Raw genomic sequence first — 108928 nt, forward strand, 5'->3', positions numbered from 1 at the left:
ACTTGTGCTCTGTCTGGTCTTATCTCGCTCTTTAATTGGAGGCCATTTTAGAGAAAGCATGGTTTCTTCAGAGGAGGAAATTCTGGATGGTCGCTTACTCCTGAACACTGTGCAGCCTACTGCATGGGGCTTTCTCAGGTGAGGGCGGTCCCTGTGTGTTTGGGTAGGGCCACCATATAACGGGGGGGGGGGGGGCTCACATGCATTAACATACACCTGTAGGCAACATGTACTAACATGCACATGCTGGTCAGAGGACAAATACTTACTACATACTACATTTTAAATACATTTTTCTTTAGTTAAATAAGATTTCCATGAGTTTAATCGCAAACACTAGGTCAATACCTTAAATAACCAAAGCAATGACATACAAAAACAACTAATGTTAAGATAGTTTTAGCGAAAGAGTGGTTATGGTCTGACACAAATTACACCTTCAACGATCCCGCCATCCACTAATGTCAGTTGATAGTGGACAGCACCGATTGAAGTCACTGAGCATTCATAAAAAATTCTATGGAAAGCATCACCAGAGGAAAGGCAATCTTCTTGGCAAATTTATCAAGAGAGTAAAAAAATCCATGTGATGTGGGTTTAAAATAGCTTCTTGCACTCATGGAGAGTGTTACCCTAATGTCAGAAAACTTTGACTCGGATCAGAATATTGTGCCCAGTAGGCCACTGCTCCTGTTGGCTGGACATTAAATCGCGACAGTCAATGCTCTTAAGGAATAAACAAAGGATTTTCTTTCATAGCTATGTTCTATTTATATTTATATTATTAATAAATCATTAAATTATTCCCCACTTATCATTACAGTACACCAAAAGGCCTGGAAATATGTGCATTCTCTCTCTCAGTTTAGCAAACATAAAGCTCCAGCAAAATGGCTGACAACAGGTCACTGATAGTACACAACTACCAACCTAGCCTTCAACCATTACTCTGACTCCTGAGGCAAGGGACTACTCTTTTCTTGTTGTGACACAAAGCCTCTATAACGTCCCTGTGGTGTAAGTAGGTAATCACACCTACAACTATAATGCCAGTACCAGAAAAGACCACAGACGTAGAGCATCAGTCCAACAATTTCGTCAACTCTTTTGATATTGACATGCAGAAATGAAACGAGGTATTGAAGACACAGATTTACTATGCTCCTCTACTAAAATCTTTTATTAAATTTTAATCATGTTGGCTAATGTTTCTTTCATTTCTCCATCTGTCTCAAGGTTGCTCTGTCAGATCTCTGAGGAACATCAAATATAACAAGATCAAACAGATGAAATGAGGAAACCAGTCAGGAAGACAAAAAGACACGGATGTTTAATAGGTTTAGCTCACTTCATACTTCATTTTCTAGAATAAATACTCATTCATTTTTATAAACCAATAAACCACCTTAAACCCTTTTATTTAATATCACTAAGGTTTCTCAATTATCCAGCATGAGAATGTGGAAAGGTGTTCACTTCTGGTATACACAAAAATGGTTTCACTGTATTTAGTACAGTTCTTAAGACATTAAGTGCTCCTCTGAATAATGAGTAAAATGAATCTTGGGAAAACAAGCAACAACATAATTCTTGTTGAGTTTAAGACATACAGTATTTCCTTGTACCTACTTACACACCAACAGGCATGAGTATAAAAGAAAAATTTTTTTTAAGAGAGGGCGGGTTTGTTCAAAAGTCATTATGCAAAATGACTAATTTCATCCAGTACAACTGTAATAGCAATACTGTTTTACAGAAGGAAATAATGATTTAAAGGCATTTTCACTCATAGTTGTCTTTCTTATGCCACACTTGAGAGTTTTCCTATGACAGAATTGATTATAATAATCAGCAAAGAGCTCCATGTGATTTGCAATAATATAGAAAAATTAGGCAATGTATAGCATCTCACTTGCTTGTTTATGCAAACATATTGTAGCACCCCTGCTATAGACCTACATGCACTCATCGGCAGTCAGTTCCCAATTCCCATCCCCAAACCAGCAGCTCTGCATGAAGAGCTCATCATAACCTATTGAAGGCTTTTATGCCACAGTGAAAATGAGTCTTTGTTCCAAAAAAGATGAATTCCTTTCATTTGTGAAATGATCTAATGACGTTTGTTTTAGGAGTTTGAGTGGATAGTTCATAGTTCTCTGTTGTGCACTGTCCTGCTATTGGCCTTAATCTGTTTGATTTTTAAGATAAAAGAAATGAAATAGTTTTAAAAGTTGATTAAGATGTCAAGCAGAGTTATTCAAGAGCAATAAGCTTACCTTTAAAATATTAATTTAAGCGTTCAACCACCCTCCCTCTCTCTTTCCTGCTACTGGAATAGCTTTGAAAAGCTAGTCTCCTTTACTCCAGCAGCTTTAACCACTCAGTCTGTTGTTTAACATGAACTGTAAGCACAATTTTGTAAAAGAAATATATACTGCCCAGCACTTTACATCACTTCTGATTCCTGGGTCCGCATCCTTAATCATTTGCTTTTATTCATGTTTGAAGAAAGAAAGACAGACTGTCTTTCATTCTATCTAATTTAAGTTCTATTTATGTTGATATTTTTGATTTTTTTTCATAGGTTATTTCTTACCTGACTTGGTGTGTGGAAGCTATTTCTATTAAGCTCTGTTATGATATTCAATAATTGCCTGACAAATAACTTCATTCAGGGCAGTAAAATTTAAAATATAGAGGTGAGATTCTGGTATAATTAAAATCTATTAATAATGTTAAGAAGACTTTTTTAAGCCTATTTGTAATTATGAATTTTCTATTGTATCAATTAGTAAATGTCTAACTCAGCATATAGCACCTTAGAAAAGGACAAGTACTATACACTCAATCTGAAACAATGTTCAGGCAGGCATCCACAATTTTATACAGAGAGATCAGCACTTACAGCTCAGCAGTACTGATGCAGGACTTCTCATTAGCTCAAATACCCACATGGACTTGGGGTCTGATTTGTGAAGTGCACTCAATAAGAACATTAAGAGCCTTAAGGCGCAGTAAACAAACAATGGACCCACCGTTATAAGAAACTATGGCACTATTACCGGCAGCAAAGAGAATTATTTTGTGACTTAGATGTCGGGGTTGAATGTGTATTAAAATGTGTGCATCTTCAAACCACTGGGAACTGCCCTTTTGTGATGTCCATCCAGCTGCAAATATTGATTCACTTAAAAGCTTTTCCATTTGAGTTTTTGGAGGCCAAAGAGATTTTGTCATTTTAATCAAGAAAAGATAAAAACATATAGATATAGTTCATGTTTTTAAGTATTTAACAACATTAACGGTATGCTATAATAACCATCCATTACTTTCAAAAGAAAATCTCTATCAGTGTCAACCAAATCAATGTTCCTTGCGCACATCCAAACAAGGATTTGCAAGGATTAAAGCTTCCATCTATTTCAGATACATAAAGGCAAACATTTTCATCTATATGTCACTTCATCATCATAGATGCATCTTAAGATTTCATGATCAATTGGTTTAAACTAAAAAGGCGGATACATATATCCTGGACTGAGTCCATTTGTTGATTAAAGGGAATTAGTTTAAATCAATTTATTAAATTCAATTAAAACATTACTAGATGAGCAAAGACAGTCAGTGTTTGTTATTTTTATGGTGTTGACATGTGATATGAAAATAAAGAATTTTAAATAAGTGGTGTGGTAGTCTGATTTGGTTTGAACTGATATTCATGTACCCAGTCTTTTTGAAGTCAATGGTCTATAAAAGGAGAGAAGATACATGATGTCCTTATACTGTACATGCTCATATACACTGTGGTTTATACTTAACATCTGACAGGAAGTATTTGGTCCTCTCAGTACAGACAATAATGCTACTTTTTCTCTCTTCTCAACTGATGCTGATTCACAAAAAATGTCTAATGCTGGAAAAAATTACGTTTTCCATATTTAGCGTATCCTATTGACATATCTACAAAGAAGAGATGCATGTAGTTACTTGGGACATCATCAATAGAGGATGTTCGTTTTTTTCTAAAAAAAAAATAAAACAAATAAAAAAAAAAAAAAAGATAAAGCATTTTCCATTCCTTTAAGTCAGGAGCTGAAAAACAGCAACAGTACATGAAAAGAAATCAATCAGTGGGTAAGACGATCAGTTCATTTTACAATACAAACATCAAAAATCAGTCTGGAGTACCACCTTAGTGTGCCTCTGTTGGAGACCAATGCACAGTTAACCTTCTCCTGCACACAAGGGGACAGAATCAAAACTCAAACATGTCATTTTGTTTCTTCGCCAGCTTGGCCACCTCCTGCCGGATAGCCTGCACGAGTGCAGAGGTGGAGAGGCTGCTCAGGGGCATGCTGTCCATGTCCTTCACCACCTTGGGCAGGCTTTGCTGGGAGGCTGTGCTAGGGGCAACGGGAGGCTGCTCCAGTGCCTGGTTATACTCCAGGGACAGCCTGGTGGGGCTCCCCTGTGGGTAGCGAGGATGAGGAAAAGCCTCTACATACCCAGGCAGGGGCACCTGGAAAACAGGAAAGACATGAAATCAGTCATACAGCAACTCCATATGATCACTACCCACAAAAATAATGGCTGCCAATTAGATCTTTAGAAGGATACAGTATATGCGATAGTTTTGCTGAGTGAACATTTTCTCTCACCACTATTCTAGAAAGAATTAAATGGGTGAAAAGGGAAAATATACACAGTTGTATCTGAGGAAATAATCATTATAAATGAGCCAAAATAACAGGGAAAGTAATGAGTGTGGAGATCTACAAATATATGACACTAAAATGGATTTTGGTTCAAACTGTGTTTGAACTCCAAAAATTGACTACTTTTGAATGCCGATACAAAATTTTTATCAGTGTGATGGGAAAAAAGGAAAATAGGAGTTCATTTAGGAAATGTGCTCAACTACCCCGGTATTTTGTTGTGTCCACTCAACGGCAGCCATAAATTCAGTTCAGCAAATGGTTTCTAAATGACACTGGTTCTGCAAAAAGACACTGCGTGAAAGCATCTGGTTGAAACAGGCAAACAGACAGGGAAAAAAGAGAACAGTTCATACAAACAAGGAGAGTCCAGTGCAGGGGGAGGGGAGGGAGGGTCACATGGGTAATAACAGATCTGACAGGACGAATGGGACCTGTGTTAATTTCATGAAAAACAGAGGAGAAGGTAGAAGGATGCTTAAAGAGTATATTTCCCTAATGATGTTTCTACTTTGTGTTCAAGTGTTCATTCCTGCTACAGTGCTGTAGCTCACTTTCTGGCTCCGTGGGTTGACCACAATTTATGCGGAAAAACATCCTGACAACCAGCAGGTGAGAGTGGGGTTGAGGATTTTAATAACAGTCCACAAAAATTACAACAGTGTTTACAGTTTTACTAGACTGTATTCAGTTTTTTCAGCTTAAAAGTATAAAATGAAATTGTCCGGGTGGCAGCATCAAGAACCGTCTTTTCTGTTTAGAGCACTTTTATAACCTGTTCATGCTCTGGATATAGCTTTACTGTTGGATGGAATTTCACAATAGTCACTTAGAATAGTTTATTTTAAAGGTCTAATTGTTAGGACAAAGAGCGGTTGTGGGTATATATCACTGAGACAAATGCTTGAAAACTGTGATTGTCCCAGTTTCATCAAGACATCTGTTCACGCTACTCTACCGCTGTTTAGTCATTTAGGGCTAGGTGCTTGCTAAGCAAGAAATATGGGCTTCCTTACAGAGTCTGCCCACTGGGGCGGCACATCCTCAGGCTCAGGTGGATAGGACATCCAAGAGGGACTATGGTAGGAGGTGGGTGGTGTGGAGACAAAGTATTCTGAGTAGCCGGGCCTGGAGGCTGGGATGGCGTAGACAGCTGTTATTGGGTTTCCTGTAGGGAAGAGAAGAGAGAGTGATGGATATATTTTCAACAGTCACTGAAGAATGCATTTCAGGGGATGACTAAATTTAAGATTTTCCTTCCAGGAGTTTTATTTTATCAGAATATTACTATTCTTGAAAAATTAATGTTGGCACAGAAGTAAAGCACATTATGGGTTACTTTTAAAATACAAAGTCATCTTATCGTACGCTTACCTGAGTAGTTTGACACAGGCTGCTCTGCAGTGATAGATGGAAGTGCTGCTCTAGTGGTTAGCCCATATGGGTTGTTGTCATGTTGACTTTGCATTTCAGTGACAGATGTCTCTGAGCTCCTTCCCTTAGGCCCCAGGTCAGAAGTGGAACTAAGTTGGACAGAGATGGGAGAGGCATAAACATAGAGATGCTGCAATACTACACCAATGTCACTAGATGGCAGATGCAGTCCATGTGAAGAAGCGTGTACCTTATTAACATTCTTACCATCTCTCAATGCACTAGTTCAATATTCAAATTTATACAATACTGAATAACACTGAATAAATGTTGAATATCTGATGGGTTTTGGGATGCTACAGACATAGCGTATATGTTTCTGTCTGCATCTGCGTGTGTGTGTGTGTGTGTGTGTGTGTGTGTGTGTGTGTGTGTGTGTGTGTGTGTTGTTCAGCCTTACCGTCTTAAGGAGGTCCCAGGAGGAGGTCCAGTGCGAGGTGGTAAAGGGGGAGGAGAACCCATGGCCATCTCAGGGAGCTGGGTGAAGCGAAAGGCCTTAAACAGATAGTGAAAGGCATTTAAGGTTACAGAGACTCTATCACAGCTCTTCAGAGAGAGGAAATAATCTTAGCCCACTTACTGGTTTAGGCAGGCTGCACTGATACACGTCTGCACCATAAGATGGTACCCACTGCAGGCCCCCCCGTCCGCAGCTCATCGTGCCCGGAGCGCTGGTCACCACATCTGCATAAGGGAGGGGAGGCGGTGCAGGGTTGTAGTGGTCAGGAGGGGGTTGTTGTTGTTGTTGTTGTTGTTGCTGTTGGTGGTGGTGGTGGTGGTGGGACTGCCTTCCGGACGTGGACTGTCCCCCTGAAGCCAGGCTGAATGCTTCCTCCAGCAGCAGGTGCATCTGCTGTCGCACTTCATCAATGGACGGCTGTGAGCTCAGAGTGGATGTCTCTGAGTGGCCTTTCAAGCCCCGGCCATACATGTATCCCCGCGGCCCCATTAGACGGTCAACATTTGTCTCTTCTATCAACTCAGGCTCCGTCTAAAACATGCAAACCCATTCACAATTGAGACTCAACACACATCTTCCAACTTTGACTTGCAAGTACATATCAACAGTGTGAGCTATTTTATAACAGACTTTACAAGTGATCTGATTTATAAGGAAACAAAGCTACAAAGGACACTGAATCTGTTATACATATACGAATAAAAGGATATGAAACTCCAAAATTTCATGGTAGTTTTATGGTCGATGTCTTGTATGGGTGAATCTGTAGCAGTGGACACCTGGGAGGGCATATTCTGATTTACACCTGGATCAAATATCGGAAAATTCAACATCTCCTTATTGAATTAGCAGGTTATTAACAGGTACGCCCTGAGAAAGCTGGGAAACTGCAAATTCTATAACATCTTCTGTCATTCTCTCAGTGGGTTGTTGACAGAGCTGCAATAGTTTCTGAGAAAAACTCATGCAGGAAGAGTTTGTTCCAGCGGTGTTACTGCTTTGTCACAGTAGGTTCAGCATCAGAACCAGGCAGTTTGCTTCAGTGAGTGCAAACCTACACTGCTCTGCACTTATAAACAAGCCAACAACATTTAAAAAGTTACTGGAGGCCTAATTTATGTGTGCTCATACTATTTTGTATCTTCCTCCTCTGTTTCTCTTTTCTTATCTGCATTATATTCAATACAACCATTCTCAATTCAACTGCTACTTCATTCTATCTTTCCCATCCCTTACTCACATGTTCCGAGGTCTCAGCCTCTTTTTCATATCCTCTTGTTTTTCTCCCTCTCCCAACCTCTGTTTCCATTTATCCAGACCTTATATTCAGTGATAAATTAACAAGAGTTGAGGCTGCCCCACTTCCTGTAGGAATAGAGGGTAGCCACAGGAGACCTAGCGTAGTGCACCTCATAAATCAGCCCCCCCTGCAACATGAAACAGCAGAGACTTGCATCTGCAGAGATGGGGCCTGCAGCCACACTAGTCCCACTGTAATCAACATGACCACGAGTTCTCAGAGTGGACTGTGTAGCTTGTACTGGCTATTGTGCCATATTTCTAACAGAGCTGAACAGTTGGCTACACTGAGTTTAGCCACAGCAAGTACAAACTGACAAAGAGTCACGACAATGGGAGGTTGGAGTCAAGAAATTTCTCTGTCTGGAAAATTTAAATTTTTTAGAGCCTGTCAAGAGCTTTCTGTTATTTAATTTGTTATGTTTGTCACGTTAAGACCTGTGGCATTTCGTCCCAAGCAGCTGATTTTTCTCAATAAAATGCACAATATGTTATTTTCACAGCAGACATTTGACTTGCAATAGCAGACAAAGCACAGGATTATATAATTTCTTTCTTAGCTGTGTCCTTGTCAGCCAAGCCAGCAAGTACAATACCAGAGCCAGTTACACCTGTGTTTTTCTTGCTGTGATGGGTCAAAATGGATAGCAGGTAAACAACAGTTCAGTGGAATATTTCTATCACCGCTTAAAATTTTTACAAAAGGACAGCTCAGAATGAAAACCCTCTTTAGGAATGGTCTGCTCATGCTAGTATTGGGACTTCATGACAGAAACACAGAAACATAATGGAACAATGAAAGAGTGGAGACATAAACCAGGCATCCTGAGATGCATTATATATCAAAACGACAGGACCTCATAAAATTTTACTCTTAATTATGAATGAACCACTTCTCCTCCTTGCTGTGGCCCACTTGAAGCCACACCTGGGCGCACTATGTCTGATTTCTAGCTCTGTTGCTGCGCTGTGTCTTAAATAGGGTAATAAGGCACAGATTTAGCACTGACAAGCTCTGATTGATGATGATCTTTTCTATTTTTATATTCCATCTCACAAAAGTAAAAAAGTAGCATCAGGTTTTTTTTTTTTAAATTATCATCTCAATTTGGTAACAAGCATATAAATGAGCAAATGTTTGTATTTGAATAGTAAATCCCTAGTACATCATTAATATATATAATAACTTAAAAGTTTATATGTTCTTCACAAGTAAGAACTACTATTGCTAGTATATTACTTGTTCACCAGCCCTCTAAATGTATATTGCTAATAACCTAAAATTATATGCATCAAACTGTCAATCACTTTGTCAGAGTAGGTGCTACTTTTTCAAAATGTTAATGATCTGCATTTGGTTGGGACACAGTGTCTGTGGGTGATGACATGTGACTCACATCGTAGCCACTGTTGCGGATGCCTCTCCTGGGTCTCTCCCTCATAACAAGCAGGTCCATCTCTGTTCCTCCGGGACTTGGACTGCTCAGACTCTGTCTGCTGCGATATGCCGTCTGCCCTACCTGGGAGTGCCTGCCAATTAGAGTGAGGAGTGCATTCAGTACAAGTCAGACCTGGGGTAGTTAAGTTAAAACATTTCAATTACTTTCAGTTCAGTTTCAGTGTGCCTGCAGTGAAAGGGAGTGGGAGGTGGAGGGACGGTCTGGTACAATGAACCTTCTGAACTTCATTGTGCCAGACAGTATGAACGTGGTTGGGAGATGTATTTGATTTTCCTTTCAGAAAGTTATATAAATTGAGATACATACAATCTCATGAGGAGATTGAGTAAAAGAGCTTCGTAAATATTTCAAATAATCTTTCTAAATGTTACGTCAGATGCCAGATGTGAGAATAGCCTTGAGGTGTTTTCACAGTAAAATGCAACACTGATACAGCATCCAGTACAACATAACAACAATGTATAATCATTGACTGAGGACAATATGCATATCAGCAAACATGCTCTGACATGATCTCTCCATCTGGGGGAATGTACTGTATGTTGTTGGTGTAGCTAATCAGCCACACACTAATTTCGACAGCAAATAGCTGCTAAAATCCTTATCTTGCTCACCAGGGTGGGATATAAACATAGCCATCCAACCCCTCACTAACACACAAGCCGAAATTCAAAAGTTGCTTTCTGTTCCGAGTGCAGCTGGTATGGGGGCATGTTAATCTGGTGTGGAAAAGACTGTTTGCACACTTGACCTAAATCTGTAATATCCAAAGACAGTCCATCTTTATGTGTATCTGTAAAGAGGAAGCAGGACAGAACCAGCATAGTGGACCATCCAACACCCTGCCAATCCTCTTATCCCCATTATGGAAGCTCAGGACTTGCATCAAACTAATCAGACAGACCTGATGGGTCTCTCAATGCCTGCTAAGACAGGATAATGACAACATTAGAGGGGACAGTTTCACTTATCTATGAGCTAATTAGACAAGGCAGGGGTCAGCAGTTACGGATAACTGCCCATGGTGAGAAGCCCAATCAAACTGTGTCCATGTATGGGAGGTCTCCTCCCCACCCTAATGCGAGCAAGGATTTTCCTTTCTGTTTACACTCAGTCAAACCCAGGTTCCACTTGCTTTTCCATTCTCCCCTCACCTCCTGTGAGACTTGACATAAGTGGAACCTCGCTCATCATCAGGCTCCAGTGGTCTGCCATGCTCACCGGCTGCCCTCTCATGACTGTGCCGCTGTCTCTGCGCCAGGGCTCGACTGCTGCTGCTGCCGTCGGTGGAGGGGAAATCATAATAGCCCTTCCTCTTAGCCTTCAGCCTCAGCTTGTTCCTGTAGTGCTCAATGTCTGACTTCTGCTTCAGAGCCAAGTTCACCTGTAGAGAGGAAAGAGCGCAGGATGCAAAGGAACATGGGGAGATCAGAATGGAAACGGACGCAAGGTTCTTCTTGCGGTGCGTGGTATGGCTCTGCTTTGTCTTCGAGGGTTGAAAGATCAGATTGTTCGAGAGGGAGAAGCTCTAAAAATGAAACTGTTATGCAATAATCAGTCAGAAAGATTCAAAACTTATTATTTTTCATGTTTATTATACGGCATCAAAATTACAGATGGATTAAATGAATAATAAAAACAAAGTGTTCTGCATCATGTTACTGAACCAACTGTTTTCAGCTGTTCTTTGATCTGGTAATAACAGTCAGTTTTCACTGTAAAGGTTGTATTATACAATCTTCTGTGCGATAAGCTTACAATATATATAAAAAAATCATATTCTAAAATAGAGAAATGGCAGGAATATGTTGGTGATTAGTGTTGCAGTTTCATGCATAAAATTTGCCTAATCTTACCATACCGTATCTTACCCAATCATGTAACTGATTTAAAATAATGCTGTCATTTTTTCTATTTAATTTCACATTATTGATGCATGTTTTACAGCCCCTGAAATCTATTCTACATTCATTTAAATATTCAATAACGGAATAAGCAAAAAAACAAAATAAAAGTTTTGGGGGAAAAACATTAAGTATTTATTAAGAATTTAACACTCAAAAATGTGTTTCTTCAGGACTGTGACAGTGTCATCATCATGATTTGACTGACACAAGCAAATGACGCCACAACTGTATAACATTTTGATTCAAATCTTCCATCTCAACTTTTTTATAGTGTTTTTTTTTGTGTGTGTGTGTGTGTGTGTGGCAATCAAAAATCCCGCACGCTTTCTGACCTGCAACAAACTATTTAATGCAACGTTTCGGTCCTAGACCTTCATCAGTCAAAAGGACTGAAACGTTGCATTAAATTCTTTTGCTGCAAGTCAGACAGTGAGCGGGATTTTCTGATTGCCACTTTGGATCGACTCATCCTGTTCCTACGCACCTGCCTCACAAAATATATGTACAAAGTTTTCTCCTGCTTTAGTGGTTTTTTTTGTGTGTAAAATCGTGTTTTTCATAGAGAAAATAGATTTTCAGGGCTTTCAATAGATGAGTGCACAGATGTTCGATTGTTTGTGTCTCTATTTGCATCTATGTGCATGTCAGTCTGCATATCTCTACAATCAGATGCGTGCATGTGCATCACCTCTCCATTGACAATGGCTGAGTCCTGGCTGCGGTCAGACGATGCAGGGTGTGAGTAGTTAGGCTGAGCCACCATGGGCTTTATGGAGATGAGCTGCAGGGAGCCAGAGGAGGTGTCATATGGATCTGAAGAACAGAGAGGGAGTTCACTCACAAAGAGACTACAAATACCTCTAATCATTACATTGTCAATCAAAGAGGAACAAACTGTCACAATCCCTCTTTGTCTCTGTGTCTGCCTGTCCCCCATCACCACCACCACCACCACTCTCTTGCTCTCATCACCTTGTATCTCTGTGGCTGACACTGTGGGATTATGTCAAACATCAGTCGTCTGCATCAGCAAATGAAGTGGTGGACGGAGACAATAGATCACAAAGATAGTTTTGGCTTCCAAGGTTGCGGCAATGCATCTCTGTGATAGATGAAAGAAACTGACTTTGCACTTTTATTCCTTATCTGACATCAGACAAACTGGATTCAGTTCTAGTTTCACTTAACTCAGCTGATGAATTATTCAAATCCAGCCATTAAGAAAATCATAATCTCGAGAGCGCAATCCAATTTATAAGCAGAGTATTTTAAATTGATTAATTTAACTCACACCCACCACATGTGGAACAGCTAGCTTCAGTGGACAAGAATAGAACAGCGAATAACTCAATGTGTGAAAGGCTTTTACTTAAAAGAGCATGTGAGACTTCATATGCTCTTTCTGCATCTTTTATTTTTGTGTGTGTGTGTGTGTGTGTGTTTGTGCGCCTGTATGTGTTTCTGCCACTGTGTCACAGCATCCACTACTCTGACATACTGTATCATGTCAGCAGAGCGGCTGTCTCATGTATATTCATCAGGTCCATCTCTGCTTACTGCTGAGTGGCTACCTTTCTGGCTTAAAAAAAAAAAAAGAAAAAAAAACTGCAGTGCCTTTCTCTTAGGGAACCTGCGTGCATGAGAAACAGACACATTTGTAGAAGTTTGTCATGCAGGAGAGAACTGGAAAAGATTTTTGGCATTTGTGACACACCTGACCTTGCCTGCGAAGGAGCTGTAGAATAAATTATTTGTATTTGCATCACCGTGCGACTCTCACCATCCCTCTTGTGCGTCTCCTCCTTTGTCAGTTTCTGCTGTGCTGTGACTTTCGGCACTGTCAAGCCCCTGCTGGAATTCAGCTTCTCTGATTCGTTGCTGATGACGGAACCGTCCTCACTCGGCAACTTGCTGCAAGTAACCATAGCAACAGGAAAGGCGGTGAGCTCTCAGGAAGCTGGGCACGCAGCCAGGTTATGTCATCCTTTCCTTTAACAACCTCACCTTCCTCTCCCCCTCTCTTGAGCCTGAGTCCAGTAAACATGATAAATTATTATTGTATTTTTTTTTTGCATAATGAAAAACTAGGGGTTCATAGTGAAGCCACCACTGCACACTGCCTGTATATGAAGTACACCAGTCGAGTTGAGACTATTCAGTCCTTTGTGTTCAGGTTTTGTTAATTGATACCAACTAGTTTTACAGTGAAATGAAAAAATCAGCTGATTGTCCAAAAAACGGCAACAACAGCATAAAGACCAAAAGACATCAAACAGCCATCAGCTGGTCAAGTTTCAAATTTTATGATAATGAATTTTAAATCTAGTCTTTCCCTTTCTGAATGATGTGTGTTTGTATGTGTGTGTCTCTGTACATTTATCTGCATGTCTGCATTTGTGAACATTGTGCATTTTTATGTTCATGTGTCTTTCCCCATACATGCTTTGTGGATGTACTGTGTTTCAAAACCAGTGTGCGTTCATGTCCTGGGTGAAGCAAGACTGGTCCTTTAATTGGACAAACAATTGCTTTATCCAATTCTTGTTTCACTAGCTTCAAACGCTGTACTGTAGTTGGAATTAGAGCTGATCAAGCAGCGGCTCAGAGGACCACGAGGCTGACAGTGACATCAAAGCGCCATGGTCTATCCCCTAATTGTCTGGTAAAAATGATAACAGCAAAGGGAGACAGTGGAACAGCGGCTGCCCTCCCCTGCTCTCGTCGAGGCAGCGCTGCAGAGAGCTAGCTCCATGCAACAGTCACAGGCTCGACAAAGACGTGTAATGTGTAAAAATTAATTGAGGTGTACGGGAAACGTTTACATTGGCTGTTTGAGAGTATGTTTGATCCTGTCTTGGTGTTTGGAGGCGAACAGATGAGTGACTTAAGTACAAAAGAAGGGATGACAATGGGCATCTAGGGACAGATGTCATTTCAAACACGCAGTGCAACAGATGAATGACAGATTTCACCTTCAGTCAGATGTCAAAGAGAACTGTGAACCTAAACCTGATTGAATGAACACAGCATTCGCTTGTCCGTCACTGATCTTAGCATCAAGTAAAGAGCTAAAGTCAGGATGTCTGCTTTTCCTCTAGCTATGACATATGCTGCACAGTAGCAAATAAAGATAAAAGATAAATGTATAGATAAATCTACTAGTGGACTCCATTATTAAACTGGAAAATCACAGCAACTGTTCTAAAAGTGCTAAGTAAAACTGAGGCTAGAAACACTCGATGTACATACTTAGTTCATATAACCGTTGTACAACTGTTTTGAGGGGACATTAAACCCAAACACTAAACATTGTTCAATATTTGATTTGACATGCATCTGTTGGGCTTAAAGCATTATGATTTAGTGTTTTTTTGTTTTGTTTTTTTTCAAATTTTCATCTTATAATGAAAACTGAGCTTGTGAGATGTAATCTACCTTTGTGTGGCTACCAAGAGTCCACCAGACTTAAGCTTATTAAACGTGCCACATACTACAGCATATCTTATCTCTTGGTTTTCATGTATGATGCTACGTTACTATCACTTTATGTGATGAGTACTTTATGAAAAAGCAGGGAAGACGTATAGCTGGTTGAAAAACGGAGAAATTCTTATGAATGATTACATCTTCAGACATGATCTCATTAAAAGATAGGAACCTTTAAGACCAACATTTTGATAAACAACAAATTAAAAACTTTTGTGCCCCCCAAAGGCTCCAAAATCATCACTGGAGGTCCATAGATTCCCTATTCTGTCATATAAATTTTATTGGATCTCATTATCCTACATCGCTTTGAAAAATGATGCCCTTTTGCTTTAACTCGATTTAATAATTTAACATGATTTAACATAGCAATTAATTTCGGAAACACCGCCGCTGACTCTCAGATGGGGAAAATGGTTAATTTCACCTGCCCGAACAGCGAGCTCAGTTAATGGCTGCCTATCGTTCAGCATCAGGGTAGAACGAGGACAGACAATAGGGCTGGAGGGATCTTTGTGTTTTATTGTTTTGCCTCTCTGTATGTGACCCAGGAGCTTTCTGACAGAGCAGTGGTGCAATCCTTGACATAACACACACACACACACACACACACACACACACACACACACTGTAAACAAATATATTACACTTTGGATGCTTGCCATCAGTCTCTAGTGATGGAGAATTCTGTATAGACTATCATCTGGCTGTGGAAGCAACATCTTTCCTTCTAACCTGGCAAAATGTTAACGGAGACAAATACGCCTCAGTCTGGCCTTTCCTCTGCGCTCATCTTAAAGTCGACGTCTTTTGCCGAACCAGTGTTAAGGATCTAAGAATATATTATAAACAATAACTGCAGTGTTATTATAGTACATATGTAAAAGTGAGGAGAATTTAAATGTCAGTTCCACTCTAAAAACTGTAAATGCACTTCAGTGCGCTGACTTTGATCACCTTGCATTTATCCAAAATGAAGTACTTAAAAGATGAGTTCTAATAAACTTAAATTATGTTTCCCGTGAAGCTGCCTCAGATTATTCCATATCCATACACACAAAAATCTGTAGACAAACACATCTTTCTAAATCAACTGTCTCCTCATCTTTTAATGTTTTTTTGCATCCTTGATTGATTTGTAAATAGATTATAACTGTGATCATTAATAATCATGCAGTGTTTAATCTTACCTCCAAAACAAAATAGATCACATTCTTTGCTAGACCACATGTCAGTAAGGTATTTCTTCACCTACAGAAAATCCAAAATAAAACTTTATTCTAAGGCCGACATCATCTAGATAAATTCCCGATTTTATTTTAACACACTAACAGTGTTGTTCAGTCAGTTAAGTCCTTTGTCCTGTAAAACATGAAAATTGTCTAAAAGTAAAAGTTGTAGTTATTAAAGTTAGTTTTTTTTTGGTGATAAAGATTACAGCATAAGGAGGTGAATATGCATAGAGATAATGATACCTTTTGTGTCTGTCAGCAGTGAGGCTTTTCTTGTTGGCAGTTCCGTCTTGCTGCAGGGCCTTTTCAAGTGAAAGTGGTGTGTCCCGAATTTGTAGGGACATCACTAAGGTATCCTGACTGACAGGAAGAGTCTCTTCATCTCCTCCCTGTTGTCCCAGATGCTGTTTGGCATAGTCAAAACCCTGGACTGGCTGGTGGACAGGTTGAGTCAAAATGGAGAAAGACAAAAGAGGTTGCTTAAGACTGATATCCTTCTGCATACCTGTGGTCATAAAAAGTTATTATTAATGGCTGAAACAAAGAGATGTACACTAGCCAACCAGAAGTGTCACATAGACAGACATCTCAAGATAGCTCAAAAGTGTATCTTTTTAAAAGATGTCCAAAGGATTTAAGGAACTGAACTAGGATGACTGCGCTGCACTGCCTTGAAATAGATAAGCACAGATTTAACTGAGGCCCTTTTTCATCCTCTTCCAAATTCTTGTCAAATAAATGACTCGCAGTGGGCGGTGACAAGATGAGATTTGCTGACTTTCACAGAAATATAGTAATGAAGTTAAAATGTTAGAACGCATTAGAGGATAAGAGGGAGGAGGAAGAGGACTCATGGTGTTCCACCTTACATGTTCTTCCATAAATATGTCCACGTTTATAGGGAAAGGTTCATAAGGGGCCAAAGGAGTTCAAATCCTTCACACTAATACACACACACAAACACACACACACACACACACATACACACACACACACACACACACACACACACACACACACACACACACACACACACACACACACACACCCACACACACACACACACACACACACACACACACACAGTGAAATATTTAGGACCACTCTAATCGCAGTGTCATAAATTGTCAGACACAAGTCACAGCTTCAGTGCAGCCAAGCCATGGTGCAAGATCGTTTGGCTTACAGACAGTGAGAGTAACACAGAGGGGGTACTGCAAGACCCTCATTTAAATTTTAGGAGTCACTATCTTTGAGCACGATAAGAATTTTCCTAGATTTTTACATAACTTATTAGAAAGAACCGACAACATACAGTGCCTAAAATGTTGGTTTATCAGAAGACACTCAGGGGTTTGTTCATATCTGGAGCAATTAAGGTTTTTGCTGTTGCTTTTACATGATGAGACTTCGCAGGACCTAAGAGTTTCTGTAATATTAACTGCTGTGAAAGTAGTGCTGAAGTTGCTGTGTAATATAGAAGATTTTATTGCTTTCTGTCTAATGATATTTCATAAATAAAGCAGGGGGACATGCTGAGTGTTATACACTGCATTTTTATTATTCTACAATGATGTCTAACAGTGAACCACTGCACACAAAAAACAACAGACATGGAGGTGGAGACATAACTTTGATTAGGGCATTGTGACACCCTTGACGCAACAATAATTGAAACAGTGTTCAATCTTCTCAACTCAAAACAAACAAGTGTCAGCACACACACAGACACACACACTCATTATGCTTGAAAAACAGATCTCCATAATAACCATTCTCTGTAAAGCTTAGTATTTCAAATTTGCTATCTGGAGACTGATGTAAGAGGAATAGGTAATACCTGCCTTTCATCCGAGAAAATTCTCATTGTGAAAGGTTTGTTTCTCCAAAGTGCTGTTGTATCCTTACTTTTCATCAGCACAGCTGGATTTATTGAAATATATCAAAGGTGATGTTTGCACAGAATCCCATTCAAATCTTACTGTTGGCACAGCTGAGCCCTACAGATGAAAACAGAGATCGGTAATGAGAGGATACAGAGAAAGGCAGATACCTGGTGATAATAGCCAACGTCTCTCCGATACGCCATCTGAAAGTGAGAGAAAGAGAAAATGTTTTTAACCGTGTGTGTGTGTGTGTGTGTGTGTGTGTGTGTGTGTGTGTGTGTGTGTGTTGTTGTAAGCTTCACGATTGACCATGAACCTGGCCAATGGATTAACACAGGTCATAGAGATGCTATTACACAGACAATACAAAACATTATACAGAAATCAAAACAAACTATATAAAATTCAGTTATCTTGGGAACACTTCATTTCCATTATTTCCTAATATTTTCTTGAAAGTTTTCTGGAAAGAAGCATGGAGTTTACTAATTACACAGAACATAGAGAATAAAGTCTGGGACAGTTATTTTAGTTTAATTGGTTATGTTGATTTTTTTATTCATTTGCAGAGGGATTTCCATGAAAGATATTGCTCCATTTAAATCACAGTAAATATCTAGTCATCATTCATAATTTGAGAACTTGAAAACTATCATGTGTACCAACTGATCTTTACTCTCTATTCAACTATAATTAAAAAAAACAGATTACATGGTTCTATCTGGGAAACTTCCAGTAAATTATTTGGAATTTAATCAAAAACGTAAAGTGTTACCTTTATCTGTATAGGAAAAGTCACCCACACATTGATTATTGCAGACTTTCATCCCTCACTGACATACTGTGTACTGTACCACACACTCTGCCTTCTGTAGCTATAAAGTCACAAATGCCTAATCTCGGGCCACCAGTAATAATTATTTTCATTATCGATTAATCTGCTGATTATTTCCTCCCATTATTCAATTAATCAGTTTGTAATCAATTGTCTAAAACTACAGAAATGAGTCAATTTCCCAGAGCCCAAAAGCTTCCAATATCTTGTTTTGTCTGACCAACAGTCCAAAATCCAAAGAAGTTTCTAATGATTTAAACCCAATAGAGGAAGCAAATTATTACATTTGAGAAGCCTGAAAAACACAATGCCTGAACAATACATACAATACAACAAAACAATGAATCACTTATCAAAGTAAGCTGGTATGATCATCATTTTGACTCTAGTCTACTTCAAGAAAGACAGGTAGATACACAGAGAGGAAAGGGAGATACCTTAGCTCGAGGATTGAGGTTGCCAATGGCATCAGCTTTGAAGTCATTTTTATTCTTCCTGCACAGCACAGCTGTGATGATGATTATAATGAGTGTTACTACAGCGATGGGGGCCAAGACTGCAGCGATTATCCAAAGGTTATTAGGAGGGTTCTTGACCACGGCTGAAAAAAGAGAAACATATATCATTCAATAGACTAATCAATCTAATTCAATAGTAAGTCCATTGACCGGTTCATGGGAAATGTAATACGCAGCCTGCTTTTCCTGCTAAAACACACAGAAGCATCCATCACACCCACGTTAGGTGACACTGAATACAGTTCAACCTGATATGCAGAGAGCCTGATTCAGCTACTGTAGACTACAACCCAAGAGAGAATGCAGCATTTTCTCTCTCCTGCTCTCTCTTGACCAACTCTGTCTCACTCTCTCCCCCCTTCACATCGCAGTGAGCAGCACTGCAGCCAAAACAAACAATGTCCTGCCGGGAGCGTTTCAGGGAGATTAGAGAGCAAAGAGCTTTCTCAACCTTTTCTTCTTCTCCCTTCACCCCAGCACAAGCTCGTCCTTCGGAACTCAGCATGAGTCATGTGTTTTGCTTTGCATGTCTGTCTGTCAGTGTTTCTGTCTATTTGCTTACTTGTCAAATGCTAGAACTATGCCGTGCTTACGTTCTGCTTGCAGCTGGACAAAGTAGCCCAGGGTGAGCGCCATGGTCTGAGAGTCCACTGTGTTCAGGACTTTGGCAGCTGACGTGCCCGTTAGAGGAATGCCGTTGTGCTGGACGTAGTAGGTCATCTCTGCTGGATTCTTCAAACCTGACACCCTACGGATGCTCACCATCTGATTGGAAAAGAAAAGAAATGGCATACACTCAATAGATTCAACATCAGCTGCAATTGAATGCCCGGTTCGTTGTAATTAAGCAGCTTACATTTCAGAAAACACGAGTAAAACCATGTATCTAGGCAGAGAGGCTTGTGAGAGGAAGAAGCACATGGACAGCAGAGTGTACTTGTTTAGTAAATCATTCAACCTCTGACTTGTTTTGATGAGCAATTAGCAGATGATGAGCTGAGAAGCTCCCTAATTATGAGGGGCTGACCACAAGCAATCATACAAGCGTGTGCAGAAGTGCGTATCAAAGTGTACATCTCATGAAATATTCATAGTGTAAGAAATAAGCCAACAAAACTATTGGACTAATGCTTCAATTAGCCTTCAGACTGACATGCCAGGGCATTCAGGCAGAACATCAGAATAAGAATCTAAAAATGACTGATTGTTTTCACTCTCTAACGCTGTGCATCCTAGACTGTTTGTTCTTCCAAAGAAACTCAGACCTGGCATTCCCTGAGGGCCGCCGTGCCAGTTTCTTACCTGCACAGTGTAGCTGCCTACAGCAGTGGCTCGTCTAAAACGAGTGCCCTGCTGGCCTGCCAACACAAACAACTCTGCCAGCCGCTGCTCCATCAAACTGGCAAAGCTTTGGTACTGTCCCTCCAGGCTGGCGTTATCCACATCCTGGATCACTGCAAATGTAGACGAAAGGAAGAGGATGGCCAGATGGTTGTTAAAAGAGAAAATAAATTATTGGCTTTGAGAGCGAGCACAAACAAAGAAGGGATAGAGGCAGAATTAGAAATGTGTGTGTATGATTGACAAAGACAGACTTGAGCATTTTCAAATTTTTATGCAGCAATCTATGTACCCATTTGCTGTAAATACACAATGATTTTATAGGTATTTAACTGACAATCTTCAATTAAAAAAAAAAAAGAAAGCTTCGGCAAACCAACACATCATCACTCATCATGAAAGGCCAAACGATCACATCTGAAGGCAAGATCTTCCCAAAAACTCATATCACCCTCTTTTTAAACACACAATCACAATCCACAATCTGAACAGTGATCTTTCTTCCTTATTTTGAAATGTACTGTCGATAATAATTCAGATTAGAACCAGTCTATGGACTTGCGCTGCATTAAAGACACTGTTTTCAAAATGGTCATGTGTATCAGTGTCTTAAATCCCACGTTGTCCACAGCTTTGACTGTATTTTTTTCGAATGCTCCAAGGTGTAGGTCACTGATAACTGTTTATGTTTCTGGACCTTGTGAGATACAGATGAGTGCGGTTGCATGTTCCTTCAGATACTTCCTTTTAAGGCGGTTGAATAGATTTGGTCATTCTACCTCCCTGAGGTTCCGACTGTTGCACAACGTTTAATGATAACTTTGCTTTGAGAAACACTGACTATGCATAGCCGAACCACTGAGACACTGCTGACGCCGAGTCCTTTGTTGGCACCAGCTTGTCATCCGCCATGCTGCAAGCTCACGTTGAAATGTTTTTCAAATATGTCACGTGTGAAAGAGACCCTACGATAGAGACGTGATAAAATTTGGCCAATCAGCACAGCCATCTAGTAGGCAACCATTCCGTTGGGTTGTGATCGTAGCATTTGGGTAGATCAAGCGCAGTTGGTAAACTATCATGATCTCTACAATGCGCTTGAAAACGAAGCAGACGTCTTCAAAACTGACTGTGATGTAAAATCGTCAGATCAGCCACCCTTATCTGAAAGGTTTGGCGGGAGGGGATCCAGACGCTGTCTGACTATCTGACAGGCACTTCACTTAAAGCACACTGACTCCACACTGACAAACATTCTGTACTAATATATTATACACCTCTGTTAGTTTCACCAAGACCCTGACAGTAACTTTGCCATCCAAGCCAGTAGCCTGGATTTTCTGCCACCCCTATTTAAGTTAGATGTCAAACTTTCGCGACTTACTGAGCAGATTGTTGTGTTTTTCCGCTTTGTGATTCTGTTGAGACCTACAGAGGATTTCCAGCCTTTATGGTTTCATAGGAAGCTCATGTTGCTCTGTATGTCTAATCGAAATGTAAGAGAGAAATTTGCTATTGGCCATAACAACTTGATAAGCTAAAGATGAATAACGAGTTGGAAGATTGTTTTGGAGTCTCTCTGTCCGGCAGTGGTCAAACATCAGCCAATGCAGCTGTAATCTGTTCTGTTTTAACAACAGTTGAAAAGCAGTAATCCTGGTTGTACATCTTGTTCAGTGTGACTAAATCCCATTATCTAGGGGATGACCTTGAACTGACTCGGCCTTTCATCGCAGTAAGTGCAGGGTTAAGAGCTTCACAGGCTGATCTGAGAGGCCCATCCATTATACAGTAAAGCAGTGTGGGTGCCTTTGAACACTGAAGTGTATTCCTTGTTGCTCAGTCTATGTAGTCATCCATAAAGCTCACAGAGTAAATACTAAACAACAAACCACCCAGGAGTCCTATGCAGATAATCACTCCTGTGAAAAGAGGCAGTTTAGATTATAAACATAAGCAGATGCATTATGTCTTGAAGTTTCCATAAATAGCGCCCAGCATGAAATCCACAGCTGAATAGGTGCATGTCTGCCACACACATCCTGTGTTCAAGTGTTTTCTGTGCCATGAAGTAGTGCAGAAAGAATCGCTCGAATTTGACAACTTGTCAAATGTGTACCACTGGTGATTCATAAACAGATATCATGCTCACAGTAGCACAAGAGGACCAAAGAAGGATTTTCTTTGCAATACAATGGGTAGATTCCCCCAGAGGGTGTTATGGTTTTTCATATGCATCCCTACCTGTGATAACCCAAAAGTCTCTGGTTGCAATGGAGGTGTTCAGATTGTGATACTCCAGTGCTGCAAAGACGAAGACAAAAAACAAACATTATCATTAGCCCAAATAAACATTCAATCTTTGATTACTCTTCATAAACCTCTTTTATCTATTTTTTGTTGTTATGTAATCACTTTATTTTTGCTGTAGCAAAATACATAATCATATCAAAATACAGTTTAAAATAAAAAAGTAAAACTAAACATGAAAGTGAAAATAAATTAAAAAAATTAGAGAAAAGGTAAAAAACCTTTAAAAGAAAAAGAAAACCCTACAGATAGAATGTAAAGTAAAATACAAAATATTACCTGATCATCTTCTCACACTGCAGTGTATTTTACATTTGGCTTTACAAATTTGTTTTCATTTTACAGTTTCAAGCTGTTTCAGCCATTAGAATCAGTCTTTCATTTAATAAACTACAATCTAGAAAAAAAATACGAAATCATCAGGAACAATAACAAAATCATTTTCACTGCTGCAACTGTGTGATTATCATTCCAACAAGTGGTGCTCTCACTGGCCAGACATTTTGCTTTTGAGAAAACCAGTGCTTGTAAATCCAGGCCAAGTACACAAACACTTCTGAAACCTTTCATGAAGAAGAGGGACAGTTTACACTTTTGTGCGGTTGAGATCTCAGTTTAAAGCCTCGTTATCGCTGCATGTCAGACAAATACAGAAGCGAGGAGAGCTTTCAGCTGCCTGAGCTCTGGTTGTCTCTGTGTTCTCTTACATCTATTTCCTGCCTGATTACGCTCTTGTGCTGGAGGCTGGTGCAGTGTTTGGGGGAATGTTGTATCACTGGCCTGTGAAAGAAGACTCGCTACAGAAATGTACACTCAGGCATGACAGGACAGGAGGGGGGGGGGGGGGGGGGGAGTAACAGTAAGGTCATTTAATGGAAAGGCTGTCAGCAAAAACTGTTCGATGCTGTCTATAAGTTTGAATCACGAGCCTCTGCATGTTGTGTGATGAGAGTCTGGGGGACAAGAGAGAAGGAGATGAAAAAAGAAATGGGAAAAGAAACTTAATTCACAAACAGAAAACTATTATTAAAACAATATTTCATATTCTGCACCTGTAAAGCCGGTAGTTTTCAGTGATTGTTTAAGTCTAAAAAAGAGACATTTTGCCGACAGCCTTACTCATGTTCCACCTGAGAGACATCGTTGAAGAGCAGAGGGGGAGTGCACGGGCTGAACGCAGCAGTCCAGCCTACACAAGCATCACAGGAATGTTGGAGTACTCAGTGCTACAAACAGGAGTGGTGTGAGATCCCTGGTCTTTTCTGTCAGAGCAGAGCCCAAGGTGGAATGAGAATCCCCCACTGTTAATTATTTACTGCGATAATTGGCTTTGAAGTGCGGAGGCAGCCACTGCCAGCATATGCTCACACCTCCTGTGAACAGTGTAATATCACTGATGGTGAGGGTACAAAACAAACAGAGCAAAATCACTGACACACTCTCTGTGGTTCTTTTACTCCCCTTTCTTACTGGGTTTTCCTCCAGTTTCCTCTTCATTAGAGTCTCTTTGTATCTAGTTGCCTTCCTCTCTTCCCCTGATCCCCAACCGAATCGTCCCGCCCATGGGTAACTTCACTTTCTAATTTAATTCAATCACAACACAAAGTGAACTTCAATTTAATGCTCTCTAGCAGAGATTCTATTCATCTTGATTTAAACAGTGTGTGAACTAAAACTGCTGTCTTGCTTCAGTGATACTGATGCTGCATCGCAATTCAGGTGCTGCTTGCTTCGAAGGATTGAATTCAGCTGAGACATGCAACCTTCTATATCTGTGTCCTATGCTGCCCTCAGTATCCCATGATCCACTGCAGGCTGGACGACTGAGTAACGCAGCAATCAGGGAGTCCACATCTATCACATCCATAAAGGAGGATTATTCCATGGACGTATTTACCAGATTCTTGGTACATTCACCTGTACCAATTAAAAAGACACCGCAGGAGTCGAATGATCGAAGCCAACCATAAACACTACCTGTTAAATTGCTTGCCAGATGTTATTCGTGCGTATAAGATAAAACTAACACAGTAAACTATGAGTCACATTGAACTTGGCTGAGTTTACGAATGGTATTAACATAAGATTAACTTTATTAACCATATTTGGGGGAAATTTGAAATTTCACGCTTGCTTTTTGAAAGAACATTTGTGTTGAAGAGGGCAGCAATAACACACCATTCATTTTGGTCTGTGTGCTAAGCTAGATGTCTCACTGAGGAAGGAAGTTTGAGCCTTGCACATCAGCGCCTGGATAGACAGATACTTTCCAACCTACCCCTGCCTTCACAGCACTTGACTGAATGTGAACTTTTGGTTCTAAATTCTGCTAAATGTGGTCCAGCAATGTACACTCTGGGAGGTGAGAGAAGATCCATAGCCAATTTGCCCCATGGCACAGCAAGTGCTTCAAAAAAAAAAAAAAAAAAAAAAAAAGTGCTTTCAAGACTGCACTCAGCTAGATGGTAATACAGGGAAACCCCGGGCTTAGTTCTTAGCTCAAGCAGCAACTCTGCTGTGATCCTGAGCATGATCTTGCATAGCCGATGCCCTGTTTTGTCAAAGTCCAAGACCAAAAACCGAAGACCACAGACCAACGTCTGGAGGAGTATTCAAAGCACCGCAGCTGGTTAGAACCCATTGGAATTAAACTAGCAAGACTTATTTCTGCTTGAACAGAAACCTAACCAGAGGTGCAATTTCCAGGCGTGGGGCTGTTCAAATGCACAGCCAATCTAATGGCTGCCTGTCTCCTTGACCTAAAGTGTCTTTTTATAGATTTTCTCCACATTTCCTTGAGCTTGATTAGACAGAGATTTGGTTACACAGAACTACATTTTGTAAGACACTAAGACCACTTCTACACATATATAACCTTCAACACCATGTCCACACAGGAGGCCTAGCATGAGCAGCACATTAGCAGAGCAGCAGCAGCAGCAGCTTCACTCCTCTATAAATGTCTACACAGGATTTACAGAGCTGCAGGTCAGCTGCATTTTGGCAGCACTCAGACCCCATCACACGTGTAAAACACAAGAAAATAGACTTAAAGCATGAAAATACGCTTCAGGTCATGTATAACGCAAGTGGAACATGAGCTGTGACATGGCCTGTGTGGAAAGATGTATTGATTATGTAAGCGTATCTTTTCAATCAGATGTGCTTGAAATGAACAACTGAAAAATATCCCGTGGAGACACTCCAAAAGACTGTTGCATAGGAAAGATCATTCATCCTGCTCGTGCTATTGGCTACTATCCGTAGAGATTTCAAGTAAAATGCACCACACATGACATGTTGCATCTGTCTGGGTACATAATGGACTTGTTATACAATGGTAGATAAAAGGCTCCTGCATGCAATACACTACACTGTTAAACTCCCATGGCTGTTGTTCACACTAACAGCACAAGGGAAGCACATACCCAGAATGTGAAGTCTGGTTGCTGTTAGAGCTTGATCCTGACATAGAAAATTTCCAGACCATTTCTGGGTGAAACTGTGTCTAAAAGGAGCTTAAATCCGCTACAAGAGCCCGGTTCTGTTTTATGAACTTATATTCAGAATTTACTGTGAACAAAGTCGAGCAAAACTATGATTCTCCCCTTCAGGGAACAATAAGGTACCATAAAAATTATGTTTCATTATATGTCATATATGTCATATATATATATATATATATTTATATATATCATTCGCCATTTATACTGGTTGGGGATGAAACAGACTGCACACTGGGACTCAACTGGGATTGCTGTTTAGACTCCCGCTGATTCCCTGTCACTCTTCATTTGTTTTTCTCTGTGTATAACTCTAACACAGACGGAGCGCCAGACTGAGCATGCCCTCAAAGGAGGCTGAGATGAAAGGCATGGGCTTAGTTATGTCTTAGTTGCATCGACTATGTTTAAGTGACTCAATCATTAAAAACAACTGTGATCATAAAAGCAGCAGAACAGTCACAAACATCCAATTACTGAGAAACTGGACATCACTCAGGCTTAGCAATTGGATAACTGAGTGTAAACCTTCTGAGATAAAATTCAGAAAACAACCACTTTTTATGACATTGAATGAACTGCATTTTTTAAGGTTGGATCAGGTCTTGATTTCTACTAATAAAGTCAATCAATAAATCTGTTTCTTTGTCCAGAGATGTGGAATCAAAGATGAGAGACAAGGATGCTTTGTGAAAAGTTTATAGAGAACCTCTTGCAGGCATCAACACAAAAAAGTAAAAGCAAAACGCTTGTTTTTTGTTTAATTTAATTTGTATTTGGAGAACAAATCATTACCAAGAGAACACAAGAACTACGTCTTGTGTCTCTTCATGTAAGGCTGTTGAATAACCCCTGACTAACACATGTATTTCACAATGCAAATTCTAACTTACGCTCAGCAATGATAAGTGGTGGATAGAAGAGGAAGTAGCCCACCAGCTCAGCTGACAGCTGACCAAGGAGATTTGAGGCAGTGGTGCCGTTTAGGAAGACAGTGCCATTACTCACAGTGTAGACCAATGACACAGCAGGAGAGCCTGCTGCCTGGGTGACACTCAGCATCTGGGAAGAAAACAGGAAGAGTACAAGCTCAGAAAAAGAAGAGAGCACAGAAGAACATAGGTATAATCACAATACTTGGGATTGAATTAGTGTAATGTGCAAATCTGAAAGATTAGTACAAATCTTGTGGAACAAAGTGACATAGTAGAAATGACAAACATCAAAAAATCAATTACTGTCTTGCATCGACAAATATTATGAAAATCATCAAGAAGCGTTACGGCTGGGAAACTGGCAAGGCATGAAAGAGTGCAAAAATATTATAGCATCATTTTTTTCATCCATGCATCAAATCAGCTTTAATATAGGGTGCACTTTAATGTGGCAGTTAATTAAAATTAATACAAATGCCGCCCCCCTCCCTACACATCATTAATTTGCATCTGAGAAGCAGCTCTTGTTTGAAAGGCAAAGCCTGATGGGACAATTTTGCACAAATTGCACACAATTTGCATCAGTTTGTAGCTGCCCCGTCACCAGAACATGTTAATGCTGATGTGTAACATTTATTCGTGTATAGACCATCATTCTTAACCTCTATTTGGGTTGTTGGATGATTCTTTATACATTAAACTGTCCAAAAGGGTGGCATCAGATTTAAGTACAATGACACCAGTACATTACACTGTACAAGTTTCACCTGTGGTGTTATGTTAACAATCACAGCATTACCATTGTAACAGTAAGGGGAGCACCTACATTGTGTTATAAGGGCACACTTGTTCCACTACAGTACCTGAACAGAAAGCCTGTTGTTAGTGCTGAGCACTTTGGCCTGTGCTTCTGAAAACACCTTCTCGAGCCTCTGTTCCATCATTTGAGAGAAACGACAGGATCGAGGATTATCACCTGCTCCCACAAACTGCAGCACTGAAACATAAAAAAATGAGGCCATATAAAAATGACACTGACCAAACAGGTTTGTTTTTTTTTATTTCCCTAAGTCAGATTCTGACTAGCCATGCAATATTGTCATCATTGTCCTCTGATGTGGTATCACAACATGTTTTTTACTTTCTCTAGTTTCTAGTTTCCACTGAGATTCCTCCAATACACAATCGCAGCAGGAACAAATAACCGTAAGTCTCAAGCTGATCTCTGACTTATTTTTCTGCTTTCATCCAGACTGAACACTAGCTGACCTGTTTTCAGCTGGAAGCCAGTGGCTGGGCTGGTTCTCCATAACGTAGCTGGGAGGGGCAGGGCTGTTACCATAGGGAGGTACTGTCGCAGGTCTGCAATCAGCTTATCACGGCCATAGGAGTCCAAGCCTTGCAGCACTACAGAGGGGGGGTAAACCATGTCCCCTCCAGTCACGTGATAAGCCACTGTCATGTTGGGAGAGCCAAATACAGTCTCCACCTGAGAGAGTATACACGAGAGAATTAGATGTCTTTGCCATGTTAGTATTTTTTTTCTATGTTATCATGTTACCCACGTTCTTAGCCCCTTATGTCTGAATGGCGAGTAACTTAACACCAGGCTGAAACAGGAAAACTTCCAAGCCTGTTTTACCTCTGACCACATCCAACATCAAGTTTTAACCACATGAAGAGTTATATCAAAACTGAGTAAATATCTTTGTGTAGTTTCAGTGAAAACAGTTTTTGAAATTACATAACAGACCTAAAAACCAAAACATAGTATCAGCACTTTGGCTGTGTAGTTACTGCATTCTGGCTTTGACTGACTTTGTACTGCTGCCCAGGTTGCAGTTATTGCACTGACTTATCTGATTCATCAAAAGAAGGCTGTATCAGGTGAAACATAACTTGTTAGATAGGCCTGCACGGCTTGCCTTAGCTAACACTAAAGCTATGTTTAGTTATTCATTTTCCCCTAGTTGTTATCTGTAAATGAAAAATATTCATTTTGATTACCTGACATTTTGGTTTTTCAGTTTGTTATTCCACATCATTAAGTAAGGCAGCAGTTCAATCAATACCTGATTGAGAAAAAGCTAAACTCCTGCTAAAGGTAGCTAGCTTTGCAGATCATAGTAGCCGCCATAACTTTTTTTTTTTTGACTCTAGTGAATTTCATTTGATTTGGTCATTAAGCTAACTGTAAATCACATCTTTAAATGTATTACATTGTAAATGAATTTATTATATTGATTCCAATATAAATATTAATATTACTCAGATAGATAGAGATTATAGATAAGACTGAAACAAAGACAGGGAAACTTATAAGCTATGCACTGTAAATAATAATCAAACCAGAGTTAATTTTCTTTAACAAACAAGTTAAAATTGATAATAAACCCAAGAGAACACAGTTTGTTAGTATATACTGCAGCGTCTCTGAGAAGGATTATTGTATGATCATTTCATTTCTGGATATTTTGTCAGTTCTATGACAATGACTTTTTGGATATAAGGATATAATTATCAGCCTAAAGAGGCATTAATAAATACATTACAACCTTTCTATTTGTCTAACACTTTGCCATCCAGCCTAAAAACTTCAGTCTGCCATTGTAGATCAGTACAGTATACTTGAAACTCAAGGTGGGTTCAGTGGTTCAAATTTAGATTTTTTCATCCATAAAAGCATGTTAATCACAATGCTCCCATCCTTGTCAACCAATGCTGATTACCAAAACAAAGGTAATAAATACACACAAAATAACACCACAGACAAAAACAACACGAAACTACAACACAACTGTTGAAACATCCAAACTAGATTAGAATAGACAGAAATTAAAATAAGTAATTCCCAGTTTATTTCCTTACAAATTCTAGGCCTAATATTGTGTCCCTTGTGTTGGAGAAAAGAGGTACTTCATCACACTGATGGAAAAATCGTGTCAATCAAATGTTGTCATAAAAGTTTTATTTGCAGCATTGCAGATTTATTTGCACTGCTACCTACATTACAACCACAGGTATTAAAGTGACAGTTGCCTTTTTATAAATGGTATGATGAAGGCTGTGACAGTTGACAAATTTCATCCAGTGCTGCTGGTAACATGGTGTCAACCATTTTCCAAATACCCCCACAAGGTTTGACAGTGATTTTCTACCCCTCAGACAGCCACTGTTTGTTTTTTTAAATCCATTTTAGTCTAGCATGAAAATAATTTACATACTGTCATTTCATAGTAGGAAAAGCACAGGGGTAAATAATAAAAAGAATCATGGCTGAATTCCATTCAGCTGCTTGAGTTTCGAGTATGTGTTTGCTGATTAATTCTAGTGTTGTGCATGCACGCTGATTGTCACACTCTCTATCTTACATGGTACACTCGAGCAGAGCAGAGCCAACATTAATGTTATTAGTAACACTTGTGCTTTTCGTACTCTGACAAGTCAAAATGTTTGTCGTGAACAAGGCCTGAAGAAAGCTTAAAGTTTATTTTCACACCATACTGAAATGAAAAGAAACCATGCTGTAAAATATTTGTATTTAATCAACAAACGCATATGTGTGGTATAGTCCTTAAGACTGTTACTGTCAGTCAGTCATATTAGCAAACAAGATATTGATTGGTTGATTGGATTGATGGATGGATGGAGCACTTTACAGTGTATTCCAACTATTTGCTAATGAGAGCATAAGGAACAGGAGGGAGAGTGATCATTGAATACAGATAGGTGAACAGGAGGGACCGAGGAGCTGCTACGAAGAGAGCTAAGAGAGTAAGAGACGAGCGAGACATGGGAGAGACTGTTAAATAGGGAGTTAGGGACAAAGGGGCTTATGTGTCTTCACTTCTAACCCAAGAAGCCAGGTACGACTGCGGTCTCATTTTCACAGAAACGCAGGTGAAATCTGTCGTAACCGCGTGTCATGACAGAAAAAAATGTGTTTGTCGGTAAGAGTTTGACTTTTCATTGAACTGTGCTCAGATGGAAACCGGAAAGGGAATGATGACAGATATAATGAAACTAGGTGTGTGTGAGGGTGAGTGAGTGAGAGACAGAGAGAGAGAGAGAGAGGTGAAACCATTCAGGTCCGTTATCTAAACCCATCTGGAAGCCTGTGTTGACAGGGTAGATCCACTGGCCAACACACTGAGAGCCTACAGTCTCAGTGAGTAGCTGAGAGTCACCACTCTGCCTCCTCACAATTCAGCCTTCTCATGAGCTCTGTGAAAAGAGCCCTTTATTATCACTTCATCCTCTCAGGCTTTACCCATGTGAAGGTGTTATTAGGCGATTGCATTTCAAGCAAGCCAAAGATTGGTAACACACCTACTAACTCTATTTCAAAGAGTGTGAAAAACTGCCAAAAGATTAACCCAACATGATCTCACGTTTTGGCTTTCAAAAAGTTTAAAGTTACCGGATGGCCCTGACTAGAAGACACAAAAATAGTTCACTTTTATGTTTTTCTAAAGGTTCAAAATGGGTTTAGTCTTGTGGTCCAATTCATTTGGTCTATTTCTCATCATCTTTTTAGCATCAGCACGGCACATCGCTCTCCTCCCAACCATTTATAACCTATAATTAAACATAGAAGCGATTTCCCTTGCCAACAGCTTGCTTCCCATTGGATGAGAGAGCAGTGCTGCTAAAAGGAACCCATGCAATGTTGAAATGGGTGACAGGAGTGCACTGAAGCACGACACCTTCAGAGACTACAGACAGAGTGAGCATGTGAAAGCGCTGACCTTCATGCAGGCAGGACGAGTACATTGGGCTCACTCAATTATTTGATACTTCCACGTTGAGAAATATAACACTCTGGACATCTTACCGGATTGCAGATATACAAGTAAACACACACACACACACTCAGAAATGTGCACACACAGACTTAACACTTGCTCATAATTGCAACACTCTGAAGGCACTCCAACCCGCTGGAGACAAGAAGGAGAGATTTTCTTTATGTGGAAAAGGAATCCCATTGCTGTTTCATTTATTGCCAAACACATGCAGACTGATTTTCATTCAAATTCTATTTTTTTTTCACATGTTCAGTGTACAGTATGCACAGTACATAGACGACATCCTGGCACTACCAGCTAACATGTTTCCTTCAATAAATCCTTCTCTCTCTGTTTACCAGACGAAAACATACACATTTCTCCATCTCACTGTCTGCATTTTAACATCTTAGAGCCAAGAGGTGCTCCTGATACACACTGTGGAGGTGGTATTAGAGGCTTATTGGACAGAGAGAATGGATTTGGCACAGTGGGAACCATGATTGGTTCCACAAATGGCTAATCCACAGACACAAAGATCATTGTGTGCGCACAGGATCTGTTTGTGTGCAGGGGAAATGCTGAGATTGGTTTCCCAGTTGATTTTTTGTTAAACCAAATCTGCTGTGTCTACTCCTATGGTAAGATTGGCTTGAAGTGTGGAAAGACGAACTGGTTAGAAATGAAAGCCTGTCTCTTATATAATGGAATAGGAGCAACACTTCTCATCTACAGTACTGCTACAACCCTAATCTACATCTTGTTTTAGTGTTGGTACAGTTATTCAAATATGTGACATCACCCACTGCCTTCTGGGACACATTCAGTCAACCTAATTTCTATATTTGTCCTCATCTCTTTTCACGTAGCCTACATGAAGGTCCTTGGTTTAAGTGGCTAATTCACTCCACGCTAATAAACCACCACATTTCTGTTCAGGGCACAATTAGGAAACATTTACTGTTCATTAGCGTTAGTCGGTTTTTGATTATTTAGCTCGAGCCCAAGATGGAGCAACAGTTAAAGTGAAGCAGCTGTCAATCAACATGTCATATTCACAATCTATGATACATCTACAGCCTAATATGTGAGATACATGCTTCAAATAAATCTAGCAATACCTTTGAACAGCTCTTTTCTCAATGCAAAACTTTTCCTGCTGTATGATGAACCAAAGTGTCAGCATGAGCGCACCAAGTCTTTGTATCAGGCCAAACTTATAACACTTCCCAAAACACAGCTGACAAAAACTTTTTTCTTTCTTTCTGAATTCATTAAAAATGTATTTTTGCTTTCATTTGGATTCTACCTCTGCGCTAGAGGACAGAGATGGCTTTTAGATTGTAGGCAACTTGTCACAGCTGTTAAATCTGTGTCTGTGTATTGATGCTGGTTGATGCTGTAAAGATAAAAAAAAAAAAAACAGCAGTGTTGATTTCCGACAGTTTTCACTGCAAGAAAATGTAAGAAAAGATATTACTGTCTGTATGTAAGCCCAGTATGTCACTGTAAATGTGTCATCAGGTTAAGATAACGCCTTCAGTTTCAAAGTCCCTCAGTGTCAGAGAAATTGCGACCGTTTCTTTTCATGTACTGCAAACTTTGCTCATTATCTTTGAGTCTATAAATATGTATGAATGGATGTTCAATATATATCCAGTGGTTGAAACAGTTGTATTTTTCTTGAGTGATTAACAGTAATCAATAACAGTCTGACCTGTGCTTGAGCAGAAGAATCATTCAGAGCTTTTCGGAGGCCCTGGCTGAGTCCCCGCCGCAGGTTCTGCCTCTGGATGCTGTCCAGCCTGTTTCTTCTCACATAGATGGAAACAACTAGCAGAGATACAGATACAGAGTTAAAGATGAGGACAAACAAAGACAGACACCAGACAAAACATGTTAAGAGAAATTTGGAAAAATTTCAAAATTTTTCCAGGAGTGTGGCAAAAGTATTGTTTACCTGTTTTCACCCACATTCTCTCTGTGATGTTGCACTGCTGTGGCGGAGCCTCTGTGGTGGTGGTGAAAGGGGAGATGAAGATGGTGGTGGCACCCCTGGGAGGACTTGTTCTCAGGACATGTGGAGTAAAGGTTCTCCTGCTGGTTTGGGTCCTGATGGTTGTGGTGGTGGTCGTTCTCCTGGTAGCAGGTGTGGGCTGTTGTGTGGTAGTGGTGGTAGACTGCGCGGTTCCAGCGGTTGGAGGCATGGTAGTGGTGGTGGGATTTTTAGTTTTGGCGGCTGAAGCTGCAGTTGTGGTGGCGAGCTTCGCAGAGGCTGTTGTGGTGTCCTGTCGAGGGGTCAGAGGTGGTACCTGAGATGTCCTCTCAGTGGGCCCAGCAGAAAGCATAATTCTGACTGACTGAGAGGGGGCTAGACTGGCCTCTTTTTCTTTGGGGAAAGTGAGCGCAACTGCTCTGGATGTTCCAGCGTTTAACTCTTCCGCCCCCGCCTCTGTAAGGACAACAAACATGTCAGTACCATGCTGTGAGCCATCAGAATCTATTGATGAGATCAGTCCGGGTGACAGGGAGGAAAATGTGGGTGGCACAGTTTTTATGGACAGAGATGATGATGATGATGATGATGATGATGATGATGATGATGATGATGATGATGATGATGATGCAGTGCCTGGGAACATGGTTGGTTTGGTTGATATTATCTTATCAGCTGAATTTAATGTTGACACTGAGGTGGTAAGATTCATATGCAAGGAGGATGGTGATGATGACAGGGTTAATGGTGATGATGCGATCAGCTCTCTTGGTAAGGTTAACCCCTTCAGTTTTGACTCAGTTGTGTCAATGATATGGTCAGTGTCAGAGAAACTGTGTGCCTGGTTGTTTGGAAGTGTGACACTCGAATCATCTGCCAAAGGGGGATTTCTCTTATACACAGGTCCAAGCAGAGTAGTTTGTGAAGATGTTACTGAGTCAGTAGTCGTGTGAGAGAGGGGTAGAAAAGTATTTGAACCCCACACTGAAGGAGCAGCAGTGTTTATAGTGGCTCCCTGATGCACATTGACAGCCACATCAGATCCAGATCTGACATTAGCTGGAGACAAATTCATACTCTGTTCTTTGTAATCTGATGTTCCTTCAACATATGTAAAAGATGGATGTTCTCCAACAGTTGCATATATTGAAAATGGATCACTTGCAATAACCGTTGGATCAGTTGAATTCAATATATGCACATTACGCTCTTGTTCATCTTCCAGCTTCGGATGTTCATATGATGGGCCATCTGCTGGTAAATTTGATTTTGCCCCATCGAAGCCAGTAGATGTATTTTCTGAGTCAAAGGCACTGCTTTGAACAGGCAACGGCTTGGTGGCTTCCCACTTTGTATATGGTGCCATTAATTTTGTGCCAAAGCTGAAAATAGCGCTCGCTGTCTCAATTCTGTTTTGTCCATCACTGGAGGAAGTGGTAGCTGCTGCAGAGGAAGCAGTGGAAGGAATGGTTTTCAGTGTGCCTAAATAAAAGTTTGATTTATCACTGCTCACACTAGTGACTGGTCCCTGAGTGTGAGAAGCAGCGTTTGTCCTTGGTGTTGGGATGATTTCTGACCAGGAAGAAGGAGAAAACTGCTTGTAACGGCCCATGACTGTCACATCATCTTTACGAGAAACGCTTTTAAGATGTCCTAATGCAGCATCAAACGGTACTGGAGAAGAAGAGATTTCAGTGGGAGGTCCTTCACCAGAACCTTCAGAGCCTTTATTCAACATAAAAACATCTTTTGTAGTCATGAAAGATGGAAACTGTGTAGTGAACCGCCCTGGTGGAACACCCTTCTTGTAAAAGGCAGTGTCCCTGATCAGAGTAGACTCTTCATTTCCATTAAATAAAGGGGAGGCTGAACTCTTTTCAGTATTTCTGTAGAGGCTCTCAGCAGGTCTCTTTTCATATGATGTGTGCACACTGGAAGCTGGCGATGTTTTACTATTCCCTGCATTAGTTTCCAGTTCGAACGTCAAAGGTATACTGTGGCCAGCTCTCTCGGATTTTATAATATGAGCAGAGACTCCGGCTGAGGACAGCGTCTGTTGAGATTTACTGGGAGATGGCATTACACCAGACGTTGTGTCAAACTTGTGGGGAAATGTAAGTAAAGATCTTGTTTGAAAGGGTCTTTGTGACGGAGTTACTTTGGATGATATTGAGGCATTGGGTTGGTCTGCGAAATTACCCTCAGCGCTGGCAGACAGGAGATCATCGGTGTTATTGTGGTTTGAACTGTGGCCGAGGAACAAGGATAATAAGTATGTAGGCCGAGTGGGGTGTGAAAAACTTTCATATGTGGTATCTTTTGCTGACCTAACCGGCAACGCTGAACCAGAAAGAGACACTCTCCTGCTGTTGGAGATAAATATCATCTTTAGCGTCATCCATCGTCTATGTTCCTGAGTTATGCCGTTGGGAGACCTTGTTTGTGGCAAATTAAGTGAATCTGACTCTGCTGTGCTGGTGATCGAAGTGAAGATGGAACCACTGGTGGACTCCGGCCTCGGCTGTGTGAGTGAAAGCGAGATATTCTGGTGAGCTTGGGTGGAAATAGATTTGAGCTCTGCTCCTGCTATCTCTCCCTGGTTGTAATTTATATTGATGGCAGGAACTCCGGGACTGCTGTGACCCGCTGCCATCAGTAAATCACCACTATTAGACGCACGCTCCGAGGACACCATGCCGGAGTAGATAGGTGTTAGCTTAGTGAGTGCGGTTTCAGAGAGAGATATTTTACCTGTTGGACCTGTTGTTCCAGCTGGTCTGAACGTCATTGCTGGTGATACAGTTGGATTTACAACATGTGAACTGAGGGATGACATCATTGCATCTCCAACACTTTTGTGAACTAAAGTCTGAGTGTCTACTGCTGTTTTGTCTTTCTTTTCCCCATATGCTGTTCGATTTAACACCTGCTGTGTGACATGACTAGAAACTGAATATCCGTTAGGATGGGCAGACAGCGCTGCTGATGTGGGATTTTGTGAATCTCCCCGCAGCGTTTGAACAGCTTGACTCTCTTGATTGGAGGGAAATGAGGTGCTAATTTCAAGATTATTGGCTGAAACAGAGTTCATACCTTGGTTCTGTGCCTGAGTGGGTCCGTATAAAATCTTTAATAGATTCTGTCCACGGTTAGGAGAAGAATATGATGTATATGTGCTGTTTGCTGGTGTCTTGATTACTGTTGAGCTTGTACTCCTTATGTATGTTCCACTGGCCAAATGGATTTTATCTGCTGATGAGTAAAATGAGTGTTTTGTCACTTTATTGCTCTTGTCATTGCTGGTTTCATCTGGAAAATACGATGGTTTGCTTGTTGTGCTTTGCAGTCCCTGTGTAACAGCTGGTAGGACTACAGCTGAATGAGTGTTGGATTCTGCAATTCTTAGACTGTCTGTCCAGCCCAGAGACCCTGCTGGTGTTAATGCTACTGTTTCCCTCAGAGGGGCAGGGCTGGACACAATCCTTTGACCTTGAGAAGATGCAGCTCTGTCTATCCACTCAGTGGGCAATGCTAGAGAGAACAGAGACACCAGGAATGGAAACACAGAAGAAGTGGAAGGAGCTGGTGACGACACTGACAATAAAGTAGATGATACTGTTGATGATAAAAATGAGATATTCTTATTTCCATCCAAAAAGGACACATGTGATGGCCTACTGACAGGCGATAACATGGTAACAGCTTTAAGTGGTGTGATATATTGGTGAAACATGTTGGAAGACAGACCTGAGCTCGCAGAGAGGATCCTATCTCCCACATACGACAATGAGGAGGACATCTCCGAGCCATGGCTGGAACTATGTGAAGGCCATTGGGTGGTGTGGGTCTCGTCCCCGGTGACAGTCGGCGAGGTTCTACTTTGATCAAGGCTCACTGGATGTTTGACGGTTCCTGCCATGACGGTTAAGACAGAAGAAAAGGCGGGCTGCCCTGATAGACCTTCCCCCTCAGACTCTGAGTCACCATCTGAATGGACGGCTGAGAAAGGCACCTCCTCCGCCACCGACAGGTCAGTCAATGGGTGAACAGGAGCAGCTGTGGCTGCGGGGTCGCTTGGTAGAGACGAGGAGCCAGAGGCATCATAGGTGGATTTTTCTGTTAATGGAACAGACAGGGAGAAACTATAATTATCTCTATTTTAGCACCACCTTCTTAAAGAGCACCCTTTATGAAAGGTCTATAAGTTGTAACTACAGGCTTTGCTGATGGTATATACAAATATTTACTAATCACTTATACATTAGATCAACTATAAGACATTATCTAAACTAACTTCTTGGTTGGCACATTGTGATTATAGCCAGAACAATACTAGGTTTCTGAGGCTGATAGTGATATCAGATTTTGGGAGTTTTAAAAAAATCATTAATCTGAAGCTTAAAATCTTATTATAGAACTGATCAATAAAGCATTAGCGAATTATTTATTAAAACCATTATTTACGACTTATAAACCCATTATAAAGGGTGCTTTATTTTCTGCTGTCTATAAGGCCAATGAAAACTGTATAGAATGACATATTGATGCTATGTCCTTTTATCTGGCAGAGTGAAAAATCTGACTGCCTCAGCTGTCTGCATATTCATTCAGCCTGCATGTCAGCAAAGAATTACCTTTTCTGAAGATGAAAGATAAAGCCATCACAAAGAGTCAGGTATCTGACACAACCATGTAAAAGACCTGAGTCAAACAATAAATTTACAATGTTTTAATTGCTATTGTCTGGTGATCATTTTGTCCTCTGTGCCAAGGTGAACACACAGGTTTAGGGGTGTACACACATCTTTCTAATAATCTGCGACAGTACACCAAGGGCAGACATTTATGTATTCCCAAAGGAGAGAAAAAAGAGACAATCTTCAAAGTGGAACAAATAGAATTATTCAAGAGATGGCAGCCGCATGCTCAAGTATAGCAAAGATAACGCTACTTCTAAGAACACACAATGGACTCGTTACCGTCTTTTGGCCTTTGCAGAAATTATGCGTCTGCAAAAAGCAGAAAGAAAGAGAGATATGGGAGTTTACATTACAGTTACTATCATGAAGATACTGGAGCTCATTAATGCACCGAGACGGAACAACGTGGAGTTGTCTCTCATCCATTCCTGTCCTCTGCTTTCCTTTTATTCTCAGCACATCCTCGACATGTCCATACAGGGGTTCTTTTATCCATTTATAAAGCTTTGCAGTCCTGTCACATCTCCCACCCCCTCAGCATGTTTCCCCTGCTGAAGTGCATCCATCGAACCGGCTAAACATGAGCAGGGGGAACCATTTGACAAACATGGATGTACCCTGATAGCAAACAGATGCTAGATACTCATATATCAGTAATTTTTGCTTATTCGGTTTTCCAATCATTAGGCTTGTATAATCACATACTGTCCAGCACTTACTGCAGAAATGTGAGGCCCCTGAGTCCATGTTTTCTGAATTACGCACATGATGAGTAGCCTAAGGCAGTGTGAACTCACACAGCTGGCACTATAAAACTATATGAAAATATTAATGTTCCGCAAATATCTGCAGAGCATTAAATGAAAACTGTAATAGAATCCAACACCTACAAATTCAGTAAAAGTTTCAGGTCACCAGCTCTGAACATACTCTTAAATGTCACCAATATCCCAGAGAATTGGCATAATGCTTTTTATAATTTGTTTTCAGAGGGATAAATCACTGAATTTCATTAACTGCCAAAATTCATTTCTTAAAGACAGCCCCTTCATGCTGTATTCATGATCCCACTTAATTCCTTTTCTTCAATAAATCACTCATGTGCTAAAATGTTATTAGTGAAATTGCTATACTGCAATTTCTAACCCACTCTCAAATAACGGTGATATAAAACAAAGAGTGGGAGGAAGTGAAATGTATTTCCGTAGTCACAAAAGAGCTCCATCATAACAAAGGATATATGTCCTGCTTCAAGGCCACTAAGAGGTGACTCAGTCAAACCACCTGGTCATCAAAATGAAAGAGAACTTCCTGCACCCCCCCACCCCCACCCCCACCCCCACCCCCACTCCCACACCCCACCCCTGATTAGTGCGCCCAGTGGCAACATGAATTTGGGCGCATGGGACAGCGGCCAGTCTGAGCGGAGGTGTGGGGTCCACCTGTGGTTCGCCACCTGCTCTGACAGAGCTGAGCATATGGGAGGATTTCAACAATGGGTGAGAGAGGACAAGATGTGCAGATAAAAAGGAGAGAGAGAGAGAGAGAGAGAGAGAGAGAGAGAGAGAGAGAGAGAGAGAGGAAGGACGATGAGAAAGGGTGGGCTGGAAGGTATGGAAAACAATAATCAAAGAGTCCTAGACAGACATTAGAGAAAGAAGAGCAACAGTTTGGCAGAGAATGAGGAAATGGTTGAAGTGGAGGTCATTTTGAAAGGAAAACACTATAGTGTATCTTTATCATCATGATTCTTTACACCATCACCATCAGGCTTTTATCTTGAACGCAGAGTAACAGAGAAATAATAACAGGTTTCGTAGTGCTAGGTGCTCAATTGGTTGCATCATTTATTAAACAAATATGCAAAGAATTTGCTGGTTCAAGCGTAAAATGTGAAAATTTGTTGTTCTTCTCTGTAATATATCACTATATATTCAATATCTTTAGGTTTTGAACTGTTGGTTGGACAAAGCAATTTTAAGATTCATCTTGGGTTGTGATGGAGATTTTCAATATTTCTGAAGACTAAAATACGAATGGATTATAAAAAAACTGATGCCAGCAAGAAAAAGTGCAAGAGACCAATCATAACAAACTCTGTTGTGCCAACATCGCTCAACCCCAAAGTGGTGATGCCAAAGTTTCCAAAGATACCAAATATGTCAGGCCACAGTTTGGTGAAATGTGTACGAAATGATGCACAAGGCATGAAAAGCCACAGATGCAAGAGGAAATAAAAGGGAAGTAAAGGGGAAAAAAATGGATTTTAAAGGGTTAAACACAGATGTCAACAGGAAGTTGATAAGGCAAGCATGTATGAGTAATAAAATACTTAGTTATAGAAGACTCCTTTAGCGAGGAGACCGCTACACTTGTCTCCTCCCTTGTCTCTGAAACCCTCTGCAACCAGCACACACAAACCACAGACCTCATTTCCACACTCATTTCTTCCCTCTGCAGCCAGCACTATCTTTGAGCTACCAGGACACAGACATGACACTGCTGGGGCTCCCGCTGCTCCACACACATTATACACTGCTTCTCCTTTTGCTTTGAGCTGTTTTGTTCTCTTATGTGCGGAAAATGGTAAACAAGAGAGTGTAATTCAATAGTGAGGTGGATGGAACCCTGGGAGCACAGAAACAAATTTGAGAAGCCTGGTCTCAGGAAGTGCCTCAGAAGTCCTTCCCATGTTCTGACTGTGTATGGATGGTGGAATCATATATGGCTGCTTTGAGCTGTTGCTGTTCTATTAAAATGACAAATAAGAGCTTGAATTGCGAGGTTGAAGAAAGTATGGAAGCAGAGGATTGTGATCGAGTATGTTGACGTATATTTTGCACAAACCCTCTCTGTTTTTTTTTTTTTGTTTTTTTTGTGTAGGGCTGGAGGAGCTGTTAGCAGTGATGCTGATGGATGGGAGGGAGGATGTCACACGCATCCAGCACTATGCTTTTTTATTTATTTATTTATTTATTAAAGAGGGTGCAAACAGCACAGCAGGCTGAGACACGCATCAGCTGTCTGGAACACAGCCCAGCGGACACTTAACCCTGTAAGCATGCAGAGACGTGCACATGGTATTAACAGAAATGTTCATTCATTCAATCACTCATTCACGGCCACTGACAAAGAGGTTACAGCATGTTTTTTTCCTGATTGACTGATTATCTGTTTGTTTCTTAGGGGTATATCAAAAACGTATTGTTAGACAAAAGGACACATCATCACATTTGTAATGTAGATTTGAGTATTGTTTAAATATAGATTATGTCACGTTCTTCTTTTTACAAATCACGTTTAGGTCATAAGCAAAATAATATACTCTTGCTCATTCAACACACCGCTACAGCCTCACTTGGTCTGGTATGACCGGTAGCATATGGTGGCTATTGTTAGCTTATGTTTGCAAACTTTACATGAACATTGTTGTGTAAATGACATTACTGAGGCAGTCTGCTGACTATAGCCCCTTTTACACAGCCTGTTCAAGGTGGGAATGTTGTGCCTTTATTCCGCCTCGCCGTTCTGTATAAAGGGTATAAACAAAGAATGGGAAGGGCCGTTGTTGTTCCGCCTTCAAGCCGACAGGTAGTCACAGAGCCAAACCGACTTCTGTGTAAAAGGGAGGGCCGGCATGAAGGAACTGACGAAAGACGCTGTTGTGTTACTCGTCACACCTCTGATTCCAGAACGCTGGCATGCTATCTAAAATCACACAAGGGGGCGGCACTATGTCGGCTTTGTTTGGTTCCATATAAACAAGCAAAGGTGGCATAATGAGGGGTCTTTTTAACGGCAATGCAGTGCGATCTCTGTTTAAAAGAGGCTTATGACTGTTCTACTGTTACACTACCGAGGTTTTTCCAACCATTATAAGACTAAAGCAAAGTGCCTCAGCCAAATAAAGGAAAAAACTATGAGAGTTCTCTACTGCTCTGGAGAGGAACGCTTACCACCCTAACCTCTAAGCTAACAAGCCACATATGGAGAGCTCAGACAACGATACCTGCTAATTAGTGTTAACATATAAATAAAATACTACAAGGATATCACTCGTCTCAAAAAACAGGAGCACAGACTTACTTATTCTGTTAGTCAATTAACAGAACAACAAGAAATATTATTTGTCCGATAATTGCATGAAACATCCTCCAAAAGACACAACACACACACACGGTTGATAAGATGAGTTTCGCTGCAGCAGACAGCTAGCAGCGACTAGTGACAGCACCCACCTGTCGCTCAAAGCGGCCATGCCCTCAATTATGCATAACTTTAAGCCTTAATAAAATTCAAATGGGTCAGTTGCATAGAAATTCACCCCTGTACAGTTATTCATAAAGGGGGAAATTAGCTATAGAGAGCAAAACCTTTTTTGTACCAGGCTGTTAACATGTTTATTTCTGCTGTAAAGTTGGGCATTTTGGGCATCTGTGGGAACTGACTCGCTTTTGGAACAGCTGTCCAGTGGCCATTTGAGGAACTGCAGTTTTTGGCACTTTTGTGTTGGCTCTCCATTTTTCAGCCGTGGAGGTTGGCCCTAAGACCTGCCTACAGATGTATATAGACATACGACTGCACAGTCTTTTTAGTAACATTGTTACACAGCTTTGGGAAGATGAGAAAATCCAAATCCATTCGCTATAAGCCTTGTTTTACGGCTTAGTTTATCAATGAGCACATGTTCTGCTTTTCTTCTCTTTAAGTGTACATCAAAAAACAACAACCTGTGCTGTGTTTAATAATATAATTATTGTTATATATATTACTCCAAAATGATGTGAAAATGTATTCTTGAGGGGGACCTTAAACCACCTGACTAAACTGAACAAATCCTTGGGGGAAAAAAATCAAACACTGCACAATACATTGACAAATGACTCTCTCTCCGCCTCTGTCCGCCATCTTTGTGGGTCTCTCTCTCTCTTTCTCTCTCTCTCTCTCTCTCTCTCTCTCTCACTCCAGATAAAAGTCAGCCTATCCACTCATGCTAAGGCTCTCCGTCCTTTTCAGCCTGACATGTCGACACACTGACTTCTGTCCTGATGCAGCTCAGGACGCTGTAGTCATGGCTTATGTTGTTGCACTATGTCCACTCCTATTACTGTTCACTGAGGCTGTTTTCGACTGTCCTTGTCCCTGTGTTTGAGCTATCCTCATTTAGGCTTGAGCAATATGATGATATATGCTGTTAGATTATAGAGATCTGTCAACTGGTAGTTATCAGTATTTTTGAACATGAGAAAAGAAGCAAGAAAAAAGGAATCTGGTAACTAAATTATCACTGGAGCATTTCACTTCCTAAATGCACCAACACTAGACACTGCATTAATTTCTTCCTGTATCTGCATCTCTATATGGTACATTAGGGTAATGTTCCTGTCAAGTGTTTCTATGTTTTCCACTGCAGGCACTGGCTCGGTGAAACACACCAGAGAGCCACTATTCAGCGCTTTTAGCAAGCTTTTTGGAAGGTGACAGGGGACACATTCCCTCCACTCTCACATGAGGGATCGTATATCTCCTGGCTCAAACCCTTTTGGCTAAAGTGGACAAAAAGCGGCCAAAATTAATTGATTTCTGGGCCTCATTATATAAATTCAGAAATTTAGGTCTTACAACAATTCAGCGAATAAAGGATATAGACACAGTAACGCTAAACAGATGAAACCAATCCAGGAAAAAAAATGTTTTAATTTGATGTGAACATTTTTATTACTTTTCCAGTCTCGCTGTATCATGTTAATGATCAAAAGTCGCACAAAGGGGCTCTAAAATATAGAAATAAGGACGTTTGATGAGCGCAGAGATAGTCAAGTGATTATGTTTCTAAATGTGGAAACACTGCTAAAAGAATGGATGGAGCTTTTACATCTGTGCAGTTACTCTTGGTCAGTCAACATAAGAAAAGAATAACAACTAGGCTACTAAATGAGCCAACATGTATCTCAATAGCCACAATTATTAAATGCTGTCTTCGAACTGCTCCCCACTGATTGTTCCCTCAAGTGTTGATTATTGTGCAAGTTTTCCTGAATCTTTCACTAACAAATACACTAAAAAGACTGTCCCTATAATCTAATGTGGTTGTGCATTTAACTAATACTGAGCTGAGCTGAGGCATGAGGACATGGATGGATATTGTATGCTTAAAGGGTAACACATAAACACAAATAAATGGAAGATGGTTCATAAGCATTTCAGTTCATAGAGTTCCACAGTGAGGTCCTCACAGTAACCCATCACATCAACAACTATTATGTCTGCAGTTAGAACAATCTAAATGAATAGAGATGATGAAATAATGCTGAAAATAAGATTCTTTATGCAGTTTCAAGCACCATTTCTGGAGCTGTAAACCCTGAATAAACTTAGTTTGTATGTGTAGCTTCAATGAAAGATCTTCCAGAGATGCTCAGACTTTTTGGGGGGTGTAATGGCTGAGTGGCTTATCTAATATTAATATTAAATACACAGCACCTTAGCGTCACCAGCGGAGCAGCGAAATAAAATGTGGCACTGTCTGACACGTTCATAGCAGGAGGGTAAATTGCCACTGATTACTGTGCTTACGGCTTAGATGTTCAATACTCAATATATCGTCACACTGTGTTCTAAACAGGATCACACCTGAAAAAACTCCTACATCTTTACAGAAAACATTCAACGCTGTTCAAAAGCCAGAATGAGAGTTCTGGGTAATGCTGGTTAGCATGTATAATATAAAACTTTATTGATCAGTCTGTAATTACTGAGGAATTAACACATCAAGCGAAGTGCTCCAACCTTCCAGTGCATCATGGCAGCTTTAAATAGACTTCATTTGAAGACTATAACTAAAGGCAAGCTTATAGCAGCCTCTCCTTAACCCTAACTATACCTATTCCTAAACTGCAGCTCTTTGTGCAATGCATCAACTTAAGTACTTTTCTTCTGCCACTAATGATAAATATAATTGTAAATATAAAGTTACTTGTTTGCTTTCAAATGTATGGAATGCGTGAAAGCAAATATTCACTAGAACTTTTTTCACAGCAAACATTTTGTCCCACTGTGACAAGAGAGCCAGCATGCGCAACACCAGGACCCTGAAACTGAAGCAGCTAAATAACTTTTAGCCATCATTCATTTCCTTATTAACTCCCGCATTTTCCCTGCTGCAACAGGTCAAAATATCTTTACTGAGGAGTGTCTCAGTAAACAATTCCACTGAGCCAGTACGAAAAAATACATCAAGAACTGGCTCACCTAAATGAAATTATGGATTCTTGTAATCACAACTGTGCTTTTAATGCAATGATAAATCAAATGTCTGCTGATGAAAAAGGAAGATATCAAACTACAGTTACTCCTCAACAATCTGAAATATATATATTTATATAACAAATAATATATAACTTTTTTTTTTTTTTTTTAGAGCTGGCTAGGTTGAGGGAATTTGGGAGCATTTCATCAACTTCATACTTGCACGGATGATTCCAGATTGATGATATATAAAAATGTAAGAGTATTTCAGGGTGAAATATTCCTTTGATATATGGAGTGACCAGACGAACCTTGCTGGGGCAGACAAGATGACTGGAAGTCAGAGGGCTCAGTATGGGTACTGCAGGCAATCACAGTCCCATTAAAACCACCAAAAATAAGTCATGTTTCACTACAGCATCATGCCCAGAGGCAGCACTGGCCTACGAACTGTCAAGGTTGAAAACAGACAGAGCACGCAATAGAGATAGAGATAAAAAAGCAAAGGTAAATACAAGCAAATTCTTGCCACGGAAGCATCATGCATTCACGTTTCTTTACAGAAATGTAATCAGAAAGGCGTTATTACTCAGACTGCAAAAATGCAACAAAGTGTGTTTTACATTACGCAACATTTCAGATCTTCTAAGCAACACATATTTTATAGATTTGTGCATATTGAGTTTATATTGTGGGTTAACAAAGATTCAAACTGGTTTGACAATCTCAAGACAAGCTCGAAAAATCTGAAAGAATAGTCTTTACATCACTGCCTCTTCAAAAAAGCCTTCAAATATCTTCTTGTCCTGATACAACCCAATACGCAGACACACAGAGACAGAAAAGGGACTGTATCAAACTGGAGCTCATGGCCGTCTCCCGGGGACGTACATATCAGAGAAGGGAAGGGATGAGTGTAGGAGTTTAGCTGCATGCTGGGGTTGTGATGGGCCTGGAGATTACAACAGTGGGTGTGAAATGACAGGTGGGGGTCAAGGCAGGGCATCAGATATAGACACAGCAGCTGATGGGACTATGTACAAGGTGAACATTAACATGAAGGTCCCCTCCTAAATTATGTATTTGCTTTGATTAATTCTATTTAATAATACAATGAAGGGTATATTTATTCCAATAAAGGTTGAATGAGAAACAGCAACTTTGCGTGAATATCAGAACAAGATTTGTAAGAAGAAAATAATGATCTGTGCTGTTCCTACAAACAACTTTAATGTTTGATACTGATCAATACTGTCAAGGGGCCCAACAGTCATTTTATATGCCACAGCTGTCTCAGTATTGGATCATGATGTATGCATACTCTAAATTAGAGAATTATGGAAAGAGAAAATAAACAAACTGGTGCCAGATCAGTAGTCATGTGAGACATGTCCGGGATCAGGTGTAAAAGGATAATCTATGGAGCAGAACAGGATTAGTGGTATCGAAAACAAAGTAAAATGATACCAAGTCAAGCAGAGGTGGATGAAGTATTCAGATCATTTACTTAAGTAAGAGTATGAATACAGCAAGGTAAAAACATTCCATTGCATATTAAGTAAAAGTCCTGCATGAAAAATCACATAGGTAAAGGTACAAAAGTCTTAGCAGGAAAACGTGTCAAAGTAAAAGCACTTATTTCATCGCTGTGACTGATACATGTTACTATATGATATTACAAGATTGTTAATTCTCCTGTAGCTCGTTGAGGTGGAGCTAGTCTTAACTACTTTAAATACAGTTTAGTCCAGCGGTTCCCAACCTAGAGGTTGGCCCCTTCCAAAGGGTCACCAGATAAATCTGAGGGGTTGTGAGATGATTAAAGGAATAGTTCATCTTATTTGACATGGGGTTGTGTGAGGTACTTATACATAGTCGGTGTATTACCTACAGTAGATTTGGATGAGCGCCCTCCAAGTTTGGAGAGGCAGCCAGGAGTACCGGCACAGAAGATGAGTGATGTACTGCTGTGGACGGGGCCAGCAACAAAAAACAAAAAAATGTTTTAGCCACTTTAAAACAAATGCCCACAGAAAAAAAGTCAATATCAGTTGAAGTGACTCCGTGAAAGCGAGCGAAAAGCAGTGAGATACGTTTTTGCAGTTGGCCCCATCCACAGCAGTATATCGCTCATCTTCCGGTACTTCTGGCTATTTCTCCAAACTGGGAGCATGCCGAATCTACTGCAAGTAATACACTGACTATAGATACCTCACACATCTACACGTCAAATAACCCAAACTATTGTTTTAATAGGAGGGAAAAGAAGAAAAACAAAAGTTCTGATTCACACATATGTTCGGGTTAGGACCTAACCCTAACCCTTTTTTTGTTGGACAGAATTTTGTGGGGAAATCAGTATTTGGTGGAACTGCTAACAAGTAATATAAAATGTAACAAGGGGCCCAATTTTGTTTTTTGTTTTTTGGGGTTTTTTTGTTTGAGGTCCCAGGCCAAAAAGGTTGTTAATCTTTAGCATAGGTTGTATTTTATAAGATTATCATATTTTCCTTTATGAAAAATCTTCATCTGAAAAGTAATTAGTCACTAATGCTGTCAAATAAATGTAGTGGAGTAAAAAGTACAAAAAGTACAAAACTCCTCCTCTGAAAATGAGTATAATTATAAAGTAAAGACGTAAACCTCAAAATTGAAACTTGAAAATACAAGTTACATTCCACTACTGAAGTCAATCAGCCTGATTAACATGTGTCCAGATATAGACATAATACAGTACTATAGACTATCAATAAAATACCAATAAAACAATTTCTCCCTGCAGAGTGACCTTGGTGAGGAGTACAGAGTACAGAGCTGTGGCCAGGTGAAGTTCAGCTTCATCACCTGTGTCAGTCTTAGCGAAAAAAAGACTCCGAGTACTCTGGTATTATCACTGTTGGGAAAATCACAAGTCCTTGCCTCTGACTTTCTAATTGGGCCCTCGGAGAGACTTCAGAGGAAGTCAGAGCTCATCCTGCCAAGTGGCAGAGTGCTGAATGTACCTTCTGTGTCTTATACATCCTTTACTAAACTCCTGCACAAAGTCTCACTGTTCCAACAGCACTATATTTAAAGGTACGACATGAGAAATATTGTAATATTTGGAAATTATTGTCAGTTGTTGCAGTTTAATATAGTTACCTTCAACTACTCTTTATGCAAATTCAAACCACATTTTCAGAAAAAATGGGGTTACTTTCCGTCTCAAAAGTAAACCTGTTGCCTTTCTCTGATATTGTTGTGTTTGCAGAGCATGAAGATGGATGCTGTAACTGATAACGCTGATAACAATAAGCAATAAGTAAAGAATCAATGTCAACAGTTTACAGAACTTTGTTCAGTAGATTTCCAGCAAAGTTCAACTCTAAAGAACAACATTTAAAATGCAGGATGCCAAAATCCTCCTAATGATCTCATCTATTATGGTAATAATTAAGCCAAATTATTTCACTAATAAGTTATTCATGATAAATTTCCACACAAGACATTTTACTCCTTAAATTTCAACATCAATGTCATTAAGGCAAATTCCTCTGTACTTACTGCACTTGGCAAATAAAGCGACCGACTCTGTCGCTGCCATCCAGAACTCACAATCCTCCACGCGAAACCAAACACCTTCTCCAGTGCATTAACATAAATATGACGCAAAAGAAGACGGTCATGATTTGCAAGGCTCTTAAGTGACATAGTAAAGACAGATTGCAGCACTTGTCCATCTATTTGCTGCATGAACCAGCTAAACAAGACCTTCCTACAGCTGACCCTGATGCAGTCTGCATTGAAACGTATTCAGTATTTCACTAGAAAAAGCACAAATTAAAGAGGAATATCTTTAAAATACACAAGCTAATACATCTGTATGGCAGACAATTCCCAAGCTCCTGAGAGGTCCCAATCCCCAGACTGAAAACCACTAATGTATGAGACTGAGCAGACGTACTGACTCTGACCGTATCTATAGACTGTAGTGCAGCGGAGGTTAGCCGAGACATGTGAAGGATGGAGGCAAGAGGACAATGAGGGATAACAAGGTAGGATAAGCCTGTTAAGCTTCCAGGATCCCCTCTGAAACCCTCACTCCAGTCGAGCACAACAATGCCAAAATGTATGTAATACAATCATAGTGCTGTATAACCTGGGGGTCACTACGAGCAGCAGTCCACAACTTCATGTGTTACCGGCTGACAGTATTTGAAATTTTTAGAATTCAAAAGTATTTAAAAAAATGTTTTCCTTAAATCCAAATGTTGTTGTTTTGAAAAATATTTAGATATATTTAGAGTATAAAAAAGAATCGCAAGTTTCAGCCCTCTGCAGGTGCATGGAGCCCACATCGGGAACAACAGCTCAATAATAAGACTGATTATGCTTTGCAAGTGTTGGTGAGTCAATTGAGTAAGAAATATCAAAATGGCAATATCTTCTCTATGGAGTGCAATTCCATTCAACACAAGACTATAATGTGCTGTTTTCACTGAAATATAGCCTTGACTTCTCATGAGCTGCTTCTCTCGTGACAAGAAAAGAAATGCCAAATAACTGCTCGCCCTGCACCTTTCCTTTCTGGGCACAATAGGAGACACAGGGAACAAGACCAGAGAAAATCTTACAGATACAGAATGCAGGTGAGAATAAAAACAGGACATGGTTGCATTATGCATTTTATCACGGCTGAACACCAGGTCAAACGACACATGTTTGAGCTACAGCACGGACACCGTTCATGCCTCTACATCACAGCGATCGGACATTCAACCTTGACACTCCACACAGTCGAAGCAAACACAGAGATCACCAGCGACTCCGGCGGGCAGCATGATGGATGAGCTCTCAAACAATGGTCTCCAATACATCCTCAATTCACCGCAGCACAACAGGGCCACTACACAGCCACTACTGTGATGGTGGCCATAAAAGATCCTTCCATCACATTTTCGATAAGGATGAAAATACTATTGAGTAATACTGCATTCAATTCTTCTAACCCTGTTAATCCTGCCGCAGTGTTAAAGATATTCCCACCTTCAAGCACAATTGGTTTTTATTCATTTCAACACGGTGTCAACGTGTTATGAAACTCCTCTGCTTTTAGACCTACTGTTAGTTAGGTTACTCTATTGTTGCATTATGATGCAACTGTAATTACACACTGATGTCAAAAGCAGCTTTTTTAAAAACAGACATATGCAATTACGTGATTTAGGAGTAATTATGTAACACAAAAAAAAAAAACATGTAATTGAGCAATTTAATTGTGAGAATAGTTGAGAAAACAAAGATATCTTATCTGTAGTTAACAGATATGTAGAATTTAAAACCTGTCTTTTCGTAGACCATCTTATATAAGTGAATTAAGAATTTAGGTAAGAGAGAGGAGGATTTGTTAGAAAGTAGCACCAGAGGTGAGACCTCACTCAGAGTACTGTACTGTAACAGGAAGTGCGAAATCAATGGATAATACACTCAAAATTGTTTTGGCAGAATTGGTGCACAGGAAACAACTCATGTCAGTCTTGAGTTGTGACATTTATTTTTCACAAACAGATCTTTACAAATAGTGCTGGGTCATAACAATGCCTTTTTTGTGATGATTGAAATGTTGTAACACCCAGGGATTGGACATCAGCAGTTCTCGTTGAGACATTATGGACGGAGACGACTTCAGTTTAAGGTACTGAGCATTGAGACAGAAAACTCACTAAGATTTGTGACAAGTATTGTGTCACCTGAGGGGAGACAGGGAGAATTAATAATGTGTTATATTCAAGTTATGTTTTGTGGTGTTAAAGATGGAGTTAGAAAGAAAATTCCTTCATTCTTTCTATGATGTTGAATTTGTTATTAAAACCACAATATAATCTGAACACATTTTTGATCTTTTCAACTGATTTTCTGGCCTGTATATTTTAAGGAGGGTCTCTATAATGGCCATCAAGAGATGTAACATATATTCTCATTAAAGTTAAGTACTTTAAGCATTTAGGGGTTTGGATATTTGTACTTCAGAGTGGACAAGGAAAAATTAGCTTTTGTAAAACAACAATGTAAGCCTGGTTAGAGAAGGTTGGGAGCTGTGTGGCCAACACACACACTACATAGAACGAAAGTCAAAACACCAGCACCGATTGTTCGCTATGTAAAGCCATGGGATACACCACTCACTGCCCTGTTTCCAGGCATCAACCTGGTCATCTCTACAGAGAAGCAGGATTTTCAATTACACCTGCTCCTGCAATCAACGCCTTCCACCTGCTGTACTGAGTACTTCTTCTTCTTCACATCCAGTTTGTGTTATAACATCATCATAATTTTCTCCGTGATTTCTCATTTTAAATTTCATTATAGCTGATCAGCACAGCTCTTGTAATTAACCTGTATGACTTTGCTTATACATAACATAGTGACAACCAGAAAGAGCTGCATAGTCTCAAATGCTGTGACTGTAATATGAATAACATATCTGCATTCAGAAGATAGTATCAGAAGAAACTCCAAGTCAAATACACTCAAAGCTCCACTTCTTTTGAAGTACGGGGTTGAAACGGGAATCCTCACTCTTTACATATGGGCTAAAAAACATTTGTTGCAAGAAGAAAAGGTAAATCTTCTTAGACAACTTTTGGCAATACCTACAGGGGAGACACCTCCTCTGTGCCACAATGGGGTCAAAAAGAACCGCAAACTCAACACACGTCTCAGAGGTCACAATTCCACCTGAGTATAATGGATCTGGGACATGTGGCTTCAATATATTATTCAAAGGTTTTTCAGAGACTACTTTTGAAAAAAGAATTCAATTCTTAATGGAGAGAAAAGAAAGAAGGATTTTTTTTCACAAGTTCTTAACTGATTCTACTGGACACCATCCAAGATGTGGGCGGGCAAATAAGGCAAACCGTACCAAGTGTCAGAGTTCAGATGGGACCACCTGCTATGAAAATGTCTAATTCAGATTTTAATTGCAGATAATTTATAATTTAATTCAAAATCTTAACAGTCTTCATTTGGGTTTTTGACTAAGATTATACATCCACTCACAGTTGCCCAACTGTAAATGCTGCAGATTTATTTCAGAGAAGTTTAATGTTGGTCACACAGATACTATTAAGAGGATGGACGTCCCCACGGGAGCCATCGTTTCAGGAATGGTTTATCCAGCTCGGCTAGGTGGCAGGTTTCTTTCAGGATGAAAAATAGGACACATCAGTACGTGCAGTATCAAAATGGGGACATTTCACTGATGTGCATCTGTGGCGCCATGATTTGAAACATAAAAACCCAGGATTTAAAAAATCATTCATGTTCTTTTGCTTTTTCTTTGAGAAAATTGACATAGAAAACGGAAATAATTGGATTTTGTGATGGGGTTTTCTTTGTCATAACTTTTCCCTTTGATGTCACTCTATTTTTTTTCTTTTATGTATGTAATATACTGTATTTCCACTTGTGATCTGTTATGATTATTCATCATAAGAGAAAAAAAAGATGTTTTTAGTTTTTTATACATGGTTATAAACATTAAAACTTCCAGTGAGAATTTACCTCTCAGTGCAAAGAGCGTCTGTCTTATCAACCCTAAGCTGCATTTCTTTGTCCTCTTTCCTTACACACTTCTTAAATTGGATATTCTATCATTCTTCTCATGCAAACCTGTGCACTTCCCCATCCCTACTATGACGGCGTTTTAATGGCTGTCATCCATGTCTCGTAATGACGTCCACTGTCAAGGAGAGGTCTGTCTCCTCGGTACCATGATCTAATCCTGCGGACACACTCTTGACCTTCATTAGCCATCTAACACATTGTGGTGCCACAGGCAACAAAGAAACACTGAGTCAGAAACACACACATACACACATACTGTACGTGCAGTAAAATTGTTTATGTGGTTTGTTTGGTTGGTAGGTGGATGAAAGAATGAAAGACATTCATTGTTGTAGTTTAATTATTGAGCTCTAGGTCTCCTGTGCAATATATCAGGTCTAGTGCACAGCTGTACTTCAGCTTCAAAGATATTGATGCAATACACTTGATATTAAGAAACAAATTGAGGATCAAATACAGCAGCTCCATAATATAAAAACATTTAGCACTAAAATAAAAGGAACGTTCCCTCACTGCAGCAGGGTACAAAGTGCTGAGAGTGGCAAGTTGTGACACACATTACACAACTCACACACATGCACACGAATACACACAGACAGTCTCTGAGGACAAATTAATAAGATATCCATGAAGGATGAAGAGAAACAAACTCTGAAACTTGCTTAGACTTTCGCTACAGATGGGTATGAGCTGGAGCATTTGTAAAGGCCTTGTTTGTGTGTATGAGTGTACTTCTCCAGAAGCAGTGGGGCAACATATTCGGATTATCCCAGTAATGAATTGGCCTGCGGGGAACGGCCCGTCTCATTTTAAGACTTAAGGGGTGACTTGTGCTCTAAAGTAAGGGCATAAATTAGACAAATGCGACATGGTATAGATTTATGAATGCGCATAAAGGTGAGTATTTCAATATGTGTTGTTTGTGGCTGCAGGAAAATTCCCTTCTCTTTTAAAAAAATAAACTAATTTGCTAAAGGAAAACAAAAAAGCAGTCTGTGACTTAAAATGTGTGACCCATTTTAAGCTTTTACCTTTAAATGATGCATTTTAATGCATTCAAACTTTAGCGCCTTAAGTCTCACAGCATGTTTTTTTGTTTGTGCAACTCATTCGAATTACCTCCAAAAGTATAAGGACAAAAAGCGCTTCTATATTCTGTCAGGAAAACATACTTAAAGTCCAAAGACAGCTCGATTACTGATTAATAAGATGGGCTTCTAAAACTGTTGAAGACTTCCTTTAATGCTCTCTGAGTTCAGCTTATCCCTCCCCAGCACTCTTGATGCTTCACTGATGCTGTCATCTTTGCTGCCTCCACTCTCAACCTGTTTCACTAAAGCTAGAAATCAGAGAGCGAGCCCCTGAATCTGTGATGTCACTGGGATTTAAAATGAAAGGTTTCTTCATAGACTGAGAGATGGATGGTTCGTAGTCATAAACTACCACAGTCAACATGTGATGTTGATGATGCACTGACATAGTTGTTTGATATATTTGTAATGAATAACGTCTTGAATAAATTGGAAGTATAGAATAATGACTCTCAGGGCTGGATGATTTGCCTGAAATGAATATTACAGTTTTGATGAGAACATTTCTTATCTACTACTTCATTTAAACAACAGAATTTAGCAAAACGATGTCACATTTTTCTCATATCATCATGATGCGATTCTATTGGAAGCCGATACATGAATCCCAGCCTAGCCTCAATTTCTATATAATCCAATTAGAGTACACAAAAGAACGCCATACTCACATTTACATGACAATATGATAGTTGTGGTGGTGAGAGTTCTATGACACAAAAAGGGGTCACAGACCAACAATGTAAGATTCATTGCAAGGCCTATATTTCTATATTAACATTAGCTCAAATGCCTACATGTAATGTGAAAGAGCCTGCTTGCAGTAACAAAAAACCCACAAAGAATTATCAGCAAAATCTAAAGCTGTAGAGTTCACACTTGGCATTCTGAGCAGTTGCGCTCTGTCTACGCCATGGTCTACGTGTATCTTTGTTCTTCTCATACTGTATATAATCGTGTTTAATTAAATTTTCTTTTCTACAAAGTGTCCTGGACTTGTTACATTACACATTAAAAGTCTTCACTTATATGAACCCATTTAAATTTTTAACAAGAAACAGGAAGTATAACATTGCCATGGATTCAGTGTGGATTGAGTGAGAGAACTTGAGAGCCCATTTTCTTTACATTTTGGAGAATGCAGTATGCCGAATTCACTATTAACAGATCATGTTCGCTATGTGCCGTTTGCCATTGGACGTGACAACTATCAAAGAATTACTTTGATTCAGGGGCGTTGTGTGGCGTAGTGGTCTAAGCAGGCGCCCCATGTGTAGAGGCTACAGTCCTCGCTGCAGTCGGCCCCGGATCGGACGGCCTTTGCTGCATGTCATTCCCCCCCCTCTCTGCCTTCCCATTTCCTGTCTCTCTCTACTGTACCTTCGAGTAAAGGCATAAAAAAGCCCAAAAATATATACTTTAAAAACGAATTACTTTGATTCTGGCAAGTTCTGTTACACTCAGCGCTGTCCAGCATCCCAGACCAAAATAAATGCTTTGTGGGAATGGGGGTCGCACTGATGGAACCGGTAAAGATGCTGAGAGCCGGTAAAAATTTAATGGCTGTTTTGACAGGCCACCACCGATGGGGATTTGAGACGGTCCCCATGGCCAGTCCTGTGCTCTGGTCTCATCTCTTTCTTTGAGAGGGAGGCCTTTTCAGACAAAAACATTGTTTCTTCGGTGGAGGAAATTCTGGAGAGTCACACCCACCAAACACCATGTAGCCTGCTGCACTGAGCGGGTCCTGCGTGTTTATAAACATGGGCAGGGCCAATGTTTTAACAGGAGGGAATCACATGCACTAACGCGCACACGTACATGCGGGAACACGCACACACAGCCAGACCTGAACACTGCTGTGGCCATTTCCACTGTACTTGTGAACATTATAGTACAGTGGAAATGTTGTTTGGATTGTCCACAGCAGTAAAGTGCCTGCACAGTGTTACGGTACAGTATTTAGCCAGTGCAGCGCTACAGTATTTAGTACATGCCGTGTTGTGCAGGAAAGCATGACCCATGCAGAATTCGCATTGTCAAAGTGCAGAAAAGTGTCCGGTGCGGGTGATGATACAGATGGTGAGTGGATGAATTACAGTCCAGAGCCGTACAGGCCGATGACAGCAGGAATGAAACGACCTGCAGAAGCATTCCTCCCTGTAGCGGGACAGGAGCAGTCTGCTGCTCGGCGCACTCCTCTGTCCCTCTATTATTTGGTAGAGTGGATGGGACTTGTTCTTCATGATTGCTGACACATCCACCGGCATCCGCCTCTCTGCCACCATCTCCACTGTGTCCAGTTTCTTCCCCAGGACTGAGCCGGCCTTTCTGATGATCTTGTTCAGTCTGTCGGTGTCTTTGGCTGCGATACTGCTGAACCAGCACACAACCACATAAAAGACACCACAGACTGATAGAACGTCCGGAGCAACTGTCCTCTCACACCAACGGACCTCAGCCTCCTCAAGAAGTAGAGTTGGCTCTGGCACTTCTTGTCCACGTCCACATCCCATCCCAACTTGTTGCACAGGTTGAGCACCCAGGCACTTGTAGGTGTTAACCACCTCGATCCTTTCAGCCCTGGAAGGTGACAGGAGCTGGAGGAGACTTCCTCTTTAAGGAAACCCACCACCAGCCCTGTCTTCTGTCTTCTTGGCGTTTAGCCGGAGATGGTTGCGCTGACACCAGTCCACAAAGTTGTTCAGTTGTTGTTTATGGACATTTCTTTGCAGTGGACATCAAAGGTAAGGATGTCCGCGGAAAGTGTAAGTCACACTGAATCAGAAAATGTGTGAATCGTGCCTGTGTATTCAGATTTGAGTGAGTTATGACTAGCCTACTTTAACTGTCTGCCACTGCTGCTGCTAGCCCGTGCTCCCGTTCCTGTGTGCACTGTGTTAGTGCCTGCCTGCGAACACACTGCTAGCTGCTAAGCATGTAACATTTTGAACGCTCAGTGTAATGACTGTGTTTGTATGTCTCAGTGATCTCACATTCCCTGCTCCAGCGGTTCAAAGAGATTAGCTGAAATGCCACAGTCCACAGAGGCATCTGTGCGAAAAAGCAAAGCCTACAGCTACACTTTGCTTTACACTTTGCATTTCCATTTATAACAACAGTTGACAAAAAACTGAATATGATACAGTGACAGTGATGCCATTAAATGTGACTGATGACCCCGTGTGTGAAGAGGCAAATCTCCCCCTTTCTGACGGTCTTGTCTCTCTCATTTATGCACACCATAGATCTAAATCCTGGTCTGATCCAGCCTTGTTCATTTCTGCTAAAAATCTTCTTAAATTTTTAACTTCTATATCAATAATATATTCCAGAGTCAAGGCCCATCTGTGACTCCCAAGAGGTGCTTCTGTGGAATAACTAATACAGTCATATCCAATAAATTACACTTTAAATACAGCTTTAAAGGACTTTTAAAGGCCCTACACACCCATGGTAAACCCACATAGGTGATTTCACTTATTTTGCCAAATTACACCTCTATTCAGGATTGTGAGGGCATGTGCAAACTGAGTTTGATTGACAGCTCCCTGACTCTCCTCCTAGCTTTGCTGCTGCTGTTAGGGTGAGATAAATAACACCTTTCCTCCTCTCATCTTTGAATTGCAGTATACCTTTGCACACATCTTAGATGGCTTAATCAAACCATTAATAAAGCCACGCTATATGTAGAGGCACCAGGTTTGCATTTCGATGTAGTTTAAAAGTTTTATTCTTAAATGTCACATAAGTGGATTTACATTTTAAAACAAAACGAAAAATTACTTATAATCTTTTATACCGAGGACTATCTTTCTCTTTGTATCATTATTACTTGGGTTAGCTAAATTGAAGAGATTCATCAGACACAAAACAAGCTGCCATATATTCACTCTAAAAAGGTGGGGGCAGTCCTACACAGGGGTGAGTTGCTCCTTAAAATTAGACATTCCTAAATTTCCCAGAGAATCGGGCCTCTCATGCCATCTTCTGCTTTAGTCCAGTGTGATGCGGCGTGATGAACAGTGGCCTCGTGCAGAACAGTGGACTGTATTATACAGTGTGTCCCAATAAATCAGGCAGCCTGCTGTCCTTTCTCAAGCGGCAGCAGCAGAGCCAAGCCTATGTCTGCCATCAACTTGCATCCAACAGCCACCATACCGAAAGACACAGGAGAGAGAGAGACGAAAGAACAGAGACGCACAAAGGTAACAGAGAGAGATACTGGAGGGAAACGTGAAGATAGCTCATAACACACGAATACACACCACACAAACACAATATTCCCTGATGGCACTGAACTATGTGAGGGATAATGCGTGGCAGATGGTCTGTGGTACTAATTAGAAGCCTGTTTGCCTTTCTTATGACTACATCTATGTGCAGTAGAAGTGCTGCCTGCTTCGTTTACAGCGGTGAAGGAGAGACGACTGCAGACCTTTTGACTTTCTTTAAGATCTGACAGACACAGGCTACAGGAGGCCTGGGAGTAAACTGTAGCAAGGATGGATAACATAATGATTACCATTACAAATATGTTTTAATTATCGGACATTGCTCTCTTTCTGCCCTTTTAGCATTTTCATTTCTGCCACTTGAGTTCTTACATAACGTTGAATAGAACTCACACAGTCTCCCTGTTGAAACTGCTTCATCACATGCAAAAGAAAACAGACGGAGAGCTGGGAATAGACTATAAACAATCTTTCAAAAAAAAAAAATCTTTTTTTTTTGTAAATGAATTCATTTGATATCTATCTGTTCACAAAGACTAATGTTTCTATTGTTCTATTGACTGATGTGACGAAACTCACAGCGTTATAGCTGAAGATCCTCCTGAGGAGAGACCACCCATCTGACTGTGCAACTACACACCACACACAGGCACATACATCTTAAGCCCTCCTGACATGCTCTCCCACAACATAAGTAAATGTGGTTCAATAAATCACTGCAATGAGGTGAAACGAGCGAAATAAACAGAACAAACAGAAAAATCATGACCGCTATGTGCTCTTGAAAAACTCAGAGCTGATGCAGACAGGTCATCAGACCAAGGGTGAGTCACAGTTGCTGGTTTTTAAACCAATTCCTGGAAGTTATTTTAACATTAACCATCGTGACAGCCCTGAAAAGGCTAATCTAGACAAAGGGAATGGAAACTGCAAGAAAACACGAGAAGCAAACAGGTAGGCGTGTTATAAACCAGAGGCAAACCACAAATAGTGTCGTGATGTGCAGCTCACTGGGCATTTGATGCACGTTAATAGTCATTTTAGGGGTTAAGACCCCAGACCGCATTTCAAATAGGAAATATCTCTGAATCTTACTGTCATGACTCCTTTCAATGAATTCCTAAACAGAAAGTGATGACTGGCAACAGCTCAGGGATAGCGTCTCATACAGGGAGAGGTCTGTGAGGTTAACCCCCGTCAAATCAAGCTGTCAGCACTCCAAAGCAACGGCCGGGTTGTGGTTGTATAGCAATAAACACAGCTGACGTCAGAAGGACCAAATATTCTTTCGCTTAGCTCGCTCTTCTGCGTGTCCTCGAGCTGCTCGCTGAACATCATTTCACCAGCTGTGTTAATAAGAAAGCAATAAACCAGACAAGAGATCCTGCGAGTTAATTAAAGATCAATCTGGCTGCATGAAAAAGCTTCATCGCTGCAGCCAAAATTACTCAGGATACCCACACGGCACTGCACCCTGCACTGTCCTCTACTCTACTGGCTGTTCAGGGGTTTAAGGGGAAAAATGTTATTGCGGGACAAAAATTGGTGTTCCCATAGAAACTACATGTTGTATTTGTTCCACACATTAAGGGAGGAAGCTGTGAGTCTGAATATTAGCAGCTCACAGCAAATTGAGGATGTTTTTCATTCAGTACACCTTACACACACACACACACACAAACAAACACACACAAACAAACACAGCAGTAGAGCCCAACTGATACTCTTACTGAAATTTATGGGTTTAAAAATTGTCTCGGCCAGTCGTATTTTTTTTTAGCATGGACAAACAATCTTGACACAGTCCCTTAGATTTTTTTTGCTGCGTTAACACAATGTGACAAAGATACGTATGCTGCCCGTTTTCCAATTGAAAAATCAACTTATCAATACTCTCTGATGGACAAACTATGTAGCGGTGACAGTAAATTTGAAATTACCTCAATACCTGATATCATACTGATATCAACAACACAGCATGATATGTAATTTTCCTCAACTAAAAGCATATAATAAAGTATTGCCAATCATTAGCAGTAGGCCTTCTGCTCATTATATTTATTCTATGGCTGTATGGCTGAGGTTTGATCTGTAATAGTGTTACTGAATAAGTAGGGGTGCAATAGATGTATAGCTCACTGCAAAGGTCTGATTGGAATGATACATTTCTTTTTGTAAGGTAATAAGAGGCCAGGGATTACTGTGGCACTAAAAACTGAATCAGTGGCCCACTGCCACTGAATGAATGTAACACATTTTGTGTTTCACTGCCCAGTGCACAGCGACCTGAGGAAGAAAAATATCATTTTAAATTTAACTTTCACTATAATTCGGAGATTTTGTTTTTGTGAGATTTACAGAAAATGCATGGCAGTGAAGACAGAGACATAATATGACATTTCTGTAAAATAAACCGAATCTTTTGAAATGTTTTTCTTTGTGTGGAACATTACATTGTCTAGTATCTTGTGTGTCCATATGTTTGCACTAGAATAAACAAAGCGAGCAATTCAAATCCAGAGAGTAGTGACGAGAGCTGCTCCTCTCCCCGATTTACTGGATTACATCACATCAAGTTTATGATGAAAAAGATGTGACACAATATGTCACAATGTGACTGTGGGAATACCCAGGATCATTTTTTTTTGGAGTTAAGAGTCCATCTTCGATTCTTCAAACCAGTAACACTTCAAAAAGACAGCATGCAGACTATTGTAAACACTCAGACCACAGAATCCAGCATTCATTCTCAATAAACTAGTTCTTCTATCTACACAAAGGACTACAGCCCAAGTTGACAGTTTCTTGTCCCTTGATTGAATAATAACTGCTTCACTAAGTATATACTGTATAGCTCGGGTGCTGTTGCTGCTGCTGCTGGGCTCATGTGTTTAAGAATGGATGTGCTGACTGTGAGAAGGAGGAGGAGGAGGTGGGAGGAAGGAGGAGGAGACTCCGCTACTGTAGCAGTGCATCAGCAGAGGTGAGACCACAGCCACTACATCACAGTCTGCTGACTGGAGAGGTGGTGATGGAGCTGCTGTTAGAAATACACGCTTGATACTTTGCAAAGAACATCTCCATTTCCAAGTTGAGGTCGCGCATCGAGCTTCAAACCCATCTATAGTGAAGTGCTGTAAATAGTCACATGAGGGGAAAAAAAAAAGCAGGTGATGCAGCCAAATCAGTGCAACTGCAGAGAGTGACAGTCTTTTTGATTCAAGCCTTTTTCTTTCAAAGCTCAAGGGCAGCTATGTCGGCCAACCTTCTCCCCAGCTGCCTCGCATGCCGCCAGAGACAGACAAACCTACAATGGGCTACAGTATGTGTGTCATTAGTGCTGACCCAGATGCTCTGAAACAGTGACTGTCCTGTGACTGCACTGCATTCCCAGAATAACTCCCCTACAGCTCATTACACACAATAATAACGTTTAATAACCCCTGTCATGGAAATACAACCCAAATGAATTGCCAAATTGCAGGACAAACAAAAAGGAAAAGAGAATTGAAGTTGAGATGAGAGACAAAGATAGATATGTGTACTTTATTGATCCCAAATTGTTGAAAGTTGAGGTTGAAATGGCTCATAATGAATCCAGCTGCAGAGGAGAAGCACAGATTCTGTGCAGTGCAACCTGATCCGTGAGACAAAAAAGAGTTGACTTGCTTCAGGCTCAGGTGCAAAGATTAGTAGGTGTGAGAGAGAGAGAGAGAGAAAGAGAGAGAGAGAGAGGAGAGAGAGAGAGAGAGAGAGAGAGTTACATCACATACAAGCAAACCCTGTGCAGTCCAGCAGCAACACCATCCCTCCTACAACATATCATGTCAGCGCTGGTCAGTGAGGGAATTAATCCTTAGTAATAGCTGTTAGGACATACACCCTGCCTGCGCAAATTGCAATGCAAAACCAGCCGTGTGCACACATGTAGAGAGCTTATAGGTGATTCCTGTGCTGATGGACCACAGACAGCACAGTTTTTCCCTCACTAAAAAAATGATTCAATAAGATATTCAGCCGACCACCGCTTCATCCATGCAGCATGTGAATCATGCACCCAGCAGCAATAAATGTGTGGATTAGCAAAACGCTGCCAGTGTGAAACAAAAGATCTCCCCTTTTTTTTTTTTTCCACCCAATGCGTTCCTATTTTACTATTTACAATAGATGCCAGTCGTAGGCTACACTGTAGGTGTGACAGAGGTTAATGCAACAAATCAGCAAGTGTTTCAGATGCAGGCTACAGCAGCTCGGCGGTGTGCTTACCCTCTGCGGCCAAAGCGCACCGGACAAGAAGTGAAAGCATTCCCACAGACAGCAGGCAGTTTGCAAACATCCCCGCTGCTCCGGCTCGCCACCCGCTCCTCAAACATCTCCCCTCTTCTCCGGCATCCGTCCTTTGCGGCGAGCACCCACCGGGGTCCGCTCCGCCGGCTCCCACCACTTTGGGGTGACCTGTCCGCCCACTCCTCAAACCGGGAGCCATATCCAGTGGATAAGTTGCTGAAGTTTCGGTCGTAAATAATACATTGGATCAATCCCTCGTGTGTGAGCGGAGAAAACACAACGCGTCCCGCGGTCTCGTCGTGTGTCCAGGGCTGGATGTTGAGGGGGGGGGGGGGGGGGGGGGCGGGGGGGGGGGGGGCGGCAGTGAAGGGAAATTAAGAAATGCGCCCTATCGCTCCGCTCAGCTCGGTCCACCCATCATCACCGTACGTGTGTGGCGCAGGGCGACGCGCACACTTTTGCCAAAGCTTTGACATTTAGCTGTTGGTGGTAAACTGCCTCAGTCAAGACCTGCCCCAGATGGATGGCAGACATTTAGACGAGCTCAGGTGACGTTTCAGTGCCAAATGTAAGGATATTCTGCTGCTAGTGGATGTTAGAAAAAAGAAAAAAAAAAAGAAAACTGAAAGTCTTCCACCCCCCCTGGTCAATGTGAGCAATGCTGTTAATTGTCGGGAGAAAGTCAAAGCTGAGCGAGTGTGCAGGACGACCTCTGCTGGGTGTACAAGACATAACTGTATGGGAAGCAGATGAATTTTTCATTGACTTACCAACTTTGTTCACTGACGCACTGTGAATTAATTATTCAGAGGGGCATACGACTGTACAGCACGTTACCTCTACTAACAGGTATGTAGTGTCTATCCTGAGGGTTACAGTAATACTACCGGAATATTCAATTGTGTGGATACAACTGTAATGTGTTGTACCTCGAAATCTCCACAAGATGTCACCCCAGACCCAGAAAAATCACCGAGATGTGTGTTCACTTTGCAGATGGGGAGATTGAGACCCCCACTTTTACCATGTCAAAGGACCCCAAAGTGATGTTCACAGCCAGGCACACCCCCATTTAACTAAACCAAGATTTTATCATAGATAACCTCATTTGAAAATAATTTAAAATAATAATTATTATTTAGTAATCATAATAATAATAATTTTACAGGAAGCCAGGGGGGATAGTCAACTGCTAACCCATATCATCCATTTGAGAAAAACAATCTCACCTCAAGGTCCATGGAGTTTTGCCCAGTCGTCATGCATATTGAAGATGTTCAAATTTCCATTTTTCTTGTCATGCTTGGAGCTGAAACACAGCCAATAAATCAACTGACAAGCAATCAATCCACAATTTTGTTAATTGATTTATAATTTAAATGACTCAAGATGTACTGCAGTGTTTTTTGTTTGTTTTTGCACAATTGTTTTAATTATTAGAAATTAGAAATTAGATCTAATCTAGAAAACCAGAAATTTTTACCATTTTAGACACTGAAAGTAATCAAAAAGTAACAGATTAAGCCAATGTGTCCCTTATTGGATTGTGAATATTTTTGACTCTTATGTGTATGTTTATGACAAAATAAAATCAAACCAATAATGAAAATAATCATGACTTGCAGAGCTTCTCATGTTACTAAGAGATTGTTACTACATAGATGTTTCAGTCACTAGAGAATGAAGTGTACAAATAGCAATATTATCAGCAACAACAGGGGCAAGAAAAAGAAAGGCGCCTGCATGAATGTGAGGGATGGAAGAGACCCAGTCAGAAAAAGCTGCATCAATAGATTTTTTTTTAATTCAAAGTGAATCTTAACAATAATACACCATAAAGTCTTATTTTGACACTCACCAAAAGAGTCACCTGGAAAACCCGCTTAATGTGACAAAGTAGAGAAGGCTTGGTCACACCTAAATCACTGAGAACTAGAGAGGAAACACTATCGCAAACTGTAAAGAGACATCACATCCATAGAGTTAGTTTTCCCAGTCCTCATACTGTAAATATTGCACAGTGCAATTGCTACATGGCAAACTAGTGTAGCACAAAATAAAAAAAAAAAAAAAAAAAAAAAAAAAAAAAAGCAAATGAAACAAAAATTTAAAAAAACAAAGCCACAAAAAATCTACAGGTATTAAAACAGTAACAGTTCAGATTTCATAATCAAGTCTATTTGATGAGCAATCTAAACAGATGATTCCATAACTTGCAGTGTGAATTAACTCTGTAATTGATAGATGACCAGAAAACTGAAAATAAGAGCTTGAGTAAAACAAACCTCATCAAATCAAATCAAAGAGTAACACAGTAGCACATTGAGACTAATACAGACCCTGAATTAACATCTCTAAAAGGATAATATCGCAGCAAAGGATTTTTTTTTCTGATATCAAAGTCATAACTTGAATAGTAATAATTTTACAAATGATTTTATCTGTTAAATGTTACATGAATCCTCAAAAAAAAAAAAAAAAAAAGTTATCCATAAACCAAAGTGTCAATTGTGTGAAAAATTAAAAACAGTTCTAAGATTTCTCTCCTCTTGCATCCATTCTTTTCCTAAACAAGTACTGGAGAGTTTATGCAGGCGCATTGCTGGTGAATACCTTTGGAGGAATCAAAACACAGATTACATTTCACATGCTTAGTATAGGGGAACTATTTCAAGCACTAATCTGCCAAGTTCATGCCTTGTCGTCATAAGCTTTCTTTCCCAAAATGATACTTGAGTATGATCAGTAAAGCATACAGGTAAGAAAAAAAGCTATCAAAAAACATACAACCATATCAATGTCAGTGTTTAAATGTGGAGTATTGCACTCATGACTGACTGACTGCAGAGAAACCACAATAATCTCCGCTTCCATCCAGAACACATAATAAACATCCAGAAAGACTATTCCTGGACATATAGCACGGCTCCCCGGATTTTAAAAAGCCAGTGTTGTCAACCGTGCTCTGGTTACTCCCGCTCAGCCTTAACTTGCACGATGGAAAAGCTGCTCTGAGCAGACAGCTTCTAGGCAGACAAAGTGAAGCAACTTAGGTGTACATGCAAGGTCATGTAAAGCATGGAGATTATCTAAGAACACTTGGTGGTGCAATGACCGCACAATGTAAAGTATTGCATCTGCTGTTCAGCCAGAGTGACTATCCAAACATCGTTGAGTGTCATATCATTCAAAGAGTACATGTGTTTTATGTGTGTTTTATTGGTGTGTTATCACAGAGAGACTTTGGTGACGGTTATCTGTAACAAGAGGAGAACCACCACCGTGTACATGTCACTCTGTTGTGTCATGTCTACAAGCTGATCAGAGGAGTACAAGTCCCTGGAATGACATTGTGATGAAGTCCTATTTTGTGTGTGTTGTGTGTGGTTTTTTTTGTTTTTAATTCTTAGTTGAGAGGCCGTTAAAGGACTGTCTACATGGTAACGGACTGTAATTGGACTCTATGCCTTCCTCCTCAAATAAGTGGTGAGGAATCACCATCTCGAATTCTCACTTTCTGAATCTCAAGGCACATACACAGTGCTGCTCACACTGTCTCAATTTCAGTAAGGAACAAGACAATGGCCACAGTTTTGCATTGACAAAACATTATTTTGATATGAGACACTCATAAAGGGGAGAGCGATCCGAACACAAGGCAGTTTAGAATAACAAATTGTGAAACTGATATTCTAGCCAGGTATAACATTGAACAGATAAAAAAGTTGCAATAAATATTTGTTTAAATCAATTTAACAGTAAAACAAGTTGTAAAATGTTATTTCTGAACAGAAACATTGGGCTAAGTTTATTTTTGGACACACAGTCTAATCACCCAAACCCTTACAAGCCTAACTACCTGTATGAGTGCTTAGTGGCGAGTGTGTTTGTGTGTGACTGGTGGAAACATTACAGAAGCTTTTCAACGAACACAATGGATTTTTTTTCTGGCATCTCACAGTGCTCCTGTAACACACTAAAGAGAACTGGTAGTATATTGTATACGTACAATGAAAAAGTTAAATCAATCCTGCAAGCTACAGCTTTAGATGTGTACAAAACGTCAATATGAAAACATACAAAAAATTAAGTTACATCGATACATCATTTATATGCAGTGATGAGCCCAAAAGGTTAATAAGGATAAAATACTGATGCAAAAACACACACCCCGAGAAACAACAAATGCAACTAATATTCATCATCAGCAATACAGTAGTTACAATGACACTCCAAATATGAACGCAAAACACAAAAATCAAAACCACTTCTATTTCAGATAATTAGGGACCTATACAAAAATAGCAACGCTAGGTTTAAACTCAGAGAAATCACCTAATTTCACAGCTATTGAAGTGGCAATCATCATATAGCAGCTTATCTATGATACATTCAAGACAGAAATGATACGACTTATTAATTGCCCAATAAGCTAGACAAAACCTCGGCCGTTTTTAAATACAATTTTTTTTTGTTTGTTTGTTTTAATTTAACCCCATTCTACAACTACAGTATAACTGAGGTTTATGCAAACAGAATAGCTACCTTGCTCAGGAAATGAATTACAGTCTTTGGTGCTGCACAAGCAACTTCATTTGAAAATTAAAGACAAAAAAATAACACATATAACTAGTAAAATGAACAGAAAAAATGCACACACAGCATATCTACATATATATATAGACTGGTGCTTCCATCATATATATATGTATATATCCTCCCTGACGGAATGTATAAAATAAGCAGTTGACACCGATAAGCCTTAAGCCTTTAACAAATGGTATAATGTAAAGGGAAAAAGTTAACTTTGTCACACATGCATAAATGAGAGAATTGCACACAATTAACTCACACCTTATCAAGCATCTGTACTAAATAGTCTAGCTCTATAATATATGTCCATATATGTGTGTATATCAAATACTGCATGGTTTGCTCAGGCTTAGAAGATTCCATACCGTTAATTTGCATTTTTTCCTTACCTAATCAAAGCCATGCCCACCACACTTCTAAATATCTAAGAAACAAAGTGAAAACACTCAAAATGAAAATACAAAGACGAAAAAGAAAAATAATCAACGACTATTTAGATTGTATTGCAGTTTCATCAAACAGTACAAATACTGTTAGTAATAAGAGTTTCACTAAATAGAAAGTGATTATCAAATATTAAGCAATACTCAGTACTTGCACTTTGTACACTAGTTCATTCGGGATAGGGAGAACGAAAAAAAAACAAAAAAAACAAACATTTTAATGAAACAGCAAGCATTCGCAACAGCAAAGCATGCTGTTCTTCTTGAAAGAACAGAAAGGTTACTCACTACACACTGAAATATACACCGACTCCAAAAAATAAGCACCGCTATCCGCGATACATCACATCCATGCAGGCTATGCATGGACATATACACATGTGCATATATATATATACTCACACATAGGATGCATCGACTGATTGGAATTTCAAGTGCTGCAGTCCAGTACATTAATATTCATGTATATAGTCATATATAAGTAGTAACATTAACAACCTCAAATATGTAAGGCACTATGGCTGGGGACAGTTATACAATGCAGCGAGTCTTGTGACACAAACAATAAGAGCAACGTCTATGCATCTTTCCGTTTACATTTTTGCTCATGCAAGACCACATGCAGCGTGAGGAACAACCCTATTTAAATCGGTTAATTGACTTGACATTGCTAACACCAAAAGACACCGAAAAGGTACAAATACTTCAAACGCAGTACAACATACACTGTGGACAACATGTGCATCTGTCAATCTAGAGCTAGAGACTGGGATGGCTTTACAAATATGGATGTGTCTTGCACACGCAAGAAGGCAATATAGAAAAATAGCTGGGATCAGGGGTGCAAAGTCTAACTATTCAACACCACCCCAATTATTTACCTGTTTTGAGGAGTATTCGTAGAAGATCCAATGCAAAGATATATCAAATGTGCAAAACACATTAAGTGTGAGTTTAACTACCCATTCATTCTTTCATTCAATCATTCATACATTATTTCCTTCTTAATTTTTGCCCTAATCAAACCATTGGAACTCTTATTTTAAAGCTTGAAGTTCAATTACACCCAAGTCTACATGATTCAAAAAATAGCTTGCTTTCTCTGTGGTTGTGCCATGGTTTTGGAAATGAAAACCATGTTGTTTGTGGTTTAAGATAGAATTCGCCCTGCTAACTTAGCCCTCAGGTGGTATGAAGGGTACCTGGGCAACCATGCTCAGATATAAGGGTACTGGTTTATTTTGGTAGGGCTGAGAGGGAAACTGGCGTAGGCGGGCGAGGCAATGTAGGAGTGCGGGGGAAAGAGGGGCTTGAATTGGCCCTGGGGGTGCAAGGTGGGGGAGGGCAGCAGTCGGGGGTTGATGCCCACTGTGACCTGATGCACGATGCCTGCCGGGTGGGAGATGCTGTAGGTGGGCTGGAGGACGGGGCGAGAGGCTCCAGGGGAAGCCAGGAGGTGGGCCACGGGTGCAGCGGTGACCAGAGGACCAGATGGGGGATAGGACAGTAAGGTGGGCTGGGAGTGCGGGTGGCCCCCAAGGTGGGGGTGGGGGCCCGTAGTGTGATTTGGGCTGCTGTGGGACAGGGTAAATGTGTGCCCATGCATGGTGGGAGGGATATAGGCTTGTGGTCTCCGGTGGGCAAAGTTGCCGTTCCATTCCTGATGGCAGGAACCAAAATGCTGCACCTAAAGGAGAGAAGAAGAATCTGACTGATCAGACTCAACCTTTGCATCAACACCAGAGTTAAACTTTACGAGTCACTAGATGCTGCTGTTTTCCATGTTTTTGCATGTCTATGTTGTGTCTCTAATCAGTCGGTAACAATCTTCATCCACCTCATCTTAATTTGCATGAATAACATTACAATATTCTATTCATTTGCATTATGTTACTGGTACCAGTTTTACAGTAAAACACCTTCACCCTTAAACACAGTTGGAAATGTTTACCCACTGGGTAATTGTGAGCATAGCTGCTAGATTTGTAAGCAACAAATGTGATGAATTAAGTTCCATTTACAGGGAAGTGTGCTCTTAGATGCTGCTCTGCTTGGACTTTGTGCTATAATTTACCGATTTCTTCACACTCCAGAAAAAAGGCACGGATGCAGGATACAATGACTTAAAATGACCGTGTTTAAAATGTGACTTCCCACAAGCAGGGCTAATTGTGTTCAGTGAGTCACCCCATTCAAACCAGCATAACCTCTCTGCCAGTGACTAAACCTAGGTCGTGCGTTAGGGGTAGAGTGCTTTTATCCCTACAATGTGTTTTCTTATGATGATCAAATATATATTTTTCCATCTTTAACTATCACAAAGTCTCTCCAGCCATACAAATGTTTTTATATATACACATTTGTAATTGTGTACTAAATGTGCTCACCTGCCCAAAGCCTATAGGCTGCGGTTGCTGGGGCTGGAATGCAGGGGTGATCTTCTGCGGCCTGTTGAGGAGGGGAGTGGAGTGGTGATGCTGTCGCCCAGGAATGCCTCGCCCTTTGGACGGGCATGAAGACTCTAAGACTGAGGTAGGAGATCACGTAAAGAGTGGCAAACAGAGAGACAGATAGAGATGGAGATGACATGTCAATGCAGACAATTTAGTGTCCAACTTCAACCACATTATAAATAACAGCCATAAACAGATGCAACCAGAGATCGGATCCAACCACAACCGCAGAAATGGCAACATTTGTGGCAGGAGGCTTTGCAGGCTTGTCAGTGACTTCAGCTGTGTTTGATCAGTCCCAAACCTTTAAACATAGTGGCATCTGTCCTCCGAATATGATCCAGATGATTATAAATAGAAATGTTTGGAAGATCTGGGAGGGGTTTGTAACTAAGCTTGTTCAAAGAGCTTATAGTGGGGTCAGACCATCAGCTATAAATACACCCACTAGGACTAGAATGGCAAGCTGTGCCCTTTTATGCAAGGTTTTAGATGCAATAGTTTCAGGGTTGGGGAGGGAGATGCCTTTGACATGAAAGGTGATATGACTGTATGATTAAGGATTTTCCTCCACTTTAAAAGACCTATAAAAAGGGAAGTCTTACATGACGATGTTGCTGTAAAAGACAGCAATGTGCCACTGACCACACCTGTTATAAAGTATACATACAGCATGCATAACTCCATTTTAACACCTGAAAGAAATATTCAAACATTTATTTGTCTACGATATCCAGAAAATGTTTGAAATTTTCTGACGGACATCTGTGCTTTGAATATTTTATTCAAGGCATTAAACATTTTGGGGCAATTACGCATGTCTTATGTAGCTTTACGAAGTGCACATCCACACACATACAGGGGCTCTCAGAGTCAGTCTGGAGCCAGAGTAAGGAGTGTTGACAGCAAACAAATATCCACTTCAGAGATCAGAGCAGATACGTCAGGGCAGGTCACCCATAATCACCTGTGAGAACCTCTGTGGCCTACTAAGACAGTGTAATCCCAGGCCATGTGACCTGTGGAGCAGACAGCAGCAGTGGTGACTGGATCTTTGAGCTAGCATGACCTACTCATGCACTCACTAGTCTTCTGAGTGGATAACACCATCAGATCAGACACATAGCAACTGAGAAAAGGTGTCATCTGCTTTATTCATACAACCATAGAGGTTTGACGGAATCTAGGTCTAATACTCTGCTGGCCACTGTCACTTACAACTATTCTTAAACATATAACAAAGCTATAGGCCTAATGTCAACTCTAGTCAGTCTTAAAAAAGGGACATAATAAATGCAGTTTTACCTGTGTTGCCAGGTGTTTCACTGATGGCAGGGTTGTTGATGTTGTTCTGCACCCTCATTGGTGGCACCACAACAGTACGAACTATTGGCTTGCCAGGTTCAGTCTCCGGGGCAACGCATGCAACACGGGGCTCACAGTTCTGGTTGCTGTCAGCGATGTAGCGTCTCTCTGTGAAAGGACTGTTGCTATGGCCGGAGGCGTCTGAAGCAGGCGAGCTGTCCACTGTGTCACAACCACTCTCCTGTTCGTCGTCTGACATACTGCAAGAGGGAAACCAGTGAGGAGGGAAGTTACAGATCTCTTTTTGTTGTGGTGTAGCCACTAATGTAGAACCAAGCAACACATTTGCAGGAGCCATGTTGGAATCAACTGCATTAACCATACCTGTTGGGGTGTTTACAGGGTGAGTTGCTGGACTGGGCTGAGGCTGAAGAGCTGGTGCTGAGCGTGCTGTCTGGACTGCTGAGGGAACAGACTCTCTCCATGCTGACAGTGCTCTGACACGCCTCACAATCTGCGCTACCCTTACATCTTCAAGCGGAAAGACAGAAAAATAAAAGCAACCGATTAGATGTTGGTATTTTAGAACCAAGTTAGAAATATGATTTGTATAACATTAGTACTCACTCCCCCATCGTGTGTCTTTGTGCGCTCTCCTCCTCATCGCTGCTGATACTGATGACACTAACAGTTGGGCTGGCTAGGTCAGAGATCACCATGGCCTGCCGCTGCTCCTGTGAAACTGAAAGCTCCTCACAGTCTGGCTCCACTTTACAGCAGTTCACCTCATCATCCTCCACCACCTGCCCCATTCGTTGCTTCCCTCCAGCAGCGTGCCCTACCTCCGGGCATCTGGCTTTCTCCTCTGCTACCTCCTCCACATTCTTTGCTGTATCAGCCATCTTTGGGGACTGGCATGCTAAATTTTGGATGTTCGTGTTTTGGGAGAAGTTGCTGCCCCTACAGAAGAAAATGTAGCACATTCAGAAAGGGGAAACACCTTTTAGGGCATATATGTGTGTCTTAACTGCATAGGGCAAAGCTCATGTATCATACCTGTTCACACAAGGCTTGGCTCTCTTGTTGGCAGTTGGCTGCGGCCACACCACATGTGCAATGCCTATGTTGATTGGCTGGTGGGTGGACATTGTCATTTGGTTGGTTAAGAATGGCTGAGGGTGTGCAATCATGGAGCTGTAATGGTTACCATGGGGACGCACTTTCCTGCATTAAGAAAGCAGAACATTGCAAATTGAGCCAAAAGCCTTTAGCACCATTACTGACAAAATGGTCTCAGTCACTGGTCCCAAAGGACATGTATGAGTCATCGATCATCAACATTCAGGGGAGCAAGCACGCTGTATGCTGTATCAGAGCAGTACAACCATTCCCCAGGGTGGGCATAGCAAAGGTAGTAAAGCACAAATAAATAGTGTTTTATAAAATACTATATATTTAAACTATGAAGATACATATCATGACAGAATATGGACAATGTATCAAAAAAAATATTGTGCTGTAACCTCCTGAAAGAAACAAACAAATTGCTTACCCCCAGTCACCCAATCTCTGTGAGCCCGCCACAGTGTCAGATGCCAAAGTGGTTGGTGGTGGGGGCACTGATGTCACCTGCTGCCAAGTGGGCACCAAGATCTGCTGTGCACGGTTGGACCAGGCCTGTTGGGAGAAGCAAAGTAGTTAGATCTAATAACTGTCCCCTCAGAGATGCTTTCATCAGCTTCCATATCAAAATTAAATGTGAGCTTCATTAACACACATGCACACACATACAGAGTCTTTCTGTCAGTGTTTTCTTTTGTCACCTCAAGTGAGAAAAAATAAAAATCAAATCATAAATGAGTATTAAACAATACTCTCTGACCTCTACTGCCATCATACATATCCTCGCTACCCCCCTTACCTGTGTGATGACTCCAGGTCTGATTTGTATGGGCTGGATGGGGGGTGCTTGAGTGACCAGAGGCACAGAAGCCTCCATTCGAACAGAGTAGCCTGCTGGTTTAGCTGTATTGGTGGGGATTCCTGCAAGGACAATGGACAGGAAAATATTTTACTTTAAGATATTTAGTCCGACCACCAGAAAGAAAACAAGAGAAATAAAGATTTACACATCCTACCTTGAATGGTTGGGGGACATAGAATGAGTGCCTGCTGAAACGAATCGTTGCATCCAAACTGACCACTTCCTGTCTGCAGTGTTATCCCAGGGTGCATCACTGAGGGGGCTGATGGGGCTAACCCCTGAAAAATGACAAAGGGATATGACTGGACTATTCTGAGGTGTTCAATTGATCAACAATAGATTTAAAGAGCCAGTAGATGGCGACATTTATGTCAAGAACAGTCAGACAGAGCCCAAGAATCTGTCTTGTACTGAGAAATTAGTGGGTTCATCTAATTGAAGAGATAACGCTGGCCTCTCATCCGAAAGATGGTGGCTCATTTGGCTCATCTGTGGATCACCACTGTAGCCTATAACGCATGGCTGATCAACTCCATAGGAAGTTCAAGGCACTAAATCAAAATGTATTGAAGGCCCACTTTCTTACTAACCAGCTCCCTTAAAAATGGAGTCACTATGATTAAAAGAATTTCAACAGGCCAAGGAAATTATTGAATGTATATTGATCAATATTTTCATCTCATTAAAGTGCTGCTTTTAAACTGTTGATATTGCATAGGATTATACACCCTTTTAAATTAATACACTGTTAAATCAACTGGCAAATCTTGGGCTGATAAGTGTCTTTATGAGACCAATTTATCCAGGCTCACTAGGATTAGATGTTTTTTTAAAAGCTGAAAACTAAAGTTTGTCAAAGGCTATGTCCACACTACTACAGTTCAACTTACTCCTTTAGAAAGGCCTAAGGAATAAACAAAGAACAGTTAAGCATGTGCCTCTGCTTCACCACTCACGCTGCTCTCGTGCCTGGCTATAATCACATTTATTGAATAACGAGAACTAGGCCTATATTGTTCTGCTACAGCTCCTGCATGTAGCCCAGCCCCCATACACATGATAGTAAACACAAAGCAGCCTTTCACAGGATAATACTAAAATCGCTGCAATGTTTTCCTCTGAAATCCCCCTGAACAAGAAAGATTTACCATTTACTATACTGCTCAATGGAAACAGAAATGATAGCTGTTTTATTGTGCAAGCATGTGCGTTCTTTCCTAAGGTTTCAATTCTGAATAGGAATGAGAGAGCCTTCTGATATTATCCTTACATTTGTACTGATGAAAAGCATATGTAGTCACCATTACATTGTATTACAAGTAATGTGTCACAATTGATCATCTTTTCATTTTTCATGCTCGGTATGGTGGCTTTTGAATAGACCAAGATGTTTTGCATTATAAAGATCTAATGCCAAAAAAGGGTCAGCTCCTTTTTTCTCCTCGGCAACAACTCTGATTTGCACTGTTGCCATGACCTCAGAAACATGACGTGATTTTGTTGCCATGACAGCAGTGCTAAGACGCAATAAGACAAGTCAGCATACACGAAAGCAATAAAGGCAAGGAAATTGTCTACATGATCAGCCTTCACAGGAGCAGATGAACTGAACAACACACTGCATGTCAATAACCTACACCATCTGTGATTATTCCATCATTCAGATATTCTGATATTTTTTTTCAATTTCCAGTTCAGGAAACAGAAAAATAAATAATTGATGTAAAAATATATTTGTTGTTAGTTTGTTGGTTCCTATGTTTTAAAATGGTTTAATTTCCCTGAGTTGATGATTACTGTGTGTAACTGTCATAAAACTCCCAGTGCACATTGATGGAAATGGCAATGATGATGTAAACACATCCTGAACAACTTACTTGAGCATGGACACCAGTCATCTTGCTGAAGGGATGGTTGATTGAGGCAGCAGCGGTTGTGGTCACAGGTCTGACAAAAGGACCTTTATTTCTGTTGGCCGCCTCATATGCACTGGGACGAGTCCAGCAAACATCCATGATGTGGAAACATGACTTAACACTATGAGCAGAAGAGACACATGGAGAGTTCAAGCCATGTAGGAAGGTCAAAATGACAAAATGTCTGAAAATCTGAGGCAAAGCAGACTCACTAGTTGCTATGGGGAAAGTCGAGCAGGTGTTGCATCGTCACAAAGGGGTGGCTGAGAGCCTCGGCAGGGGCGATCCTCTCCTCTGCATCAATCAACAACATCTTCTTCAGCAGGCCCACAAACTCCCGGCGATCTGCCTTCTCCGCTAGCAAGTCACTACCTTCCAGATTCATCACCAAGTTCACCTGCAATACATTCATTTTACAGTTAAAACGTCTTGTCAAAATACCTGTTACAAAACAGTGTATGAATAATCAAATGATTATTCTGAAACTTCCTAAGAATGGTAAACCATTATTCATTATGAATAATGAATTCACAAGAATCTCTTCTGACTTACAAAAGAAAAGACCTTAGCAAGCATTGATGGCTGCCAGGGGAATTTCCACCTGTGGTGTGTTTTTACAGAGAATAGTGAATGAAACCTCAAACATCGTTTTTTTTAATTTAGGTTTAGCATTTACCTGAAGGGAAGTTAAGCTTACAAGCACCCTTTTCTTTCCCACTCAGATGTATATGTTCTTTTCTGTTCATACAGACTTCTTCCAGTAAAAACCTAGTAACCTACATCCTCTGAACATTGATGTTGAACTTCCTGTTAAATACATTGTGGTCCGAGAAGTTGAACATACATGCGCTATGTCATCCAAACAGCTGAAGATGTACTTCCTTGCTTCCTTTGATTTCATTCCCGTCTCCGTCTCGTGCTCATCTGTTGACTACAGAAAAAAAGTGTTGAGTGAGGACACAATAATTGAATTCAGTAAAGCAGTTGCCATGTTGTTATGATTTTAATAGTTTAGGTTCATATAAACAAGTTCATTCACGTAGGAAACAGAGAAACTCATGCTCACTCACGCAGCCCTTTGCATTCTTTTATTGCAGGGCAATGTCTGTCGAAAGTGCTTTTAGTCCTGTGAATGTTTCAGTTTGTTTCAGGAAAGACATCAATGCCTCTTTATTAGGAACTGCAGTCTTTGTTTGACCTATGATTTTAATGTTTCAGTGAGGCAAAAAAGGGTGGAGTTTAGTTGTTCTGAATTAGTGGTAGTAAGCCAGTTTTTTTGCTGGACAGCGGTCCAGCCAAAAATTCTAAATCGCTAGATTTAGAAACTTTTCAAACAAGACTAGGTATACACTTAGTATATGGCTGAACAGTGTATGGGTGCCAACCGTGGGCTTAGGGCTACACTTCCTGTTTCAGGCAGTCACCTAGCCGCCCTGGTTTCCCAGCTGCTCAAAGAAAGCAGGAAAGTAAATGTAAATATGATACAATGATGTCAGCTTTTTACAGCAGTTTTCAACTACATCCTCAATTTCACACATTGATAATTCCAGCCATATACTAGGTTTTCACCTGTTTTCAAGTGTGTAAATACTGCTCACCTTTAGTCTCCATGCTGCATAAGGTGAGTCAGACTCTCTGCAAAAGAACCGTGCCGTCTTTGTCCCCGCATTTAATAAATGTTCTCCTGGCAAACCTTGTGTCTGAGAAATGTAGCGAATCTGTTGGACATAAGGAGGGAAGAGAAGGAGAAAAGAGAACATGAGGAGAAGATGAAATACAACTAAATAGCTCATAAAAAACTGCTAATAGCTACAGAAAAAGGCAATTCTCACTGGTTTAACGGTGTAATAAATAAAAGTTCTGTATTACTACTTTATATCAAATGAAAAACATTTATCTTAATTTCAAAATGTCATTTCAAAAACAAATGCCGGTTTTTTTTTTCCACCGTTATTGGTAATTTCTTCATCACTGCAGCACTTATACTCTTATGTACTGATGGTAATTTACAAAGTCATTCACAGTTACATTACTCCCCCAGGTTCCTCAGCGTTAAAGTTACTGTGTGGAGATGTGTGCATGTACAGAGTAAGGGCCGCTACAGACACCTTAAAGATGTCACATTCCTGACAAATGGCTAGACTCAAGACCTTATACTGAGTGTAGCTCGTGTTTATGATCTCTGAGAGGTATCAGGGTCTTTTCATATAAACCCAGATAACAACGTTCCTATGGTGTCAATGCTAAATGCTGTGCTTGGTAATGATGCTTGTCAGTCAGATGCTGCGGGGCAAGAATGTCGCACGCAGGTTTATGAGAAGAGACCAGTGAGAAGCCTGGCTGACGTCAATCACACCCAAGTGTAAAGGACAACAACCATTAGAGATTCAGCACTGCTCACAAGCAAAGAGAGAGAAAAGAGCCACACATTGGGAGAATGATGAGAATCATGAAGAAGTCACTGGACATATTTAAATGTAGCAGATAATAATTTAACATAATAATACTAAGGTCTATCTCTCCAATTTTTTTTTTCCAAACACACAAATCTAGATGTAAAGGCACACAAACATTTATGTCCTCACCCCGTAATTTATTTATTTTTTATTTATATGACATGAACACCCTGCAGCTACAAATTTCCAAGAAAGAAGTGTTTCAGTAAATAAAAAGGGAGAGGCTGAAAATGGATGACCAAGGGAAAAATAAGGAGTGAAACTTAGTTGAATAAATATGATTCATGTAGGAAAAAGAAACAAGGGTTTGCTGATGCAATCATGCTGAAATTTCTTTCACTATAAATCAACATGGATCCTTTTTTTTTTTTTTTTTTTAAGTTGCTTCCCCTATCATTTCATGATTGATAAAAAAAAAATTGTGGTATGCGGGTTTGGGGACGTGAACTTTTTTCAGCTTCTGAGGGTGCATGCCAGAAAAAGGTTGAGAACCACTGCTCTAGACAATGTGACGCCTAAGCACTAGCTTATATCGGTTTGTTGCTAAGGCGTTAATACTGCAGTGTGTCTGCGTGTGGGTGAGGCTTATGTTCATTTTAGTGGGCTATTGATGAGGTTATGATATGCATTCACTCAGATGATGATTTTAACCTCACCTGTTTGCTGAGAGATTTAGAAGGGATGGTGGAGATCCCCTGGCTTATCTCAAGGCAGTACATGCTGATTTACGTCAAGCAAAGTTTCTCTCATTTTCTGTCTTGCATTCCATTTACTACGATTCATAAAGTTAACACTGTTAATTCCAACAAACTTCACCCTGAAAGTCCACTGCCTAAATTCTGCTTTCACGTCTGTAGTATAGCTGTACTGTAGTTCAGCAACATCATGTGAACAGTAACAGACACAAATCAAAAAACAAAGTTGATGTGTGTGGGTGGGAAAATTCTTGTGACGGGAAAACCCTTATTTTTCCTGGAAGGCGTGTCGCTGCAGAGATCTCACAAATCAGTGAGATCACTTGTACAAAGCAACGGATTCGCAAAACAACTATCTAGCGAGCCTGGGCCTGCTACAGAGCAGACAGGAAGCAAAGGCAGTCCAGATAACAATACACACTATGCAAGTTGTATTTCAATGCTATCCCTGACTGTAATAAATAAAGTACAGCTCAATTTAGAATAACGTACCCACACCCTCCTACATATCCAGTGTACAAGGGATCTCCAGTTTGTACCAGCTCACAAACAAGAAAATTCCTTCTGGAGCCATGATGCTTTTAACTACCACTAACCCAAATCCTTTTTGCTTCCACTGACCCTGCCTACACCCTATTGCATTTGCAGATCCTCTAAGTTGCCAGCTAGGCCAAGCCCTAAAGAGAAAAAAAAAAGTCAGCTAGCACACACTATATTGGTCTCTGCAACAGCATGCATTGACCCCCATGGTTGCACCACTTATACACTGCCTGAGGAAACAAGAGACAGAACATAAAGAGGGTTTAAAGAGATCAACATAGCAGAAATATGGGGAATTGAATAATTCCTGTGACTACAGCACCTGGGCTAATCATAGCCACTCATAATGAGACGCTCGCTGAATGGTGAGGTTGTCACATCAAAGAGGTGAGCAGCCTCCTGCTGTACTAGTGAAGTAAAAGATGGTGTGAGTGGGGGATGAGGTAAGGAAAGGGGAGAGCAGGAGGAAGGGAGGAGGAAGAGCCTGAGTTATAAATACAATATGCTGTGTGAGATGGAACAAGACCCCATGCAGAAAGATAAGAAGAAGAAAAGGGGGAAGAAGGGGGTGGCAGGAGCCCAGTCAGCTCCAACCAGATCACCCTGTGCCCCCTGGATGACACCTCACACCAGCAGTCAGCTGCCTAGCTGTTTACTGACATACAGTCAGTTGGATATTTATTTTAGGCAATAGAAATTTACAAGCTTCCTATTTTCAAGTTCTGTTATATATACTGTATGTACTTATATCAGACCAATAGTACAGGGATTGCCAATTTATGATTATCCATTTCTTCAACCTGAAAGTCATTTTGTTTCACTTTCAGAAACTAATGAATGATGGTAAATATACTCTAGAACAGTATAAAGCTAGAAAGTAAGACCCTAAACCTGCTGGCATTGATGCTAGACGCAAAAGGATTTCCATTTATATCAAAAAGATTTGGAGTAATTAACAAATTGTTATTTTTGAATCATCAACATGCTTGACTAGAATTGAAAGTGATTTGCTACTGCTAAATCATTTGACTTCTTAAAGCACTTTTATGTCATTTTACATCACATTTTTCTGTCACCATTAGAGCTGTGGGTGACTGTGAGAGAGGACTGAGAGAGACGTATGTGTTTGTGCTCTTGGTCATATTGTATTTCTCTGAAATGCTTTAAAACTCCTAATGACTGCTATGAATAAATGAATAGGAATGTGTATGATATATTTGAGAGAATTTTAACTGTCTTTGTGTGTACAGTACTTTCCGTCATTATAAGATCTAAGCCCCCAAAAAGCACAAGAAACCAAAATGAAAGTCATGATTTTTCTTTTCATCAGTGTTCCTGCACTGGCTGGTTTTCCGATTCACTAGGCAATTCCATGACTGAATGGAAAACCTTTGAGTCAGTGGGCAGACTTGACAAAGAAAGCAGAGTTTATAAGAACTCTGGTCAAAAATCATAGCAATTTTGTAAATGTGCCAAGCCGTGGGGACTATAATAAGGATAGCCCACGATGTGTGATATGCGATTCAGCCTTAATACACAACCAGTCTGCTAAAACAGGAGAGGGTAACATGATAGATCTATTAAGCTGAAATCTTAAAGCGATTTAACTTTTGATTACTCTCCGTGAATTACTCAAGCCCTCTGCCACATTCTTCTGCTGGTGTTTACACTGTATTTAGATTCAAATTCAGTCCTCCATTTACATATAGTAGGCCTTGGTTTCTGTCTGATAAATACTCTGTACTACATTCCACAGGTTGCTTCTCAATTCTTATCTTGCTTTTTATTTCATTGTCTCTCACACTGCCCGTCTATGCTAACTTTATCTTATCTGCCCCCCCCCCCCCCCCCCCCCCCCCCCATCAGCTCCAAGCAGTCCCTTACTAAATTGAGGAGGCTCCCCCCAGATATCTTTAAAGCTGCTTTGCGACATGCTGACTGGCTCCTGCAAAAACAGATTCATCATTTTTAGACTGGTGTGCTGCTGCGCACAAGTCAAATCTCTTTCGGAGGTGTTGAGTTATCTCTCCTGTCTTTGGCCTGGTGAAAATGAAAAATGATACCAGACCATAAAAATACTTTGGTATGAGTGCAGTGTGCAGTGGGGCTCAGTGTCGTAATATAGGGTACTGCATAGGACAGAGCAGGATCTGATTGAGGCTCTTTTGGCAGGCTTTGAGTAGATAGGGCTCCAGGGCAAGGGAAAGCCGCTCAACATAAGCCCAGATCAGTCTAGTCCTGGGAAGACACTGTCAGGGCTCCACTGGGAGGAGCAGGCATCCACCAGTTCTTAACAGACATACCATCAATCACAAGAACATGCCTTTCTGCCACAGACGCCAGCTGACACAGTCCTCAGGGTAGGTATGTCACCAAGGAACCAGTAAATTCGCACTAATTTGTTACTGTTAGTCACTTGAGCCCTCTGTCTCTTTCTTCTTTCAAACAATCTGTGCAATTACGAATAAATGTTTTTCTTGCCCTAAACCTCAAAAGTTTCCTATTCCTATCCATGCTGTCTTCGCACAGAAAATCCCTTCATTACCGTTACGATGGCATTAGGACTGGATCTCACACAGATTACAAAAACAGATTTTTCCAACTGTACACACAGTGGTAATATTGCATTCTTGCCCTACCTTCAAGCCATCTGGCCTAAACTCTGCTGGTAAATGTTCCTACTGTCTTTTTAAGCCTTTGTCAGCTTCTCTTTCCAACTGACTCTTTGCAACACTTATTTTGGGAGATTTAGACTGAAGTCGCCATGGATCACATATCCTGCAAACTTTCTCCTCAGTGGGTTGCCTTGATTGGAAAGAATAGAGAGTAATGGGGAAAAAAAGTAGAAAAAGAGAGGAGAAACGAAGGAGAGAGACAAGAGACCAGAAAAATAACAGATTGGGTGGAAACAGAAGGTGTAGCGCTGCCTTCATAGCCGCATGGGCAAGGGGGATGATCTATGAGAGAATAGAGGCAAGGCCCACTGTAAAATGGATGCAGAGATAACTGAGTCATGGAGGGTGAAGTAAAACTGGGAGATGCTAGGATGAGTTGCATGAAAACCTGAAAGGAAAGGATAGCAGGAGGCACACAAGGAGGATGGAGAAGCAGGAAGTCCTTTGAGGAGATGGTTATTTACCTGGTCGTACTCCAGGGCCCCGGGGTAAAGGGGCCAGCCCAGAAAAAGTTCAGCTATCACACAGCCTAGGGACCACATGTCTATGGCTTCACAAAACGGCAATCCCAAAATAATCTCTGGAGCCCTGTGGAGCAGACAAAACACACAACTGTTAGACTGCAGTAACAACAATAACATTTCATGTGAAAGTATTTAAATGTGTGGTAGGTATGTAGGAAAAAACAATTAATATCAAAGTTGTCAGATACATTTTTTTGTTCCATCTTTGAATCTTCTGTAATCTAACTATAAAAATTTAATACAGACGTTAGAAACAAGTAGATTAGAAAGAAGACAAATAGATTCAAACTCCCATTCAACAAAATTTCCTGCCAAGCAGATGTGAATATAAACCACTTTCTTGTACAATGTTAACTTAACCTTCAGCAATCAAGAGTTCAAATTTTCTGAGAAAAATAACAGCTTTCTACATTGTAGAGCTCAACTTGTTTACATTTAATAACAACAGTTACACCTACATATGTTATCAATAACCCATGCGCCAACAACAACTTAAAACCAGTTGTCAATTTCAATACTCATGGATGTATTGTTTCTGGCTTTGTAAGATAATGTCTTAAGCAAATATAATATTATTAGTAATGTCATGGAATTCCTGATGATGGTCAGTCAGATGAGATTGTGTGGTACATGTGTAAGCCAAGTGACTTGTAAGCCAGTGTTGCGCGTGTACTAGTCGCCAAGCGTCAGCAGGCTGAGCCAGTGGGTTAGCAGGTCAGCCAGGCTGGGATCAGCGCTTTGATAGGCTGTTGAATCTGCTCTAGGCTGATAGGGAATAAGAAGCATAGTCACTACTTCTTCGCCTACATGCTGGCTCAGTGTTACATTGAGCACCTCTATAATAGCACTGTAATACCATGTCACAGGAATGGCTAGTGGTGACGCAGGCCTGTCAGCTCCAATATAGGTAAGACGTGTCTGTCTGACATGGCTGTCAAGATCTCTCTGTTTAGGACACAGCACAAAGCCTATAAACAGTGACAGTGCACTGAAAGCATGAAGTAGCCAGAGCTCTTTTGTCGGATACAAGTCTTTTTGTGCAGGAGTGGCCTCAAAGCTCATTAAAATCAATGAGTGAGCAGTGACAGTCATTGTACACAGGCAATAGTACATACCTGTGGGACAAGTCAGAACGCTGCCTATGGACAATCAGGTCTACTTTCACATATGCACTGCAACCGTGAATTTTTCAAGACATTACCCAGAGGAGCTGTATGTGTGAACGCAAATGTCCGAATCAGTTGACCTGGACATTAAACAGACTTTACCCTGCCATCTTCCCAGTATAATGTCTGTGTAATGTCCGATTGTGGCCACACATGAAAAGAGCGGGTCGTTGAGCTGCAAGTGAGCATGTTGATGATGGTTCTATTCAACGGGCTTGTCTACCTCCTGCATCCTCTACACATGTGCCACCTCTCATCTAAACCAAACACAGTATTTCCACTAAGTGTGAACACGTTTCACACGGACAATCTCCTGTTGTGGCCTACATGTGTGAAAGGGCAACTCTGGAAAATGGCTGAACCCGAATCTCCAGACATTGTCCGGAGTTCATATGTGACAACAGCTCTACTAGAAGTTTCCTTACATCACTTGTTTTATGCAAAAATTAATTAATAATTCGATATTATTGTTTATCGTCTGTATGAGTCTATCAATAGAGAGAAACGAAAATGATAGATATACTTTTCACTTCCATTCAGCATATACACAAGATAATCCCTCAAACTATTTCAGTTGCTGTTTCACAAAGCTGAGCATACTTACGAAGGCAATCCTTTCATACCCCTTACATGCCCTTTCATACTGAATGTATGTAAAGAGATCTGTCAGACAGCTACTCTATGACGTCTTTGGAGCCATATGGGACTGACTGGTGAGGGACAGAAGCTACATATGGATAGCAACAGCAAGCCTAAGACCTGCTAAAATAAGTTTTAGACAATTTTATCACATGGTCAAAACAAATGCACCTAACAGCTGGTGCAATAGGCAACATAGCAGCAGAGAACCAACCAGGCAGTTATGCTAACCATTTGAGCCTCACAGGCATGTCCTATTTATAAGGAACAGGTTTTCCCTGGAGGAATGAGGAGAGAGAGTGAAGATGCATATCAAAACATCCTTGCATTCATTAGGATACAAGGCGGATATAGGGATTTTCTATAAGGCTGACAAATACAACTTGAGCATCACTACAAGCCATAATCCAGTTGGTCAAGTAGTTAGAGGCTACGATGTAACCAAAAACTGACACTCTTACCCCCAGCTCCTATTTATTTATGACACCCTACTTGCTCAATCAAATCAATTAAAGATGCACTGAATTAGATCTTATATTCCAGGTCTCAAAAGCCTAATTTTATGAACAATGCTTCCTTCATTCTTCCTTCATTTGTCACAATAAGCCTACTAATAAGACCATGATGCCCTGAGCTGTCTCCAAAATCTTGCAGCCTGAAAGAATACATCAACCAAAATAACAATGCCAATGAAAACAGGTGGCTTAGGTAGAGTAGACTGAGTACATGTTTCCATGGTTGCACGGCTCTGTACTAATCAACGCAACTCAAGCCTCACCGCCCTCCTGTGAAACCAAATCTGTTTTCCATCCTGAGGATATGACGTACACTCTGAGGGGCCATCGAATGCTAGAGGACTGACTGTTCACTGACACGTGCAAGAGCTCCAGAGGAAACGGACAGGTACGACAAAAACATGAGCAAGGTGATGGACTGTTGCCCTTCAAACATAAGACTCCCACTCCCTGTGACATTTAACAGGAATGAGTGGGTATAGACAATGAATGAATGGTAGCTTTTCAATAAACTGAATAATAAAATAATAGTCAAGTTTAACACACAGACAAAACTGCAATTACCATATGCAATAACCTAATGCCTCGTCACTGCACTTAAACAGGCAGTGACTCATCCAAAACCAACTTAACTTTTACATTATATACAGATACACAATACCCCACTATGTAGCAAAGGTAATAGCAAGTAGTACATACTGTACATGAAAAACAATAATATTGCATTTTTGATGAGATGGATTGATTTCTGGACATGACGGATGTTTACCTGAGCATCTTTGCACATCAGGTTTCTTAGACTTCCGTCTCAAATTTATGATATTTAAGAGCAATCAACAACAACAACAACAACAACTAGGGATGCATCAGTGCAACATCAGTACTTTTACCATCCATTAAATGTTTCTAATGCTTTAATGTGCTACAAATATATCTTTGTACAAAGGCTGAACGTTCTCCCTCTGTCACAAGGCAAAAGAGTGCACGTCTCGTCTGTTGACTGATAGCACTCCACTGTGCAAAGGTTGGAAGTGAATGACTGAGTGAGACATGAGTTGTCTACAATATCACTGTGTTCAAAGGTTTCTTTAGAGCCTCATTTGTTATCGGTGAAAAACACCTTCAGAGGCAGCAGAGGGGAAAAAAGACACATCTTCAAAGAGCTTTCTGCGCCTGCGAGCATCGTTGTCAGAAGCTTTTTTTCAAAACATTCCCCAGTCCACAGCTCACGTCTAGAGTTTTAACCTTTCTATACCATAACATTTTAGAGATGCTCATTAAGTTGAAAATAGTTAAAAGAATCCTGTGAATACGTTTTTCAACAGCTTGTGCTTTTTCTTAATTTAAGAGAGATTTAGACTGACACAATACAACATCTAACATTTGGTTTTGGTGAGGGCACTACAGAACAAGGTCTGACAGAATAACAAACTCTGCATTGGCTGCTGGCTTGTCTTTAATGGAACAATCAGTAACAAACCCTATTGCACAATGCTGAGCACATCAGTATAGCAGGCCCAGCTCAGGCACACCACTGTGCCAAGTATAACTCGCTCACACTGCAGGTATGGTATTGAGCAACAATCACAAAATAAAACCCAAACAGGCAGAAGCAATGGTAAGATTTGGTTGCCTTTTTTCTCTTCACAGCCTGAAGCTTTCACTAAAATTTTACTGCTCCTTTGTGGATAGGCCCTGACCAATCAAAGCACATGTTTCCCTGGTCAACAAGTTCAACAGTTTGTTCCTTCGTCTCAAACAGCTGCTTCCCTTCTTCCATCTATCTCCTCTTTTCTTCCCTCTCTGTTTGTTTGTCTCTCACCCACAAAAAGGCTGAGGCATAAGGCGATGTTATGTTAGCAGAACCAACACAAAGATGATGTATGGCAAGATTCCAAAGCACAACGCTAAACTGATCTGTTGTGGTTCATAAAAACTCGGAAATAAGTTGTGTACTCTATCCTGAGAACTTATATCAGGGCATTGATAGAGATTCAAACTTTTAGCAGCATGGCTAACTGTGCTCTTTACTTCCAGTATGTGCGTAAGCTAAACATACCCCAGACATATCTCCAAATTGTAGTCTGTACTGCACAGACACAAAAAAGATTAATATCATAATCTTTTGTCTGTGGGTAAGATAGCAAACATACATTTACCTAAATGTCAGTGTTCCTTTGATATGCAGGTCTGCTAAGTGTTTTTTTTTTGTTTTATCATATTTTTATCACGCCTGAAAAAAAAAAAAAACAGTGCAGACACACATATTATTTGCAAGAAGGGGCATGGCAGAGCAGAGAAATTATCCATCTCTATTTCTTATTCATGGCCATTATCTCACACTCCAAAAATAGCCCTCTGATCCTCCTTGCTCTGTCATCACAGGGAGGAACCAAGTGTAAAGTGGCATCAAACCAGCTCACACAGAGAACAGCAAATAAGAGTGGCTACACATTGGGAGGGAGGGGGCTCATTGTCGTTGCATGCTTACACGGGCCTTTCAGTAAGCTTCTCCTGGTAAATAAACTCAGTTGGGCTGTACTGCAGTTGGCCTAAGCTCAGCCACAAAGACAAACTGACAACATGGTGACTCCATGATGGAAGAATGGAGCGTCACTGCATGTCTCTTCCAGGAAATGTAATTCCACATACTCTCAGAGCATCCTGCATTATTCAGTGGAACACAAAGGCTGTGTAGCAAAGGCAGAGGTAGTAGCACTTGCACTCTGATCTGGCCCGATCTTAGATTAAGGATACAAGGCTTTAGACACGTTTTATAGATATAAACCACTCAATGTGCTGATGCAGAGCCAGAAATGAAAAACAAAAAGCAGTGTTTCCAGTTCAGGTGGACTAAGTTTCTTCTCTGCTGTTTTACTGTTTGAATTATGTTTGAAGTATTTTGAAATAATTTGCTGAAACTGCTTCTGAGCTCTGGTCCATGAACATGATTTATTTTCTCCTTGACATGTCAGATAAATGATTTAAAGTCCAGCCTGATGAGAGTTCTATTTGATGTACATGATTTTACTATTTTATGAGAAGAAATGAATTCTACTAATGATATACACCAAGTACAAAGCTACACACAGCTATGCTACCATATGACAAGCAACCCACAGTTTATTTAACAAGCAAATTCTCTCTGATGTTTACCAGAATACATGTTAAATGGAGCAAGCTATCAGCAATTTATAGCCTTGACAACAAAATATCTTTCTGCCTAGTTGCCAGCTATGTGGCCTTATGCAATTTCCAAGGTGAAATCTTGCAAGTACTTCTAGAACATTTCACCCCAAAGACATTAATTCCTGAAAAGAACAACAAGGACTCTGAGACCTTCTGATGTATAAAGCTGATCTTGGATTTGAAGCACTTTCTGCAGCTTTCATTTTCACCATTATGTTTGAACTGCTTGTTAAGTCACCAACTCAGACAGGCACGTCAGACAGGCTTCATTTATTGTGAAGCAGTCGTATCACAGCACACTATGTTACTGAACTGCAGCTGCCCACTGTGGCACCACCATGAATGCTGTAGGATTATTCAAACAATATTTGTACCATAAGACACTAGCAAAAGCCCACAATCAAGTGCTCACTGGATTAAATTTGAGTTTATTCATACCAATAACAACAAAATATTGTATGAAAACAATTCGACCTTCTGCACAACACCAGCAAAATCATTTATTGCTGGAAATATGAAGTAGTGCATAGGATGCTTGTGATGGGCACGTGAAACCAACTTCAGCAATGAGCCTTTCGCATGCGAGCAGAAGTGTGAGATATTGTTATAAACCTTAAGGGAGTTTCTTCCACTTAATATCCAACATGAAGTTTGAAAACTGTGTAAATCTCCATAACTTAAGACAACAATCAATAGAAACACTGATTGGACATAGCAAAGTGGACTGAAAACCAAATGCTCATATCTTGTTAATAAAATACAACATGATGCAAAAACAGTAAGATGAGAAGCCTTGATGAATAATTTAGATGCTTGCTAACTAACAGACTGCAAGCCATTGCAAACTAGTCGGGCCAAATAAATACCTGAAAACACTTATTACCCACTAACCCAGAGAAGTTCATAAGAGACGTTTGTGTGCCCACACACACAAAACGTGTTTCTAGGACTGCCTGAGGGATTACTTGTTCGTTCTATAAAACTGTCAGATCTACTTTTCAGGGGAAAGTTAATCCAGTAGTCTTAGTCCAAATACTCCATGTGTGGATAGGAAAATGACCAACAGTTCATGGTTTGCAGAGGTATAGGTCCACTTGGACAATCTGGAGTAGATCTTCGAATTATGTCAATGTAGAACTGTTGCATAGGAACACAAACAAATAACTGTGAAATTTCTATGGCATGTCAAAATGTATAATACAATGAATTGTTGATATGTAGTAAAATTATAAAAGAAAATAAAAAGGTGAAAGAACACAAGATCATTCACTAGTATGTACCATTTCTCTCTGCCACAAACGTTTTAGATTACCTGATTTTGTAATGAGTTTGTAATTATTCCACTAAATTACAACAGTGGAAAGAATAACTTAATATAAGTTGCTTGTTTTAAATTAAAAACATGAACATGACAAGACAGTTGATAAAACAAGAATATTTTTGAGGATAGGTTCCTGTCAAAGAATGGCATTACCGTATTTGGGTGCAACGGTATTAATATTTGCAAAATGATGAATATTAATCCAGAACCTTAATAAAGGAAATGAAGGTTTCATTTTCAAGTTGGAGCTGTTATTGAGCTGAGAGAGTTCCAGCTAAGCTGACTGTGCAAACATGGGTGGCAAATTACAAGTGGCCACTGGCCAAATGGTTGTAAACTGCGGAAGCGGCAGGTCTATCTGTCAAACTTATTGGTTTGAGCAGCTGATAGATTTGAGGTATCCACCGGCCACTGAAGATTACTGGCCAACAAATACATAGTGCTCCGCACATAACCAAATGCACACAAACACTAATGGACATGTGAAAATCAAAACAGCTGACGTTAGAGCTAGTTGACCTTGAACAAGTAAGTGTGAGCTCTCTAGTATTTCAAGCTGTCCTTATTTCTTTCTGGCTGTCTATGTACTTCACCATCTATAGAAGTCAAAGCACGCTGGCCGGTGTCCCATGGGCTATTTTAAGCAACCCTTCACTCTCAGCCTCAGCAACGCTGTTCCCTCACCGTATGCTTTGCATTCTCCTGTTTGTGAGGGGGTACAAACTACAGGGGGACAATATTTTCACAAACATTTTTCCTTTCATCAGTATCTTGTAATCCATTCCAGACTTTGTCCTGGGTGGAGAATCTTATCAAAAATGTATCAAAATATTCATTTCAAACTGTTCATAATCACATTTAATGAAATTGTCTTTCTGCCTACTGCCTATGACTGAGCCTCTGAGCATTACTACACAACATATACCTGGCAAAAAAGAAGTATTCAACAAAAGTATGTGTACTGGCAACAAATTTCAATTAAAACTTCACATAGCGCAATGATGGTGATAAGCTTGATCATTTGTTGTTTTTGAAATGTGTTGCCACTCACAAATCAAATCAAATTTCTTCTAGTGTGAATGATTTGCAGACAGGTCTTATTATCATTCTGCACTCTCACATCAGCAATTGAACTGATGTATTTTGTATCAAATGCATCACCATGAAAGACTTGTGAGAAGCTGCTGGTCACCAAAGTTTAAGTTGACAGAGCTGACAAACAGAGTTGAAGCAGCACTGTTCACTTCCTCCCCCTATGAAGTACAGCAAAGTACGACAGTTCTATTTTGAGCAACTTCCTGAAACAAAGGGCATTTACAACAATACAACAATGTTCACAAAAAAGCTTGATGAATGTGTGGGATGAAAAGGGAGTACAATAATTAAATGTCATAGTCAAGTACTTTTACCACCATTTCCATAAAACTATGGCCAAGGTGTGGGTCAAAGCAAGTGTTGTCTTCTCACTTTTGTTGTGAACAAATCTACAGTAAATGCAAATAGAAACAGATATCATCTATTTACATCTATTTTCATTGAAAGTATTTGAATTCCCTGCAAACCATACTGCTTCACTGGCATAGTGTGCAGGCAGTGAGAATTATTCAAATGCCATGTAAATGCTTTTCACTGAAACAGATAGCACTGACCTGAATAAATCTTGCCCCATTCTCCCTGGCCTCAGAAATCAATTAATCTCATGATCAGACTACATCTCCACTTGGTCAGATATTCCTGGCATACTGTACCAAGCTATAACCAACAGATCAGAAAACAAAATCAACACACGTCAATTTTTTTTTTGTATAGCGCCAATTCACAACATACGTTATCTCAAGGCACTTCCCAAATAGAGCAGGTCTAGACCTTCTCTTTATAATATTATTTACAGAGACCCAACAATTCACACCAAGAGCAAGCACTAGGTGAAAGTGGCAAGAAAAAACATCCTTTTAAGAGGCAGAAACCTCGAGCAGAACTGGACTTAGGGTGGGCAGCCATCTGCCTCGACCGGTTGGGGAGGGAGAGGGGGAGAGGGAGAGAGAGCATAAAGGAAAAGAACAAGAACATACAATGATAGCAATATTGATAATAGTGATAGTAGCAGCAGTAACAGCAATAGTAATGTAGTGGCAACTGTAGTGCTGACAGCTAATAACATTAATACATCAGAATTAGTGTTTGCTTAGGACAGGGAAAGTGTAGAAGTGTAGTTTAGGGTTAACACAAATTGCAGTGATAAGTCAATTCCTCCATTACATTTTCATTAAATGCCCAAGTCTTAATCTAAATGGTGTAATTTTAATTCATATGCCAAGACCCTTTTTCATTTGCCTCAATGCTGTAGAAATTGAGCACATAATACCAACATTATCAGTGTGACACAGCAAAATCAGGGACACAAACCAACCTCTGCCAAAACTAGAATGGTAAGATCTCTCCTTGTTAGAACCACTCTAACCAGTTGCAATTTTACTTACACAGTCTGAGGTGAGAGTACTGAAAGTTTTTCTCCCTTGTCCTCTCGCTGACATTTCTGAAGGAAGTGTCAATGAATAGGAGGTTGATATCACAGATATACGATATTAAACTTTGAAGCTGATGTACAGTTGTGTTTTTCTGGATTTCTTATATCAAGACGATCACATCAAATTTCATATAAATTTGATAATGACTTTAGGGCCAGACACGTGCCATGTGGGAGACTGAGGTAAGAGTTTGTATGAGTGGAGGAGGGGAAATTTACCAGAAGAAGCAAGATGGCACAAGGGCATCAGCAGACTGACAAACAAAACACAAAAAGTCCCATTGCATCATCTGTCTGAGTAAAAACACAAACTACATCAATCGCTCCAAAGTATCAAGCTTCTGCAGAGATGACATGCTACCTATAATAGGATGTCATCACAGAGACAGATCCACTGGCACAGTAGAGAGAACAAAGGCTGCTTGCCTCTTAAGGCAAATGTTGCTTGCTAGCATGGATCTGTGCCACCACAGTGAATCACAGCATGTTTTTAGTGTTACCAGTAGCCATATTTCTTCAAACCACGAGGCCCTAAAATTTTAAACACACTTGTCTTCCTTGCCAAAAGTCTATCCGATCTGACCAGTCTGTATATTTATTGTTAGGCATTGCATCTGTTTAGGTTAAATTTTAATTAGTTAATAATGTTTGAGGGGTCCACTGTGTGCTGCATCGTAACAATGTTTACTAGTATTTTGTCTGTATTTGTATTATTAATTGAGTCACTTTGCAGTTAGCTTTTAAATTATTTATCCCCATTCCTACTGTGACAACTGTTGAGGTTTAACTTTAGCTACACATACTGCCACCCCAAACACATGCGTATGATGTAGTGCACTCTCAATAATGCAAAAACTGTATATATTTTCTTTACATTCTAATTCCAGATCAGTTTCCAGAGATCGCAGTTTCATGCATTTTCATCTATTTGCATGTGAAAACATATACTTGAAACAGAAAATAGAAACGCTTGGTCACAGATATGTACATAAAGTGAAAGCAAAGCATGAGTGAAGAATGACAGCATTACAGGGCCAGTGTAAACAGGTGCACCGACTAAAAGGGAAGCATATCCGTTACATCAGATGAAAGGCTGAACTGGAGCCTGTGTAGACAGGGTGTGTTTGACCACTGCTCTATTTGGTTGAATATGTATCATTTTTCCATTAGCTCAACATGGCAAACTTTAGCTGTGGCATGGTGTGATCACATGCCAGCACAATGACAGGACTCCTGATTCCATGTATGCTGTACAAATATTGACTGTAACAGTTCATTCCTTGTGCTTAGGGAAAGGTCCAAGGAAGACATAATGATAAGTAACTAGTGAGTCAGTTATAATGGTTGAATCACTAGCTCGAGTGCATGTACACCAGCTGCCAAGGTTTGAAATCAAATTATTCATCAACTGTTAGTCATGCCACTTGTGCACCGAGCATATATTTTCATGATGAGATCAAAACTTTTGGTTTAACTAGAAAGCTGGGGCAATATCACTTGATCAAAAAGTAATAGTAAGGAAAAAGAACGGCTCTACATTTCCCAGGTTTGTACCAATTATGCAAATATCCACACCCACTTACTATGGCAAAACAATTAACTCTTTATGAAACATACATGCATGAATATACAAACCCTTATAGAAATTATTATCATCTGAGGAGAGTATTCATGTAAAATGGCTTACTTTATATCTTTTCTTCATCTCAAACCCTCTATGTAAACTAAGGAAAGGCACAAACCAAACAGTGAACTGGGTCACTCTTGCCTCTTACACAACAGCTGATACCATTTCAGGCCTGTTTTTCTGATCAAACCAGAGCACTCCTAACAAATTGCCAAAGGTAATTTATCCTGTCGGTTTTCCTAGTGCACATCCAAGACCAGCAGAAACAAAGGTGTCCTTCTAACATAAACATTAGGTATTGTATCTACAACCATGTCATATCTCAGAGCCCATAACAGCATACTTATTTGTGGAATAGCATTCTGTGATTCTCCCCAAACTTTCTTGACTTAATCTAACTGCTCACACTATGCATTAGTGTCAGTCTCCAAATATTTGCCTGTCCATATTTTCTATCATACTTTCTGTAAATGCTTTCAATTCCTAATCAGCTTCGTCCCAGAATACAAATAATACCAGAAATTTATTTAAGTCTTGCAGAACACAATTTTCTTTCCCAGGCAGCAAGGACATGAACAGTGAGTGTGCACCCAGCTAGTAAATACTGCAGGGTCACATTTTTTCAGAGTCTGTGGTATGTAGGTCCTAAATAGGCAGGATGTTGTGCAGTATGGGAGACATTTCCTTGTTTTGCTAGAGGAAGGACATTTTTTAAACCTGACTGTGGTGGTCTGCAGGGAGCTTGGCTCCTCTTAATAAGACATGGGCTACCCTGAAAACATGATGTGTGAAATTTTGGGGGTAACTCTAAAATATTGACAACATGCTATTTTTGCAACGCATTTCTATTTTTCTATATCTTCATCATGGATCATGAAATAAACATCTCTCTCTCTCCCCTCGGCATTCCACGCCTCTGTGGTTGTGAACAACACAGCAAGCAGTAGAGGTTACTTTTCATCTGTTTCTTATTATTCATATTCTTATGAATAGGAATAATGATAATTAAAAGCTAAATCTTCAGGATAATGTATTCAGGTTGCAGCAGTGCACCGGTTTCATGGTATGCCATGGTATGAAAACTGATTGCTATCATACCATGTACATTCACTTATTACCTGTATTGAAAAAAAAAAAAAAAAAAGAATCTGCATTCTGTAACACAGAATCTGACCTGCACTTTCACATCTCCTTTCCTCCTCAACTACCTGTCAGACTCAGCGACTGATGAGAAACACACTTATACAGCAGAGAAAATGGCAGAGAGAAGTGAGACTGATATCACCTATCTCCATTCCCTAAAAAATAAATTAAAAATCTGCAGTGTGGGATAACTTTGGATATCCCAAAAACATACGCAGGGTTGTCCTCCAGGACAGATATTGAGGTTGCAAAAAACATGGACGCAAAGTGGCTAACAAGGATGAAATAAATCAAACATGTTCACCCATCAACACTATCCCTCCATACAGATCAAAATGTGTGTCCTGTTTGGGCCTGTCATGATAACAGATTTTGACTACACAATTATCATGGCCAAAAGATAATATCATATATTATCTAGATTATTATTAGATAATATATATCTATGAAATTTGAGAAGAAATAAATTAATAATGCTATCAGTCAAATTCATCTTTAACTGTGTATTTTTCATCATCCAAACAATTACAGCATACAACCAAATTAACTACAAGGCCTCACATCTGGCATCACTTATTAACACGATATCAATTTAAAATTTTTATATATATATATAAATAATCACAGTTATTGGCAATACCAGTGTATCGCAACATCCCTAGTCCCATTTTTAACTTTATTCCCTCCGTACTGAACGTTTAAATGTTGATTATAAAATGTACTATCAGAAATTATTTTCCAGCTCCTAGCTACATCTGTATTGTCTGTCCATTAGGTAACCTCTGACTTTCTAATAGACACACACTGACCCCAATCTGACCCCATAAAGAAACACACAAATCTACCCAGCTCAGTGGACATATTTGAGTGCGTGTGCGACTTAAAGGTACAGACAGGATCAGTCTGGCTGAACTGTCGCACACCTGCTGTAATTGGCAACTATTTTGAGAATCTTTTAGAGCACTTGTGATGACATTTCTCACTGTTTTCAGAATTAATGAAGAAAATAATCAGCAGATTAACCCATGATGAAAATAATCATTAGCTTCAGCTGGATACAAAAAAGGTTCAAAAGAGCTCAACCTCAACCAACTACAACAGTAAAATCTTGCTTTTACATCAATGCATCCTTATCATAATCTAATTATCAATTGTAAAATAGCATATACGATAAAACTATGATATTTTCTGAGATGGTTATCATACCTCTAAAATCTCATACTGTTGCAACCCTAATCAAGTGCTTTATAAATGCTGTATTTGCCCCTATGAAAAAGGGAAAAAGTGAGCTCTCCCAAAAGCCTTGGTATAAGTGTTACATGAACTCAAACCCACCTTGTTAAAAATTGACAGAATTTTTTTTGTACTCACCTATAGTACCGAGACTGGAGGTAAGTGGAGCACACTGCTTTGGACACATGACTGGCGGAGCCAAAGTCTATCACCTTCACCCTGTAGGGTTGCCTCACTGGGTCCACCAGCATTATGTTCTCCGGCTTGAGGTCTGCATGAATCAGACCCATGCTCTTCAGCTTTTTCAGAGCTGTAGCTACCTGCTGTAGCACAGGTCTGATCACTTTTAGAGGCAGGGGACTGAACTTATTCTGCTTCAGGAAATCGTACAGATTCTGCTCAAGCATCTCAAACACCAAACAGGTGTGGCTGCGGTGCTGGAAGCATTCAAAGGCTCGCACCAGGTTGTGCTCATCTGCATTCTCCCCACTAAGACGAGCAAGGATGCTGACTTCAATTTGACCCTGCCGTGCATATGAAGGGTGGTTCTTCAGGATCTTAACTGCCACTACCTCACCCGTGCCCCTTTTCCAGCACTTTACAACCTGGCCGAATGTGCCACGCCCCAAGAAATCCAGCACTTCATAAGTATTCTTCATGGAAACCAGGACTTCATGCTGTACTACCTGATAGTCCCCATCCCCTCCTCCTGTCCCTCCTGTTGCACCTACACCCCCAGGCCCTGCACCCTGTTTGGAGGGGCCCCCTCCAGCCCCCACGGCCGCAGGTGCAGTCACGGCTGCGTTCCCCACATTCGTCGTTTGCAACATGGCAGGCAACATTGACAGTTCCTCCACAATCTGCATGGTGCTCCCTCGATTATCCAGCTCCTCACTTTTACGTTTCAGCCCACATCGCTGAGAGCTGTCAGCTGAGTTCAAACCTCCACAGTTCTCTTCTCTGTCACCCTCCTCCTCTCCGCCCCCCTCACCTCCTCCACTGCAGCCCTCTCCCCTTCCCCCTCCTCCTGCCCCTGTTGCTCCACTGCTGCCCCCACTTGCTTTGTCTGTCTGCTGCTGCTCCTTGCCCTGCGTGTGGAAAACCCCTGCGTCCGGCCGCTGCTGGGCCGCAGCTGGGCCTGGTCCTCCTCGTCCTCCTCGTCCTCCTCCTCCTCCTCCTCCTCCTCTTCTTCCGGGCTGTTGTCTCTGTACGCCACGCACCACCACCGTCTGCCCCGGGTACTCTTGTCCTCCACGCACTTTCACGCCCACTGCGAAGTCTCGGTTCACAAACGAGTGGGCTTGTTTCGTTGGGTGCACAATGCCAAGGGTTCTGCTGTTCAGATAAGTCCGCGGGTGTGCCCTCTCATGGTACACACAGCTGCTGGGCTCAACTTTGAGTTTCTTCACACTGCTAAAGGCACTTGTCTGGGTTTGATAAATGTGTGGTGGGTAGACCAAGACTTGTGAGGCCATACCTGCAGATAAAGACAATAAACCAATAGGTCATTAGTTTGGATCCTCAGCAACAACTTGAGCCATTTTAGCATGTTACAAAGAATGGTGCCATTAAAAAAAACTTTAAAAAAAAACTATGTTAAGAACTGTGGACAGGGTTATAAACAACACTCATACTTAGATGTTAAACAACATATTGTGCAATACAAAAATGTAGTTGTTACATCATCAACCAAAAACCAAAGGACAGTCCAGATCTCCCATATTGTTTTCCTGTCTTTATTTACTAAGGTCAAGGGTAAGTTTATGTTACTATGAGTCCAAAACAACTGACATCATCAATCCCGTTATGTTGTTTTAATTACTCCTTCTCCTCCTACTTGATGACATGATAGCTAGTAGTGCCCCACCAACATCCATCACCCCAACATATGTCAAATGTTGTAGTGAAGTGCTTGAGAACACCTTCGCTATCCTCTGCAATCCCACCAACACCTCCACACAGTTGATGACTAACTTCTCAAAGGTTTGCCTGACCTTTTCCTGCTTTTTCCATGCATCCTACTGCAGGTCTCTAGGCAACCAATGGAGAGGGAGAGAGGATGAAGAGACAGACAAAGAGAGAAAAATAAAGTCACAAAGCATCATCAGCCCCACGTGTCCAATTACCTAAGACATGGTTTATTCTTCCCTCTTCCCCCATTGTGTGTGTGTTTGAGGGTGGATAAAGCAATTCATGCACATGGAGACATGTATTATATTAATATTCTGAAACTCAATTAGATGCAACGGAAAATTAAGTGATGATCCTGATCATCTTTACAAGCCATATTCAAAATTCGCAGTGACCTTATGACACACTGTCTGCATGCCATACTGGAGCCTATGACTTATTTTCATTCTGGGGCACATTGACTGAGACACAAGCAGCTTGTCCCCAAAAGTTTCAATACTTTAATCAATAGTGCATTTGAAGAACCATGTTTACTTATATGAAAACCAAATTTGGCAAATCTTAAGTGGTGGTCTGTTTGCCATGTATAAACAAGCTGGGCTTACTAGTACCATCATCACTTTTAATGCCTGTTCTCCAATTCATTACAAAGATCAGTTTCTAAAAGTCCATCTAAAAGGACACACAAGTGAGTCAGGTTTGGGCTGTTAATGCCCCTGCAGAGTCTCCTAAAATAAATATCCATGATGGAAAACACACTTGTGTTGTGATAACACTAATGCTGTGAGCCACCCCTTTGACTCTATTCTGAGCAGCAAGATAAGGTCAACTAATTCCCTGGACAGCTCTCTGCACAATCACACCCTGTGTTACTGTTTGGTGGCACCATTTACCATCTTCTCTGTTAGAGACAATTTATCAAATTATCCCAAGAACGGCTCAAAAGGGTAGCCCTTTTGGTCGTGAATAAAAACAAAATTGGAAGTGCTCCATTGGGAAATTAAAATTGGCCACACTGGCACACCTACAAATAAGTGTCCTGGCTGTCCAGTCTGAAGGTCTACTACAGTCTCAAACAAAAATGATATACTACATACAGCACAAAAGTATTTTTAAAGGTAAGTTACACATTTTCATGGTCATGGCAGGTGGCTGGGGATTTTCTATCTGGAGTCTTCATGCTCTTCCTGTGCCAGCATGGGCATACCCCACAGTCCAAAAACATGCAGGCTGGATGAATTGGAGACTCTAAACTACCCACAGGTATTTGAGCGAGTATTTGGCCAGTCTTTGTCTGTCTTTATGTGGTGCTAAAACAGACAGTAGCACACCTCTCTCCCATTGTGTATTGGGATTTGCTTAATTGTTATTGGGGCAGTAGCTAACACACCTACATTTATGATGTGCTGCCTGTAATTTAGACCCCTGCCCAGGCCTCTATTATTCATTACAGAACTTATGTCTAGAATTTGAGAATTTCTGATTTTGACACACTAAATGGGAGTTTCAAAAATAAGGCTCAGAGGCAGAGAGCATCATTTTTGCTGTTTTGGTCCAAAAGCTAATGTGTTTCAAACAACTTTACTTAGCAGATAAACTACTAAATACACTTCTTCCATTTGCACTTCAGAGAGTTAAGGAGGCAACTGCACGACACAAGTTTATAGTATATTTGTCGTTGTGAAGAAAAGACGAGTGTTTGGAACATGTGAGTCAACACTAGAGAGGTCAATCATGCTGCAGGAGTGGTTTGAGAATTTCCTCTGATATTTTGTTTAGAATTGGTTTTAACTGTTTTTGAATCCAACTTGCTGGCCATTTCCACATACTGGATTTGTGTTTGATTCTAAAAATACTTTATTAGGCAGGTAACAGATTTTTGTTATTTAATCTGATAGTTCACAAAGAGGATAGGGGGGTGACATGTAAGGTCTGTTGCTTCTCAGGACAATCATTTCCTCTTCCACCTCATTCCAAAACACGTTGACAATTATCAATCACATGTGGCTTTTTCTCCCTTCTTACTCTACAGTGGCCTTCCCATGTGAATGGGAACAATGCAATCAACAATAGAACTTCATGCCAGGACTATAGCCACACCATATGGAGGCCTAAGAATAGTGTTTTTTTCAAGTATAATGGGGATAGCTGATAGAGAAGAAAACATGAATGAAGTTGAATAAATGCTAAGTAAGTGAGACTTTTTGTGATTTAGCAAATGACTTATACATGAAATACTATGTCTGTACTGAGAGTTTTGTCTGCCTGGGGAATGGAAATGTTAATTGTCTGGTCTGGAGATAGAGAGCATGCTGTCTGGTTTCAGAGTCCCCAGACTGAGAGAGCCTGAACTTGGACCACTCTCACAAACACTCTCACCAAATGAACATGAAAAACTGAACATCAAGATGTCTAGATATGAATAACACCTTAGCAAATACAACACCAAAATTCAATGTAGAACATAACTAAACTTTGGCATCAATTAATATCCCTGACCACACAAATGCAATCACTAAATAAATGGTATGTATCAGTCTGACACAAGAATATGAAATAGACAGCTATTGTTGTTTCAAAGCAAAAAGAAGGGCAGCTGCTGCTATTATTATCATCATATGGAGCCAGATACTTCCTTGGTTGGCCATGAGGCTCCACGTGTGGCATCGCATTACATCCTTCAAAGCTGTAGAACCTTTCCAGCAACCTTGAGCTGCTAAGTAATTGCTCACAGTTGAACTTTTGACCCTGGCATACTCAAAATTAAATTGAGAAGAAAATAAACACTAGACACCTGTCTACAATGAACAAATGGGACTGACTGATGAACCAAAAAAGCCTCTAGACAGAGAAATAATAGTAATAGGCGAGTAGACAAACAGGTGGTGACGGTCAAAGCATGTTGTGGTGAAAAACAAACACAAAATTAAGTAATGTTCCCACCCCATATTCAATATGGAGGACTGAAACTGCCAAAATCAAAAACAAATAAATTACTCGAATAAATAAATATGCAATTAAAAAGGGACAAAAATCACATTAAAAATAAATACAGGTATCAAGTAATAAAATGTCAGTTTGTCACATTTTATTACTTGATATCTGTATTTATTTTTAATGTGATATTTATATTTCTGTTTTAATTTGCTTCTGTATTTATTTACCATATTTGTATTAATTCCACTATTTATTTATTTTCCCATTTAAATGTATTCATTATTTATTTATCCATCTATCCATTTATTATTTCCCCTGCACGCCCCTATATACATTTTCATGTGGACGCTCTGACAGTGTGTTTCTGTCCGCGGCATGCCACAGATGTTGACCCTTTTGTATTCAGCAATTTGTTTATGAAAAGACAGTGTTTTTCTTTAAGAATGGAGTGGACGTGGAATCCCAATATATCACCAATGTGGTATGTCAAAGCTAAATTAAAGTTCAGAACTACTGTAAATCTGCTCCACATACAGTGTAGACCAAGACTTTACTCATATCGAAGGTTTCATCTCATATAGCAGTCTATCGTTAGCCTTATTATGAGACTCTTTGCTGGGGTACTTGTGGCTAGCTAGCCATGGAGCAAGCTGCGTTGAGCTTAGCAATACAACACATCATGACTTATTTTGTCGCTACTTGGGAGATCTGTGCAAGAAACGACTGCCAGCTAAAAACCCACAGCATTCTACATTAGACAGCTAACGTTAGTGTTAGCTCAATACAGTCAATGAGCAGTGAGCACTGTGCTGGGAAACCATGATACACAATTTAAGCCTAATACTTGTAGTTATGTTTTCTTTTTGCATGAAAACAAATCTCATAGCGGATTATGAAAAAAAAATAAAAAAAATGCTGAGCACCACTCAGCAGTAATGTCTACAGGGGGAAAGGACGAGTGTATGGCCATGTCAGTATTTTCAGAGCATTAGTACTGGACAGAAATAACCGTAGCTATTTAGCTCAACACAGCTGGAGAACCGGTTCGAAATTGTCTGAACCATTGGGATCGCATGCCCCCATGATTATCAATTTCTTTTATCAATGCTGGCATTTATTTCAGAGCCAGGTGGTCCTTTATGCTCATTTCGCAAGTTGAGTAGGGCTCTGCAAATTACACAAGGGCACAACCTGTGCCCTTATGTCAAAGAGGGTGTCAATGTTTACAACTTGGATGAAAGAATGAAGTGGTCACCAACAGAGAAAAAAAAAAAAAACACCATGAGAGTGAGTTGCAGGAACAGCAATCAGGTAAACTTGTGTTCTCTCGTTTCCAAGTCTGATGTCAGCAAGTAACAGTAACTGATAAGTTGATGTGCATCTCTGTAGTCTGTCTGTCTCACTAACCGAGCTCAGCACTGCATCTCTTGGTCTGTGAGGGTTTTGCTTAAAAGCAACTTCCAGGAGTAAGTTTTGTGACTTGGTGCCTGAAAAAGATAACATGTATTTATATGCGTGTGCACCAGATGAAACTCGCACTTTCCAGCAGCAACCTCTGTGAGGACCACTTCTTATGGCGCACATCGTTTTAAAACAAGACAATGAATATCTTGTCTCTCAGTCAAGGTTTAGTTATGACTCTGGAATAATGCAAGATGGGAAAAAATGGATTGACAATGCTTATTGATTAAATATTGAATTTAAAATTTTGATTAGCTGAGCATACTGTTACAATGGTACCACAATGGTAAAAAACACACTGCTTTTCTTGGAGAGAACTAGTGCAATTTGCAAATGCATAAAACACTTAGTTTAGTAAGTCTGTTGTCCACTCTTTAGACTACTTTCACAATGAACTGAAAATATTATTTCAAATGGCTGAAAACTTATTACATCGTAGAGCTGTGCGCTGTGCAATGCTTGGCTCAACCCCTCTGTTCCCCACTGCCTGTCTGTCTCTCTCTCTCAAATGCGTCGTCAACGGACCCATCAAATTGGTACGTATACATATTTACTTGCATATAGAACAGGGAAGTGAGATCCGGTCACAAGTGGTCACTAGAGACACGTGGAGATGCATTCTAATGCCAGGTGTTAACCAACGTGCTTAAAGCTGTCCACTTGTGATTGGATCACCCGAGACACATTAATGCCAGGTCTGAAAAGGGCCAGTATGCCTCAACTGAACTAGGTCATATGTGTTGTAGGTACGGGGTTTGGGTAGATGCGCAACTATAGTGTTTTTTTCCAAAACTAATTTTCACTTTGCTTACTTAATTGCTTCCTGCTGTTGTTTGCCCTTGAGCCTAAAGCAGGGGTTGCTGTCTTTACTCACAGTTCCACAACCTCACTGAGGTGCTTTGCTTGTGTCTCGTGAACATGATCTTATGCCCATTAGATAAAAAAGCCCTCTATTTTCTAAAGCATGTGACCATGGGGTATTTCAACTGTGAACTTATGACTATCATTTAGAAATCTTGTCCTTGTTGGATTAACTCCTGTACACAAGCAATATACTGTACAGTTGAATATTAAGCTGAAGGGATAGGGAATGTTGCTTACAAGCACCACAAGAGTACCAGGTAGTTTGCTTCACTATATGATTACACTTGGCACAGAATATGAGCATTTGTGTGTCTGAAATTACAATTTATACCTCTGCTCAATAATGGAGACGTTTTATACATGAATAACTCAGCTCAATGTGTAGGCACATGTATATCATTATGTAGCACTCTTTATTCGATATACACAAAGCACTGACCCATCGCCTATTAGTAGAGGTTGTAAATGTAAATTAAAATTTCGAAAGCATAAAGGGCACAGATTAAGAAGACAGAGGCCTCTTCATCACTAGTACTATTTCTATGAGCCACAGAAAAACATGAAAAGAGACTACGAAAGTGAGAATCACTGATCGTTTGTGTCTGTGAGTTTAGAGAGGTAAAAAAATAAACAAAGTAATCAAAGCTGTCATAGCTGTCACAAAGTCACACACACTGAAATACTACACCCCTAAACAAGCACTTATATCGATCAGCAAAGCATTGATCATAGTGCCACACAAACTTGCATTTCCCATTAAAACAGCTATGAACAAAGTAGCAGAGTGAGCTGTTTTACCTAAAATACACATTTTTTTTGTACTCACTAGTTTCTGGACTATGGCATCTATCATGTCATTAAAACCTCGGGCTCTGATAAGATTGGTGGATGCTGTGTGCTGGAACAGATGTTTACTTCCCAGGAAAATTTTCCACCCATCACTTTTGTGATTCATGCAAGTTACCGCACAACACTGTCTTGTCATGGTGCTCTCCCCATAAACTCTGGAATCATTCTGTTTTGTTGACTGCCTCGTGTCTGTACACACACCTCAAGATGACATCACTCCGAAACCAGTCTTTAAGTTGGCCACGATGCAATACAGATAACCAGCTGCCCCAAGTATAGCAAATCTGCATAGCGTGACATCACATGACAACACATTCCCAAGTCCCTGTGCCTACGCCGCTCAGTTAACAACCAGCATTACCCACTAATAACAATTATTGTAGGGGAAAACACTGTTTAAACATTTATTTACTAATCTCTCTGTGCGGACTTTCTTAGGGCTTTACTGGTATCATTATCACCCACAACCTTACTTCTGTGGCCTTGCTACTGATAAACTGAGAAATGTGACACACACACACACACACACACACACACACACACACACACACACACACACACACACACACACACACACACACACACACAGCAGACAGGAGTGTCTATGCAAAGGGGAATCACACAGAGCAGCACAGTACTGCACTGTACTCATGGTGCTGTCTCAAAAGGTTCACAGTATTCACAGATAACCGGGGCCAGCTTCACTTCTATTTCACACATAGTAGGTTGTCAAACTTGAACACCATCTCTACTCATAACAATCACTGTGGTACTATCTGTATTATACCAGTGTTCCAGGCAATCAAAAAAATGTTTATAGATTTTAAAACAATAAAAGCAGTAGGCCAGTAACAGGAACTGCAACTAAAAAAAGAGCAGCTATAATGCATTATACTTTTTGGACCAAATCAAGCTGCCATGACTGCTGCATAAGCCAAACCAGCCAAAACTTCCATTCAGTGTCTGGTGTACCACTGGAATGTTTCAGCTTAGGAAAACAAAGCATACACCCACATTTTGCTTCACCTTAGTGATGGGCAAAGACAGTCATACAGGACACACATGCAGACAGGGAAAGTACATAACTATTTAGTCTACAAAATGTGTCCACCATGGAGAGCTGGATTTCTCTTTCTGGTTCTCATTTTCCAAACAAAATGGGTTTTAGTGGGACCAATAACTTGGTTCCCAGTCATATAAATAGCAGGTACTTTAGACTATATAACCTACAATTACGTAGGCTACTTCTGCTTTGCTGGTGGGTGGTGGTAATTTCCAAACCCCATTCTTCTAGACCTTAACTAAGCTTATATCTACTCTTCAACATGAAATAAAAAAATTTCAAATAAAAAAACCAAAGTAACTTATTGCAGCCATTTTTAGATTACTTTGACGTTGGTTCCGACTTTGGAAGCTTATACCCTGTGTCTTTCGCTGTGTGTTTATATTTGCTAAGCTGAGTAGTGTGAGGTAAGGAAAGAGACTACTATTATAAGTTACTTTAAATTTATATATTTTTTAATGGAGTCCCTTTTATTACTGTGTTGGACTGACAATGCATGTGGTGGTGCACAGCAATAACTTAATCATTGAGACCCCAACTAGTGGACAAAATATTAGACACTTTACAGCACTTACCAGAATTTAGCCGGAAAGCCGCTGTCGGTGCCACTAAGGAAGCCAGGTGTTATCGAACATATATGAAGTAATAATACATCACTCACAAGTTCAGTCACTCGGTCCATTTATGGTAGGTAATACTGGCAGAATCGACTATGTTAGTTTATATAGGTTAGCTCATGATAAAAGCAACATGTTGAAAAGACATCGATGGGTCCTCGTGAAAAGAACACTGGAGAGTGTCCAGTTCATTCACGGTAATAATTACCACCAACGTCATAGCTGCTGCTGTTTGGCAGGATATCAAAAATAAAATCACCACTGGTAAATTCATTACTCAAAGTGCCAACATAGCTAGCTACGTACGAAGCTACAGCTGAAACCTTATACTGTCAAAAGCTCGCTAGCTAACTTTGTAGCTAAGTTATGAGTTTGTATTACGTCACATTTAAACTAACATTTCAAAGGTTAACTCGCACAAATATCACCATTGACAGCCTTTACCCAACAACTTACCTTCACATAGAGTCACTATAAGTATAATCCAGGGCTTCTCTGAACATGTTATGGACTTATAAATCCATACCATGAACAGTTCGCCTGCATTGCTGCCATCTTGTCCTAGACGACAGGAAGGGAGAGCTCGCTCTCGGTAACGCCACCATCTCCCACATTTTAAACATTAAATAACTCCTGCATATAAGCGTCCACAAACACCACACCGAGCCCAGGTCGTAGCTACACAGTTCAAATTCGTCTCCTTCCTCTTAGGGCGATGCAGCCCATCTCTGAAAGGGTGTCCGTTACCCCGTCTAGACGTGCGGTTCAGCGGCCCTGCCAGCCTCTAACATGTCCCTTTTCTCTAGCAACTGCAAGCAAATGTTTGTGAACTGACGGCATTGGCCAGACCGGAGTAATCGATCAGCGAGCAGATACAAAGATTCAGGACTCAGGGATGTTCACTTGCAATACAATACAAAGGAGGGGGGGGGGTTATCAATTATCATCACTAGAAATATTTAGTGAGAAGATACACATTGTGTGAAATGTTAAATTATAAGTGGTTTAAAGGATGAGAGGAATAAAATAAGGGACAATTGTGATCAGAGGGGTTACAATGTACATTTGACTTGTGAATAAAACACATTAAAGGTATAGGCCTTTGTTAAGCATTTGCTATTTACTTAACTGCAAGTTGATAGAGAAATTGCTATGGTAATACATTTGCATTCCTTGGATATCTCCTTAATCTAACAACACTGAAAGTTCAAAATATAGAGTACATAGTTGAAAGAGGTTTATAGGTAATAACAGTGAGTGGTAAGGAGATCAAGTTAATGAGCAAATTATGTACTTTATTTTACAGGCATATGCATAATGAAATGAAAGTAAGGTCTTGTGATAAATGTTGATAACCAATTCCACAAAAGTGTGCAAAAATGTAATTAAAAAAAAACAGCCATGTACAAATATAATTGATCAGTTTCTGAAATGTGTATTATTTTTTGATACTTAATGAATTCACTATATGCAACCAATAATTTATTTTCTTTCTTTTTAGCAGACTGTTAACAACACAGTGTTCTTAAGGAAATTAGTGGTGGTGCACAAGCTGAAATCTACTGCTCAGACAGTGAGGAGGCACCCAGCTGACAAAGAAAGCTGCTCGTAAGCCCCTGGTGTCTGAGAGGACCAGCTGTAACCTAATCTACCAAAAGGTCTTTGTCTTTCCAAGTTCTCACCAGTTCCCACCCACAGTTACAGACAACAAACCACCATTCCTGGTCAGCCGTAAAGCAGGTGTGAACACCTCTTGTCTAACCTGGTGCATTATTAGTAAACACAGCTGGTGTGGCAATAGTAGAAGCCCCCTGTAAGTTGGTTTAGCTTCATGAAAGACACAAGGGTGCTTCCTAGGGATATGTTGTCCCATGTAGGCTCCTGTCAGTTGTGCATGGGTTAACTTTCAGATCTAGACAGACATATTCCTGAATAAACTGACAGCAAAAACACTATCAACAGTGTTCTGCAAAAGTACATTAATTATGTTTCCAAATTTAACTCAAAGCATTGCATTTTTTGCTTTTTCTTCACAACAAATGTTGGCTCAACCAAGACTCAATCACATTCACACACAGAGCAGAGTAAAAACATGACGTCACTGGACTACTACATTCTATAAGCTCATATATATCATATACACGAGTTTTCTAAAAGCTTTGTATGTGAGGAAAAAACAGGTCTTCTTCACTTTTGATCAGATAATTGCTCTGTGGTCTTTTGCTCTGGTCTGTTTCAGGTTGTTGACCAGATTCTTACAAGCGCGCGCTCTCGGTGGCTATCCTTTGTCTCCCCCTGTTGGCCAGCATGGCAACCAGCATTCTGCAGTTCAAAAGGAGCTTTTGTTGATGTTGCTGACACATATTTTGCCATGTTAGTTATGATAACTAATCGTATAAATAGTGTATAGTCTTACTGACAAAATGGCTAAAGGGTCAAAACATAAACATTAGGGATATGAGTCGTAAACATCCGTCTATAATGACCATACACAATGACCACTGCAAGAAGCCACCTACAGACCAAAATTATAAGCTTGCTTTACAGTTCGTATGAATGACATGAACGCACCTGCTTATAAACATTGTAAAACATAATTTAATTAAGCGATATCACACGAAAGGGAGTGATGTTGTACCGAATATCAGCACGGCTGTGATTCAGTCATGATTACAAGACAATCACATCCGTACTGATATTCAGTACAACATCACGGCCTCAAGTGTGATATTGCTCTCAAGTGTGATATTGCTTTCATACAACAGTTCTATGAGAGCCATATTAGTTAAATAAGCAACAACAGATTATGATCTGTTTGTTTATTGTATCATTTATTTGGCTACGCAAACACAAATAGTTCCGCAACTGGACTGGTACTGACTGTTGCTAAGCAACACATAAACATTTCCCTGACCTACACACTGCACATTAGCTTGCTACTTTGCCTACACGTTACCTCAGGTGTGCAATGGAGTACCCAGGCCTTTTCCATTTTCTGACGATCATCAAATG

General features: G+C 40.4%; 2 protein-coding genes across 2 annotated transcripts; both read right to left on the reverse strand.

The window, feature by feature from the left end:
• Positions 1 to 1311: 1311 nt before the first annotated feature.
• kiaa1549lb (KIAA1549-like b) lies at positions 1312 to 63585 on the reverse strand. Its single transcript, XM_056381555.1, has 22 exons — positions 63250 to 63585; positions 37852 to 38220; positions 34069 to 34560; positions 33826 to 33941; positions 28591 to 28810; positions 28185 to 28318; positions 27280 to 27448; positions 22818 to 22877; positions 20535 to 20686; positions 19826 to 19997; positions 19152 to 19315; positions 18047 to 18082; positions 16237 to 16427; positions 13056 to 13186; positions 11964 to 12088; positions 10523 to 10752; positions 9306 to 9438; positions 6730 to 7140; positions 6550 to 6644; positions 6090 to 6238; positions 5732 to 5883; positions 1312 to 4519 (listed from the first exon to the last, which is right to left on the reverse strand). Exons 1-22 carry the CDS (start codon positions 63467 to 63469, stop codon positions 4256 to 4258), a joined length of 4185 nt encoding a protein of 1394 aa, XP_056237530.1. The 5' UTR covers positions 63470 to 63585; the 3' UTR covers positions 1312 to 4255.
• Positions 63586 to 65052: 1467 nt separating this feature from the next.
• hipk3b (homeodomain interacting protein kinase 3b) lies at positions 65053 to 106706 on the reverse strand. Its single transcript, XM_056371567.1, has 16 exons — positions 106373 to 106706; positions 96353 to 97691; positions 82795 to 82918; positions 77563 to 77682; positions 76809 to 76895; positions 76177 to 76361; positions 75926 to 76085; positions 74203 to 74326; positions 73986 to 74107; positions 73617 to 73741; positions 73121 to 73288; positions 72692 to 73024; positions 72449 to 72595; positions 72065 to 72324; positions 70694 to 70833; positions 65053 to 69993 (listed from the first exon to the last, which is right to left on the reverse strand). The coding sequence occupies exons 1-16, from the start codon at positions 106443 to 106445 to the stop codon at positions 69523 to 69525; spliced, it is 3978 nt and encodes a 1325-aa protein (XP_056227542.1). The 5' UTR covers positions 106446 to 106706; the 3' UTR covers positions 65053 to 69522.
• Positions 106707 to 108928: the final 2222 nt, after the last annotated feature.

This window comes from Seriola aureovittata, chromosome 1 (genome assembly GCF_021018895.1).
Source record: "Seriola aureovittata isolate HTS-2021-v1 ecotype China chromosome 1, ASM2101889v1, whole genome shotgun sequence".
Lineage (NCBI taxonomy): Eukaryota > Metazoa > Chordata > Actinopteri > Carangiformes > Carangidae > Seriola > Seriola aureovittata.

Coding starts and splice junctions, on each gene's coding strand:
- kiaa1549lb (XM_056381555.1), bottom strand. CDS start 63,469: ATGGCTCCCGGTTTGAGGAGTGGGCGGACAGGTCACCCCAAAGTGGTG. Junction 18,083..19,151: donor ACCTCAATCCTCGAGCTAAG/GTATCTCCCTTT, acceptor TCTCACTTTCAG/ATGGCGTATCGGAGAGACGT. Junction 13,187..16,236: donor ACTGCTGACAGACACAAAAG/GTATCATTATCT, acceptor GGTTACTTGCAG/CAAGTTGCCGAGTGAGGACG.
- hipk3b (XM_056371567.1), bottom strand. CDS start 106,445: ATGGTATGGATTTATAAGTCCATAACATGTTCAGAGAAGCCCTGGATT. Junction 73,289..73,616: donor CAGAGATTGGGTGACTGGGG/GTAAGCAATTTG, acceptor TTCTTAATGCAG/GAAAGTGCGTCCCCATGGTA. Junction 73,025..73,120: donor GCCAAGCCTTGTGTGAACAG/GTATGATACATG, acceptor TTTCTTCTGTAG/GGGCAGCAACTTCTCCCAAA.